Below are 144,179 nucleotides of genomic sequence, written 5' to 3'. Positions count from 1 at the left end.
GCCACCTTCGCCTCTTCAAGCTCTACCTTTGCCAGGTCATGATAAGCAACCAAGTCATCTTGCTCTTTCAAAGGCTATTAGGTCTAGGTATTCATCGCCCCACGGGTTCTAGTACCCTTTCGCCACAAAACGTAGCAAGCCATCAAAATTCTCTAGGTATTAGGCACCAACTGAGCCGGGGCAAGCCCTAGGACATCTAACACGTCGTGAACTGGTTGCACGAAGGGCAATCTAAGCCCCATGGTGAAGATAGCAAAATAAAGGGCAACAGAAATGGCCATACCTTTGGAGTACGGTTCTGGTTTGGAGTATGAGCTCTCATTTCGACAGAGTATGGAATGTTGAAGTTGTTTCGAGCATTCTCCAATTTGCAAGAAGTAATGGTTGAAGACCAGTGAGAACCTGCAAAAATGGACGCCGCAGAAGCAACGACAACTCGGGGAGAGGAGTCGCAGGGTGGTGAAGGGCCAAGAGCAGAAACTACACCCTTGCCTTTGGAAGAAGAATAAGCCATGGAGGAAGGAAAGAGAGCAATAACTCAGAAAGAGAGCAAGAACTTAGAAAAAGAGCAATAAATGCGAAAGAGACAGAAGCTCGAAAGGGGAGGGAAAACAAGTGCCCAAGGGGCATTAAATAGGATTGTACATGAGATGACGGTTGACATGCCTGAGGAATGGAGATGAAACGACGCCCTGACACGCCTCGAAAAATGTAATGACGCTTAGATTCAAGTCACACCACACCGTGTGTAATGAGACTTCACGGGGTAACTAGAGAGGGCATTCCGTCCGGTCAATACAGTATGGGCCTGGGCCTTCGCTTATTCTTGATTCTAGCTCCAGTACCGAAGAGGCCCATTAATACCAAGAGGGCCCAGCCCACTGTCGAGACCAACTGAGTAACCACCCAACAGCAATAAATGATAAGAACAGTTACAATGATGATCCATTAAAGTCTGAACCCTCATCTCCAAGTTTGAACTTGAATAATAGATATATCTATTATCATTTAAGAACTAGAATGATTCAAAAGCTCTATATAAGAGGAGAATCCAAGTACGTGAAATGGATCTAATTCTTTGAGGTTAAGGATTATTCTTGCAGTCACTGACTTAGGCATCGTAGGCTTCCCATCAAAGCCCGAAGCCATCTACTCTTTGGTTGCAGGTAATCATAAGGTGGTGGTGGTGAAACACGTCAATAACAAAAACAATGGTGAAATCTTTATAATTAAAATAAATAAATCGACCCTTCTTTTCAAATATCTTTTTTTCTTCCATAACAAAAAACAAAAAAAACAAAAAAAACAAAAAAATTAGTGAATCCTATCATCATAACTCCGTCAATTTTCACCAAAAATAAAATGTTTTCTTCTCCAAATGTATATAATTTCGTTCATATGTTCAACATGAAACATCTAGTGCAGTTTTATGAGCTAATGAATAATGCATGTGGTCTTGTTTATCTATATTAATGAAGCCCCTCATGTTAAATATCATCCTAGTACCATAATTTATAGTAATACCAAAATAATTTATCCAAGTTGCATTCTTTTTTTTTTATCTCACCTGATAAAAGCAACAATTTGAGTGTTGAAACAGAATCTCATAGAATAATGCTAAATACAATGCTAGGTTAGGGTGTGTCGTAGTCCATTTGAAAAAAAGTAGAGACTATTGTAAAAAAATGAGTTTAACATGTGGATCTCGTGTGTGAAGTTGTGCTCCATTTTTTTTTTTTCAAAAAGACTGCACAATCTAAAAATATACAAGTCATTTTCCAATCTTATGTGATATAGAATAATGAAAAATGAGATCTCAAACCATCTAAGACACAAAATTCTTATCCTTTCTAGTTATTCGAATCACTTTTTACTGAAAGAAAAAAAAATGGAATTGGAATTTTAATTAGGAATTTGTTATACATCAGTTACTATTCACCCCTACACCCTACGTCTGATAGATTTTTTTTTTCTTCATAAGATATGGGATGTAGAGATAGATAGTAACTGATAAAAAGAATTATTGTTTCAATTATCATGGTAGGGCTTTGAGTATGGATGGTAGCAAGTTGGGTAACCGACATCGCATCCTATATGTTCCTTGTTTTCTTGCTCCAAAATAATGCAAAGGCCTTGGGCCTAAAACATGGATCAAGAATTGCCTACGTTTGGCAATATATACAAAAATGAATAAGTAGAGAGGCCCATTACTTCTCGATCCATAAATTTGATTCAAAGTTAAGATAATTGAACATAGATAAGACCAATAGTGTTTATAAATCATATAATTATCATCCTTTCATATTTTTTAATGTAACATCTAATACTGATTAATAATTAAATAAATAAATAACAATTTCTTTGAGTCAAATCACTCCCTCAATTTGAAACTAACCATGATTTTATTTAAACCAAGGTTCATGACGTGGCATTTAAAAACATAAAAGTGTCGATTATTTTATTTTTAAGGCACGTTTGGGATTGCAGTGGGTAATCTATCTTTTAATTTAAGGCTTATAGTTGCATAGGTTAAGATCTCGTTTGATTATACAATTGAGATAAAAGTTGAATAAAATATTATTATTAAATATTATTTTTATTTTAATATTTAAAAAAATTAAATTATTTATTATATTTTGTATTAGAGTTTAGAAAAATTGTAATGATTAGATCAGATAATATGTTTTGTGAAAACAAACCAAGCCTAAGTAATAAGCACTACTATTAAAAAATTATTTACTGTTTAGGAATCATATGTCTAAATGACTTTCAAACATGTTAAATTTGTTTCGAAACAATTTTTTTAAAAAAAATTTGAGGTAAAAATGACATAAAAAATTATTTTAACTTTTTTTAAAGATCGAGATCATGTCCTTGATAGAAATTAAATTTAATAATAACAAAAATAATCTAATAGAGTTTTATTAAGTATAATGAAAAAAAAATCCCTTCAACGATGCATACGTGTAATTAGGGGTGCTACCCGCATGGTGCATGTGGAGAGCTTTCATACCCTGCCCCGCTACCAAGAGCAGGGTAGAAACTGCACCCCACCCCGCCCCCCGTTCAACTCATTGTCTAAAAATTTTTTTAGTCTAAAAATATTTTAAACTCAAATTACAATGTAATTTAAAGTATAAATTGAAATTTATACATTAAAAAAAATACAAACTTATTAGAGTTATATTTTGGATTGTCTTGACTTCCTAGGCGAACCATTATATAGAAGGTCAAGACAATCCATTAACTTGAAGTTGAATTCAAGTTTTTAACAAATTGTATATATTTATATAAATATTATAAATTATAAATTTTTACATTAAAAATGAGATGTGTGCGGAGAGAAGGCGAGAGCAGGGCCCCACTGGGGTCAATCCACTCCCATACCCCCTATTCCATGAGGGGCAAGGCGAACTGGGTGGGATAGCCCCCCCCCCCAAATGTGTAATAGCAATACAATTATGAATAAGATAAGGGCAAAGTTGTAATTAGGTCAAAATTATTTTGGTATTTTCGCCATTGACAATTGTTTTAAATGTGTAACTACCTTTCGCAATTTTCGGATGAATATTGGAGGAAAATCTGATGCTTTTCGTGGAAAAAGTAACTTTTTAGCATTTTTAATATTAAAAAATATTTTAATATGTGTCAATCAAACAACTTAATTTTAGTATTAAAGTATTTTTAAGACTATTTAAACACTTTTTTAAGCCTCAAACAAGGTGTTAGTGTTTTCTTTTTGAGTTGTGCTATAGTCACCGAAAAATTATTCCGAATGATGTATTTTTTTTTTCTTTTCATTTTTTTCATTTATTTTTTAATCATCATAAATATTTTTTAAAAAATAAAAAATTCACAATATTATTAAAAACACTTTATTAATTATTAAGTAAAAATAAATAAAATAATAAAATAAAGTTTCGGGAGAAATCTTCGGGATCCCAAGCATTTCTCTTTCTTTTTTCAGGGGTTACATTGGATTCTTTGAAATTTTGAGCATAACCTTTTTTTTCTTTGAGTAATGTTGTGTGTGCCACCGTCTATACATTGTCCACATAATATCACCATGTGATAGTCAATATTAACCATGAAAGATTTGAAATTCAAAAATCAAATTATAAGTGTATAAACTCTAATATATAGTCACATCAATGATGTTACGTGAATATTACACTGATTGTGCTACAAATACCATTACTCTTTTTTATTTTTTAATCATACATGTGAATGATATATCTTAACAAAATTTATCAAATGAACCTACCATTAGACATAATAATGCTCTAATTAATCCTAGATACCGATATAGTTGTAAAATAATTATAAATATATCGTGATCTTATTCATAGAATAAGATTTGGTTTGGATACAATAAGAGTTTCATTTCATCATTATAATTTTATCAAAATTTCATACAAAATATAATAAACAATTCAACTTTTTCAAATATCAAAATAATAATAATATTAAAAAATAATATTCTAACAATATTTTATTCAATTTTTAACTTCCATCTAAAATTATTTCATCTCATCTCATTATCCAAACTGCACCTAGCTGGTTTAGTTACACAAAACCAAACTATCTCATTTCATCTCATCTTATAAAATTATTACAACTTTCTCAAACTCTCACACAAAATATAATAAATAATTTAACTTTTTTAAATTTTAAAATAAAAATAATATTATAATAATATTTTATTTAACTTTCAACAAAACATCTCATCTCATCTGATCTCATCTGAACTGTATAACAAACGAGGCCTAAATTGATGAAAAATATAACTTAATAGATTACAAATTTAAGAGTAGCAATTTGGCAGGGTAAGAGATGTGATAATTTTAACTTGATAGTAAAATGAGATGAAATAGTTTTAGATAAAAGTTAAAAGTTGAATAAATTGATCAAAAATATAACTTAAAAGATTACAAATTTAAGAGTAACAATTTGGTAGGGTAAGAGATGTGATCATTTTAACCTGATGGTAAAATGAGATGAAATAATTTTAGATAAAAATTTAAAGTTGAATAAAATATTATTATAATATTATTTTTATTTTAATATTTAAAAAAATTAAATTATTTATTATATTTTATATAAAAATTTAAAAAAATTATAATAATTATATGATATGAGTTTATGAGATTTTAATATATAAAGCTGGATAAATGCAACCCAATGTTGGCAATAAATTATGACGTCAATGATTGGTGTATTACATTGGTGTACTGGGTCAACTTTCCTGCTGTTGTAGAATGAATAGTTTATTAATGTCTAAATTGTTTAAACTCTTGAGAAACTAACGTTTGCTATTAATATAGAAGGTTTTGTTTTGTTTTGTTTTTTGTTTTTAATATCTTTTTGGAGATAAGGTTGAAGATGTGCTTATTCACAAATAAATAAATAATTTAAACAAATCTATGTATGGATAAAAAAAAAAAAAAAATTATTTACAGTCTCTATTTAAGAATTGTATATGCAAATCCTTTATTAAATAGAAAAAAATATTATTTTGATAAGGATATTATTGTAATTTTAAAAAAATTTAAAAATAAAATTAACTAGACTTATAATGCAATGCCTATTTGGAGACTATACGTAGCGTTACTCATTTTGAGAAATTTTATGTACAAATCAGTGTAGATAACACTTAGCAAAATATTTATATAATATAATTAAATTTAAAAATAAAATTAAAATTATAAATTATAAATCAAATATTGCAAGGGGTTAAATCTTCTCTTTTATTCAATTGTTTGTATTATAAGTTTATAACTGTACTTAAAAAAAAGGGTAATGCTATTAAGACTAATGATCAACCGATAAAATTTGACCGATAAGTGTAAATGTATTTTTTTAATTTTTTTCCTTTTATTTCAATCATTTTTTTATATATCTTTAAACATTTTTAAAAAATAAAAAAAAATATTAATTCATTAATAGTCACTTTTTTACTCCTTAAGAAAAATAAATAAATAATTTAATCGATTACTTTTATTGATAACTTTTATCAGCTCAAATAATATTTAAAAAAAAAACAATAATTGTGGGTTTGTATTGTAATGATATTTAGGTTGCGTTTGGATGTTGAAGTGAGTTGAGTTGAGTTGAGTTGAGTTGAGTTGAGATAATAAAATATTGTTAGAATATTATTTATTATTATTATTATTATTTTGGGATTTGAAAAAGTTGAATTGTTTATTATATTTTGTATTGGGATTTGAAAAAGTTGTAATGATGAGTTGAGATGAGTTGAGATGATTTTTGGTTCCAAACGAAGCCTATTTTCTATCATTTTTTCAGTCATGTCAGATGTGAATCAATAATCTATATAAAAATGAATTTAATTTAGTGGTATTAATTATATACTAACCTCAATCAATCATGTTCATAAAGTATTCGTGCTCAGGATGATAACCATCTAATGCACCCAACATCTAAGTACGTAATTAGCACATGTCAATAAAAATTAATTCAAATGATGAATTTTATTTAACATTGCATATTTTCTTACTTAAAGGAACAATATTTATTTACTCGGTTGTTCTTTTAAAAATATTTTTCTAATTTTATTTGTCGCTATTCTTTAAAGAATATAATCGTGCTTGAGGCATTCAAGATTCTCTTCAATCATTAAAATCATACACCAAGAATACTAAATTCTTTAGGCTTACATGATGTGTGTCATTAAATTTAGAGGGTTTCGAATTCCAGACTTCTATTTTAAAGATTGATGATTATGCCAATCAGGTTACAAACCTTTGACAATAACGTGAGTTATTATGTTATCAAAATTGGTGTGTAGAACACATCATCTGCATATATAACTTATACGGTAATATTTAATTTGTAAAATTTAAAATTTAAAATTTATCTTTTAAATCGAATTATGCTATATAAACTGTACTTTACTATACATACTCTACACACTGATTTAAAAATGTAATTTTTCTGAAAACAGACTTTTAAAATGCCAAACAAATGCGATTAACGTCTTTAGATCTTTTAAAGATTTACTGTCTCAGCGTTTAGCCCGCACGCGCAGCTCGAAGTCTCGGCGTCGATCGGCGCGTGGCCTCCACGCACCACCTGGGAGCCCTCTGCCAAAACCACGTGCGGCGTTTCTGGAGTCTGTGAGTCCGGGATCTCCAAGGTCGACTGGCGGTTCCCTTCCCAGAGTGGCGCGTGTACTGCACGCGCCACAGCCACAGCAGCCCCTATGTTCCGTTTTTCTTTTGTTGCAGTGTTTTTTCTTTGTAGTTTTCTTTGTGTAATGTAGTTTCTAGGTTAATAAAAATCCAAAAAAATTAGTACCGTCGGACTTTGGTCTGAATGGAGTATTAGTCCCCCCTCCGCGTTGACGGGGTTGTTGGGGTTTGGTACACCCTATCCTGCTTAGTCGGGGTATGGGGTTTTGTAATCTCTGTCGTGGACAGAGGGGGTATTTTCTCTAAAGATTTAGGTCTTTAGAGATTTACCGTCTGGACTAGACCATGTCAGTTATGAAAGTGTACTGGGGAGTTATTAACGATTGTAATTGATTTTTTTTTCAAATCAACTTTGTAAGTCCTCTCTTAATGAAGGTTGACACCTATTTACTCAAAAAAAAAAAAATACTAATAATCTAATATTAATACTATTATATAGTCTAATAATTACTATAACTAAATCACTATAGTTTATAACTATGTATTAAATGGATTACAAATATATATAAATTTTCCCAAACCATCATAATTTTTTTTTTTAATGATCATTTAAAAAAAATAAAAAATGAACCAAACCATTACTAATACTGATAGAAAACAACGTCGTTTCCTTTCCAAGTCTCCAGTTTACACATAAGAACCAAACCCTCATGGACTTACGGCCTCACCTCACTCTCATCGTCGAACCTCCCCTCACGTCTCTCTGTCGTCGATTCCTTACGGTAATGTTTCTACCTTTTTTTTTTCATTTCACTTATTTAAGTTATTTGAAATTAATTTGAAACCTGATATGAATCATTAGGGTTTTGTAATTGTGTCTGTGTTATTAGGATTTTGTGATTGTGTTTGTGAAATTACTTTGAAATCTGGTAGATGATGTTTGTGATTATGTTTGAAACCTGATATGAATTATTAGGATTTTGTGATTATTTTTGTGATTGTGTTTGTGTTATTATGACTTTGTGATTGTGACTGTGAAATTATCCGAAAGTGCAATGTTAGATTGTTAGTGAAAGCATGTGGGGGACATGTACGTAAACTGATTAATGAATTATGGCATGTAAATCAGAGATGTGTTTGATTTGGGCCAACTTGACTAATGATCACTTAGATCAGAGGTGTGTTAGGTGGTATTTGTTTTATTATGATTTTTGTAATTGTGTTTGTGTAATTGTAATATGTAATTGTAGTGCAGTAAACATTATTTTTATTAATCATAGCATATTTTTTTAAGCAGTTTTTTTTTAACAAACAGATTTTTAATGACAAACTTACATTTTAAAAAGCCAAAAAAGGGGACTGGATCAGATTCAAAATCGAAGATATCGGTTTAGGAGGATAACCGGTGCGTAATCGGTTTTGAAAAATGTAAAATCGGTACATACCGGTTCGGTCCTAAATTTTGTCCAAAACTGAACCGGACCAGTTACACCCCTAACTATACCTAAGAAAATATTAAAAAAATGATTCTTTATTAATTGAATCTAATTTTTTACAAAAAATAAAAAAACCTTATATAAAACATGTATATTTGAAATTTGTGCGCATTGCTCATTTTAATAACATGGGTGATAATCATTTATCTAAAAAATTTAAATGGATAGAGAAATAAAATTTATTATTTATTATTTATATCTATATATTAATAAACAAGTATTTAATCAATTAATATTGTATTAGAGACTAAGAAGAAAGTGATAAATGGTAGATGCTATATATAGTTGTAGAGTGCACAAATATTGCACAATAGCTTTAAAAAAAATAGGGTCCACTATTAAAAAAATAATTATTTGTTTCATGTGGGTCTCATATTCATTCAGTTTTTTCAAAGAAATTGTACAGTACTTGCGCACTTCACAACTGCAAATTTCATTTCTCTTTATTAATTTTGCCACTGAAAAAAATTTACATGAAGACGATTTCGCACACAACTGCACACGAAAATGACATGGCATGGCTGGATTAATGAAATGGTTCGCATTGGCATGAGCGGGAGACAAATTGGGTTTTCTGTCCATTTGTTTTTCATCGTTTCCACCAAAGTCTTTGTATTTAGAGTTTCTGTCACCATGAAAACCATCCTTGTAACACTTCTCTGAGTTTTGACGATCTGATTTCATCATATCAAACTTTTCCAGCTTTTGAAGTTCTTCCAGAATATCACTATCTTCGCCATCAAAATCTTCTGGCTTATAACTGTTGGAGTATATGTGGAAACTGGTTTTAGAACTGAAAAATGTGTTTGTTGAAAGTTGGCTCGATAGTGTGTTAAGAGCGAAGTTGGCTCGACGTGCACTTGACAGTGGGCTCAAGTGAAGCTCAAGTCCGAGAGTTCGCTTGAGTCTCGTGCGACAGTGAGCTTGAGCGAGACACAAACCTTAGTGTTTTCTCGACCCTTGCTTGACACCTCGCTCGAGCTAATGTTGATTTGGCCGTTCGCTTGAGGTGCGCTCAACACGCCGATCGAGTGAAGTACGTAGATTTTGCCAGATTAGGGTTTCCAACGCCATTTGCTATAAATATATCATGTTAGACTTGTTTTGTACGAGCTTGAGCATATTTTGAGAGAGAATAATTGTCTAGTGAGTGCATATTATGTGAGAGAGCAAAAAGTTTTAGAGAGTGTGAGTTGAGATTGAGTGATTGAAATCTCATCTGCTTGATAAGATTTTTGCAGCTCTGTAGACGTAGACAATTTGCCAAACTACGTATATTGTGCGTCTTGTTCTTGATTGTGCTGATTTTATTTTATTTGCCATCATTGGTGTGTGTTTTGCACAATATTTTACAACAATAACCAATATCCAAGTTCTGTGAATCTCTGTCCTCCGACTCCAAGTCTTCCTCAATTAATTCGACATCCTCTCCTTCCTCAGTTCGTTCAGAATAAGGGGCATGGTATTTGAGCATGTGGTAAATGGAAGCTTGCAAGAAAAACTCTATGGCACAGAAAGGGAATGGCCTGTGCTTTCGTGTAGAAGACACATGAAAATAGCCTTCCAGCTTGCGCAAGCACTACAATATTTGCATGACCAATGTGCCCCCCAGATCGTACACGACGAAATCAAGGCTTTAAACATCATATTGGACGAGCACCTCAATTGCAAGCTGTGTAATTTTGGGTTTGCAAAGATGGGGTTTTCTTCGACCGTGCTACCAACTTCACTACCTGAAAACGAGAATAGCCTAAAAAAAGATGATGTTTACAGCTTCATGGTCATCCTCTGGAACCGGTCATGGGGATGGAGGCCTTCTGCTCGGAAAGGGGGCAACTCTTGACATCCAAGTCAAACCCTTACTAAAGGACATCCGCACGTTGGGAGCTTCGGAGCTAGCAGAAATGGTGGATCTACGTCTGGTCGAGGACTATAAATGGGAAGAATCCAAGACCATGCTTTCCATGTGATAGTTTGCTTTCCATCTCGGCTTTTTGCCTTGGTCAGTCGCCGGTACTTAGGCCTTCTACCACATTCATCTTAAAAAGTCTTCGAGAGAATATATCTTCTATCTGCGGCCTATTCTCATCAGAGAAGTTGGGTTCCCTAAAGACGCGTAGACTATAGTCTATGTAAGTAAGTCCTTAATCGTTGGGGATGATCGAACATATCGGGGATTGACTGTATATAGACAGTATATAGAAGAATTGCGTTTCTATATAATTTTAGGTGCTAATGCCACGTCACCTGGGGTGCACAAGTCGTGCACCAAATAGACTGTATATAGAAGAATTGCGTTTCAGGTGCAATTAGATTTTCTGCCATAAAATTCAGAAGGTTAGATATAATCTATTGTGCACAAAATTCATGTACTCTTTTTGAAAAAAATTAAGATTTATTATTAAAAAATTAATTTTTTTATATAATTTTTGTATTTACTCAATTTTTTTTAAATCTCAAAATACAAATAATATTAAAAAATAATATTATAATAATATTTTATTCAACTTTCATCTCATTTTATTTGTGTAATCAAACGATGATTTTTGTACTTACAATTTTTACTTATATAAAAATATGTGCTGATGTGTCAACTATTGATATATTGATGATTATGAAATCTAAAACTCAAAATTTGAACTTAAAACTGATAAAATAAGTTTTTTACGTAAAATTGTAAGTAAAATTATACATAATAAAACACTAATGAAAGAAATAAAATATACCAGGCCCATAGTGTTTTCTAGGCCCAACCCAAGGTGGGAGGACTCATTAGGAGGGAAGAATAAGAAGAGAGAGGGAATGGATAGAAGGCTGAGAAAAGTGTCAGGAGGAAAAGAGGAGAGTGAACATAAATGAAAAGTATGAAGATGGGGCAGAAGGGATAGGGGGGAGCTAGACGACTCCAAGGACTTTTGGCCAAGCTTCTGCAGGGGGACTTCGACTTCTATAAGGGCTTCTTCAACTTGGTGATAGGAGCTCTAACAATGATGTCTCCATCAGAAAACAGACATTCGATATCTATTGTATATTGAGGATGAGAGTTTATGAGAGACTGTAAAACAAACATATTATAGTGGACTCTTTCCCCTCCTTGAATCTCGTGGATGTAGTAGACCTAATATCGAACCATGTAAATTTGTGTGTTTTCCTTTATTTATTTTTTCTGTATTTATTTTCCTTTGACTGCTATGGATGTATGCACCTACACCATACAGCCGCAACCAGCACCAAACCACTGCAAGGGGCTCCATACCACACCGATCGAGACCCTGATCGCCATAGCAGGCTGGGAATGACTCGTTCTCCCATTTATGTCTGCGTTACTTTTTTAATGATAAAAATTTGTGGGATGGGTAGGTGTTAGGTGTATCAGAAAATAGGTTTGTTTTTGTAATTGAAAATATGAAGATAAGTATAGAAATATGAAAAATTCTACTTATTGTTTCTTACACAAAGTATCAACATGTGATTTGTTATTATTCGAAAAATTATACTTATCATCTTCAAACCACACACTACACATAAATTTTTATTTTTTTTTCTCTTACCAAATGTGTGATCTATGGATGAAGAGTAGAAAAATGAATAATACAACCAAAACAATTTAAAAAATAAAAAAAATAAAAACGTGTAGTGTGTGGATATGATGAGTAGCAAAATTTTTTTACCTTTTTTTCTAAGGGAAAGTTTCGTTATTCATTCATCAAATAAACTTACATCAATAACTGGATATATTATGAGATGTTCTCATATGAAAAATGACATCATAAACTAAAATAATTTATTTGAAACTCTAATAAATTTTGAAATATGTGACGACCTTGTGAAAATAATACACTTGTCTCTTTTTAACCATAAATGTCAATTCTGAAAAATCTGATAGTAATGAGTTAAGTGATCTAGTGCGTATATCGAGAATAGCTGCCGTAAAGAATTGTGAGTGAAGACTGCACGTAGATGTGAGTGGCTCGTGAGGATATTAAAAATAAAAAATCACATATTGAATAATGATACAGAGAATAATAAATAAGATTTCTCTAATACTGAATGGACAGAATACAAACGAATTAAAAATACTATATTTTTGAAAAAAATAGAGCTTAAAAGCGTGGTTTTGGTGCTTATCTACTCCAACCCGAGCCAATCGGGACCAAAAAGTCGGAAATGACCATCCGTTGCCCTCTGCAGATCTCCCCGCGCACGTTAGCCGCAACCGCAGCTATGCACAGAGGTTTATGGAGAGAGAAAGAGAGAAGCAATTTCTCCCTTTCTGGAAAGATCCGGTGGGCCCGCGCGCATCTTAGCATTTCCTTTTCTTATTGATATCACTCCCTTTTATTTTTCTTTTTTCCTTTGTAAATTGAGAGTTTTCGCTCCGTTAATGAATTCATATATATATTCAAATTCAAACATATTAACACATAAAGTCAAATTCAAACAGTAATTGCAGCACAGAGTGTGAGAGAGAGAGAGAGAGAGGGGGAGAGATTCAGAAACTTTAGAATTTCATTGAATCATTTCGGTATGTTTCCCTGTGTCTACTTTGTTTTTTGTTTGGTTGTTAAGAAAAATTTGCGAAACGAAAAGCTGGCTGTGAAATGTCTTTATCCCAGTCTTTCTGTTCGTACAAATTAGTTTTGCATTCTACAAGCCTGAGAATCTCAACTCGACGCTTTTAAGCCTTAACATTTTCCTTCCTTCCTTCCTTTCCATTCGATTCCGTTGTTTGGTTGCTGAGAAAACCGAGGGAAGGAAAGGATATTTTGGTTGAGTTTTGTAGGATGAGGAACTAAGGAACCAAGCTAGATAATTGCATTGCAGCGAGCGGAGGGTTATTATTTGTTTTGATTTTTTCGCTCTGAAGTTTTCCTCACGTTTTCTCAGGAACCAAACAGGCTAAAAAGCGTGTAAATTTGTATTGAAAAAGCTTGAGATAATTTTTCCTGAAATGCTCGATGAGCGCTTCGTAGTGGGATTGACCTTTATTCTCATTATTATCTGTTTTGTGCCACGTCTCTGCCATTTGCTAATGCATGTGCTTACTGTTTTAGTTTATTGTGGGCCGTGGATGATTGTGATGTTAAGTTTTTTTTATTAGTTTATTTAGTTTAAAGTTACGTTCATGTATTTTGGTCCAATTGTTGCTTTACTTTCTAGCCTGAATCGGAAGAGTATAGAATTGAGTTGGGAGAAATTAAATCCAGCACTAGCATTGCTCACCTGTCTAACGTATTTATATTAAAAAGGGCGGCTCAAACAAAAAAATCAGTAATTGAGAATTCAAATGCTCACATGCTAAGAATTAACCCCATCCACCAGGTTCTGGAGCTATCTGCATATAGATTTCTGTTTCACCTATTATAGATTCGAGTTTCTTCTGCCTTATTGTAAAAGCAACTTATCTTTCCCAATGGAACTTTCATTTTGTGTCTCATTGATAGTATTTGAGTTGTATTTCTTCCTAGGCTTTGAAGACCCGTTTTTAAGATTGGACTGGATTTGTTTACTTTCTTTAAATGATCTGGAGGACAGTTAGTTGTTGCATAACTTGTGTGCAGTTGGTGTACTGGATTTATGGCACCGAATTAATTTTATAATTGATATGGATATTTCAAGTTAATTTTTAATTCTGTTTGTAGGATCGTTACTGATTTTTCTGGCATGGGCTTGGTGGAAAGACCTACAGACCTACACAACAAAAAAGACAAAACTGACCAAACAGGGACTATAGTGGTTCATGCCTTTTCAGATCTAACCTACATTTCTCCGGTGGTATTCTTATACCTCCTGAAAGAATGTTACATTCATGGTATGGTGTATCTTCCAATCATCACTTGTTTCATTAGATAGCGTCTCACCTCAACAGCTCATTTGGGTGGGTGGGATAAAATAGAAAGGGAATGATGGGAGCGGAGCCTTTATCTTGTTTTGAGAGAGATCTTTTAAGAAAGGAATTTTTTTCCCTTCATCATTTTTACCGCTCTCTTGAAAAACACAAAAGAAAGAGGACCTGGTTGTGAAATCACAATTTTTTCCCTTTCTTTCCCTTCCTTTATAAAGTCCAAATTGACCAGGGGAACACCCCAGTCATTTCTATTCCATTCCAGTCCATTTTAACTCATTATTTCTTCTCCATTCATTCCTTTATAAATTCCCTAACACACCATGACTTTCGGTTCTCAAGCTAGTATATTGATTTACTACAATACGGTCAGTTACTTGTTGGATCACTGCCAATGTCATCCTGCTTGGATACTGGTTGTCATAAAGTTGGATCTAATGGAAAGGTTTTGAGTATTTTGTTATCCTACAATCTATAATTACAGCAGTGAGGTGTAGTCAGATCTTAGGTTTATTATTGGACATAATAATTCATCCAGCAATGCTACTCTTATTATAAATTTATCTTCCTTAGTCACACCCACTTATGTGACAGATATTAAGTAGTTTCCAATATCAAGCACTTAAATATAAGTTTCTGATAAAGATATAAAGAGTCACATCAACCGATGTAACTGAGGATGACAAAACGAAAAATAAAGAATAGCATTTCTATCTTTCACTAGATGTTTAAATTGGCCTCACTGGAGCTTGGAGGCTGGATGTTAACAAATTACTTTAGTATTGTCCAGATCTTACTGATTTTCCCATTATTTCTAGGATAAATAGCTGTACATTGTAAATTAATCACTCTGGGACATTATTTAGCTGGTCCTTTAGTGCATCTACTTTGACCACTTTTTGCGAACTTTGTTAGTATTTAATTTCATGCTTCCTTTCACATGTTTGCTTCTCACTGAACTCATTTCGTAGGCACATGTAAGGCAACTATGAAGTTCCGAGCTCTTCAACAACAAGTTTATCAAGTGCTTCATAACAATCCCCAACCTGGCCCAGCTACATTTGTCATTCAATGTCTATATATCTTGCCCATATTTGGATTATATTGTGAAGGCTTCAGTCATTTAATAGTATCTGCCCTACGGCGTTACCTAAAATTAGGACTTAACCCCACAGATGCCTTGGAAGCAAAAGACCTAGCTGCTCAGTTATTTCTTGATATTGTAGGGGGCTTTGTGAATCATGATGAGAGGATTGTTGTGAAGATAGTTGAAGTTTTTGATATCAAATTGGATAATGTTGAGAAAGCCATTTGCCAACTAAAGGAAAGGACTGATAGTAGCTGTGATGCAGCAAAAACATTCGTTGAGCATTACGTTTTTGAATTGATAGAATCCCAGTCATACATGACAGCTGTATCTCTATTAGAGCAATTTTCCATCCGCCAATCCGGAAAATCTTTTCTCTTTAGTATGATACAGAACAAAGAATTTAAAGCAGCTGACAAGTGGGCAATATTTATGGGTAAGCAAATGTTATGTGTACTTGTTCAGGAATACATTGACAGGAACTTGCTGAAGCACGCATATGATATTATAAAGAGAAACAATCTGCAGCAAGAGTTTCCAGATGTTTATCACAAGTGTAAAGAAAGGTATTTTGAATGATTTGCATTCCGGGGCCATGCCTAACTTTATTTATCATCAATAGAAATTCTTGTTTACTGATAAAAAAAAATGATTTGCATTCCTCATAATCCATATATTCCAACACTCTCCTCCCCAAGGATATGAACAATCTTATATATATGCACAATCTTATATACCACCAACATTACAGCTCACTAAAAAAGCTAGCAGAAAAAGGATGTTGGGATGTTGCAGAGGCAAAGACAAATGATGATAGACAACTTCTTGAATATTTGGTCAGTAGCTTTTGGCATGAGTAATTGTCGCAGTTACATGTATATCATTTACTTGCTTTTGGATGAGAACTGTGTCAAAACTTTACCTGGAAGAAAGTTGTGAGATGGATAATAATCCTACAATTATTGTTTGGAGCAATAGTTACATTTTCTTTGTTTTTTATCTAAAATACTTCTCTTCTTTTCTGAAGGGGCTAATTTCTTAGATTTTGCACACTAATTCTATTACGTTTTAAGGTTTATTTGGCTATGGAAGCTGGTTACTCTGAGAAGGTCGATGAGCTATGTGATCGATACTCCCTTAAAGGTTTTCTGGATGTCAAAGGTATCTCTGACAGTCAAGTTTATTAAATAGATTTTTCATCCTAGTACTCAACCTTTTGCTCTTTATAATATGGCTTACTTACATTTGCGTATTGATAGGACCATCCACTATTTCTTGAAGCTCAATCTCTCCCCCTAACTATAAATTTATATGTAGAAATGATAGGCATCCCATGAAGAAAAAATTCTGAGGCCATTTATATTGTGTAGAGAAGTTGTTATACTTGGCGTTCAGTTATCAATTCTAAATTATTACTTGTAAATTTGTTGTTGAATTTACACAAAAATATCCTTATATATCACTATTTGATGTTATATAGTGCCAGAGGCAAGTCATCTACACAGTCGCTATCTTCATCTTAATGAATTGGTTGTGGAAGATATCATTTGGGTTGATAATGTTGATGGTTTGCAAAATGCAACATGCCATATTGAGGGGTGTAAAGTCGTGGGTGTTGATTGTGAATGGAAGCCCAATTATGAAAAAGGCAGCAAACCAAACAAGGTAATCGGATTGATCTACCATTTTTCTTGATAGCTCTCTCTCTCTTGGTTTTTTTTCCTGGATAAGTATCTCTCTGGATTTCTGTACTGGATCCTTACTAGATAGATGCTCTCTTATTACTGGATCCTGAGTATATGCACTTCCTGGTTGGCATACTAAGGCTGCGTTTGGATGCTGAGATGATCTTAGATAGTTTATTAGTGAATATGTTGAGATATGTGTTTAAATGTATGAAGTAGGTTGAGATGAGTTTAACTTTTTATGGGAAGTTGAAAAAGTAGTGGGTCCTATCTATGATTGATTTGAGATTGGTTGAGATGAGTTTGTGTTCCAAATATAGCCTAAATATGGACCTTAAGGGCTTGTTTGGGAAGTGAGTTGATCTCATCTCAAAATTTCTCATAATTTCATTCCCAAATATAACTCAAATACAAACACTTTCCAATTTCAAATATTCAAAATTTTCCTCTAATCATTACCTAATCATTACAACTTTCCCAAACTTCCAAACAAAACACAAAAAACAATACTATTTTTTCAAGTTTCAAAACAAAAATAATGTTAAAAATTATATTCTAATGATATTTCAACTTTTTAATATTTTTATTCAACTTTTCTCTCTCCTTTCCCAAAACTCAATAAAACATCTTAATTCAAACCATTTCATTACTATTCACAGAATTCTCATCTCATCTCACTTCCCAAACGACTACAAGTGGTTCCTTTTTTTTTTCTTTGCTCAACTTGGATTAGAAAAATTCTCTTCTGGATCTTGGAATGTTTTGTGGGCTTTATCTATGGTTGGCTTATGGCAGAAGACTGCTTTTTCTTTTGTTATAGTCTAAATTTACATATTACTTCACCAAGTACTCTGCTATTAAGCAGAAACCCAGTTCAAATTTCAATAATATGATCTCCTCCATGTGCATATAATGCAACGGAAGGTAGAAACTCAAGGACAAGGTGTAGCTGGAAATTCTTGCTCCCATTAGACCATTTGAATCTATATGCCAATGGAGTTGGAAATATCTTCTTAATTCTTTGTGGAGCAATACTTTTTTATCACAAGAAAGACCTTGTGTGCTGGGATGTATATACTAGCATGGCACATCTATCAGTATCATCTGCAATCTGATGAATGATTATTATGTCTGTTGCTAGCAATATTTTGTTTCTTTGCCATTATGATATCTGGATAATGCCTTCTATTTTAGTTCTGTATTTTTCCCTTCTAACAGTAGCTTTGTTCCATGTCTCAGGTTTCTATCATGCAGATTGCATCTGAAAAGATGGTTTTTATCTTTGATCTGATAAAGTTATTCGAAGACGTGCCTGACATTTTAGACAACTGTCTGGCCTGCATTTTGCAGTCTCCTAGAATTCTAAAACTTGGTATGAGAAATCTAAATGCATAAGTTAGGGTTCAATGACTTGTGAAGCTTTATACAAATCTGTCTACAAAAGTTCTCTACCTGACTTCTGAAATCTTGTATAATATGTTAAAAAAGAATTCTCTATGTGGAGGGACAGAAGAACCCTTGCATTCCCTGTGATCTTTTGTATTTATTTCAATCGACCATGTAAACAGCTGCTAGGAAAGTTTCATCAAACTTTTTTTTTTTTTGATAAGTAGTTTCATCAAACTATTGAAGTGGAAATAATTAGGTGATAGTTTTTTCTTTCAGATGTGGATGTAGACCTCTTTATGTTTGTAATGCTGATGAGAGTGTTGGAAATTTCATTACTACAAAAATCTTGGGCTTATTTTGTAATGTTGATGGGGGTGTTGATAATGTTGTGTAGGATATAACTTTCAATGTGATATAAAGCAGCTGGCCCATTCATATGGAGATCTGGAGTGTTTCAAGCAATATGAAATGTTACTGGACGTCCAGAATGTGTTTAAGGAACCTCAAGGTGGTCTCTCTGGGCTTGCAAAGGTAAATTAAGGATAGATTTATTTGAGCTCCTACTGTTATCTCTTGTATATTATATTATATGTTATCTAAACTGCTGTTTACTTCTCTCTCTCTCTCTCTCTCTCTCTCTCTCTCTCTCTCTCTCTCTCTCGGTTTGCTGTTGCAATACATCCAAATAAGTACCTAATCATTTGACATAACTTCTTGGTGATTATTACTATACTAGAAAATATTGGGGGCTGGTTTGAACAAGACAAGACGGAATAGCAACTGGGAGCAACGACCTTTGACACAGAATCAGGTAAATTCATTTGTTCCTTTATCACAATGTAACTTCCTCAAACTGCATGAGGAAGAAGAATAAGAAAGATAATTACAGAAGCCTACTCCGATTAAGGGAAATGAAGAAGTTCTCCTTTCCCATCCAATTACCGTGGATTCATGTTTGCAGTCCAACATCTGATTATATCTGAGAAAGTATTAACTTACAAGTTATTTTGATGATAAATTATGAGCATCATTTAATTGCATTATTAAGAGCTCTTTTATATCTAGTATGGTGTGGATAGTAAACATAGATGACTGCTTGTCATTTGAGAACTTATTGAAGCCAACTTATATTTACACACTGGAATATTTCATAATAGTTGCGTACAAAAGATTTTTCACATATCCTTCTAATGTAAATCATTTGTTAGAATTATTTGAACCTAAGATTTTTGTTAGTTTCTGAGATTGGGAACATGGGAAACTGGGTTTCTGGTGTGCATTTGCTTTTTTTGTTAATCAAATACACATCACTCTAAATTACCAGGGGTTTTTACTTTACACCCCAAATTACTAAAACTGGCACTGCATTGAATCCTCCAACTACCAAGACTATCAAATAGCACTCTCCATCCAAATATGATAGTTAAGATGAAAAAAAAAAGCTGTGGCACTATTTTTCCATATAATTTTAACCAAATGTGTTATTTGCTAGTTCTTAGTAGTTGAAGGATTCAATGCAATGGGTCAGTTTAGTAGTTTTAGGTAAAAGTGTAATACCTATTAATTTAAGATTGAAAAGCGGCAAATAACAGCATTCATCTTCTAACTACCATAAATGGCAAATAGCACCCTCTGTTAAAATTTGACAGTCAACGGTCACATTTGGTGATTTTGAATGGAAGGTGCTATTTGCATGTATGTGTTGATTTTGGTAGTTTAGGATGCAGAGTAAAAAACATGTGATAGTTTAGGGGGAGCAAACCGTAGAGTTCTACTGCTTATAAACACCACTTGATGTAGGAACCCATTACAGTTATAAAAAATAGAAGACCAATACTTTGTTATCTTAGTTGATGTGTAAGGCTTTCACATCAGTAGAGTGTTGAGTGTGTCAATCAATTGGTTTGCAAATAGATTTTTTCCGAAATGTATTCAACCCCTTTTTAAGAGGAGAGGGACGTGGTGTGCTCTTAAATCTTATTGTGACATTGGCATGTGGTCTTCTGAACTTAAGAGATGATTTTTTGGTAGAGTTATGAATATGTTATCTCTTTGTTGATTTGATCATGATTGACATTTAAGATCTAAAATCATTTATACTTGGTCTTAAATTCATTGATTTATCTCATCAAAACTGAAACAATACCTTGGATGCAGCTAGAATACGCTGCTCTGGATGCTGCTGTACTTGTTCACATATTCCTCAATGTTCAAAGTCATTCTCAGCCTGCTACTGTCAGTGAGGGGCATGAGAAAATTGAGTGGAAATCCCACATTGTAAGTGGAAATCCCAAGTTGTGTTTGTCTGGATTATTTTTCTACAGGTCAGAACACGGGTAGCCAGTACAGTCATGCGAGTGTGAGGATACACACTGTAGCCGCCTTTAGTGCAGCGTAGAATAGTTGTATGCATGTATTAATTTTTCTGTCTAAACCTTTTTTCTTCGATGTGTTGGGACTAATGACAGGTTTCGCGTATGGATAATGTCAAGAAGTCCAAAAAAGGAGTTAGAAGTAAAAAGCAGTCTAGAGAATCTCAGACCGACCAGCATTGTCAATCAAGTTAGTGCCATGTTACAGACTTTCATGCTCACTGCTTTAGACCTTTGTCATCTGTAAGTATTTTGAAACTGCTAGTTTGAAACAGACAGAAACTGTTGCTGAATATATTCTGCATGTTTGTAAGGAGTAAAAATCTGTTGTTGAAAATGATGCGTCTAGTCCACAAACAAGTAAAATAGGTGCACAGAGCGGTGAGTGTCTGCTGCACAATAATAATTGAAGCAGCAGCACCAACAATTCCCGTCGAAGCTGGGGGGACTACTTTCCAGTTTCCATAGAAACAAACATAACCCAGAAAAAATTTATCTATGATTCTGTTTGACTATATTTGTTTTAGAGGATGCGGCGATATTCGCACTGCTTGACACTGTTTGAGTTTGATAGGTACGGAATGTGGAGTATGGATGATGAAGTACTCTCATATTGTCACGAGAAAATTATTTATATAAGCACTAATTATGAAATTCAGAAAGAAAACGGTAATTTATAATGAGAATGAGGGTATTAGGGGTACTTAAATGTCAGTCTCAAGGCAGTATCCCTTTACTTGTCCAAAGATTAGATCCTACTTTCAGGTTTTCTCTCTTTTAAAGTTAGCAGTGTACCCAAGAAAAGTAATAAACAAAGAGAATATAACCCAGCGAATTTAAGGCGATTCAGGAAGTTTATCTATATCACAGCACAGGGCAGCAAGGATAATACCTTTTTTAAACCCTCTAGACCTTAGAGTTTAGACTAGTATTAGCCTATTTGGAACATTAATATCATTATTTCAACATTTCTTTGATGCATTTTGGGAATAACATAAAGCCTTTTAACTCCTAATGGTTGACTCAAGTGATAAGAGTCTCGGTGATATGCTCTCTTTAGGTTTAAAATTCGAGTCTTTGGGTGCTAATAATTTCTAAAAGTCATAGGACCGAGGGAAATTTCTCCTTGAGTTACCTTATGTGCACTTATGAGAAATTCTTTATTGAGAGCTTGTGAACCTCTTAATTAGTCGGTACTCTGTTCTTTACAAATAATAACAATAAAAAAGAATCCAATGTAAAGCCTACTTGACAAATGCTTTATCTATAGTCAAGAAACATACCCTATTGAAACTTAATTTTTGTTTTTTACAATAAAAGGATAGGAGTAGGGGTGAGCTCCGACTCCTACTTCGATTCTAACTTGTGTAGGCTCCGATCCGACTCTGACACCGACTTGCAGAGTCAGATTTGGGCTTTTAGTTTTGGATTGTTTTTTAGCTTCATATTTAGCCAATTTTAAAAAAGAATTTTGTGGCCTTTCAAATTTTTTATTTTTCCAAAAAATTTAAAACTAAAACTAAAACTAAATCATTTACTGCTAATTTACTTCTATGCTAATATCTAACTTATTTTTATACTAGACTTATACTATAGTGTCTAATTACATGTTAATATACATTAGTATTACATGTTATTATACTAATGTTTAACTTATTTCTAACTTAATTATATACTAGACTTTTTAGTGTCTAATTACATGTTATTATACTTTAGTAAATTAGGATATGTGTTATTAATTTATTGTACTAGACTTATTTAAATACTACTGTTTAATTTATTTCTATACTTGATTATGCTTGGTAGTAATACTACAATATTTACATATACTAAACTATCATTAGTTTATTTATATTATAGTATAATTATGTTATTTTATAATAATTAGCTCATACTAGTATATTATTGAATTTAACTATATAAGTTCTAGTTATATAATTGTATAACTATACTAGTATATATGATAAATATATAGATAAATACATATTTTTATAACATATGTACAATATCAGAGTTGGATTTAGAGTTGGAGTCGGAGTTGGAGGGCAAAGTTGGAGTCGGATTGGAGTCCAAGTGTCCAGTGATACCTCCGACTCTGACTGAAAAATTAAAAAAAAAAATATTCGACTCCGACTGACAAAACAGAATAAGATTTTTGAATTTCTGCTCAACCCTGGATAGGAGACAACCGAAAGTTGGATTGTAACGTTACAATCTAATTCATAAAAGAAAAGATTTTTTTTTTTTTTTGGGGGGTGGAGTTATAGTTTGTACCATAATTTTTGTGACTGGTTTTATTATTTATGTTGATATTCATTTAAAATTGGACACATTGCTCGGACCGTTATATACCTGTGAAACTATTAGTAGACAGGTTATGCCACACCTCAAGCTAATTTATAATTTGAGTAATTTTTCAAAATATGATGAACACGTGGTATTTTGTGATAGGATAAAGAGTAAACGAATAATACATTTTTGGGCATAACCAAAAATATTGGAGAAAGAATACCGACCAATAAATTCCCCCAAAAATCTGGGACCCTGTCTCAAGTCCTTCCGCTCCATCCCCCAACAGAAAAACACCCTCCCTTCATAAAAAGGATGTGTGGTGTGTGGCAAAGGAAGAAACTTGCTTGGAGGAGATCGAAGGGATGGAGGGGCTGCGGTACAGCTCCTATGGAGTTGGCCTGAATGTAGGTCAGAACTCCGTGGGTCGGTCTCGCCGCCGCCCTTCGTTGGATCCTTCTTCATGTTCTCCGACAAAACACCGAGCTTTCAGGAGCACAAAGACCTCATCATCATCCAAGAAATGGTGGAATGATCCTGAGATGAAGAGAAGAAGGAGAGTTGCTAAATATAAGCTTTATAGCGCTGAAGGGAAGATCAAGATTTCTCTCAAGAAAGGCTTCCATTGGCTCAAGAAAAAGTGCATCGTCATGGTAAGTCGGTTATGATAAAAAAAAGACTGCAAAAATAAGAAAAAAATAGAAGAGCGAGAGAAAGAGAGAGAGAGAGAGAGTTTCTGTATTTAATTTCCCATGCAAGAATCTTTGTAATTCGTTACGTACATATATATATATATATATATATGAGAAGTTTTTTCTCTAGCTTACTGTGCTCTTCTTTTTTAACAGCCAGATCACCAATACCCATTGCATGTTATGCTCTCACTGCTTAATTTGCTTTGTTAACATTCATCCTTATAAATTTTTTTAACTAGATTTCTAATAATTTAATATTACGCATGAAAAGAATGATGAATAATATATAATTTTCTTTAATGTATTGATCTTTTGTTTCGATATCCAAAGATCATGGAAATACGTTCATAGTGGGATTCAAGAAAAAGGTTTAGGGTTATGTTTCGACCCGCTAATTTATCAACTTTTCATAAAAAGTTAAATTCATTTCAACCTATTTTATACATTTAAATATATATCTCAACTTATTTATATTCAAACATATCTCAATGAGATTCACGAAATATTATTATTCACAGATTAATTTAGATCATTTGAGGTCAACTCAATATCTAAATACAATCATGTTTAATGCATGAATGCTAGGAGTTTTCAAATCAGTGCTAGCTTCATTGGTTATAAAAAATGGTTGAATACTAACTGTGGCTACGCTTTCTTTATCATAAGAAAAATAAGTTATAAATAATCATTTTCATGCAGAAAGACAAATCATAACAAGATAGAATAATCATATTATAATTGACTGCAATAAGGAGCCATATGATCAAAGGTGTCTTAAAAAAAGGGGGTGTTCGTTAACATATTTTTTGTTTTTGTTTTAATAAATGTAGCCTTTTTGGTGCGAAGTTTGGAAGTTCTCCACTTGGTTACTACACCTGATCCAGTACTTTTCATATCTAACTTGCATAGAGATAAAGATCAACTATAATTCAGACAGATCCTCTATGATTTTTTAACCTACATATTTTCTACAATTCAAATATAGATAGAGGTATAATCGGTTCTTTTCGGTTTGGTTTTGAACATTTTTTAGAACCGAACAAGTATATATCGATTTTGAAAATTTAATAACTGATATCGGATCAATTCACCATAGAAACTGAAACTTTAGATTTTTTTGGTTTTACGAATTATTTATATTAGTAATAATATGATACATGTTTACATATACTAAACTATTAGTCTATTTATATTATAGTATAAGTACATTATTTTATAATAATTAACATATACTAGTACTATAGTATTATTGAATTTAACTATAGATTATATCAATTCTAGACCTTTTATATGGCCAAATGTGTAAAAATATATTTACAAAAAGAATATATATTATAATTTATTATGCCAAAAATGTATTTATTCTTGATATATGTCAAGAGTAAGTTTATATTAATAATTTAATATTAATGTTCATGTTTAAGATTAAAATTTCATGTCACATCAATTTTATGTTATAAGATTAATAGACATGAATAATAAGATTAAAATTTTATTTTATATTAATTAGCAATTTGACATATAATATATATAATATAATATACAAAACTTATATATAATATAAAAAATTATATAAAAAATATTTTATATATAATAAAAAATGTATAAATATAGAAACCCTTTCGGCTCGGTTCAAACCGATTTTTAAAATGTGAAAACCGATATCAGACCGATTTCAAATTAGTTTTTGTTTTTAGAAATCGGAACCAGACCAAACAGTTCAGCCAATCTAAATGGTTTTCCAATTTATTTTTACAGCCCTAAATACAGATAGAGTGTGCCTACCATTACGATTCACGTATTGTATCAATATCTCTCTAAAATTTGGAAAGTCTTTGAATGAGCACATTATAAAAAATTCCGATACACTCACAACACACAGTCTGAGTTGATGTTGTAAGATACTGCACTGGATCAGACCAGTAAGGTTATGGCCCCAGATCTCTTTGATCTGTTGGAGAAAGGGAAATGGATCAAAAAGAGATGGAAGAGTATTTCAAGCTTGGGCGGAGGGTTCTATTTGATTGTGTGAGTGAATATCTGGATTTGAAATTCTTGATGGAAGCTGCAAATCAGGGGCTAACTTGGTGACATAACCTGGTAGGATGGAAAAGCATGGAGATCTTGATGCTGGATGAGCTTGTGGACAAAGACATCATGAGCACTCTGCATGGGAGATGGAACGACTTTGACATAGAAGCATTCGAAGAAGGTGTGAAGATAGAGGAGCGAATATTAGATTCTTTGGTTAATGAATTGGTTTTTGGTATATTGCATTAGCATGCAATCCATATCTCGATAGGATTTAGAATAGCTCAACACGTATCACCTAATTGATGAGTCACAATGGAGTAAGATTAACTCTAAAGTGATTATATATCTAATCATAGCGAGACACAAAATCTCTAGATTTCTTAATGGTCAAAATTCTATAAATAGTATTGAGGGGTTAAAGGTTCTCACCTATAACAATAGAGTGTCTCTAACCATCGAAAAGACACGTAGGAAGTAAAGTTGTTAAGGCGATTATTCTCTCATAATCAAATTAATTCTTCATCAATAAGATATAAAAATGTAAGTCTTTAATTATTATTATGGTTTGGTCACAATCGTAAGAGTAGTGTTAATGATGTTGCAATATAGAAAGTGGGGAGATTATAGATATGGTGAGTTAAAGGTGGTTGGCCACAACCACTGCCGCTATAGCCATAAAGGTGCCGGCAGCTTTGAAAATTGGCTACTGGCACCAAGTTTCCACATTTGGCCTTCGCAGGTAAAAAATGGGATTCTTTTTACTTCCCAGTGTCCTAAAGCTATAGTGTCATCTATGGTGGTCAAGGGCTTCCCTTCTGGTAATGATACCTGTTCCTACAGTTTCCTGTCAGCCAGGCCCACATGGTCATCCGCAACAATGGCGGAACAAGAGCCGGGCTCATATCAGTGAAATGCTATAAAAATAATTCACTTGAACAGAACTTTTTTTTTTTTTTTTTATGCAAAGGTCGGTCAATGTACTTGTTATTTGTTAACAGCCACATGGCAAAGTTCATCCTCCTTTTTTTCCTTTTCGTTTTTGTCTTTTTCTTTTTTTCAATAAACGAGGCTAGTTTTAACATTCACTTTGCAGGCTTGCTGATGGGAAAGTAGTTGTGTTTGTTTGTTTATTTTCAATTGGAGTTGTAATGCTCAATGTCAACACCCCTCACATGGCGCCATGGTATGGGGCATAGGGAAAAAAAAAAAACATATCTAAGAACATATCACGTGTAATTTCCTCCACAGTTTCTCATTTTCTACCACCATGATATTTTTATATGAGTTATTTTCTCTGGTGATTCCATGAATTTCATCACCCTTTCTAGATTCTTGACTACTGAGGAGATCCAAAAAAGAAACCCAGAAAAGAAAACAGCAAGATATGAGATTATCTAATGCAGATTTTGCTGCAAGTGTGATTAGCACATCCGAACCAGTTCCAAGACATAGACAGTCCTAAGATTACCTGAGTTCTTGGGTAAGGATCTCAACCCAAATTCCTTCCCAAAAAAAGTGAACTTTCAACCCCTTTTTTTTTTGTAAATGATTGAGGTATGGAAGTGTTTTGTGAAGAATTTTATGAATCTAACTCATCTCATAAAATCAGTTCTATAATAGATGATTGCTCATTCATTATAAACATGTCCAAGACCTTATTCACATATAATATGAGATTATTCCTCAACACACTCCCTTACGTGTAGATTAGTATTTTTTTTTATTCTTGTCACAGGATAAGTAGTGTGGATCCTCATTCGTCTTGTGACAAGCTTTGATACTATGAAGAATTTCATAAACTTAACTCATCTCATAAAACTAATTATACAAGAGAGAATTGCTCATTTTTAGTCCAAGCACATATACATTGCTTCAAGTTAACTGATTTCTGGGTAAGAAATTAAGAATCTAAAACCAGAAGAGCCAGATGTCTGCTCTCAAATTCAATGCTTTTTTAATTCCAGTGATAGGGCTCGGACAAAATGCACATGATTTTTAATTGGCTGGTGCATTCTCTTTCCTACCTATGACAGTATGGCTAACACCAATATTCTTTCTTTCTTGGTTGCAGGGAAACTGAAAAGAGACCCTTGAATTCTTTATCATAGTCCGCAGATTAGTATGCTGTATATATATATTTGATGAATGAATAGTTTACCAAGCCGATTATTGTTATGATGATTGATTGTTAATTAGAGAAGAGGGTGTGTGGATGCAGACCCTCAGCCTCGTTGCTGCTGCCCTAAACTTAGGATCCTATGAAGAGAACTAAGACTCTGTGTTTCAAAGGTGTACCTTGGCCTTAGGTAAAAGTCAGGCAGAAATGGCTTTTCACCACTTTGTAAACCCTTCTGCAAAACTGGGTACTATGAATAAGAACCCCTTTCTCTTCTTTTCCTGAAATGGAATAAAAACAGTGACGAGTATTACTATAATTTTATAAATTGATATAATTTTATATAATAAAAATAACTTTACAATTTGACGAAATATCAAATCAGTTTGTAGAATTATTTTTATAAAATTTATTTATGATTCGAGTTTTTTTCTTGTAAAGGAGTGCAGCAAAAGAAAAACACTTATAGCAAATAGCTTTTAATGTTTTTTTTCCCCCAACACAACTTGTAAATGCCATTAAATGCTCTAAGAATTCAAAACTTCATCACAAGATTTTAATGGCTTTTCTCTATCTGGTTTTTTTGCACGATACACATCTTTTCAGTGCCATTATTGCAAAGAGATTCAAGCTTTGAAATTTGCATGACATTAAAGAAGCTGTACAACACTACAACTTCCGACTCAGATTTTTCTACCTTTGCTTGGGACAAAGGTGGAAGACACCGACGTCGGAATTGTAGTCAAGGCGGGTCCTACTGGAAAATGGTCGGTCTGCATTAGCCAGGGGAAGAATGGTGGGGTGGCATCAGAGAGGAACATGACCTACAAACTTGGGGGAAGGTGAACGTGCCGCCCCCTGCTGTTCTGCTATGAATTTTTTTTAAGGCTAAAATGGGACCCTTTTCCATTTCCCCACAAATACAATCAATCCCCGTTCACCTCTCTCAAGTCTCAATCTCACTACTCCTTTTCATTCTTTTTAGGTCACATTTTCCCTTATAATGGCTACGACTTGTAACAGTCTATTTCCCATATATGTCCTTCACCACCACTTATGTTCTGCTCTTTTTATTAGTTTTTATCTGTAGTAAATTGTTTTGATACTGGTATTCTCTTAATACTTTATAATTATTTTTTTACTTAACTTTTATTACTATTAAATATTATATCATTATTATTTTTTTTTTCTCATTATTGTTTATAAAATACTTGAGAATACGTCATTATCCAAACACAGTCTATCATTTTTGTGTATTTTGAAAAGTAGAGTTTTTCTTCAAATTTCGTATGATTCATCTCTAAAAATAGATAATTTTTTTGATGTCGGAAAACCTCTCCGAGACAGGGTCCTTCAAACCCACTCCAACAGAGTAAATTCCGTTCTCATACACCGCACCTTAAAAAGTTTTCACTTTTCACCAGGAAGTGTGACCCCTAGAGATTGTTTGTACCTAAGGAAATTTGAACCTTGGACCTGAGGGGAGCATACCCCCAAGCTCAAGGCCTTTACCACTTGAGCCAACCCCTAGGAATTATCTCTAAAAATAAATAATTATCTTCTGAAGATGTAATAAGCACATTTTTTTTTAACAGTCAAATTAAAAAGAAAACTTTCAAAAACTCCATCCCTTGATGAATTAAGCTGCAAGTAATTGAAAATTTAATAAAATATTATCAACATATTATTTTTTAATATTATTTTTATTTTAAAATTTAAAAAATTTATTTTATTTTATATAAAAATTTAAAAAAAATATAATAATTAGATTAACGTTTCTCTCGATCCAAGCAATCAGAAAGTGTCAAAATCAGACTTGTTTTCATTTACGAGGATAATCTAAAATTCGTTTACCTTCAAGTTATGTACGTAATCACCCGAGTTATTACTTTTTTTTCATTTGAATATTTAATCTTAAATTTTGTGGCATATAGTAAGGATATAAATATAAACTAATAGGTGTTATCTTAATTATATGCTTGGTGTTCTTAATATTACTTGAAAAGTTTATTTTTAATGGGCACTTGTAAACATTTTTTAAAGAGGAGATTATTATATGTTTCATCTTTTCAAAACTAAAATATCGTTGGAAATGAAATAAAATATCTAAAATATATTCACCTAGTATAAATATATATATATATATATACACTTTTTTTAACTAGATATTTTGTATATTCAAGATCTAACTAGAAGGTACACATTGCTAATTTTTTAAAAAAAGAAAACGCTACTAAAACATAACATAACTAATATAAGAAGATAGATAAGTGTTAGATCTGCAAAGAGATTTTATAAAAATAAATTTATAAATTAATATGACTTAATGTAAAATATTAAATATAAATTATTCATAAATTTATTTTTATATAATTTTTTTATAAATTAAGTATTTCTCATCAACACAAATGTGCAAGGAATACTTCTGTAATTCTAAATAAGATGTACTTACCATTAAAAAAAATATTATAAAAAAAAAATTCTATACATAACATTATCATTTTATTTTTATCTTATTATGTAAGATGTGATACATTTATTATTATTAGATCATTTTTTATTAGATAATTTTTTATCAATTAATAATGATAAATATGTCACATCTTATATAATAAAATAAAAATAAAATAAGAATATAAAATATAACATTACTTTTAAAAAATAATAATTGACATTTTTCAACGTGAAAAATCAATTATAATTTAAAAATCAGTTTTTATTATATCAAATCATATTAATCTTTCAAATAGTAAAAAATGAAACTTGGCATTGACGTAATAAAACCCAAAAATAAGGGCAATTACACTCACCCACTCCCACTCTGTGCATTTCATTTGCTTTGCCTCGCACAAATACAATTCACTCATTCGCAAACGCTGACAAACTAACGACGCAATGGACCTCGAAACTCCGAACCCCAACAACAACAATGGCGAATCCTCAAACCCAGAGCTTCCGAACCCCAGCAGCTATAACGCAGACGAAACCCAACCCTGTTTCGAAGACATTGATAGCTCTTGTTCTACTCCTTATGTCAGTGCTCCCTCTAGCCCTGGCCGTGGCGCCCCTGTCTCCGGCTTCTTCTACAGTGCCCCTGCGAGCCCAATGCACTTTGCACTCATGAGCTTGACTTTGACATCATCGAATACAACAAAGCCTCATTCTTCTTCAACAATGGACGACTTTGAGTTCTCTGCGAGGTTTGGTTCGGGAGGGTTGGGTAGCACAGGGCCGTTTATGAGCTCTGCGGACGAGCTTTTCTTGAACGGGAAGATCCGCCCCATGAAACTTTCCACCCACTTGGAGCAGCCTCAGGTCTTAGTTCCGTTACTGGATCTTGGAGCAGAAGTGGATGAGTATGACGCGGATCAGCGTGGCGTGAGGGGTAGAGATCTGAGACTACGCGATAAGTCTCTGCGCAGAAGAACCAGATCTATGTCTCCGGTGAGAAACACAGGACATGAGTGGACGGAGAACGAAGATATCGAGAAAAACACGAGCTTGGCAGAGAAGGATGTTTGTTTGGAAGTAGAAGAAAATGAGAGGGAAAAGATTGAAGAGTTGTGCTCAGAGACTACCACTCCTTCTGTTTCTGCTTCGTCTTCAAGATCTTCTTCGGCTGGGAGGAGCTCAAAGAGGTGGGTTTTCTTAAAAGACTTTCTCAGAAGCAAAAGCGAAGGGAGAAGCAACAACAAGTTCTGGTCTTCGATTTCGTTTTCTCCCATTAAAGAAAAAAAACCTGGAAACCAAACGCTTCCAAGCCTCGTTGCAAGAGATAAGGACAACAAGGTTACCAACTCGGTCACTGCGGTTTCAGAATCAGAGAAAAGTAAGGGAAATGGACGAGGTTCGGCCAAGAAACCGGCCGGAAAGCCCACCAATGGGGTCGGAAAGAGGCGCATGCCACCGTCGCCACATGAGTTGCACTACACAGCTAATAGAGCCCAAGCTGAGGAAATGAGGAGGAAGACTTTCTTGCCTTACAAGCAAGGGTTGCTTGGGTGCTTGGGGTTTAGTTCAAAGGGTTATGGAGCCATGAACGGACTCGCCAGAGCTTTAAACCCAGTTTCCTCCCGGTAAATATCTCTGCTGGGGGTTGAAGAAAAACTGTACAGATTTTTTGTTTCTTTCTATTTAGGTTTTTTATGATTATAATTATCTAAGTATTTATTGTTGGATATCTTCTCTGTCTGCTTAAAAGAGAAGCTGTCCCTCATTTTGATGGGGTTGATGAAGTAATGCTTTGTTTAGAGCTAAAGTATTGCAGCAGCTGTATCAGTTTGATATGTAATGGAACTTTCTCTAATGGGGTTTGTTTGTTTGTTTGTTGTAAGCAACCATGAGGAAGATAAACTGTGGATCTTGTTCCTTATGGTCACTCAAAAGTAATTATAGCTTGCTAAAATGTTAAAAATTCAAAGTCAATCTGGTTGTTGTACCAATGATCTGAGGCTTTTTCCAGTGTTGTAATGGTGAACCCAGATTGCATCATTAGGGATGTGCAGAGGCTTTATTTGGATTATTGTACCAATAATTTGAACTGCATGGGGTGTCTGTGTGTATGTGAGAAAACTGAAAAGAGCTAGAGGAAATGTACTTGTGTTTGGTTTTATTTTCCTGGCTCAAGCTCTATGATTCATATCGCCCATATTGAATTGATACAGTAGTCGGGATTCTTTGGAGTATAGATTTGACAATCCGAGATGATATCTACAATTCGGAGAGACACAACATGAGAGTTTGTTTCACTGTATTAAACTGTTCTTCGTGAGCAACATGGACCCCAACTTTAAATATAGTGGAGTCTACACGTTATATTTAATTCTTTCCGAATTGTAGAAAGTTTTCGTTAAAAATTTGAGAAAGTATAGATACTCTAGATCCCATTTAATTTTATTATAGTACATGTTTTGGAGTCAAGTTTTGGTAGGTACACATTGGACTAGGGCTGCAATCCGATGCCATCCAACCGGATCTAGACCCGGTCTGATCCATATTGTGCGGGTTGGGTTTTATTTATTTATTTATTTTAAGCTGAAAGTTCACGTAGATAGTATAATTCAAAAGAAATAATCTTGGGAGAAGTTACTGTTTGGAAGTAGTCATTTTGCACATCTACAATGGATGTTATATAGTACTGCTCTGAAGATCTTTTAAATATGGACTAAATGCAGGAAAAAGATCATTTAAAGATCTAACATTGTTTTCAACACAATAGTATTTTTCAAGATTAGCCTCCCGTCCAAAAATCATTTGCTCAGCAACATGTATCTGTCCTGCACAGCAAAAGAGTTTATATTCCGCAATAGATTTTTTTTTTACTCAACATCATAATTAGTTTCTTTCTTCATTTTCTCATGAGCCAAACAACTAAAATAACAATTGGAATCCATTTCATTTTCTTTACTCAACGTCAATATTCATTTTTTTCTTTGTTTCCTCACGAGCCAAACAACTAAAGTCACAATAAATTCTATTCAAATAGGAGAAAAAAACTCACAAAATTCAGAAACTTAAAGACTAATTGAACTAAAAATACCAATAGAACTTCAAATCTTTTGTTCTACTTGAGTGATTGAAAAAAGAAGAAGAGAGAATCGAAATAGAGATAGTCGAGAGATAACCTTGAAACGAGGCAGTGGAATGGAGGCTTGGAAGCTTGAAGTTGGAGAACGGTGATGGCAACGGCGACAACGACATAGAACGACGATGGTGACTAGGGTTTCTGCAGTGGAGAGAAGACTTCGCCTTTCGCCGTTTGCCTTTCGATGGGTTTCAGAAGAGATGACTGAGGACTTTTCGGTTTCGATATGTTTCAGAGAAGATTGAGGAGAAGGGAGAAGAGATGTTGATGAGTTTCAGAAGAGAAGACTGAGAAGAAGAGAGGACTTTTGATTTCGACGGATTGATAGTTTAAAACCTGTTATTAAACTTTGACCCGATGAACTCGTTTTTATTCGAATGGACTAAGTCGGTTTTGATGGACGGATCGAGCCCAATGCCTTTTATGCACAGCCCTACATTGGAGGAGAGTACTTTTTTTTTTTTTAAGTTTCTGTAGCGGATTTGGCTTTTATTTCAATAATGTCTTTATTATGTTAACAAATCAATAAACATCTACATTGAATTAGTCAAATAAAAGTCATCTAAGATATAAGCTATAATATATCTATTTTTGAAGTCATATATGAAGACTATTATAGCTAAGTCAAATGAATTTTTTATTATTTTCTCTTTCCAATTAATGACTTTTTTTTTTTTTTTGGGTGGATGAGATATTGTAAGTACATTGAAGTCAAAGAATTTATATTTTTTATTCATAGATTGTTATATTATATTAGATTGTGAAAATAAAAATGGATATGATTTTTGGAAGTTATTGGAGATTATGAAGAAAAAAATTAATTAAAGAAATATATAAAAAAAATAATATTTTATTATTATAGAAAGTGTGATACCTATGCAATGTAGACTTAAGTTTTGAGTGATTAGTTAAAAGTAAAAAATCTACATATTTATTAAGTTTTGAAGAATGAGATAGCCAATTCAATGTCAATGTTTAGGTGAATTCAGATGATCTATTAATAGTAGTGAATAAATAATGATAAAATATTAAATAGTAGTAAATAGTAAAAAGTAAGAAAATAATAATAATAAAATATTAAATAATAGTAAATAATAAAAAATAGATAAAAAATAATGATAAAATAGTGAATACTAGTAACTATCCAAACACAACCACACATATGTTTTTAGATATTTTCATATGAGCCATACTACACCCAATGAGGATGGCTAGCGACAAGTTAAAAAAAAAAAAAATTTATTTTCTTTTATTTTTTATTTATATTTATTTCTTATCCTTGAATATTTTTTTTTTAAAAAAATTCATAACATCATTTAAAAAATATTTTCTCAATTACTAAGTAAACAAAAAAAAATTTGCATCGAAACCCATCCTCGGGATGGATCCCGGTGAGTATAGATTTATTCTTTTCATATTACTTCACTATTATTCACAAACTATTTATTATTATTTACAAAATATTCATTAGTATTTCGCTACTATTCTCGATGAATAATGTTAGATACAAATGGTGCCTAATAATCTCTAAATTCAAATGGGTCACGCTGTCTCCTAATCAAAGACACAAAGGTTCATCTTATTAATGTGTTAGAGCTGGTGAGATGATAAGCAATAGAAAATAGAAGCAAACCCAAATCATATTGGTCCCCATACCCATTATTTTTCATTGGCTTTTATATCCAAATTTCCAAGGAATCAAACAGAAAGTTGGGGTTGTACTAGAAAAGATCCGAGTGAAAGTCCCACACCGTTGGATCAAAAGGTAAGCTGGACGTACGCGGAAACGTTGGTTACTTCTGGTCCCATGCATTCATCCCTAAATCTCCTGTCTAAAGTCGAAATCTATGACTTTTCTTCAATAAAACCCATCTTCTGAAAAGAAAATTGTCTTCTCTCTATCTAGTAATATTACATACAGTCGTAGAATGTATATATATCATATAGTCATCTATTCATAAAAAATTAAGTTCTTTTTATGTAAATTTCATATTTATTTATTTTTTTCAAAATAACTACACGACGCTTGCACACTCACGACTGCAAATATCATTTCTCTAAAAACAAATACTGTCAAATTTTACTTAACAAGATGGATCTGAGATAGGCATTTCTTCTGATACCAGGGAGCACTTCTAACTATTTCTAGTATTTTTCTTTTCATGGCTAAACAAAAATAAAAAATACCCAAAATAAGGATTTGCATTTGGGTTTTAATTCTTAAAACAAAAAAAAAAAAAATCAATTTTCTCGATTCCTTTTCTCTCAGATAAAGAAATTTTTTTTTCATCAGTAATTATTTACTACCTTATACTTAACATCTTATGAAAAACATTCCTATATTCTATAAAAAAAAATTATAAACGTAAAGTGTAAGGTTCGTTTGGTTACTAAACATCTCTCAACTCATTATTACAACTTTTTCAAATCTCAATATAAAATATAATAAACAATTCAACTTTTTTAAATTTTTAAATAATAATAATATTAAAAAATAATATTCTAACAATATTTTATCATCTCAATTCAATTCAACTCAATTCATTTTTACATCTAAACATAATTTAAAAATAAATAATAATTGATACATGATGTTACTATAGAATGACATTAAAATTGTAGAGATGGACATTAAAATGACTATAAAATGTGAATTATATATGAATTTGCATTTGCTTTCGTCAACCCACGATGAAATCAAAATAAGAATTTACTTTCCAAGAGGGTAGGTAGACAGACAGACAATTCTCAACTTAATCCGAGAAAGCAGGATTTGAAAAGATCTGAAAAGGCTTAAAAGAGGGAACTTTGCAGTGCGAGTTTACCAAGGTTTGGGTAAAAGCTTCCGTGTGTGCACAGCATTTTGCAGCATCAAAGACAATATGAAAGGTTCAGTTTTCTTCAATAATAAGAGAATCGAATCTAATACCAAGAAAGTAAAAATTCCCCAACCCCCAAGAAAAATCTCTTTGCAATCACATCGATCCTCCCTTCGCACGATGTACATGAAGCTCAGGGATGTGACGGTGCGAGGGCAATCCTTTTGTCTGTTCCTAATCTGAACAAAGAAGCTCACCCCACATCATGAATCACGAAACAGTCCACACTGCTGCTGCTGCTGCTGCTGCACCCTGTGGGACTAATGTTAAGCACCACTTTCTGATTGGATTGCCTTAGGTCGCGGTGCGTGATCCATGTGAAACTTTTCAGAGTCCCTCTGCAGGTACTGTAAGAGTTCATCTTCATTTTTCCTGGTCAAAGTTTCGTTTGGGACTTCAATCGCTCCCTTAATCAGCTGGGTTCGGCCGACTGGCTCTCCTGCATGACTGCAACCTCAATCCACACACATTCTGTAATTTTGGAGCTTAACGTGTGTTACTACTCTCACTTGGTTTTGCCCCCCCCATTGGCCTGCCCATGCACCAAAAAGCATGCAATCTTTACAACAATGGTGGCCAATGTAATGGCGTAATACACAAAACAATCTGTCAAAACTGAGCAACCCATATCTACTAGGACAGAGGCATTAGATACCTCTAGGGGAATTGTTACAAATCTAATTATCCCAATTTGCTGGCAAAATATGAGATCAGTTGCTTACCTTTAAAATCAAGGGGAGTGCAAGTTCTTTGACAGAAAAGTCTGGCACTCTACACAGTAGGGTTTGGCTGGAAACACCCAATAATGTGAAAAGAAATGATACTATTCTCATGATTTATACCATTTACTTTGTTCGTGGGGCCACAATATACTGCCACGTTATTTATTAAAAAAATAAAAAATACAAATATAAAAAAGTAAAAAAATAAATAGATATGATTTTAATCTTTCTTCTACGCCATGGAGGCTACCCTCTACTTCTCTTGTGTACTATTGTAGCTTGAAAAAGTGTACTTGAAAGAAAATAAGGGCGTTAAAGGCCCACTGAAACAATACACAATCCCCACGTTCAAAAAACTCCAGAATAGAAATCCGGGTCCTGGATTGCTGGTACCTTCAGGCTATATAGGATAGTCTCACTTGTGACTCTTGTGGATCACACAAAGGTAGAATCAAAGGGTAGATAGGATGAGCCCGGCCATATATCAGTCGCCACTCTACATATACCATGGTTGGTCTTTTGTTTTTAACTCAATACATTCTTGAGGATGTAACCGTAAACTGATGTAAATAATTTCTTAGATATGATAGTCTTTTTTTTTTTTAGAATAAGGATCATATTTCATTTATAATAGTGAACATATAAATATGATTTAAAAAGTCAATTTCAAACGTTAATAGCTCCCTAGCACACTTTCGTGACTGACATGATCTAATTCAGACAACAGATCTCTAAAGACCTAAGTCTAAGAGATCTGTCGTGTACATCTATATTCCCGACAGAGTAACAGTAACTAGGTGACAAAACTCATACCCTGACTACGCAGAGTAGGGTGCAACCAACCCCATATATCGCCTAAACGGAGAGGGGAGAATACACCGATCGGACCAAGGTCCGACGGGACAATTTTTTTTTTTTTAGATTTTTATTACAATAAAAGAAGAACAAGACACGAAATAAAATACAAAGAAAAACTGCTACAACCACGGACATAGAAACTACTCCCAGCGGCTGCGGTGGCGGGTGCAGAACACGCGCCATCCTGGGAGAAAAATGTCGGCCGATCTTGGAGGATCCAGGCTCACAGAACCCAGAGGCGCCGCGCGTGACAACGGCAGAGGGCCTCCGGGCGGCGTGAGAGAGCCACTCGCCAAACATCTCCGATATCTTCTGGCCGTGCGTGAGAGCAACTCGCCGCTCCGTTTGGTGCCGCCTTCGGTAGTCTTCAAGATTGGCGGCTGGGCAACGCCATGGAAAGGCACGTGCTGATCTATGTTTGCCGGAAGATCTAGATCCGCGTTTCTCCCTTATTTAACTTGCAAAATACAACAAAAAAAAACAAAATGGAGCACTAAACAGAGGGTCCGGAGGGTAGAGAGAAGGAGAAAGAGGGGGAGGAGCCGAATCTCCCACCCTCTCGAGTCAGATTTGGAAAAAGTGAGTTTTGGTAGAGAGGAAAAGTTTGACGAGAGAAAGTAGCCACAAGTGAGTTTTGGTAGATATGATAGTCTTCTTCAGAGTGAACTCATTTGCCTTCACTGGGCTACTGTAATCCACAGTATACAAAATATAGGAGTATGCCGAGTATAAATCTGGTTCATGGGAGTTGATGACAAAAGGATACAAGATAGATCTCGTTACTATTCAGCACCATAGGATTATTCTATTCTCAAGTCGATATTTAGAACACATTATCTACATCATTTAAATAAGGAAACTATTGGGGATAGAGACTAGTTCGTCAGTTCACACGCACCTCATTCCTGTCGAGTCTCTGATAGCTCAGACGATGTTGCCGACAACCCTTTACAATCGGATAACTCTCAATGTTTGGTTGTTGAGAAAATGTAAGGGAAAATTTTGTTTGATTGTTGAGAAAATAACAAGAAAATAAGATTTATTCTCTATTTAGTTGTTGAGAGGGAAAATCGCAACTTATTTTTGTTGAGTTGTTGAGAAAATGAATGGAAAATAATATTTGTTATGTGTTTGGTTGTTGAGAGGGAAAATCTTAATCTATTTGGTTGTTGAGAAAATTGCAAAGGAAAATAAAATGAATATAAGAGAAAGAGAGACCGAGAGAGAGAGAATAGTTTGTTGCTGGTGAGTGATGGGACTGGCAACAACGACGTCAACGTCGGTTGATTTTTGGGGCTGGCCCCGACAAACGCGCTAGCTCTTTGATGGGGACAACGGCGTGGGTTTGAGACGGGGAAGGGAGGGGGAGGGGATTGGGGATTGGGGCTGGGGAGGGAAAATAAGAAAGAAAAAAAAAAAAACTAACTGGACATGGTAGTGACACATCAGTTGGTGGGATCTTTATGTGTCTCTAACAGTCATTTTTAAATAATTATATTTAATTTGTAAGATTCTAATTTTAAAATTTATTTGTTAAATAAAATCATGTCATCAGAGTATTTTATTCATCGACTTGATAATAAATTTTTTTTTTCTTTTCTCATGTAATAGAATTCCTCTTACCCATTATACTATAATTGAACACCAGATTTTCGGGCCCAAATTTTCTAAAGTAATCGTAATATTTATAGGAATTTTTTTTATTCATCAGTAGTTAATTTAAAGCTTTTCTTGAGGTGTTGCATTGAGATTATTCTGTAACTTCCATGTCTCATGTGGAAGGTAGACAACAACAAACATTCCTAATGACTTTTTCATCCTATTCTTAAAAATATATCACTAAAATTAATTTTTTATATTTTATATACTGATTTTTACAATATATTATACATCAACTTATTTATATATTTTTTTATATAATTTAAATATTATATTTAAATATTTTTTAATTATTTCAAATATTTTCTCTAACTATCAATGATATCTTCATATCTTTTCATATTTACAATATATCTCTATATATAATGTCATATCTCCATATTTAAAAAAAAAAAAAAATTAGATAATGAAAATATTATCAAAATATATTATGAGAACAGGATGCTTTACCTGAGTAGGCCCAGCGAGAGACAAAAACGAAATAAAGTGGCTTTTGCCAGTGAAGAAAAAAGTAAAACGAAGAGAGAAAAATGGAATTAAAAATCAATACATTTGGGTACCATCATTTCTAATACCGACAGCTAGGTTTGGGCTGGTGTTTTGAACTTGGTAAGCTACATAAAATCAAAACCTATATACCACTTTTGCCCAAACCCAGAATGTAATGGACAAACGACTTGTCTCACTGATGAACCGTCCTCAAAGATTGCATTAATTTCTAGGGATGAAAGCCACAAAGGGGTCGGTCGATAAAAGGAGTCTTTGGTTGTTATCGGATTTTCGCTTGAAGTGGGATTTAGCAAAGGAATAATGATGCTATGCCCTGAGTTTGCCCATTTACCGTTTACATATTTTATTTTATTTTAGTTTTTAATATTTTTTTTACTTAATAATTAAAAAAATGATTATTATAATATGTATTTGTATTTTTAAAAATTTTTTAAAAATATTTACACATATTTAAAAAATGTTTGAAATAAAAAGCTAAAAAAGAAGAAAAGTCATCGCAGGAGTATTTCTATAATCAGATCTTAGGGTAGATTATTCCTCATCGAAATTAAAATACAATACAAAAAATACAAAAATTAAAAAAGATGTCCAAAAATATAAGAAGAGACTGGAGCCGGTTTGGATCGGGAGATTCTCACTACTATTCACAAACCATCTCAACTCATTTAATCTCATCTCTGAATCCAAACAAGACACAGTCCCCTCTACTCTTTTTAGGTTTGTGTTTCTAATTATTTAAGGTCACAGTAGAGTTTGGTTTGGCCAGGAACACATCGATAATGTAAAAAAGAAACATGTTGTACAGTCTTTCAATCAACGTCTAGTTATGCCATAAGGAGCATATGATAATTCTGATATCCAATGTCAAAACACTACATTACTGTCGATCGTGTACTGACTAGCCTTATCTTCTCTGCTACAATTATAACTTAAAAAGTTCAAAATGTGAAGAAAATCTTAAGCATTAAAGGTGTGCATAGAGAGAGTATATTTCCCGAGCTACAAAACCTCAAGAATAGAAACGCTTGTAACTGGGTTGCCCATACCTCCAAGCAAAATGGAAAGAGGTGGCTCCTCCTATGAATCCCACGGATCAAGCAAAGGTAGATAGTATATTCTTCTTGAGAGTGAACTCATCTGCCTTTGCTGGGCTTATAGACTGTTCCAACAACACAAAATGAAAGAGCCCATTGAGTTATATGCAGGTTTGTGTGGGTGCCAATGAAGGCATCCGGGATACTTCTCATTACAATTAAGAACAGCACCACAACATTTCACATTTGTTACCGTTCACGTATTAGTTATGGACTATTATAATTGATTTCCATATTATATTAAGAACAATTCATAGTGGGTATGACATGAAGCAATATATCTCATATTTTACACAATTTCAAACAGTGTCGAGTAATAGTCTATGTCGACTATCACCTGACACTGTTCATAGATACAAACGCTTTTATTCTTTGTGGAGAAGGATTTATGGGAAAGTGATGAGATATATTACCTTCTCAAGAATGCGCTCCAGTCGCTGAACTTCATTCTTGGCATAATCGGCACCTTTCTCCATACAGTTCTTCGCAGCTTTCAAGTAAATCTTGCCATATCTAAAAGGATGTAATTAAGTCAGAAATTTGGAAGAAGAAAACTTTAGTATTTTACACAAACAATTCCAGTGGTACCAGTAAAAAATTCATACATGGTGACAGCCACAAAACAATTACATTCTGACAGACAATTTGGGTATAAATAAAATCCAACAAAAGTATTGGACAGGAGTATGAAGTGATTGATATAACCTGGTGGTTGAACCTGTGAGCTTCTTGACTTCTTCTTCTATCTGGCCAAATACTGCCTTCTTCTCTTCACTTCCAGCACTCAATAACTCTTTCACCAGGTTGTCCAAACTTGCAACTAGACCAGCCTACATCAAGAAAGATAACATTGATCAAGAAAGTTAAAATATGTTACCCATGACCCATTTATGAGTATTCATCTCTCACTAACTTTGGATGTGAGTTGCCCTTTCCCATCACGACTAGTGCCACATTTCTCATTAATGAAATTTACAAAGTCATCTAAATCTCGGCCACCAGCAAAATCTTCACCAGCTTTGTTGCTCTTTGGGAAAAACTTTATCGTGGGAAATCCACTGACATCATACCTGCAAAAGCAGCATTTTTGCATTGCTCTTATTCAATCCTTTTACAAAAGTCCTATTTGGTTTGGTGGATTTTAACAGTCCCATTTAAGTCCATAATTATCAATCACAGAAATCTGAAACTTGATGGCAAACACCCTAGATATCTTTGTACGGTACTAAAGAACTCACTTTTCAGCCAAATCCTTGTATTTATCGGCATCAAGATTAGCAATTACCACGTCTTCCTCCAATTTAAATGCCGTAGCAACCTTTTCATAAATCTAGAGAACAGACAACAGACATAAGAATAACCATTTTTTAGACACATGATAACGATCTGCAACGATAATATTATCAAGAAGCGAACAATATACTGACCGGAGCAAGGGATTTGCAATGGCCACACCTGCCACACAAGCACGCACAAAAAAAGGGCAATTTAGAGATGTCAAATTTCAAGTAACCAGAACAGACCTTTTCTCCTTATCTGAACTGAAATAGCTTCACTGATTTGCAATGTTAAGATAGCAGAGAACACGAAAGGGTCTAAGGAAAAATCGAACGCCTAAACTTACCAGGGTGCATAGAACTCAACCAGAACATCTTTAGTTTCATCTAGGACAATCTCATTAAAACTCTCTGGTGTTAGCACCACTACGTTGGAAGGGACTGAGGCTATCTTCACATTGACCCCTGGAACAAAGCAACGCTTTGATATCAATATTTGTGTTGACAACTTTGAATGCAGCATGATATACCATGTAGAAGTACTAAGATGATAATAACTACAGAGACCCTTGAGATGGAGCCCCATGTAACAAAGTCGCAGCAACAAAACAAATAGGCACCAATCAATGGAGTAACTCAGTGCATAACATGGCAAAACTCAAGAAGAAATCCGCTGCAGGCATAAGGATCTTCAAACATACCTACACATATCTACTCAATGACTAAAGGAGCAACATTGGAAAAGAAATTCTCACCTTCAAGAAGTTGGCCAATGGTAAAGTTATTCCACCGCCAATATTATGGTAGGTCCACTCCAGCAAATTTTTTTGATAGGTAATAGTAAAATTTTATTAATAGAAACACAATCAAAGACAGAAGCCCAAGTAAACAAAGTGTTGGAAAAATAATCGCTTCAACTCGCCCAAAGTGCGCTCCCAATCTTCGAAGCACCTACCATTTCTCCCCATCCAAATGCACCACATGATACAAAGATGAATCATTTTCCAAACAACAACAATATGAGCATTACCCCCAAAGACCTTTCCAACACTGAAAAATATCCACAACCCTATTAGGCATCACCCAAGTTGCGCCAGTCCAGTTGAAGATATCATCCCACAAACACCTGGACATCTCGCAATGTAACAAGAGATGATCCATAGTTTTCCCATTTTTCTTACATAAGCAACACCAATCCATAATGATAAGACTGCATTTCCTCAAGTTGTCAATGGCAAGAATTTTCCCAAGGGATGCAGTCCAACCAAAGAAAGCAATCTTGGGGGAAACTTTACATCTCCAAATATTCCTCCAAGGAAAGTGGTTACTATGAGGACCTAAAAGAGACTCATAAAAAGATCTAACCGAAATTTTCCCCTCCCATTTGGAAACCAAATTATTCAATCCTCCACGGCATTACCTAAATTCAATGCATTAAACAAACTAAAAAAACCAGCTATACCATCAAATTCCCAATCTTGTGCCGATCTAATGAAACAAACATTCCACAAGACTGAGCTATTGGAACAATTCATCAAATCAGTCACTCAAGCAAAATTAAGGTAAGACATGCAAGTATTCCAATGAAATTTGAAAAAAAGATAACATATCTAGATAATACATAGGAAGTATTCAAACTCTCAAAAATACATATGCGACCAGAAGAAAAAAAGGATGGAGCAAACGAAAAAAAATCCCAAGCACAAGAAAGAAAGATGGAGCAGCTTATAGGGGGAAAACAGATGCAGCCAAATACACATAATGCAAGAAATATCAACAAACTTTTGGGGATTGCCATATTCAATTGCATTACAAGCATATTAGTACCTCCTTCCATGTTCACAAACTCAGCAAGGGCTTCTGCAGTACGAGCACCTTCATACCTAAAACATTTAGAATTTGATTAAAATCTTTAAGTAAAATTCTTCAAAGCCACAAGAGTAGTCGAAAAAATTGTTCAACGGAGGGCAGAACTTTGGGGTAATGGAGGGCACTCACTTCTTGGGTTCGAGGGACCCTTTAGGAAACCATTGAATCGTTGGGTATCCAGATACCCCATATTTAGAGCATACATCCTTGTGTGCATCACAGTCCACCTACATCAGAAACCGTCAGATGAAGCGAAATAATATGCCAATGAATTTCCATTGAGCGTGTAGCAACATAAGAGCAATAAGTCACGCTAATACAATTAAACTTACTTTTAATAGGCAACTGGAACAATTGATCGAAAATCTTACATCAAGAAATATAGCAACATTAGAAACAAATAAAAAAAATAGGATTCATGGAGCCGACCTTCCCAATAAGAACAGATTTTGCTTTCTTGAAACTTGTGCCAAGCTTCTCATACTCTGGGGCAAGCTTTTTACAGTGCCCACACCTGCCATGGGGCACAAAATAGTTAAGACTTTAAACTGACATCATAAAACAAGCTTTCTGTCAACCGTATTACAATGATAGAATTTAGTCGGGGGTTTCAAACAAAGCTGAGCCCAGAAAGTAATTCATCAAAAATAGAAAAAACAGAGATAGAGTCAGTTAAGCTTCTGATTGAATTAATGAACCCAATGCTTTCACAAAATGCAGCAAGGACACCAGAGTACCGCACTCCATTGTTCTGTTTAATACATGCAACACGGGATAGATCACAGATGCCTTGATCCAAGAAATTATGTACCTTCTTATTTCATAATTTTAAAAATACAAACAACTCCTTATTCTAACGAACGCTAAGAAATTATCAACAGGAACGGATTCATCCTCCATCGAACTAAGTCAATGAACTATTTGATCATTTACAAGTTAATAAAATGCAAGCAAGTAATAGGCTAGCATAAGTCCAAATTGAACCCACTAAATACACAGATCAAAGACCAAAGGAAAGTATGTTATTTCGGAAAAGCATTGTATTAATCGTTTGAAATTTACGCTTTATAGCATTGAGCAAAGTCAAAAGGACTTTCTCTACCCCCAAAAAGATAGTTTCTCAGATCTAAATTGAGTCAATCGGCCAATAAGGATTCGAACATGGCAACATCCAGCTCCAAATCACAGATCTCCAATCACACAGCTTCAATTATCATCATATTCCCAAAAAAAGAAAAAACTGTAACAAGGTACGAGGCTACGAGCCCATCGAACACTGATCTGATCCGTAACACGCCGATTGCTAAAACAACCCTAACTATAAAAGTATACGCTTACCCAATTATTTTTTGGTTACCGAGAAAACTAAAACGAAAAAAAAAAAAACAAAAGGAAACTATAACTCTTAATCTTAAAGTCTCTCAGTCCAGTGAAATTCATCTTAGACTTTATTTTCGTTTTGCAACGTTTTCTCAGAAATCAAACAAAGAATCGGGAAGGGAAAAGCAATGATCGATCGATTAGTTGTACCAGGGAGCATAGAACTCGACGAGGGCGCCTCGATCTTGACCGACCTCCTTGTCGAAGTTGTCGTCGGTGAGTACAACTACTTCTTCAGCGAGAGCCGATGAGGTAGCGAGTACCAAAGCCAGGACCACCAACGCGAATCGAGTACTTGAGCTCAACATTTTCGGTGATTTTTCTGTTTGATGCTTGCTTTCTTGTTTTGAAAATGGAGTGGTCACAGAGGTATGCGAAGATATATCTATATATAGCCTCGATTTCTATGTTCTTTCTCTCTTTTGATTTTTCAACTGCGCAATAATTAGATTGTGTTTGAATATTGAAGTGTGTTGAATTGAGATAATAAAATATTATTAAAATATTATTTTTTAATATTATTATTATTTTAAGATTTGAAAAAGTTAAAAATTGTTTATTATATTTTGTATTGAAATTTGAAAAAGTTATAATGATGAGTTGAACTCATCCTTAATTTATATAGAAATTTCAAACAAAAACTATTTATGTAGTAACGTAATTTAATTTATTAAATTGTAAAATGTAAAAGTTAAATCACGTTAAAGTATAAATTTGTTGATAAAAAATATGAAAAATTATGCTCATCATCCTCGCATCACACAATACATAATTTTTTTTTTATTTTTTTCTCTTATTAAATGTATGATGTATGGATGATGAATAAAAAAATTCAATTAATTTAAGAACAATAAAAAATTTTAAAAATAAAAAATAAATGTGATAGATGAAGATGATAAGTAGTAAAACTCAAAAAATATTAATGATAAATGTTATTGTCCAGATTTTAAGAATGTGAATGTAGAATTTTAAATTGAGAAGAACTTCATCTACAAAGAAATTATACTAAAATAAACTCATAAATTTAACGTAATTTTATGTGATTTGTTAGATTTATTTTACGATAAAAATTATTTATAATCATACCTATTACATAAAGGCATGCCATTTTATGAATATATTTTTATGTAATTTCTTTATAATTAAAGTGTTCCTCTTTTAACTATCTTTGCCTAATTGTAAGAATTAAGATTGTGTTTAGATGTTGAAGTGAGTTAAGTTGAGTTGAGTTGAGATGATAAAATATTGTTAGAATATTATTTTTAATATTATTATTATTTTGAGATTTGAAAAAGTTGAATTGTTTATTATATTTTATATTGAGATTTGAAAAAATTGTAATGATGAGTTGAGATGAGTTGAAATGAATTTGGGATCCAAACGAAGCCTAAGAATAATGGATTTAGAATTTTTTATTGGTTTTCTCCAAAATCTGATGAGGCCAATAATTTTCAATGTGAATATGTCAAGAAGAAGAATTTAGCAGTAGAAATTGAAGGTATATGAATGTACTTTTTTTCATGTGCTTGCTTTCTTTTATGATTTTTTTTTTCCATTGTTTCCAACAGTTGATTTATTATAAATTAAATTTTTAGAATAAATTTTTATAGTCTTTTTTATTATTTATACAGTGTTAAGATTTTATGATCTTTCAATCAACATATATATTTTGAATGGTTTTATATATTTAATATCAATCAGTAAGTGTATTTAGGATAATAAAAAATGGGTTGAAAAAAAGTTTTTCTCAAATTTATTTGTAAAATTATTTAATATAAATAAAAAATTAAAAAGTATTTAATATCAATTATAATTATTTAATATAAAAAATAAGTAAAAGAAAGGGAACATACGATAAAAATTTCCCGTTATTGTGTAGCTTTACCCGCCCCTTTCTGTCCTTCGTCGGTTCCTTGATCCTTGCCCACTTTTCTTCGACTTCAGTGACTCGGAATCCGAATTAGGGTTTAGCTCGAATTACTTGGAGACTGAAGAATTCAATTGCGGTGTTGGCTAATCTATAAATTACCTCAAGAATTTCGTTTTTATTTTAATCCATGGCACACACCAGCGACGATGTAAGTTCGAGTCCCTTACTATTACTTTCTGAAGCGTTAAAATTTTATCCCTTTTTTCTGTTTTGTTGCCGAGAAAATATTGGAAATAGGAAATTAAACTAGATAAGACTTTGAATCTTTTTTTTTTTTTTTTTTGTTTCCCAATTTGTATTGTTTTCTCCCTTTTTGGTTGGGGGAAGTGTTGACCTTAATGTGTTGTTTTTTGCCCGCAATTGTTTGTGCAGGTTGTAGGGGTTGATAACACTTTCAGAAGGAAGTTTGATCGGGAAGAGTATTTGGAACGAGCCAGGGAGCGTGAAAGACAGGTTTTTTAATCCACTTTTTCTTTTTCCTGGTTAAATGTTTTTCTTGTTTCCTGATTAATTATTGTTAGTTGACGCTTCTTAGTTATGTTGTTTATAGGAGGCGGACGCGCGGGTTAAATCAAAATGTGAGTCATATAATCCGACAATCTTATTCCTTTGATTGTTGCTGGTTGGTAGATTTTTATACGTATTTGTGTGTTTGTTAATTGGACCCTCTGAACTGTACAGTACTGCTTTTGTGGGCGTTATGCTCGTGTGAATTCTAGACTGATGGGTGAAGAATTATTGTTATTGGTTGCTTGTGTTGCAGCGAGAGGTCCTCCAGTGCAAAGGAAGCCCTTGAAACATAGGGATTTTGAAGTAGACCTTGAATCTCGCTTGGGAAAAACTCAGGTGTGTAGCTTTGTTTCTATATCTTTTCTAGAATTGTATATCTACCTAGATATGTGTCAGGTCATTTTTTTGTAAGTTGTCCTTTTTGGTAAGCTAGTCTTATATGAGCTACTCAATATTATGTTTATGACGTTGTTTGCACTTTTTTTTAGGAGTACAATCACTTTGCATAAGCAATGGTTAATGGGCGTTGTGCATTAGATTCCCTGGTTATTTATATTAAGGAATATATATTTTTTTTTTCGTGTCACCAGTTAATAGTATCATTTGTGTGCATTGCAAATGACATGGTTAATCTGTATAATGCTGGTAGATGTGCCACTTTTTCTATTTTTTTTTATAAAAGGACATATTTCATTCATAATGAAAAACCAAGTACAATCAAAGGTAATTACATAGCAGCATCAATCATAACTCTAGAATGGATAATATCTAGACATTGATACCACCACTGTACTTTGTCTTCCACTAGCCTAGCATGTCTGGCAAGCAAATGAGCTGCTTCGTTACCTTGTCTTCCAACATTGAGTACCTCAAAATCCCTAAATTGATTCAGTAGAACCTGAATTTCTGCAATCAAAGGTCCTTGTCTTGATAAAATTTTTTTTTTTTATAAGTAAGAAGTTATATTAATCCACGTAAAAAGGCAATGCCCAAGTACACAGGAAGTGTACAAGAAAAAACCTAATTACAAACTATGCGCTACAGAAAGTAGTGTAAAAGTCATTAAAATTCCTCCCATTCAATACAATAGAAGAAGCCTAAAGCAACAAAGTGTGATAGAAAAAGGCCCTAAAACTATCCAGAGAGCGTTCCCTATTTTCAAAACATCAACCAGTTCTTTCATTCCATGTGCACCACATTAAATAGAGGTACCATATTCCAAACAACTACAATGTGACAGTTGCCCCTAATCCCTCTCCAACATGACAATAAATCCAAGACCCTCCGGGCATCACCCATGCAATACCAAGCCTAGTGAAAATGTCATCCCATAAAGCCTTGACTACTTCGCAGTGAAGAAGTAGATGGTCTGCTGATTCGCTGTTGTGTTTGCACATAAAGCACCAATTGGTAAAGTAAAGGCCTCGCTTTTTCAGTTTATCTATAGTCAATATCTTCTCATGGGATGCCAACCAGCCAAAAAAGACAACTTTAAAGGGTGCATTGCTCCTCCAAATGCTCTTCCAAGGAAAGGCATTGGTGGGATGACCGTCAAAGACTTGTAATAAGAGCAGACTGAAAATTTCTTGTTCCTGGTGAGTGTCCATATTAGTCCGTCTTCTCTACCTGCTTGTACCTTCAACGCGTATAAAACATTGTAGAAATCAACAATATCGTTCACCTCCCAATCCTGTACAGCTCTAGAAAACCTCACTGACCAATGAATAAAATTTGCCGAGATGCTCATATTATCATCCACAGAAGCATCCTTGTCTGACGCAATCCTGTAAAGCGAGGGGAAAGCATTTTCCAAGGCCACATCGCCACACCAGATATCATGCCAAAATCTTATGCGCGTGCCCCTTCCCACCTCAAATCTGAAATTACCGAGTAGGTCTTCCCATCCTTTTCGAATGAATTTCCAAACACCCACCCCATAGGCCCCTCTTACTACATTAGAGCACCAATCTCCCCAAATACTCCCGTATTTAATGTCGATGATGCTTCTCCAAAGAGTGCCCCCTTCCTTATGATACCGCTATAGCCACTTTCCAAGTAGAGCCTTGTTGAAGATTCTCAATTTTCTAATCCCTGAACCATCGCAAGACAAAGAGGTGCAAACTTTATCCAATTTAATTAAATGGAATTTTTTCTCATCTTCTAGCCATCCCCACAAGAAATCACAAAAGATCTTTTCCAGTCTATTTGCCACCTCTGCAGGTAAAGGGAACAAAGATAAAAAGTATGTTGGAAGATTAGAAAGTGTGCTCTTAATAAGCGTGATTCAACCGCTTTTAGACAAGTAAATTATCTTCTAACCCGCCAGTTTGCATTCAGTTTTCTCAACAATCCCATCCCACATTGCCTTAGATTTGTGGGGGGACCAAAGGAAGTCCCAGATACTTCATAGGCAAGAGTGACACCTTGCAGCCCAAGATGGCAGTCATTTCACTTAGATTGTTAACCAAGCCAACTGGAACTAGCTCGGACTTTGATAAGTTCACTTTAAGACCTGAGATAGCTTCAAAACACAGCAGGAGGGCTCTCAAGGAGCGAATCTGATCGGGGTCTGAGTCTCATAGAATCAACGAATCATCGGCGAAAAGGAGATGTGCGACTGATAAGCTTTCATGCAAGGAACTACCCACCGAGAAGCCTGAGATGAAACCCCTACCCACCACCCCCGCCAACATTCTACTCAATACATCCATCACTATAATGAATAACAAAGGAGATAAAGGGTCCCCCTGTCGCAAACCCTTAGAGCTGCGAAAGAAACATTCGGGGGTACCATTGATCAAAGTGGAGAAACTAACGGTTGTGATGCAATGTTTTATCCACTGACACCATCTTTCCCCGAAAATGTGCCTGCCAAGAATGTATAACAAGAAATCCCAATTGACATGATCAAATGCTTTCTCCATATCCAATTTACACAAGAGACCTGGGGTGCCACTTCTAACTCTAGACTCCAAGCATTCATTAGCAATAATAACGGAGTATAAAATTTGTCTTCCTTTAACAAACGCACTTTGTGACTTCGAAATGATCTTCCCCATAACTTCACTTAGTCGCTTCACAAGGACTTTTGATATAATCTTATAAACCCCACTCACCAAACTTATGGGCCGGAAATCATGTGCCTCCACAGACCTTACCCTTTTCGGGACAAGGGCGATGAAAGTGGCGTTTAGGCTTCTCTCAAATTTCATGAAAGAGTGAGATTCGAGAAAAACTTTCATAAGATCCTCTTTAATAATGTTCCAACAAGTTTGGAAGAAAGCCATTGTAAAGCCATCGGGGCCCCACGCTCTATCTTTAGCCATCCCGTTAAGCACACTAAGTACCTCGTCCTCCTCAAAGGACCTCTCAAACCAAGCTGCACTTGCTTGATCCATTGAATCAAAATCTAGTCTGTTTACCTTGGGTCTCCATTGATATTGCTCCGTTAAAAGCTTGTCATAAAAATGCACAATGTGATTTTTTATCTCAACGCTGTCCGTCAAAATCCTGCCTTTCGAATGTAGGACCTCAATGACATTGTTTCTACGATGAGAATTAGCAACTCTATGGAAAAACTTTGTGCATCTGTCCCATTCCTTCAACCAAAGGGCTCGAGATTTTTGTCTCCAAGAGATCTCCTCCATAAGGGTGATTTTTTCCAGCTCATCTACTACTACCATTTTCCTTACTTTTTTATCCTCCGAAAGAGTCCCTCCTACTTCTTTCACATCAAAATGCTGCAGCTCTTGAGAGAGAGTGAATCGCTGGTCATTAATATTCCCAAAGACTTCCAGATTTCATTTCCTTAGATCATTTTTCAAAGCTTTTAGTTTCCCAGCCATTAATGAAGCTAGGGTGCCTATGAGTTGATAGGAGTTCCACTATGATCTAACTTTCTTCGAGAACCCATCAACCTTTAACCACATGTTCTCGAATTTAAAATATCTCCGTCCCCTGTGAAGACCCCCACAATCTAATAAGAGGGGGAAGTAATCGGAGCAAAGTCTGGAAAGCCTTTTTTGGCAAAGGTTGGGGAAGTGAACCTCCCAGGAGGAAGAGAAAATGAACCTGTCCAACCTAGACCAAGCCTTCCCGTTAGACCAAGTGAAATCTCCTCCCGCCAGAGGAAGATCAACCAGTTCCAACTCAAAAATAAGTGCTGAAAAATCAGCCATGGCTGAGCTGAGCCCATGTTGGAATCCCCTGATCTTTCACTCTGAAACCGAGTGACGTTGAAATCCGCCTCCAATACACCACGGGAAATCCCACCAACTACACAAACCAGCTATTTCGTCCCACATAAGTTGTCTTTTATTGTCAAATTTGGCCCGTAAACACCTAAGAACCCCCAAACGAAACCATCAACATTTGAGAAAGAGCAAGCTACCGAAAATGCACCAACGAAATCCTCAACCAAATTGACTACTCTTTTATCCCACATCACTAATATGCCCCCTGAAGCACCCTTAGAGACAAGGGTGGTCCATCCCACGTAAGGAAAATTCCATAGGCTTCTTATTAATTGCCTATCGATATACTTCAACTTAGTCTCTTGCAAACAGATCACATCTGGCTTCCATTCCCGTAATAAGTTATTTATTCTCAGGCGCTTGTTTTGATCATTCAAGCCCCGAACATTCCATGAGAGGATATTGGGCTTCATGGACTATCGAGGTTCACCCTATCATTGTGTCTTCCCCTGCTCGCACTTCCTTCTCTTACATCATAGTTAATGGAGCAAGCAAGCCTCTTGAGCTCTCTGTCTTTTTTAGCAGTGGATTTAGCAAGCTGTGGCTGTCCTGCTTCTATGGCAATGATGAGGGCTTTAAACTGTTCCTCATAACCTTCACATGAGATTCCAAGGCAGTGTCGAATAACATCAACCTTTTGTAATATCCAATCAGGTTGTAATCCCGCCCCTGAAGGCACTGGTGGTAGCGAGCATAAAGGACTAGGAACATCTCTAGGATCCCCCAGATCTGTGTCATCTCCATACTCCTTACAAACTAGTTGTAGATCAGACCCGTGTGAAGACTCATCATCTAAGAGAGCCCCTTCAATCGATGACTCATCATCCCCTTCTTCCACATTACACAAAACCATTGAAGGGGTCTCCAAAACATCGAAAGAAATAGGCAATCCTTGAGCCCTAATGAGAACATTTGAGAGTTGAGAAGGACCAGAAGTGTGCGAGGGGATGTCTGAACCCACTTCCCAAGGCAGCCCGGTGGAGGTCGAAGCCTCCATGTAAATTTTCCTCCCATCTGAGGTCGGGGGCGAGCCCAAAAAATTAGCCCGAGGCCTGGAAGAGGCCATCGGCCCTGTCTGTGACTTGGACGAGCACGATAGCTCTTTTTGAGTCGCCGAGGAGCTCAAAATGGTTCTCTTAGCTGTCGGCGGTGGGTCTATCCTGATAACCAGGGGGCTGGTTGAGGCCGTCAGTGATTTTTGGGCCACTTTTTCTTTTTGATAAAAGGACATATTTCATTCATAATGAAAAACCAAGTACAATGTCAAAGGTAATTACATAGCAGCATCAATCATAACTCTAGAATGGATAATATCTAGACATTGATACCACCACTGTACTATGTCTTCTACTAGCCTAGCATGTCTGGCAAGCAAATGAGCTGCTTCGTTACCTTGTCTTCCAACATTGAGTACCTCAAAATGCCTAAATTGATTCAATAGAACCTGAATTTCTGCAATCAAAGGTCCTTGTCTTGATAAATTATCTTCCCTTGATCTGATAGCTTCAATAACAACCAATGAATCCCCTTCTAAAACCAAACTTGAGATACCCAAGTTTAAAATCATTTGTAAACCCCTTAAGGCAGCCATAGTCTCAACATCTTCAGCCTCTAACACATGCACTTCCTACTCATAGCAAACAAAACTTCACCTCTATCATCACGTAAAATAGCTCCAATTCCTGGGGCATTAGAGGAACTGAACAAAGCACCATCAAAATTAAGTTTAACTTAACCTCGTGAAGGTGGTTTCCACTAGCAAACTCTCCTTCTTACAACAGGATGATGGTTCTTGATAGTATTATAACTTTCAACATATGCAAGACAGTTTTCATGACTTCCTTAAGAACAGTCCAAGTTCTGAAAGCATATGGTAGATGTGCCACTTTTGAGAGCACCAAATAATGTCTTTGCACAACTTGGTGCATTTTCACATGATAATTGTCTGTAGCTTGCTGGGATTCTGATTTTTTATTACTATTGACAGTGGCAGAACCAGCAAATTTTCTGAGGGGGGGCCAACTTTTCTACCGTGTGACACGTATATGTAAAATAAAAGAAGACAAATCTTAATCGTAATTGTTAGATCTTGATAATTTGCTACATATATGTAGAAGTAAACTTCTAAAAGCACAACTTAAAATATGTTTCAGATTTCTAACAACAATGTTTCATGGAATAATATTCATCTATTATTATTTTTGTAATGAAATATTTAGAATTTGTTTTCTTCATAGAAACTATCAAGTGATCTCTTAGAAGACCATGTTTCATTCTAGTATGTAAGTTAGTTTATCAAGTTTCATGTAAAATCTTGATATTTTCGTGTCACATTAAGCATATAATAAGTTTATAATTTATTATTTCTCCTAAACTTAGTTTTATTTTAATTTTGGTGGGGCACATCGTCAAAAATAGATAATATATAGAAATTATACAAAATTTTGGGGCTATAGGAAAAAAATTGGAGAGAGGCATTTCTATTTATATTGAAATGAAACTTTAGAGCGCATACCCGGGGATTATAAATTTTTTGGGGTTCCATTTTCTATATACACGGAGTTATGAAAATAAAATTTAGTGGATATTTTGAATTTCCCAAACCTTCGATTCCTCAAGAATCTAAGGTTTGGGATTGACACTGCTGGCGCTAGAGATTGGTACAACATTGTATAATATTTAGGTTTCTATATGTTTTTAAATGCTACTTTAGCGAAACTAATGATTTGAAAAGGAATTGGATGGGGTGACTACCGATATAGAGGCTATCACACCTTTGAAGCAAGCATGCTTCTAACAGTTGCCCATCTTAAAATCAGGCCTTCCAATTTTACTTTGGAAGTAGAAATACAGTGTGTCTCATATGGTAAAAGAAACAAATACTAACATCCTATAAGAGTATTGTTTTTCATACTTAAGCAAAACTTGTGGGCCTTAATCATATTGACGTGCAAAATATAATGGGCTGTGCTTGGTACAATTGTGGGGTGTGTTTTGGCTCGGGCTTTCATATGTTTTGATTTGCCTGCCTGATTAGTTTGTGGCACATATAGCATGAATTTTTATTTCCCTGTTAGTTTCAAAAGTTTGAAACATCTCTCAAAATTTACGTCGATATTTTGTGCACAACTTTTTGCTTGAATAATTTATGACTTTGTTGTGTTATTTTTATTTTTACAGGTTGTTACTCCAGTGGCACCTTTAAGTCAGCAGGTATTTGACCATGTTCTTGCATCTCCTTTATCATGATGTCATCATATAGTTACTGTTGATGTCTACATTCTCAATGTACTATTTTAATGTGAGTATGGCCACCTTTTTTCAAAGTTAAAGTAATAAAACATATGCACCAGCCAAAGAAACAAAACCTAAGCCACATTTATGATTTTTTGGGTGCTATTTTGATACTAGTTGAATGTGAACTAGTTCAATACTAGTTCATATTTACAGACTTATAAAAAAAAGACTGTTGTAAGAGGTTGGTTGTTATTTAAATTTCTATGAAGGTCTAGTTTAATATGTTTTTTAATGGGATTAAATTTTCAGATTTGATTATATCTGGTCTCTATATGAATATAGTGCTTGGTTAAACCTAGGATAAGATTAAAGAGTTTTAAGCTAACAAATTGACCACATCGCAGTCATATAGGATAATGTGATTGTGGTTGTGATCTTAGGCGTAGTATCCATGGACTTTATTTCAAGCACAACAATAAGTTCACTAAATTGGTTGTGTTGACTGTAGATGTCTGTTATCTATATCAATGCATCAAAGAAGAACATTCGTGACAAAAAGTATTTCCTTTGCTGAAGGAAATACTTAACTTGTGACTGTGTGCTTCTATATTTGCTTTACCCATTTTTCATCCAGGATTGCACTGTGGTACTTTCTGATAAGCGATTATTTGGTTTTATATTCATTGTCGTTAGTTGGGAATGCTGGAAATGTCTTAAACGTTGTGGATGATGTACATCTCTTATGACTGCATTTTAATTCATTACTAAGAATGGAACACTAACTATATTAGCCTCTTGAAGAAACTGGAATTTCAGGCATGAGGACTGTCTTTTTTTATTTACTGCTATATGAAGGTAGAACAATAGTGGTATTATCATTGAATGAGCTGAGTTGAGTTTTTAACTGAAACTCTTTTCATGTTTAAAATTTTTGTTTGCACGCATCAGTTTGTGAATAATTATGTTCTTTTGCAGGCTGGATACTACTGTTCCGTTTGTGAGTGTGTCGTGAAGGATTCTGCAAATTACTTGGATCATATCAATGGAAAGAAACGTATGTGGGTTATCTGTAGACAATGTTGTTTAATCAATTCTTTTAGAGACCTATATCTCTAAGTTCTTCCATTTTTCTAATGGTTCTATTGATTTGGTTTCAAAGATCAAAGAGCGCTGGGTATGTCTATGCGGGTAGAACGGGCATCTGTCGAACAGGTATGCTTCGGAAAGTACTTTGAAGCTTCATTAACGCAGCAATAATTAAATACGTGAGAAAGGATGCAACCTTTACTTATAAGTGAGACTTCTCTCAAGCATAGTTCATATGTAGGCGACAATGTTCACAAGTGAACCACATAATATATAGAATATAGAGGCTAAAATCCTACCTTCTGGAGATTTTGGAAGAGGAGTTTGCCACAATTCTTTTGAAGATAAATCAGTTCGTCTGGCCCAGACATTTCATTGATCGCAAGTTCATATTTATCTAGCAATGGTAAACGTTAGCTGCAAGTTTTATGGTCGCAGGTCAAGGAGAGATTTGAAGTTCTCAAGAAACGTAGAGTTCCTGGCAGCTTCACAGAGCAAGGTAAAGAATTTGAAGGTTTAGATGAATATGCATGTATTTTTTCTTTGGAGGTTTATCTGATAGGTGGTGGACAATTGATGTCTTCTCTTGCAGATCTTGATGAGCGGATCTTAAAGCAGCAGCAAGAAGAGGAGGAACGGAAGCGCCAACGTCGAGAAAAGAAAAAAGAGAAGAAGGTCAGCACTCGACCACCATGGTTTGCTTGTTATACCTGAGAGCCATAAGGTTGCAGGGGCAAAAAGCATATGATGTTTTTGCCTACGGCCAGATATTTATCTCACAGATCAGTTTTGTAATTCAAGATCGTATTTTCTTTTCAAGGTGTAAATATAGTATGTTTACCATTACGTTTCCTGATAATTTTTGGCTTGTTTTTTCTGAGTTCAGAAAGAGAAGGCAGCAGAGGAGGAAATTGAAGTGGATCCTGATGTTGCAGCTATGATGGGATTTGGAGGATTCAGTTCATCCAAGAAGTGATCATGTTTGATAGTTGTATCCTGTACTGGGAGTGAGCTTTATAGTGCTTTCTTGATGTTCTATATTTGTATCAAAAAGCAAAATTCACGGTATGACTAAACATTTATGACACATTTAACAAGTGATGTCATTCATGTTCATTTTTGTGCATTTCTCCTTGCAGGAGATACTGAAAGTAAGATTTAAGGCTACCTTGTACATATCTTCCGGCTCTTGTGAATTTGGAAAACGCAATTTTTGCTAATATGCAAACCTTGTCTGTTTGTGTAAAGTAATAGTGTAAATAAGAATCCCACAAAATCTCACCAGTATCCTCGGAAATTCAGAAGATGGCAAAAACGTAGTTGCAAACCTGAGAGAGAGAGAGAGAGAGAGAGAGAGAGAGAGAGTGGGGGGTGGGGGTGGGAAACTGTGAGGTTGTATTGCTTTGCAGAGATTTACTGGCAGATTGGAAATAGAAGCAGGCTGGGTCCCAGCCCATCATCACAGTGCCTCCTTCGTGAAAGCTTGGGTTGTCAGGCTTGCAAGACAGAAGACGGGGATGGTGTAAGCCACCATTGGCAGTTCCTGACTGAGGAAGACTTTGGTGCCAAAGTTTGTATGGAGGGGGGTTATTACCTGTTGCTGTTGTTCTTAAGAGAGTAGTTGAGAAGAAGGGCTTACCTTTCAAAGGAGCACAAGACCATTTTTACTATTGTGCCGCTTGTGAAAGGTTGAGGTATCATCGTGTTAGGTGTAGAGCTTATTCTGTGAGGTTGAATTGTTCTGTTGTAGGTCGAACTTAGGATGACTACAACTTTGAGGACCTTTGTTTCTTGGTGGATATGCAAGGTTCCTGAGGCCCTTGAGTGCTGTTTGAACTATTCATATTCCTTGAAAGGCTCTCCTGAGTAGGTAATCTTTTGGCTCTTAGGCTGGTTTGGAATCTTTAGATGAAAGATGAAAGTTGAAAAAAATATTGTTAGAATATTATTTTAGAATTTGAAAAAATTGAATTGAAATTTGAAAAAGTTGAAATTGTTTATTATATTTTGTGTGGAAATTTAGTAAAGTTGTAATGATGAGATAAGATAAAATGAAACACTTTCCGAATGTTCTTTGTAAAGATTTTTTTATCAACTTCATATATTTAGCTATTTGTGATGTTCTTCATACTTGAATGTTCGTTTCCTACAGTTGGGGAATATTTGCTGAAGCTTGGACCAGTACAATGAAGATGGTTCATGTGGCATACTGGCTGCTTTCACAAAAAATGCATGGTTTCAGGCAAAATGAAAACCCACGGTGGGATGATCAGTTCGTTTTCTATTAACTGAGCAAACATGGAGGCAATAAAGAGCTTGCAAGCCAACACGCGGAATGCAACGTTAGTCGTTTTACTTGCAATTCGAGCAAAAAGCAACCACAAACGACTCCTCGTTTAATATACCTCACTTCTTGCTACCCCACCAAACTCTTTCAAACTTCACATATTTTTGTGGAAAATTCTATACATAATACTACCATCTTACTATATAAAATATTGCATATTTATTACAATTAAATGATCATTTATTGAATAATTTTTTATCATTCAATGATGATAAATATGCCACATCTTATATAGTGGGATAAAAGTATGATGTGAATGTGGTGTATAGTAATACTCTATTTTTGTAAGAAAAATTTTATACATCATACTTTCATCCTACTTCTATTCCATTATGATGAAGTGGCATTGCCCATCAACCTTTTATATTTATTCTTTAAAAATAAAAAATAAAAGATAATCTAAGGGTGATAAATATGTCAAATTTTATATAATGAGATGAAAGTAGGGTGAAAATGTGGTATATAACATTATTCTTTTTGTACTCTTAATCTAGGACTGTCAATTTTGACATGATCCAAGTACTTGATATGAATCCAACACCTAATAATAGGATTAGCGTTAGACATAATTGAATTCAAGTCAATTTGGGTCGACTCGAATTTGACCCAATTAATAATCGGATCAATCTCAGGTTCAAGGGTTCACTCAAGTGGCTTGATTAGTTAAAAGAAAAAATATTATTTGGGTCAGTTTAGGTCACAAATTACTTGTCACTCGGGTCAACCCGTTAGCTACCACAAGCTTTAGCTAGAAACCAAACTTTAAGGCCTCATTTGAATGCACAACTTAGCTGAGTGTACTTTATTTTAAAACTGCTTTAAACATTCAAATGCATGTTTCATCCTCTTCTGAGTGCAGTTCAAATGTGAGATTATTGGTTGGGCCCCACGCCTGACAAAATTTAGATTTCAAATTATTGCTGGACCCCACCTGACAAACCCACATGAACCTACTTTGGCTGCAAGTGCAGCTCCCGTTATTTGCCTTTGATTTTTTTTCTTTTGCTTGCAAGTTTGGCGCCAGAAGTGGGACAAAGGTGTCATATGAACAATATTGTTTAATGATGGGAACCAATTATTTTATAATTTTCTATAAATATATATAAATTCATCTTAATATCTAAATACATTTTAAACTCATTTTAAGTGGGTCTTACAAAACTTACTCAACCATTACAACTCACTACTATTCATAAAGAACTTAGCTCAACTCAACATCTAAACGCAGGTTAAATCGAGAAATATACACTTTTTTTAAATGTTTTCTTAAAATTTTTTATATAGCCTTTGACTTATTATCCAATACTAAGAATAATCAAATATTTATGATTTTTTATTTTTTATTTTTAAATTTTAAAGCGGGTTAAACAGATCATGTTGAGTCAATTTGTAAAATAGGTGCATCGAGTTCAAATTGAGGTATTTGATACATTTAATTATTCGTGTTGGATTCAGGTTGACTAAAAAATGACCCAACACAATCTCAACAAGATTGATAGTCCCATGTAAAATGTATGTTTGAGATTGCGGTTGAAAATATAACTTATAGTTTTAGGATTTATAATTTATAATTTATAACTTAAGTAATAAGTTCTACAATTAAAAAATTATTTACTATTTAATAACCATATATTTAAAACGCTTGAAAAAAATGTTACATTTTTTTGGAAATTAATTTAAAAAGTGATTTTTAAGGTACAAATGATGATCATTTAGTTTTTTAAAGATCATTAAAAATTTGAAAGTTGTAATTATTTGAGTCGTAGGGGTAATTTTGCTCATTGACAGTCTTTTTAAAATTTGAACTATATTCTTGATTATTTGGAAAAACACGTTTGATTTTTAGCTTATTTGAGATTAAAAAGTATTTTAATATGTAAAATTCAAAAAAATTATTTTTTTCATTAAAAAACTTTTAAAACTATTTAAACACTTTTAAAACTCTTAACACAACCCTAAACAGGCCTAAGTGCAATCCGTTTGTCTCTCCCACCCACATTACCAAGATTGCATTGTCATGGCAAAAAATGATAAACATACGAAGCTAACCCGCTTAAGGGTTAAATATGCATGCGAACACGTAAATATACAAAGCTACAGTATCCATTTAAGAGTTAAATGTGAAACACTGTTGGTGAGTAACTCAGCTTTTATGTCAGGGAACTGCTATGGTCGAGAATTTGGAATTCAAAATATGTCCTGAATAGGCTATTTTTTCTTCTTTTTTTTATGTATTTTTTTAATCATCATAAAAAATTTTTAAAAAAATAAAAAAATTACAACATCATTAAAAAATATTTTTTTAATCATTTGGTTAAAAAAAAAAAAAATCCCATTCGGGACATTTTGGGTCCCAAATTCAGGACCCAAAGTATTTTCCTTTATGTTATTCTTTCGACTATCATCTTTTCATCATCTTTTGCTAAAAAATAAATAATTTTATAATTAATTGACACGTCAGATAAAAACGATGAAAGGACGATGTTTAACAGCTTTGATTTTCTTTGCTCATCATGAACTGCCAAGACTCCTCTCTCTCTCTCTCTCTCTCTCTCTCTCTCTCTCTCTCTCTCTCCTTGAACCACATAACAATGATGGTTTGTTCTGAATTTGATTATAGTTGCAGCAGTAACGATGCTTTGCTCGATCCGCATGACAAAACAAACCATCAAATACTATTAGCTGCATGCTATTTGTCGACGGGATGCTTGCTCGATCCACATAACAATGATGGTTTGTTCTGAATTCGATCGGGGTCGTGACTCGTGAGCAATCTGGAATCCACTCATTAGGAACAAAACAGAACACAAGTTACCACATTGAGTGGACTTGGCATTGTCATTGCAGCAGCTGACGAGTGAATATTGGCTCTTGAAAGAGCAGCAAAAATAGTGAACCTCATATAATAAAAAAGCCACAACCCATTAAAAGAATTTTGCAACTGCATACTCTTTATGATGGGTGACTTTAAAGCAAACAAATGAATTGATTGCGGTTCACACATAAACGAGGAGGTTGGGAAGAATCTTGAAGCCATCCTTCAATTACCAAAGCCAAAAAATGGGTTTTACTTGTCTTTAAAATGCCCCTCTCCCCCCTCTAGGAGAGCACAAATCATCAATTTCTTCTTGCCAAGGATTATAGCAAGGTGAGGTGAGTTATCTCTGTGGATTCACCATAAACAAGAAAAAAAATTCGGAACAAGTGAAATATCTCCAACAGTAACTTTCGAACTGACATATAGAAATAACATATAGAAATAAGATGGCTAATCCTCACTTCTAGGGCCTACTAGTTAATGTACTGAGAAATCCATTTGAAACCATCTCCATAACCCATTTTCCGGACAATACTACACATGAAAACCTCAAGGGGACGGACATTCGAGTCTGCCAGGTTCACCTTACCCTTGCCTGTGGTGAAGTTGGTTAGGCCAAGGTGAAAACGCAACTCATCCTCTGAGGCAGCGTATGGAATATCAATCTTATTGCCAAGAATAAGGAATGGAACATTTGCCAATGCCTCATCAGAGAGGAGAGCATCCAGCTCTTTCTTAGACTCGGCAAATCTTTCCTTGTCATAAGCATCCACCAAGTAGACAACTGCATCCACCTTCACAACAAAGATGAAATGTATTTAGCAAAAGAGCATTAAAAAATTAACAAGATAGACAGAATCCTGCGGCACGAAGGAGCAACATACAAGAAGCACATAACTGAAACATATTCATTATTCATATTCTCAACTATAACGACCCAAGGGAGGCCCAAACCACATCTAAACCCATACTCCAAAAGCACTAGTCAAGGTTACAATTAATGCCCCTTGGAATCATTATAAAGTTCTCCTCGCAAGCAATGTGAGATCTCATTCACCACCTTCCTATACACAATCACACATTCAAGATATTACACCCACCAAGAATCTAAAGAGATTTATTTATTTATATACTAAGTAATTTTTCATGGGCACCTGGCATTTCATACTCAGCACCTAAGATGTTCATGATTGACATGTGAGAAGACACTGAATACTTGTAATTATGAACTTTCTTATTCTGATGCAAGAGATCTGCATGTACTCTTTGACCTCGATAAATTTGGTAAAATGGCAATGAAAATGGATCATTTATGGTGAGATACTATTAGCACACATTTTAAAGACAAAAGGTGCTATCAGCGAACTCCCATAATCAATTTCTGCCTCCCATGAATCAGATAAAACATAAAAAGGTTTGTCTGGGATTATGAAGGCAGAAGTATCTTACGATTTAAGGTTTCTATAGGCAATAGCATAAGCCCAAAAACAATAGCAAAGGCTGCTGGTGTTCAATTGAGATATCAAAGCAGAAGGATATGGGCCAGATTTCAACAAGCTAGGGGAGAGAGAGAGAGAGAGAGAGAGAGGGAGAGAGAGAGAGATTTATGCATGTGGATACAAGCACCAAAATTCTCATTTGCCCATTATTTAATAAAATAGTTCAAACTACTACAAAAGGCGTAATTTTTCCATACTAAAAAAATTTATTCAAATTTCCAACTTTATGGGCTATAAAATCATAATCGTATCAACACTTCATATAATGCTCCCTAGTGTAAATGGTCAAGCACGATCACTATAAGATTACCTTGCATGTACTATCAACTATTATTATTTTTTATTTATTTATCAGTAAAACAGCTAATATTCTCATAAGAGATAATTGATAGACCGAGAAATCTACCTTAGCATAGTAATCTTTCCAAACTCTACGAGCTATCTGATGTCCTCCCAAATCAAAAGCCTTGAACTTGATTTTCCCAATACTCAACTCCTCTGATGTTGGGTACTGCGTTGGCTGGTGTTGAACTAATCTCTGCAATATCCCATTACCAAGAACCAGAAAAACGAATATCAAGTAAGTGGAAGTATTTTTCAATAAAACCCTGCCCAGCATTTGTTTGCCCAGAAACAATATGATTGCAAAACAGTTGCCCTCAGTCCCAGTTTCCTATTGATGCGACTTCCAAAATTTAAAATTTCGTGTAAACACCAACAAGTATAACTTTTTTGAGCGAGTAGGTTCGAAAATCTCTCTCTCTCTCTCTCACATCACTTTTCCCAATCTCCTGTCTATTCCATGCAGCCAAAGAGAACTTTCAATGAAAATGAAATAAAATAAAATTACAAACCAAAAAAAATTCAGGACTTAGCTCAAAATCAGCTTCCAGTCAAGTCGAACATGCTGCACTTATCATGTAGTTATGGTAATACCCGTTAACAATCTCATCCCAAGTCACTTTCTAAGTGTTAGACATTCTCTCATCAACAAAGTACACGATTTGATATCAAAATTAAGATTTTCAAAATAGAAATCCGATCCTTTTTCTTCTCTTTCATTCCATTATACCATAAATTCTTTTTTTATAAGAAGCCCAATTTTCAATCAACATACCCAAATTAATTTTTTGAAAAAGAATCATAATACCAACAGATGAAAATAAACAAAAAACAATTTCGAAACATCCTAAACTTCTCTCGGCAACCAAACAGAAGATTTTAAGACTACAAAAGATTCCAAAATAAGTACCTCATCTTTAAGCATATGAAGCAACGTCGTTTTGCCGGCATTATCGAGACCTAAGAACAAGATCTTGGCCTCCTTTTGCCACAACCCAAGCGACGCAAGAACGCCGTAGAACCAGTCGACCAAAAACATGGTTTTTACGAGAACGACTCTCCGAAACGCCCAGTATTTACCGCGACTGCCACCCAATCGACACCAAAACGGTCACACAGAGAGAGAGAGAGAGAGGGAGAGGGGTTGGCTCTGTGTGGAAAATGGAAATGAACGTGTTCGATGTCCAAAAGTTACGTGGGATTGATTGTTGGAGGTGTTCACCGGTGACAGGCTGGACCGGTTGGAGATTGGGGGTAGGTGGCAAGGTGCCCAGGATGTGAGGCGTGGGTGGACCGGTTTACCGGGTGAAGGTGCTGGGACCGACCTACGATTGTAGCTACTGTGATTCTGTTAGTATTATAACACTATGAGTCGGGCTACTCTGCCCGCTGCCCGCTTAAGTTGACGTTACCCTTTTTTTTCACATTTTTTAATATATTTAAATATTTAAAAAAATACTTTAATAGACTTAAAATCAATTCTTTAAATTAAATTAAATTAAATTTTATGTAATTTTTACAAAATAAAAATATTACATAATATTAAATTTATAAATTATGTCATTTTATAAGATTCTTTAATATATTATATAATAAAAATAATTTTATAATATAATATATCATATCAAATTATATCAGTTTATAGATATATTTTTATAAAATTTTACTTAATATTATACGACCACGTTGCTTTGGATTGAATAGAGTAAAAACCTCTATTGTATTCTTACTTTATAGTTTTAAATTCTACATGCTGTTAATGTTAATTAAGTAATTTACGTTTCATGTTTATTATCATTAAATTAAATGTATTAATTCTCTAATTTATGGCGCCTTACGGAAGTATAATTTCAAAACATTAAATTTGAATCATTAATTTCTGTGATATCAGAATGTGTAACCTAGAATTGGGTAGTTACGGTGTGTTGAATCTATGTATTTGGAGGTGTGTTAAATCTATGTATTTAAAGGTTTTTAGACCACATATAATCTATATAGTATAATTTAATTTGTAAAAATTATGTATTTAGAGTTGGATAGGTGGACTCAGAGGTCGGATTTGCCGATGAGTTTTTCTATGTATAAAGCAAGTTTGCGTACCAATCTACGTATTAATATTATTGTCTTCATATTCTAAATTTAAATTAGTATTGTTTTCAATAAAATTTACTTTCTGACCAATCATATTAAATGAGTGCGCAGTATGCAAAATTGCTTACAATTAGATTTTTCCTTTACCGATTTGGTATTTGACACGTGGATTTTGGGTTGGTTTGACCAATACCAGAAAATGAGCTTGAAAATATGCTTACCCGATCGGCGAGACAAGCAATCAGGGTGTTAGGGCAAGAGCTGCAGAGGGCGGCGCGTAGGTTAGATATTTGTTTTCGCAAATAAGATGAGATGAGTTAAGATTAAAATTAAAAATTAAATTAAATATTATTAAAAAATATTTTTTAAATATTATTTTTATTTTGAGATTTAAAAAAATTGAATTATTTATTTTATTTTGTATAGGAATTTAAAAAAATTATAATAATGAGATGAGATGAATTGAAAGAAATTATAAAAACAAACGATAAGATTTTGTATTTCTCAACTGATAACGTGACCAAAATGTTCACATTCTAATCCAAGAAAATTCTTAATAAGATTTTGTATGTTTTAAAACAGTAACAAGATATTTTTAAATTTGTAGGATAAAGACTATTTTTTAATCATTGCTTTGAAATTTCCAAAATAAGAACTTTGTTGCGTCACATGTTAATTGGTGTTTAGTATAAAAATCGGAGATAGTGAGCACCCACAATAATTGACGGACGCTTCTACGCCCACCGCTCCCGCTGGGATTGGAAGCCGCCGTTAGTTATTTTGGTGTATTTTTTTTTTTTTACATGTATTTTTTAATATTTATAAATATTTTTTAAATAAAATTCATTATATTATTAAAAAATATTTTTTAATCATGAAATAAAAAAAATGACAGGACTGTCCAATATATAAAATTTCCAAGCACAATCTTCCTCTTTAAATTTCCAATATTTTCATAAGGCTTGTCCAATATATAAAATGACAGGACTGAAATCTCACATTTTATGTTGAGATAAGACTAATACTATTTTTCTCAGCCCACAAAAACATTTTTAACCTAATTATCAACCAAAAAAAAAAAAATCACATCCCACCAAAACAAATATTTTAAGCCCGAGTCTATACAAGAAAAAGTACTCGGTAACTCAATTGAACTTTTAAATCCAAAAAATTTAATTTTAGAAAGACGCCTGACCCGAGTGTTACACCTACTGTATCTTAATTAGTTTGCCATATCACCCTAAAGCATAATAATAATAGCTCCGACACTTGCAGGCTGGTTGATTCATCTAAAGCAAAAAACAAACAAAAAAGTGAAAAATTAAAAATGCCATTCGACGAGAAGCCAAAATCCAAGCTACTTCAGAGAGTTTTGACTATATAAATCAGACAATATTCTCTTTGTTCGAAAATGGCTCAAATAGTTTTTGCACGAAGCCTACAACCGTTTCTGACAAAAACCCCCCTACAACACTAATAAAAGCTTTTCTTTAAAAATTTTGGACCATTTCATGCCCAAGGCTAATCTCCATAACTGCAAGTTCTCTTCCTCACAGTTCATCCTGCAAACATAAAGCACAAGAAAGAAAGATCAATTACAAGTTTACACACAAACATGATATTGTTCAATTAAACTGAAACGAAGACCTACATGTTTGTCCTCTTCCTTTGTTTCAGCACTGTCTGTGCTTTCTTCTAGTTTGGCGTCGGCATCGGAATCTTCTCCTGCATCATCATCAGCATCATCATCTCCATCCTCGGCCTGAAAAACAGGTTACCAATGTTAGGACCACAGCAAGTGATGCTAAGTCACAATCGCCAGAAATCAGCTTGTAGGCTTACATCAGAATCAATTGGGTCATCCTTTGCTTCCTGTAAATAATCAAATTCCGGAGTTAGGAACAAGCAACAAAATAATAATCATAAACTCTGAATAGAGCCAGCAAATACTTTCAGCATTCAGAAATCCCATATGTACATGCATTTTTGCTTTTAAAAGCTTTCTTATAGAAGAGAAACAGAATATGTGAGCAAATAGGAGTACCTCTTCTTCTCTCTTCTTTTCGGCCTCGTCAAATGCCTTCTTCTCAACCTGTAAAATCGTTTGATCAATCAGATCATATCTTCAACTAGTATGAACTGAGAGCTTTCTTATAAAACATGAACCTGAATAGATTAAAAAATAACACAATTGCCACTTACATCCTTGTGCTTGCCCCATGTTTCCTCTGCCAACTGCTTGGCATATTCCGGATCATCAGTGATCAAAACATTGTCAAACAAGGTACCGGATTTCACCTGGAAAATCACACGTCTTGCTTGTCAGAATTAAGCTGGCTGCATGGAAACATAATAGTACCAGAAAAGAACAAAGTTGAAGCATACAAACCTGCCACAGTTCAATGCCGACATATTTCAAATTGGGGTAGACATAGAGATTTGGGTCATCCTTGAACTCTGTTTAATATTGAAACCAAGGAGTGTTATTGAATAGTTAAACCAACCGTGATCAAGATTCTCGGTGTGTCGCAACACAAAGAATTGTTGATATTGTATCCTATGCTTATTATGTGATAGGCAACGAACCTGGGTTGTCAATCATTGGTGCCTTCCACTTCCCCTTGTAGTTGGGGTTCTTGATTTTCTGCATAGAGGTGAAGCAAAGTGTGAAAAAGGGGATTCTAAACCACACTACACACCATACCTTGTAGTGGTATTCTACAAACCTTTGGCTTCCATGGGCCCTTGTACTCAGGGTTTGCAATGGTTGGAGCAGTCCACTCACCATCCTCCTCATCATCCCAGTCCTCAGGCTGAAACAACAAACCATCTTGTCAGGAACTACATTATTTTTCCTTCACGAGGCAGCCATTAACTACATATACATCCCAGAGACGTAATATTTTCAAGAACAGGAAATTCAGTGGCTACCTTCTTGGCATCAGCATCAGGAATTTCCTTTGGGATGTCATCGTAGCCCTATACACATATTGAAAGTCATATTCCATGTACTTCAAAAATATATATGGAGAAGAAAAAGGTTTTATGAACAAGGGAAAAGTTCAAGGGATCCACTACCTCTGGCTTTTTGTCCTCAGGATCTGGAATGTACTCTTTGTCATCCCAATCTTCGGGCTGACAACATCAATAAAGTTGGGACAGCATCAATATCCAGAACCAGAAAAGAGAAGCTAAAATAAAACTAGTCAGACTGTGCATGGATAAGTATTTACTTTCTTAGCCTCAGGATCCTTGATTTTCTTTGGAGGAAGGAGACTCCAGTCGCTGTATACACTCCCAGATTGTTTCTCCACATTGTCAATTAGAATGCTGTAGCTTGCATCCGGCTTGAGGATAAAAGTATAAACATGACTGAGCTGGTCAGTCTCACACGGGACATCCTTCTTGATCAAGTGGTTCGTTTCATTGTAATGGAGAATAGCATGGACTTTCTTGGTGCTATAGCCACAGATATCTGGCCCAAACATGATACTGCAAAACAAACAATTTTTCAATACAAGATCAGAAACTTTCAACAAGAAATAAATGCACAGTGAAAGTTGAAATTTTCAAATCGTAAGAGAATAGGGTATTTGACCTGTAAGGGGTATCTCCACCAAATTTCTTCTGATCAATTCCTGCACTAAGCAATTTCATGTAGCCACCTCCACAGTCAAGCTTTTGTTCATGCTTGACAGAAAATTGGAAGACTAGAACCTTATCCTTGTTGCTGAATTCAGGGAACTCAGCTGAAATGGCATAAAATCGGTAGTCTTCGCTCGTCTGGATACCTGTTGAGAAATCATACACCAACGTCAAAACATTCAGCCTGAAGAAAGCAGCATTATATTGAAAATGCTAACATATTGTACCAGTACATATACACAAACATTATGCAGTTTAGAAGGGTACCTTTGTCATTAGGATCTCCATGCCATTTACCCGCAGTGTAGTTCCATTCCCCAGCCACATTTTCATCTTTCTTCCAATCAGATGTAACCCAGCGACTTTCCCATCCGTCTTTAGTATTCATCCAACAATACAGGCACAAAGAACCAAAGGAAATCAGTATCAGTGAACATACAGTGCTAAAGGAAAGCAAAAAATAACAAACGGTAAAGCAACATTCAGCAATGAACAATGCATAAGAATTCAGCTTATTTGCAACAAACGGGTACATATCCGTGCCCCTCATATAGAAGCAGTGGACAACCCATGGACCCCACATGTACATGAGTGAGCAGGATCTACACTCGCACACATGTACATTCCCCAGTTCAACAGGAGGCTTTGTTTTGTCATATGTCACGGATTGGAATATGTAAGATTCGACAGTTCTTATAAGTATTTTTCTTCGTTTATCTATCTTTGGGATTACTCGAAATGAAGTTAAATTATAAAGAAAGGTTATGGATTGATCCCCATAAAAACAGATGGACCTTGAGGAAATGCTACCAAAATATGATCACCTAAGCTTTCTTCTGACATGCCTTCCTTCATTCAAAGTGCACAAACCAACACATCATAAAAATACAGACTTCTTATTCCAATCATTTTTGTAGTTTTTCCATCTAATTCCAACGCCGAATACATTACTGCATACCCACACACAGCCAATAGACATCTGTTAAGTCCGTTATGTATGTATGTGTATATATATATATATATATATATATATATCACCAACACATATAAGAAGCAGCCCTTGTGTATCTTGGCTTCAGTCTTGACAACAAAAAGCAAGCTTAACCCTAACACATTTATAACCACATTTCATTTCATAATAACTAACCATTCTCATCAACGCTACGCCATCACACACGTTTTTTCACGATTTAGTACTCAAAATACAAAAGTAATAAATCAATTCAGCACACAACATGGAAAATTCTCAAACAAAATTAATCATATCCAATCCCAAATGTTTGACATTACCATCCCGATCGTGAGCAAAGCCACTATTTCACCATTTCGACAATGAAATAATCGAAATGTTAAGGTTCTCTCAGATCTAATTCAAAACATGGAAATTATGACATTCGTACAATTTCAAAATCCAAAACCATTAGATCGAACGCAAATACACACAAAAACCCGATCCTTCACGAATCAAACAGCCATTTATGTGAACAGACCCTCGAAGACTCTAATAAGCTAAAATGCGATCGAAAGAAAAAGAAAAACACGCGCGAACACAACATATATTTTATACATAGCGCGAAAGAGAGAGATACCGTCGAAGCGTTCTTCGAAGAAGACTTTGGCGGAGGTGATTGCGAGGAGAGAGAGAAGGAAAAGAGAGAAGAGGTTAGGGTCACGAGCCCCAAATGCCATGGCTGAGAGATAGATAGATAGAGAGAGTAGGAGCCTCAGAGAACAAGTGTGAACTCCGGGTGAACTATATAGGGCCCGTACTTGGGTTCGTTTAAGGGGGTAGGGGCTAGAGCCGGTAAGCTCAGAGTGGTTAAAAGCTTTTGACGTGTCAAGTAGTCGACTGCCAGGTAAGCTCAGAGTGTCACTCATTTGACGTGGCCCTTTTTGATTGGTCTCCGTTCCAGCTTGGGAGGTTCTAATTGGATGTGACACGGGTGATACGTTTCGATTTTCAAGTTTCCGGAACTACCCTCGAGTACAAGGGATGCCTTGAAAGATAACTGCCGTTTAAAATTTGATGTTCGACTTTATCGCTTTCTTTTTTTGAAACTTTATCGCTTTCAATTGCCTATCTACTTTTTATTTATTTTTTTAAGGAATGTTATAAACACAAAAAAAATTATATAAAAAAAATTTATAAATTAATATAAATTTATAGAATTTTTTAAATTTATTTTATAATAAAAATATATTTATAATATAACGTATCACATCAGATTATATTAATTTTTATATAATTATTTTATGGTTAAAATATTTTTATTTAATTTTCCATTTTTATGGGCAATATGAAGTTAATTAGAGATAATAACAATCAAGGGTTTGAATTTAATTTGATATTATATTAATTAATTGATTTAATTTTAATAATTATTAAATTAATATATTTGCTTTTATCTTATCTTCGTGTAATTTTTTATAAATTTAAATATCTATTTTGGATTAAATCGCAACTTAAAATAAGAAAGATGTACTTTTAAAATCTCTACCTCATCCTCCACTCTTATTCACCTTTCCATTTAAAATTCCGGTTATATTTTAAAATTTTGTTTTAATAAAAAAGGTGAAATAGAACTTAATGGTCCCGGTCCCTTATTTATCGATTTCAATTGAGAAAAAGACAACTTTAATAGGTTTTTTTTTTTTTTTTAAAGGAGGATTCTACAATAATAAAATGAGCACTAAAACAATTTGGTTTGAGGTGGTCGATTATGTACAGGTTATTTCTCTAAACTGATAAATTTGATTTTACTGATTTCAGTATGATTCGATCCGTTTTTCTGGTTTTAATAAAATGTAAATTTGTTAAAAACATCTATTTATAAAAAAATTGTTTTAAAAAAATATATTTTATACTTTTAGTCCAAAACCTGTTGTTATTACAAAAATCTGTTCTACTAAAAAAAATCTGATTTACTAAAATATGCTTTACAAAATCTGTTTTACTAAAAAAATCTGCATATATGGTGTGTAAATGATGAGAGAATATATGTGTGAGTGCATATATTAATTTAGTGAATACATGAGATTTGTGAGAGATGAAAGCATTAAAAGTAGCTAGCAATCTATAACTTGGAACAAATATATGTGTGAGAGAGAGACAAATAGCTGAAGACAAATGCATGGAATTGAAACTACAACAAAAGGATACCTAGCTAGAATGTTATTACAGATCAAATTCGTCACTATTTACATATGAAAGTGCTTTTGATCGATTAAATTTTTATGTTAAAGATTAAACTTTTATTTTATATATTATAATAACATTATTTTATATATAATTATAATTTATATTTTTATATATAATATTTAAAAAATAATTTAATGGAACTAGTTCAATTCGAGTCTAAAAAGTCTAGAATCAGAACTAGACCGGTTTTGGCTGGTTTTGCCATTACGAAAATCAGTTCTGGACCGAATCGGTCCAAAATCGGATTGGTTTAGGCTAGTTCGGACTGATTTTCCGATTTTTTTTTTTAACATTTATGATTCTCACACAAAAAACGATAGTGTGTAAAACATGAAGTTGTTCAAGTACATACAAGCCACTAGAAGCGGTGGCAAAAGGCGGTCGCAATGGAAGGAGGTGGTGGGTACGACTGTACGAGGACTGAAATATTGATGATGGCGTGCATGCTTGATGGTTGTTGACAAAGTACAATGAATTCTCCTATAACTTTGAAAAAAGATGAGAAAATATATACAAAAATATATAATAAATAAGTCATAAAAAAAAAAACAAATATTACCACAAATCTAATGCCCAAGTGAAGGCAGTGATGTTTGGAAGGGTAAGTGGTTGTAAATAGTGGTTATTTATTTAATCGAGAATAAAGAGTAATATTCGGTTCAGTAAATTTATGAGTTTTATTTATTTAAAAGTCGGTGAACAAAGCACGCCCTCCATTTTATTGATATGGTAAGATTTAATTTGTAAAAGATTTTAATTTTAAATTTTTCTAATAAATCAAATCTTATCATGTCAATTAAATTGAGGGTATATTTTGCATATTGACTTCCAAATAAAAGTTTTATAAATTTATGAGACATGCCTTGTCAAAAAAATAAAGAAGAATATTTATTTATATATTAACAATGATTAATGATTATTATTTTTTTAGTTGCAATTGTTATTCAAATTTAATTTGCAAGCGTCCATTATTATAAAGGCGATCTTTGACCAAATCATGATCTTAAAGTTTCAACTATTTGACATTATGCAATCTTGAGATGCTGCCACACATGGGATTTATTTGATAAATATTTGGACATTTTAAATGCTTGCTGGTTTGGTTTGACTTGGTTATGGTCGCAGTGTCATCTTGAAAATCTGGTCTTTATAATTGTGAATCTAATTATTAGACAAATCTTTTATTTCTCTAATATTTTCAATTTAATTGTGAGAATGAATTAAGCTTATAACATATGATATTGTTTTCTTTTTGACCCATAAATCAAAATAAATATAAATAATAAATTTATAACTGAAAATTTGGCTGCTATGAAGTTTAATGATGATATATAAGAAAATGTATTGGATGTCTTAATGGCTGTGCAGATGGAACCAAATGTTGGAGGTGCAGATGTTGTTGAAGAGCTAAAGTAGTGAATGTCATTTTCCTTTGTTGAGGAAGTAAGGATATACTATATGAGGTATGCCAAACAAGTTGGTTTTGGAGTGACAAAGCGAAGTTCCAAAGTTGGAGTTGATGAGAAAATAAGATATTTCACTCTTGCTTGTGTCCGGCAAGGCATGTTTGTAAGCTCATTGTTGAATATTTTTAAACCGAGACCGATGGAACACAATTGATGCAAGGAAAAGATCAATGTCATATTGGATTTTGAATGAGAGTTTTCTTGAACCATGTTATCCTTGAACATACTCATGCTCTCAGTTCTGAAAAGGCAAGATATATTAGATATCATAAGAGGTAAGATGAATCAATAAAGAGAAGATTAGAATACAATGATATAGATGACATTCAATTGAGCAAGAATAACAGTTCTTGCATTGCTGAGCCAGGAGGGTATGAGAATCTGACTTTTGGAAAAAGAGATGCATGTAATTACATATGTGAGGTTAGATTCATTCAGCTTGGGGTCGAAGGGGCTAAAGCACTACAAAACTACTTTACTTGTATGATGGTGCAAAATGATAGTTTCGATTATGTCATGGATCATGAAACTAGATTGCGAAAAGTGTTTTGGGCATATGCCCGAAGTAGAGTTGTGTACAAATTGTTCGGTGATGTTATAATTTTCGACATAACATACTTGATCAATGCATACATTTTGTGGGAGTTAATTATCATGATCAATCAATTATGTTTGGATGTGGCTTGTAGGGGTGGGCAACGAGGTCTCGCACCCCGCTGCACTGCCCTATTCGCCCCATCCCCACCCGTACCTCTGGAGGCCAGCAGAGGCAGGGGATGGACTGGGCTAAGCCCCGCTCCGTTTTTCCCCCGTCCCGCATAATTATATATATAATTAAAATTAAAATTATATATATATATATATATATATATATATATATATAAAGAGCTCATAAGTGAAACGGCACCGTTTTGTCATGAAAAAATGGAAAAAACGGTGCCTTTTCAACTTAAGTCCCCCCTCCCTCCCGCACGTCTTCTCAAACTCCTCTCTCTCTCTCTCTCTCTCTCTCTCTCTCTCTCGCACGACTGCACGACCACCACCGTCGTTTGAACTTTGCAATTTCACTGCGCCAAACTCCAAAGGTAAGACTCTCGAACCTAGATCTTTTTTTTTTTTTTTTGAGTTTTGGATTGGAGATTGGAGGAAGGATGGGTAAAATTGGGGGCGGGGGAGGGTACGGGGCCCCGTTGCCCACCCCTAATATATTGGACTGACTTTTAATCATCTTTTACACATTTGCACGATTTATTTTCCAAAATATTAATCATAATCAAACATTCATTTTCAACATTCATTTCCTTCTATCATTAACAATAATAGATATCCCTAAGCTTACCAAGTGATTTTTAATAAACCACAATAATATATAACAATATTAATCATCATCAAACATTCATTTCCTTTTATTATGAACAATAAGCCACAATAGTATACAACAATATTAATCATCAACGAACATTCCTTTCCAACATTCATTTCCTTCTATCATCAATTGATTTTTTCATAAACTTTAGAGTAAATCAGAGTAGTATACAACAATCCAACTAATCATCCAAGAAAATAAAATCGTAGAGAAAGGAAAATTGTGAGGGCTTACATGGCGGCTTAGGAGTGTGGACAGCTGTGTGGGGTGGCGGCGGCAGACCCTAGTGTGATTTCACCTAAATCTCACAAACTTGAGATAGAGAGAGAGTTTAGACAAAGAAATTTGGTGGCAGTTAGACAATACCCTCACCTTTGAAAGTGCCGTTGAATGGTGGCCACACCGCAAGAGGCGTAACTTCAAGGGGAAAGGAGGCTCGGCCTAGGAGTGACGCCAAGGCTTCTAAGAGAGAGAGAGAGAGAGATAGAGAGTTAGTGGGGGGAGATAAGTTCAGGAATGGGTGATTTTTCTTTTTAAATCCCAATTATGATTTCCAAAATTGATAGTATAGATTTATATTTATTCATGTAATATCCCAATTATAGTTTTATCTGATCGAGTATAATAAGGTAGTGAATGGAATCTTCATTGATTGGTTAAGATGATTCTTGCCCTTTATGAATAAATTCAAGAGGGTCTAATTGTAACTTTGACTAATCATTTTAAAGTATGGTTCAAAATATAAGTTACCCTTCATTGATTCGTCCAACCATGGTTGCCCTTGGTCGATGAAAGTGCATCGAGTATAATATGGACTCATTTGGCTCCTTGATTGCACTCAGCTTTACTAAATTCAGTTTAAATTTAGATCTCTTCTAATATCCAAACACCTAACTCTCAAATCACTATATTCATCCCAACTCAAAACTTCTTTACACATTAGACCTATAACTTTTTTTAACTTTCCATAAATATATTTAAACTCATCTTAACATCTAAACACATCTAAATTCATCTTAAGTAGACTCCACAAAATTCACTCAACTATCTAAACTCATCTTAGATGAATCCCACAGAACTCACTCTACCATCTAAACTAATTACTATTTATAGAGAACTCAACTCAACGAAGCCTAACTGTCGATGTATCAATGTGTAGAATCATCTGATTTTCAGAGTAAGCAAACGAAAATCAAGAATATTTCGATGTTGGAAAGATGAGAGTCTGAAGAGTGAAACTGAAGTTAATACAGAGGTACATGATATGATAACAGCCTAGAAAGTGAAACAAAAATCAGTACAAGATATACATGCAGAATACTTGTTTATAAAGTAAAGCCGCATTATTTTGTTCTTTACATCTTGGAGCTACTCATTACGATGAGAACTCCATCAAGTTTGCTGCTCGAGTCTCCACACCAGAGTTAGATGACCATATTACAGCTCCAAATTTTAAAGCCATTTGAAGATTATGCCACCATGAGTGGCAAAGAATGGAGCAAACACCAAGGATTCGACTGCCATGAGCTTGATCAGGATGTTGAGTGAAGGACCAGAGGTGTCCTTGAGAGGATCTCCAATCGTGTCGCCTATGACGGCTGCCTTGTGAGCGTCTGACCCCTTGGGACCAAGTGATTTAGCATGTTCACTAACACCGGCCTGTGAGAATTGCATTGAATTAGTGAATCAAAATCCGAAAATTTGGTGCCAAGAGATCTTATCTCCTTACAAAGATGATTGCAGAATGAAATCTGATGATGAAGTATTATAGACTAGAAAGAAATATCAAACAAAAATTGGAAGAGCAAACAACTTACCTCTATGTATTTCTTTGCATTATCCCATGCACCACCTGTGTTGGAAGCTGAGATGGCAACCTATGAAGAAAAATATAAAATAGAATACTCAGTTAAATACTGAGGATTCATTTGATGGTGATTGAAAATGACAACATATCCAATACATACTTGGGGATGGATTGACCATCATGACAAACTCAAATTTCAATTACCAGACAAAAACAAGAGTATGTGAAGTAAACAAATTCGAGAAATTGAAAAATATGAGCAATCAGAATAGAAACTGAGATATTTCTGTGGTAGCCAAAGTAAGAGCAGTTGCAAAACTATACCTAAAGACAAACATGTATTGGTCTACAAACAAATGCCACTCTTGTGAAGAACCAAAAAAAAAATGGTATACCTGCACACCAGAAACAAGAGAACCAGCAAGAACCCCAGCAAGAGTCTCCACTCCAAAGAAGGTGCCAGCAATTAGAGGCGTGAGCATCACCAAAGCGCCAGGTGGGATCATTTCCCTTAGTGAAGCATCAGTTGAGATCTTGACACAAGTTGCGTAGTCTGGTTTTGCTGTTCCTTCCATGAGGCCAGGAATAGTATTGAACTGCCGGCGGACCTCTTCAACCATTTTGAGAGCTGCACTTCCCACACTCTTCATTGTCATGGCTGAAAACCAGTATGGGAGCATGGCTCCCACAATCAACCCAATGAAGACTTTTGGAGTCAGCACATCCACGGTCTTAATGCCTGCCCTGCTCACGAAGGCACCAAACAAAGCTAGGGAAACAAGAGCAGCTGATCCAATTGCAAAACCCTGAAACATAAGGCATAACATGTCAATACATGTCAAAAATTTCAGAGGTTGACTTGCAATCTCAAAATGGAGTCAGGTCTTATGGAAACCTGGCATAGGGGCATATACCATGACGATTAACTTTATTAGTACTGGAAATACAATTTATTAGACGCTTTTCATCACCTTTTCTTAAAATAAAAAAGAAAATGATAAAAGATGAACAGAGTGTCAATGTAAACTCCTTTGCTCCATGGTTATGGGAAATATTTCCAAAGACCGATGGAAAGAAACAGTGTTATTTTATTCAACAACTTTTCCATTGCCGCTAAATCACTTTCCCCAGGATTAATTTTTGTGATATATCCTCTCCATTCTTTTAGTTATCTTTAATTGGTTTTCAAAGTTAACAGAAAGTTAACAGAAGTTTTTCAGTATAAGCTAGTTCTCGGGATAATGTGATTCAAGTTACTCTTCTTGGTTAGCAGCTAGTGCCAATATTCACCACTGTAGCAAGGTAACAAAAAACAATGATCTCATACAGAGTTCAGTAACTAATTATGTATGGCAGCATCTTTAAGATTGTGCTAAAGCATAGTCATGAAATGCTACTCTTAACTAAATCAGAAAGTATAAAACCGGAAAAAGGATAAAACACCTTGCCAATTGCAGCAGTAGTATTGCCAGCAGCATCTAAAGCATCTGTTCTTTCACGTATCTCATGGCTCATACCCGCCATTTCTGCAATTCCACCAGCATTGTCACTTATGGGGCCGTAAGCATCAATTGCTAGACCAGTGGCGATTGTGCTGAGCATTCCTAAAGCAGCCACAGAAACTCCATACATTGCAGCCAAGCTAAAGCTCACATAAATGGCAATGGCAATTGAGAAGATGGGAATGATGACAGATTTGTATCCAAGAGCCAAGCCAAAAATCACGTTTGTAGCAGCACCTGTCCTGCAAGAATCTGCCACATCGCGCACTGGACTGTTGAACATGGTAATAAACATCACATTCGTAAGTTGATGGATACAACACATTCAAATATAATCAAAATCATTTATTTTGGAGATGCTATAAAGTGAATAGTGTCAAATTCCTTAGATTGAAAGAGTTCATTTGAGCGCGTTAAATGCTGTATTTTGCAGAAGTAGGAATCAGAGTTATCAACATGATATAAAATTATTTTCTAATAAAAAGTTTTTCTACAAGTTTAACACTTTTGACATTTCATTTCAATTCTGAGCCTCTATTGGTTCACCTCTAACCATGTGGAAATTCTATGGACAGCAATGACATTTTAATTAGGTCTTAAGCATCAAAATGTGTGATATCATTTCTGGAACCAAAATTTGTAAGGTTCTGAAAATTTAAAAGTTTGAAGGGGGGGGCAAGTAGCAAATGCCATGCGTTTGCAGCAGAGGCAGGAAGACTTGATCCAATTATCACTATATGGCAATGGATTAATTTAAGATCATAACAAGCAATGCATAAGACCAGAAGAAACCAAGCACTAAATTATAATCTGAAGAAGATTATTCACCTGTAGGCATTGCTAGTATAATATTCTGTAGTGTACCCAATAGCAAGTCCAGCCCACAAGCCAATTGCAACACAGAAGAAAAGGTGCCTGAAGTCACATATAATTTAATAAATAAAAAAATCCTTTTGAGTTACAAACCAATCATGCCAAGTACAGAAGAAGGGGTGCAGCTGGGGGAGGCATACCAGTTCTTGACAACCTTGTCAGTCCCAAAATTAAACAGAGTAAATTCTGATGGCAAAGCAAAGAAGGTGACCGTGGCAATACCAGCGGTCATCAAGACAGTTGAGATAAGAAGTTGCCTCTTCAAGGATGGTTCAATATCACTCACATTCTTAACCTCAAATATATCAGTTGCAAAAAGTGTTGTTATTAAGCAAACCACAATCCCCATTGAGCTTATAATCAGAGGGTAAGACATGGCCGTGTAGTCATGGCTGACACCGAAAGATGATATTGAAGCAACAAAGAGTGCTGCACAAGATGATTCGGCATAAGATCCAAACAGGTCAGAACCCATTCCAGCAATGTCTCCTACATTGTCACCCACATTGTCCGCAATTACCTAAAAGAAGTAACATAACATTCATTCAAACTAACCAATATTGAGTTATTGACTGTACTGAGTAAGCCTGAATTTTGAAATTGGATGGCAAACAAAAACTATGCATTTACAAATCACATGATATGTGTTCAGAAATATACGAAGAAATTCACAGAGATTTAGAATCTGGTCAATTTCAGTCAAACTATAAGAGGAGAAAAAATAGAAAATTACAGCTGGGTTACGTGGATCATCTTCGGGGATATTCTTCTCAACTTTTCCAACAAGGTCAGCGCCAACATCAGCTGCTTTTGTATATATACCTCCACCAACTCTTCCAAAAAGTGCCATTGAAGAACCTCCAAGTCCATAACCAGTGATAGATTCATAAAGTCCCTCCCAGTCATCCCCATAATACAACTTGAATAGATTGATCGAGACCCACAGCACCAAAAGGCCATTGGCAGCAAGAAGGAAACCCATCACAGCACCAGATCGAAAAGCTGTAATGAATGCCTTACCAACACCATACCTTGCTTGTAGAGTGGTTCTAGCATTGGCATAGGTAGCAATCTTCATCCCAAGGAAACCAGAAAGAACGGAGGTAATAGCCCCAAGCAAGAATGCAATGGTGGTAAAGAGGGCATTAGCCAAAGCTGGTTTACAAATATTCCCTGTGTTGTAAGTGCAAGGCTCACTTTTGGCGCTGAAACCCTTAACTGAACCAAGGAAGAGGAAAATGATGACACTGAATACCCCCGTGAAGATACTAAGATATCTGTACTCTGTAAACAGAAATGAGGTCGCCCCTGGGAACATGAAATAGATCAAATTGAGGTCAGATAATATTCGGATATGGTGACATTATCCCTGTCCAACAAAATGCAGCCAAATTCCATTCTTTTACAACAAATTGAAAATTAAAGATTTGTATCACACTCTACATTTTTGATCGAGTAATGCTCAAGCCACAAAGAGATTATACAAAAGTAATTCTACAAACTGATATGACTTCATGTGATCTGTTAGATTTACTTTACAATAAAAGTAAATTTACAAATTGATGAACCATATCAAACCACATCAGTTTGTGGGATTACTTTTATGTAATCCCTTTGTTTGTGGCTAGAGTATTTTCCTTTTCGATTATACTGGCATGTTGTTCAAGTGGATTAACGTAAAAGGGGTCCAAACTCCAAATCACAGTATAATGTTAGGGAGAACATAAACAACATGTCTCATATCATAAAATTACAGAACTTCCATGCGTGCGTTTATCTTTTTAGGTTTACTCAAACATACAACTATTCAGTTTGCCCACAAAGCACCCACAGATAGAAGACCATATTAAGAAGGCCCATCTAGCAGCCCTGAATAAACGAGTAAAAATATCATAATATACAAGTTGAAAACACAGATCATGAGCACGCTAATGGTAGAATACTACGAAAAAAAAAACACTACGCTTGGAAGTTGTCTTCGAACTCTCTAGTTTCCAAATTTTCCTTTCTTTGATTCTTGTCGGCTGTAATGGTTGCATGTATTTGTTAGATGAATTCACTTCTCAAAGATAAGCCGACAAAAGTCCCAAATATATATGTGATGAAAGGGATAAAAATTAGTTACCTAGCTCTTGAAACTTGAATGAACAACTGAAAAATCCCAGAGGCAATAAGCTGGAAGAACACATTTTGTGCACAGACAAAAAAAAGGAAAATCTATTTATACAAAATTCAGACAGCTATCTGGAAAGGGTAAAGGAGAAGAAAAAGAAGAAGAAAAACAACAAGGGGCTATGAATGGAGAGTGAAAAGATAACATTACTCCGAGCGAGTTGACAAATAACAAATAGTGATAATTGCAATAACAACAAGAAGAAAAGTGTCTAAATATAAAATTAATATGTCAATCGCAAAGGGAAAGAATAAAAAAAGAAAAAAAAAAAGGCAAAAAACTATATCCCGAGAACAGCCAAAAATGAAAACAGAGATGACAAACAGGAAGAGAGAATAAAAAAATTAGGAGTTCACAGATTTAACAATCTATGAAATCTTTCTCCTATTTTGGTCTCGGCTGACATAATGAAACTCATCATCCCAATTTAAATAACAAAATGACACCAAAAAACAAATTACAACACGAGGATATCCTTGATCCATAGAATACAGCACAAAGGATAACAAACAATAAACAACCAGAGATCTCAATCATCAGGAGCTAAACCAAAATATGACGCAGATACACCCAGAAAAAGTAAATACATACTTTAGAGAGAGAGAGAGCTCACCAACAGATATGGCATGCTGAATCTCAGCACACTTGATGGAAACCTCAAGAGCGTCAACACCCTCCTCAAACTCTCCTTCAATCAGCCTGTCCTTATACTCATTATGACCACCAGAGTGGCCAGAAACCCTGACCTTTGAGACCAAGTACCACTGAAGCAAAGCAAACGCAAGCCCGATCAAGGCAGCCACAGGTATCAGAACCTGTGTAAGGCCCTCACTCAGCACACCCATGACCAAAAAATCAACTCTTTTTAGATGATTCCTGAGTTGCCTTAGCAAATAAAGCAAAAACCAGTCCTGGGTTCCGAAATACAGCCTCTAAAGCTCCAACCTACAAATCCAGCAAGTACATTATCCAAAAAATATCCGAGTGGCCTGCTTTTCTCTGAGCATATCCCGCTGTCCTTGCATGGCCTTCAGAATGTATGAACCATATGGCTTGGAATGGCTGTTGGGAATCAGGAAAGATTATTCCAAAGCTTGGATTTTGTAAACTGGTTGTTTTGATCAACCGGTATGGGTTCTGTCACTGCAATCTTTATCCGATGAGCATATTTATTTTGTCAAAGATGGATACAGTTGGATGGGTCAGCATCCGAGAGACGAGATAAGGACAACGCAAATAATTGCTTCCCGATTAAGGATGGGACACGTTATCAGGATTTGCAATAGTTCTTATTGCACTATAAATTTTCCGAACGAATAAGGTACCACTTCGTGTTATCAATTAGGGAGGGGGAGGTGCTGCTTTTGGGATTAGGTGTAGGGTGGTGCTACTCTTATCTATATTTTATACCTTTTAATCCTAACGCCCCCATTTTAATATTTTGATAATTATATCGAATAAATTTTTTTTTAAAACAATAATCTAAAACTTTAAAATATAATTTAGATCCTAACTCTTAAGACTCATTATTTTTGGAGAATTGTCGTACAATTATTTAAAAAATAAATAAATATAAGATCTATATAAAATAATAATAATTTTTTAATCATACACTTTATTTTTTGTTAAAATAACTATACGATCTTTATATACTTTACGACTACATATAATATTACTCTTATTTTTTAGACAATAGGAGACATTATTTCGGCCACCATCTTGAAAAACGGTCGGAATAATCATAAAAGAAATTGAGTAATGCTACATACAGTCGTGGAATGTACAAATACCGTGCAGTCGCTTTGAAAAAGAGTGGAGTCTACTATTAAAAAATTAATTTCTTTTTCATGTGAGTTTTATATTTATTTACTTTTTCAAAACAACTACACGGCACTTGCATCCTCACAATTGTAAATATCATTTCTTAAATAAATTAATCAAACTCAGCCATGATAGCTTAAGTTCGATTTTTCCTTAGATCAAACTGAGATTTAAGTGAGAGATCATAGCGGTGGATTACTATATTAATCTTCTCGAAGATTTAGATTCCATGGTTAAAAGCTCTGCCGTGGAGTGATTTCTCGTCATAAAAAAAAAAATAATAATCAAGCTGGTATTATGGGTGATAGTTACTAGTTAGAGCTCGTCGGAAAAACTCGTGCAACAGATTTAATGTTGGATTATCATATTCGATCGGATCTTACACTTGGACGAATTTAGCAATTTCAATCATTTCTAACGTGTAAGGTGTCGAATTGGTATGGTTTGCCACCACCTTAGACCCTGAGGTGGTGGCAATCCACTAGCCAGTTTTTATTTTATTTTAATTTAATTATTTGAAATTTAATAAGATTTTAATCTTATAGAAGTGAATCTATTTTAGAGCCGATTTGAATTGACTCAATCTTACTATTATTTATTATTATTTATAAATTTTAACTCATAAATCTTATTATTATTTATAAATCATCTCAATTTAACTCATTTTATCTCTTAATTTAAATAAAATCCTTTATATTTTCGATTAGCAAGTTTAACACACTAATTTAGATCAAATGTTAGCTGATCTAAAAAAAAACAACATTCTATTAGTGCCGTGACGAGCAATGAAAAAGAAGAAATTTTTGTTGAAATTATAGAAGAATTATCAGGTGATTCATCTGATAAAAAGAATATAGATTTACTTGAAAACAATTAGTGTGTTAAACTTACTAATAGAGAATATAAATAACTTCATTTAAACCAAATCCTTATTTTAGATTTTCTCATTTCATTATCCTCGAGTTCATGATTAATGGTTTCACAATTTGAAGATTACAAAGGAGGTCGATCTCTGACCAATTCTTGCGTGGCACGTGGAAATACGTCTTCATTGCACAAGAAATATCCTCCCTCGAGTTCCAAAAATCCAAACGGATAATAATTTATGAAAAAGTCTACACAATTTTTCTACTATTCACACAGCATCCAAATATCATATTTTTTTTAATTTTTTAATTTTATCAAATATTTAATATATAAATAATTAATAGAATAATTGAATTAGTTTAAAAAGAACAAATTCAAAATACAAAAAATATTAAAAATTTTAAAAATTTTAAAAAATATGGTATGTGGAAGTTGTGTAGCAAAACTCGGAACCATTGCTTCTCTATGGGAAATAAGTATTTTTTTTTATTTTATTAAAAAATATCGGCCTTCAAGTTTAATGTATATACAGTTCATACGGCATATAAAATTATAAATAATGTTAAATAAAGTCTTTAGATTGTGCAGTCTCACAAAAAAAAAAAGGATTTATTATTAAAAAAAAATATTTCTGATATGAATATTAAATTTATCTATTTTTTTAAAAATAAATGCGTGAGATTTACACATCCTAAAATTGTAAATATTATTTCTCTCAAATTATTTAAAATGAGACACATTAAATTGTGAGAGGAAATAGAAAATCTAAGATTTATTTATTTTCTTTAATAGTGTTATTTTTGAAAAGTCCTCAAATTTATAGTAAATTTATATCTTGTTCTTGAGGAAAAAAATCTAAGATCAAGACTTTAGAGAGAACGTTATAAATAAAATAAAATATATATGTGGATGGAGTCGGTCAATAGCACTACACACGTTTTCAAGGGATAATCCTATAAAAATGTAACTTGTTGAATTTATTTAAAAAATAATTCTATATACAATCATAAAGTATATAAATATCGCATAATTATTTTTTAAAAAAATAAGATTTATTATTAAAAAATTAATTTTTTTCATGTAGATCTCATATTTTATTCATTTTTTTAAAAATAATTACGTGACAGTTATACAATTCACAAATATAAATATCTTTTCTCTTATTTAAAAGGCAACCTGTTTACAAGGGCAATTGACTCTAAAACCACCACTATTCAAGGACGATTAAGAAGGAAAAGAAGACAACTTTTCTTTTACAAGTTATTAGGCTTGAGTGGTCCTTAGGCTTAGCTCACTTTACTTCGTCCCTTAAATTCTTAATTATATTATTCGGTTAATTAAATTCTGGCCAAGAACTCTTTTTATAATAATAAAAAAAATATTATGAGAGAATATTTTTATAAATTTACTTTTACGTAATCTTTTTATATTTATCATCTTCTTAATAAGTGTTATTTATTAATCTCGTTATCTCCTTAAAGGTGACATTAAAAGTAAATTGCACGATGAGAAAGCCTCTTTCCTTCTCTTCCAACCAAGAAAATAAACAAATTAGGTCAACCTGATTTTATTTTCTAATATATTTTTATTTTTCCATTCTATACCAATGAGGATTTTGATTAAAAAATAAACAAAATGATTAGCTTAATTAATTAAGAGTAATGCTATATATAGTCATAGAATGCGTAAATACTGTATAGTTGTTTTGAAAAAATATAGAATCTACGGTTAAAAAATTAATTAATTTATTTTTATGTAAATATTGTATTTATTTTTTTTAAAATAAATTATACAGTATTTATACACTCACGATTATAACTATTATTTCTGATTAATTAAAGGGCTTTCTTTTTTCCTTCAAAGCTTCCAAGATGGTCAAGGAAACGCAAATTGGGTAAGATTGAACGAATGCATGAAGTTCTCTGAATGATTCTTGTCCACTTTGAATATCTCAACTTGCAAGAAAAATAAAATAAAAGAACAAAATGTCTTCAATTGTGTATTAATTGACACGTAAAAAAATGTTCATTCAAATTCAATTTTCAAAACCATCACATTAATTTACTGCATTTTATTATTCTGGTATAAGCTCATGATCATGTCAAAGTCCTTGGTCTTTAATTTCAGTTATCTTTTTCTCCAACTCCAAGGCCAAGCATTATATAAATTGAGACAAAAAAATAAAAAAGGGATATTATAAAATATGTCACCAAGATGAGCTTGCCACGGTATTCTATCTTTTCCCACCTACGCGCCTACACTTTTTCCTGGAGTAGTTCAACAATCTGCGTATAATAAAAAAATACGTGATCTATTATTAAAAAATTAATTAATATTTTATATAAGTCTTATATATATTTATTTTTTTTAAAATAATTATATAATAATTATATATTATTATTTTTCTTAATTTATATATCTACATTTTTTAAATATAATGGAATGGAATTCGTCGCGAATCTATCTAGATGGATCGACTCATAATTAAGTCATCCCCACCCTCCAAAAAGCCTAATTAAGTGCTCTTAAAAATTGTAGCAAAGTCATGATCGGGGTTCAGTGTTTATTAAGCTAAACTCTCTTTGCTTGGTCGCCAATCAATTATGTTGCACAGCCCGCTGAAAAGGTTGACATTTTAAATTGAAAGTAAGCGCTCGAACCCAATCAAACACATGTTTTGACATGACATTTTGTGTCTTTTTAGTTCAAATCTTAGATTAATTTATAAGAATGTCAAATCATATTAACGAGTTATATTTGTATCGTGTCAAGATATATGTATTATAATATATATGTCAATTTGAATACGACTCGTTAAGCTTATTGTGTTAAAATTTCAGACCCTAATACGATCTATTAATATAATGAGTTGACACAACTCGATCCGTTTATGTAAATGGGTTAAACAGACAAGAAATTAACCCGTTTGACCTGATTAAGTTTAACATAATTTTATATAAATGTTAAAATCACAATATCTATAAAAAAATATATATATAAAACTAACAATAAGTCCAAAATTACAATCCCAATAATAAAAATATCGAAGTTAAAATCCTAAATTTTACTTTTAGGTATAGGAATATAATTGTAACTCTAACTTTCTTAATAGATCATAACGAGTAAAAACGGGTTGACCCTTTATCAACCCATTAAGCAATCGTATCTTAACAGATCAACCCGTTTTGACCCGAATATGTTAAGATTAAACTCAAATCCATTATTATCGTATCGTGTTCGTAAGAGTAATTATATACAGTTCTAGAATGTGTAAGTACCGCACACTTTCTTTAAAAAAAAGTTTGAGTCCACTATTAAAAAATAATTTTTTTCATGTGAATTTTAGATTTATCTATTTTTTAAAATGAGTGCGAGAGATTTGTACACTCTAGAACTGTAAATATTATTTCTCTTTGTGATATGAGTACCACAACAGGGATTGTTGTCAAACATTTACGGAAAAACGATCAAACCTCATAAAACACTACAGTAATTTTCCATCAAAATTGGTCCCCCATCTTCACTTTGTGCATGGAGCTGCCACAAGCAAGCTTCACCATTCAATACGCCAAAAACCCACAGTGCTAAAAGTTGTTTATAGATATCCTCAACGACGGATAAAAAAAATGGACCAGTCTCTTCCACTTTTTACACAGCAGAGAGAAAATCTTTGCTCATCTGAGAAGATGCAGCTTAAACAATTCAGCTCACCCATATCAGACTACTTCAAACAATTTTCAGTGACTTCACGACGTTGAGAATCTCATCATGAATGAAGTCCTAAAACATTAGTGACTCACAACCTCTTCCAAAGCCATTATTGGGAAACTGAAGATAAAAAATGAAGATGTTTTGCATGCTTTTCTGTGATGGCTGACATGGGGGTAGTGAGGATGAGGAATCAGGATAACTGCAATCGGCTTGACAACTAGCTTTTTGCAAGTAGCAGCAGACCTTTTACACCGAAAACAATCTGGCACTAACCCCATAAGTATGAATTGGACATCGATGCACAGAATTTTGGGTTTACACCTCAGAAAAGCAAAATGTCTAAAGATAGTATCATCTCACCATAATTTTGGGAGAATTTTGCTACGCAATAGGGTCATTTTGATAATCATTACTGCAATGCCTGGATGCATGTATTTTTAACGCGCTAAACTAATCATTGAAAATATAAGTAGAAATGATATCAATCCAAGATATGGAGTGAAACACCTATACTACATGATTGTTAAAAAGGAAAACATACGTACGGTAACAATTTGAACAAAGCAGCATACAGACAAGAGGGACAATGTCTATATATTGCTTCTATGGAATATGCAGAAGCATCCGAAATACTTTCAAAAATCAAGAAAAATGCATATGTAAGAATTATTTAGCATATGGTAATACAAGCTTAAATGAAACTGATAAAAGAGATTCAAAGGCCACGATACATCTTGAAATTTACGTGATACAAGTAAACAGTCAGGAGAATGAATACTGACTACTCAATTAAATCCCGAATACTGACTACTCAATAAAATCGCTTAAGCCAAGCCATACTCATCCCGGACAGCAACAAGAATGACTTCCACAAATCTGTGTTAGCTAACATGTCCTGATTCCTATAATTTGATACATGAATTTCAAATAAAGCTGAGAAACTCTTATCATTTTTGCCTTGTAATGCATCAGCTGAGGGTACAGTGTACATAAACTTACTGATTCAATAGCCTGCAGAGATTAAAGGGCTTCTCTATGTGGAGGAGCTAACAAGAGCTTTCGACCTGCACGTATAACTATTTGATTGCCTTGGTGACAAGTGGAAGCATTCCTTGAATACATCATTGTGGTGGAGCTCAAAATGTCATCTCCAAATCCGCATGCTTTGAAAAACAATCTAACAAAACATTTAGGGAGATCAACAAGACAGGAAATACAAACTCAAGCTTTTAGCTCATCTGTCACACTGGAAAAATATCTGGCCATGGTATACAGAATATGGACATGCATGATTATGCTGCTTGTTAACTTCAAGATGGCCAATCTCCAGTGGTAATACAGGAGCGACCTACAGCCCTGACAAGGGAACTTTCCAAGTTTGGCCTGGGATGACATTCTTACAATTTTTTATGTCAAGTTCAAGTTTTTCAATTTTCTAACAACTTATCTGTATGAATTGTGTCACGACCGATTTGTTCGCATAGATAACTCCATGGTTTCAATCAATGTCAAAATATATGGATTAAGGATGGTGACCAGGCTGCGTTTGGATGTTGAACTGAGTTGAGTTGAGTTGAGTTAAGATGATAAAATATTATTAGAATATTATTTTTTAATGTTATTATTATTTTAGAATTTGAAAAAGTTAAATTGTTTATTATATTTTGTGTTAGGATTTGAAAAATTTGTAATGATGAGTTGAGATGACTTTAGTTACCAAACAAAGCCCCAACTCAGGTCTGTTAGTTTTCCCTCCACCCTCGATGGATAGAGGGGGACAGAAGAGGGTGGAGACTAGACCCCACACAATTTTTTTTATTCAAAATTTAAGAAAGTATTGCTCAATAACGTGCTATGGTCAAGAAAATAAAATTTTGTAGTACTAAAAGAATGTTCATAAAAAAAATGCCACTCCATCTTTGGTGAGAATTATTGATATCTACCTCTTCCATTTATGTATGTGTGGATAGGCTGTAGTTTGTTATAGAGGTAAAGACTGGTCTGATTTAGTGAATGAAACCAGGATATTCAATCCTGGATAGTGGCAATTTTTATAAAAGAAAAGAAAGTTAGACCATAGAATTGATATTTTAAAGTTCAAGCAAATCAGTAAAAGTACCTCTCATTCTCTGAGCAAACTGCTGATATGTCATAAATGTCAATGCTTGCAAGCATTCTGAAGGAAGTCAAATGTTAGTGAGAGAGAGAGAGTGTGTGTGTATGAAAGGTACGGAATAATCATGTTTTAAAGATCATATGATTATATGAGTTGATTCCTCCTACAGTTGCCAGTATTCAGAGTAGCAGAAGTGGAAGAACAGTATCGATGTCCAAGAACAAGTTAGATGAACTGGATAAAAGTAACTTGAGCAGAATAAAAAAGTTTAAATTTACCAATACTATAGAAAAGGATAAGTACTCATGAGAGCTCAAATTACTTTTTTATAACAAAGTACCGACTTACCTTACAATTCTTTTAACAATAATCCTGCCGATTCCCATTCCCCGTAATGAAGGGATAACCTGGGAAGCCACTGAAGCATGATTATAAATATATGTAGATGTTAATATCTAGTTGGAAGTAAAAATGGATGGGCAAATTTTAATCTTGTAAACTTGTATAGAATCTGAAGTAGAAAGCAACCCTTTATTCACGTACACGATTGGTGCAAGTAAGAGTGGAATCCGACCATTTAATCATCATCATGAAAATAATAGTAGTCAGGGCATACCATGATATCATAAATGGAAGCAGTCAATCCAAAATCAGAAACAGCACGGCCAAAGCCCACCAGCTGACCATTGGATGGTGTTACCGGCAGCACTTTTTGGAACAAATCTCCCAAACCCAATGTCTTTCTTGGTTTTATCAAATCTTCTAGAGAAGAAGAAGAAGACGACGACGACGACGACGTTTCAGTAGCACATAAAACATCAGTTGGTTTGCAGAAGACAGAGACGACAACAGAGCTGTGGGAGAGAGCTACGCTGAGCTTGTGAATGTCCACCGGTTCAACTCTGACAGTGCCCTCAGAGTCCACATAGCTGGGGAATCGGTGGCAGGAGTGATTGGAGGCACTGTAGAGGTCTTTGAGCTCCTCAGGATTTATGTGCGATGGGGTTGTGGATATATATATTGGGACTAATGCCGGTGGTATAAATGGTTTCTTTGGCAGCAGTACTCTCTTTTCCTTGTCAATTATTCTTTTCCTTCTGCTGCTAACCCATCTTAGTTCCATGCACCTGGACGGATAAACTTTTTGTATTTGTTGCACGCAACCTCCAAAGATAAAATCCATCTCTCTCTCTCTCTCTAGAGAGTCAATTACAGACCATTTGTAACAATCCAAGGAAGGTCATCTACGTACATAACAATTCAAAAATTGTGGTACAGATGCTCTATTGACAAAAGCAAAATTATTGGGCATGGAAATTATTTGGCTGATATCCACATTCACCGACAAAGACCAACAATGAACCAAATTTAGCATATAATAACATGCATATAGATTAGAGAATCAAAATATAATTGGAAAGACAAAAATGCCAACCACATCCATGACCAAACTGGCTAAACGCATGCAACACATTCTCAAAAGATACATGCGTGACACGAAGATATAAAGCGAGTGACATACACTGGAAACGTTTGAACCCCGACAATGAGAGAGACGCAAATTCGCAAAACCCAGAAAGAGACTATTTTTCAGAATCGAAAAACCAATTCGAATTTAAAGAGGGAAAAAGGAAAAGAACTCACTTACGCCATTCCCAAGTAAAGTTCTTCTTTTTTTAGTTTTAAGTATTCCCAAGGAAAGTTTTCACATTTTAAACAGACACGAATTAATCTATGAAAAATAAACTCGAATATTGGTTTGTGGTTGATTCAGGTTCTTCAAACGGTTGGAAATTTTAGAAAAACGAAAAAATACAATAATCCAACACTAGCTTCTTGCGTTACAGTGAGAATTTCATCAAACATTTGGTGTGCTAGACTTCTCTTGAAATCCAAACAATTTTACCACACCTGTCGGCCAGATAACCACATGGACGTGTCACATGGCAGAGAGAAGCTAACCTGGACGAACGGCTGTGGAAAGGTGCTGTCAGTGTGATCCTCGATGATCCACTGCTTCTAAAATATCGAATGACGTTCAGGTCATAGTCCTGAATCCACCGGAGAGCTAAGGTTTTCAGGAAATCAGAGATAAACGTGTCTCTATGTCACAGTTTCGAAGTAGTTACTTCGGTGGAGGATATGATGGAGAGAGAGAGAGAGAAAGAGAGAGAGAAATAAGCAGGAGTTCAATGTTCCATAAGCAATGGAATTTTCGTATCCTTTCAATACTCATCACTCATGTACGAAGGCCTCTCGCACTTGTAAAGAAATCTCCGTCTCAGCTGTCTTTGGTCTCATCCGCTACTATTTAATATTATATTATTATTATTATTATTTATTTATATTTTATTATTATTTAATATTTTATCATTATTTTTTTATTACCATTCACAAATCTTCTAAAATTATCTCACTATTCAAACATAACTTAAAAGTCAGTTTAGATAGTAAAATGAAATAAAATAAATTAAGATAATTTGTGAATACTAATAATAATAAAATTATTAATTAAAATTAAATAAAATGATATAAAATTTCATCCCATCTCGATATCCAAATGGACCCAAAACACATGAAAAATTATTACTATACGAATGTATTGGTGTAATTGACGGGAAAGAAATGATAAAAGCTTGAAATACCGCAAAATAATGGATAAGCTTAAGTTTTATTTTTAAAACATTGTTTTTAGAGTTTTACTACGTACAAATAAGTTTGCGTAACAATCTACGTACTAATATTATTTTTTTTATATTCTAAATTTAAATTAACACTATTTTTAATAAAATTTACTTTTTGACCAATTATATTGAATGAATACACGTATTAGTGTGCAGAATCGCTTATAATTAGACTTACTCTTTCCTTGTTCTTATGTATGGGAGTCAATCTTTGTAGTGGACTAAAATGTCCATGATTTTCTCATTTTGATTGTGTACTCACGGTGTAGTTAGCTTTGCCCTACTATAAATAAAACTTATTTTATTACCTATATATATATATATATATATATATATATATACCATATATACCATAAATCCTATCCTACCTCCAACCCAACTGCCCAATTCAATTCCCACAAGATAGCCAACCTTCCCAAGTCATTGCTCTCCTAGGAAACCAGCAGCACATGTGCCAAACAATGTTCCGGTGCCTCTGAGGAATCCTTCTGTCTGTCATGGTACCACCATAGTATATTGCTTCAAAAAAGTCCCATCCAGAAGAGATAATGGGGCCTATTACGCGTTTGGCTTGCCGGGTCACCAACATTGCCGCCTTTGCAACTTCTTTCTGTGCTTGTTTGGCAGCATCTTTAGCAGACATTCTCTGTGACAATGCATCAACTAAAAGCAGCCTCAATTGCAGAATGCCTCGCCTTTTCAACATGAGCAGCTCTGATGTTGTAGAAGTACAACTTCACACTCTCCTTCACAGCACAAGCTACAGATTCAGAGCCCATGTCAAAACAGTTCAAGAATGTAAACTTTCCACTCTGAGATGACGCTTCTTCCCTAACCAGCTACCGACATTTGTCAGCTATAAAAAGTAAAAGCAAGGTAAACTTTCTATATCTCTATTGGAACAAGATGTATAGAACAGGACAACCAAGTGAAGATATGTAAACATACACAATTAAAAATCACAGAAGCAATTTAAAGATAAAATCAAACACCATTTCTATATTTCGGTATTCGTAAATATTGTTTAAACACCATTGGGTTGAAAGCTCAGATCTCTTTTCAAGAAAAAAAAAACAAATAGGGAGGCTCAAAAACATCAAATCTTTCTCAAAACGCCCCCCAAGGATTTTACCTTGACAAAAGTGTCACCAAAAACAAAATGTAAGAGCTTATTTTAAAATTTGATCTTACCAAAATCAGAAACTAAACATTATTATCACTAATTTTTACTAATGGGTTGACAGTATGTGAACAATAAAAAATAATAATTCAGAAACATATGCAAACCAAAACTAGTCAGACCCAAAAGTAGGTAAAATTGCAATAGCTAATCAAAATTCAAGTCCAGAAAAGTTATAGTAGGAAGGAAGATGAGAAGGCATGGAATAGAAGCAACTCTAAAGTAGATGATCAAGAACAATCAGTATAACCCACCCACCAGATTGTTCCACCAAATAAAGGATGAAAACATAAATTAGTTTAATGTATAGTGCCACAACATATCCATTTTACAGAAAAGTCAGAAAAGCACCAGAAGAGTGATGAAATGAGAAAATCAAGTGTGCAGTTATGAGGATGAATGATTAATACCATTCTGCAAAAGATAAGAGTTACAGGTAATGTTTAAGACCTTATGGGCAAATTGTAATTCCTATCTCAAAAACTTAGCACCCTACAACCGTTCCATATTCATGAACATAAAATCATTCCAAGCATACCGAGTCAATGCATGGCAATAGAATCCAGAACCAAACTAACATAAGAAATCAAGATTCAAACATTTTTAACTTCCTTTCACGTATCTTCATCGACCTATATGGCCGTATGTCACCTCTCCCATACTTACCAACAGAAAAAAAGTATTACTTTACAATATTGATTAGGTCATAATCATTGAGGAAAGCTTGAATTATTGGCATACTTTGTGACCCACCTTTGACCATTTCTTTCTGGTATTGTACATATATAAAACGGCCAACATTATTGAGCTCAACATCCTTCACTCATAACCAACCCTTTTACGTCATTTGCCACAACTTACGACTGATGAAGATAAAACCAACGATGGGTCATAAGCAGCATTAATAACTGAAGCGGGAAGAAAGCTTCAGGAAAAAAGTATGAACCAAAGCAACTTATAATTGTGAATCTTGGAAAAATTTTGGATTTATAATCCGGAATAGCTTATGATGTCAAATTTTACATATTATATTAATTAATAATTTTTTTGATAAGTATAATTAATAATACTACTGATCTCACAATTTTTGTAAAATATCCATGTAACACTAGATTCCAATTTCCTTGAAAATTCAATATGAAAATTATTTTCTTTCATTTCCTGCATTTTCGCAACAACCAAACAGTGCATAACCCGAGACTTCAATAAAACAAAGCAAACACCAAATGATCACACGACAGCCAGAACCCAATTCAAATTCCATCATATACAAGGGAAATATATATATATATATATATATTATTTGAGTACCTGGGATGCTGAGAGCGATGATACAGGTGATGAGGAGCAGAAGCTGACTCCGCTTCTTCTGAAAATCCATGCACTCCAAAGAAAACCCTAACACAAATTCAAAATATATTTTTCACTATACATACATGAATAGTACAGATAGACATATATAATATACACATATATATAATTGGGGACCCTTGACATGATCAAGATTTCTATACTGAATTTTACTTATCATCCACACTACACAGACATATCCACTAAGAATTTGAAAAAGACAATGCAAGTGAATTGGACAGGGATCACAAGCTCTGAATACTTTTAACAGTGAGGAAAGATATACCTTTTAAGGAACATGAAGGATGTGTGCTTGGTCTTGAACTGCAACAATCTAAACATGGCAGGTCTGGTTAGACTTGTGTAACTTGTGAAATGAGGACCCATTCTGCATTTTCTTTTTATCTACTTGCATCCCATGATACATCGGTGATGGTTATAATAGTTCAGTTCTCATTTCAATGGTCAAGAGCTGATAGAGACATTATACAGATGCCCTTCTATGTCAGGAATAAAACCTTTCTCCATCATTTCCTCTCTTACTATTTCATAAGTAGTCCGATTTGGGATCAAACCCCTTTCCAACATCTCATTAAGAAGTCCATTTGCATCTTTCAACTTGCCTTTTCTACAAAATCCTTTAATTAGTACATTGTAAGTAACAACATTTGCCCGCCTTCCTTTGTTCTCCATTTGCATCCTCACATTCAGGGCTGCCTTGAGGTTACCTTCCATACAAAAGCCATCCATCAAAGTATTGTATGTCACATGACTTGGGCTCAAACCCACCTTAAACATCACATTCAAGAGTTTTGCAGCCTTTCTTGACTCCCCTTCCTGGCATAATGCACCTATCAAAATATTATATGTTATATGATCAGCTCTCAGTCCCTTATCCTCCATTTCAAATATAAGCTTTCTGGCTGCTTTTATATCCCCATTTATACACAAACCTCCAATTAGGCAATTATAGGTTGAAGCGAGTGGGAAAACCCCCTTCTCTAACATGGAACTTTGCAGCACAAATGCTTCCTCCATCATCCCATTCTTGCAATAAGCATCAATCAATGTATTAAATGTTATAGCATTGGGAGCCAACCCATGTCCCCTCATATCATCAAACAAGTCTCTAGCTTCCTTTATCATCTTCTTCTGACAAAACCCATTCATAAGCACATTATAAGTAACAACATTTCGGTTCAAACCCAAGCCCAGCATTTCATCCCAGAACTCAATGGCCTCATCAAGCTTTCCAGCACAACACAGCCCGTTAATCAGCGAATTACATGTGACCACATTGGGTTTCAAGCCACGTCTTTGCAATTCTTCAAACAACTTTTTTGCAGCCGATACATTCTCATCTTTACAGAATCCATCAATCAAAATATTATAGGTAACCTCGTTTGGGAAAACTTTATTTGCCACCATCTCCTTCAGAATGGCATCAGCCTTATACATTTTTCCCACCCTACCCATCTTGCAATATCCATCAATAAGAGTATTATATGTAACCACATTTGTCGGAATGCCCCATGCCTTCATGTCCTCAATCACATCCCTGGCCTTGTTCAACTTCCCAACCTTACACAATCCATTAATGACAACATTAAATGTAATCACATTAGGTTCAATCCTCCTTCTCATCATCTCCTTATACACATATTCCACATCCCCAATTGCATTATCCTTGACCAAAGCACTCAATAGCGGGTTACATGAAAACATAGATAACCTAAACCCATAATCCCCAGCTCGCTTAAACGCCTCAAAACCCAAACGGGTCCTCAAATTTCTCACATAGGCTAACACTAACATATCGGCTATTATTGAATTAGCACATAATTTGTTGCTGCAAATTGAAAGTGCATGAAAAATTGAAGAATTTGAGTGCAAGTTCTCATCTTGGACAAATTTGTGTAAGAAAGCCCTGATTTTTGAGTAACTTTTGGTAGTAGCTAACGAGTGCAAGAGCCCAAAAGAGAGTTGGAGAGGGTGTGAGATTTTGAGCTCTTTCTGGGACCAGTTGTAGTACCTAAGAATGATCTCTGGATCGGCCTTTGAGCTAAGCAAATGGCAGAGAAGCGCGGTGGGATCTGTTTCTTTGAGATGGGCCTTGACTTCTGACCAGTGTTGCTTTGATATGAGGTCTTTGAGAATTGGGATGGTGAGGGAGTGTGAGGTTAGGGTTGATGCGGTGGAGTCTGAAGAACAGAAAGGTCTCAGGAAAATAATAAGTCTTCCATCGAAAATTTTTCCCCCAAATACCTTGGAGCTCCGATGGATAAAGATATCCATAAAGATATCCAGAAGCTGTCACAGAGAGAGAGAGAGAGAGAGAGAGTGAGGTAACCAGAAAACGAAAGCAAGGTTTGAAGATGTGTTTATCCGATATATAATTGGAAAGACACAAATGACAACCACATCCGTATAGATTGTATAACAACATGCATGTAGATTAGCGAATCAAAATATAATTGGAAAGACACAAATGCCAACCACATCCGTGACCAAACTAACTAAACACATGCAACTCATCCACAAAAGATACATGCATGAAACGAAGATAGGCAGCAAGTGACCTAAACTGGAAACGTTTGAACCCCAATAATGACAGAGCCGCAAATTCGCAAAACCCAGAAAGAGACTATTTTTCAGAATCGAAAAACCAAATCGAATTTAAAGAGGAAAAAAAGCAAAAGAACAAAAACCGATTCAAATTTAAAGAGGAAAAAAGCAAAAGAACCCATACATGTACTTCAAATTGCATCTGGTTGCATATGTTTTTCAACAAGTAATTCAGAATCAAGGATTTTTTATTATCTCCCTATTCACATGCGGTGAATGATACAAAATATGTTAAGTTTTACATAACCATGCAGTTTTGATATTTTTCTTATATAGATATAGATAAACATTGACTAGATCATGTTCTTCTCATATTTGAAAAACTGATTAAAAATATAAAGTAATTATATATATTTTTGTCAGCTTATGATGCTTAGGTTTCTGTTCATGACAACCCATCTCGGATTTGGACGTTTGGGGGTGGGGGGAGAAAACAGGATTGAGATGAGTTTCAAGAGGACAGTATATGCTACCTAATCTGCAAGGAATTTGGGGTACAAATTTAGTAAGAAGGACATAAAAACAATCTTAAAATATTTGGTGACTAATAATGTCAAGTAAGGTCTGATTGGTACCAACTTTGGTGTTTCTAGTTTGCTTTTATATACTCCTCGACCCTCGTAACGATAGACATAGAGAAGAACAGTTTGATATATGATCCGACCGCCCAAAAAGGCATAAGATTTTGATAATTTATAAGTTGCAACCACTTTTGTTACTCACCACTCAGAGGAACCATTCCTCCTCTCTTGTACATATCACTGATCTGTAATAAAGCATAAAAAGCTGATGATAAAGTGATTGAGTTCTGTGGTGTAAATTATAATGTGGGTTTGAGAGTCTGAGTCAGAGTGTTTGGAGAGAGAGAGTGAGAAAGAGGGGGAGATTCAGTCACCATTTAATTGTCGGGGGAGGCATCCTAAAAATGACAACTGAGAAAGCAAAAATGTAAGAACTTTTTTGTCTCCAATCCTACAAAATTAGCATGGCTTCACTTATTAATAGATCTTTTAATTTTTAGATGGCTACCGATGGGGCAAATATGGACAGAAGCCAGTGCCATAATCTTCTATGTATGACCGTGCGAAACGAGAATCATGGGTGAGAGCATGTTAGGAACCTGATGCAGCACACCGTTTTGGAGAAATGAGATTACACAGCTTCAATAATCAGTGACATACTCACCGTTTTGCATCCTCGAGAATTTCAGCATATTATTGTATTTTGTCTCTTTGTAATAGTTAGTTGCTAGATGTTTACGTGTCAGTCTTTTATTGGTATGGTTTGTTATTCTGCATGAGCATAAGGGAAGGGACTGAGGGGAGGGAGATTATTCTAGAACCTTGTGAAGAACTGATCTGTGTATGGAGGTTGGAAATCCTCGAAGTTTCCCTTATCAAAGCATATGAGTCTATGAGACTCTTTATCAAACACTTTCCCTGCGTCTATTATTTCTTCCGCAAATCACTCTATTTCATTTTACAACAATCCTTATTACATTGCAGCAATTCCCAATTCTCTTTACATTACAACAGATTCCGCAAGTTACACTGATTTACAAGAAGAACCATTACAGAGCAGAGCAACGGTTCCTTACCTGGTTGGTGGTGGCGTCGTGATGGGTGGTGCGGAAGCAAAGCTTTGCTCTGGGGCGGATACAGATCTGTTTTGAGAGCACTCAAATGCAGTCTGCTCCGAATGAGAGCTTACTGGCAGACGGTGGTGGAGGAGATTAGTAACTTGGTGCCGGTGGACGGAGCTGCAAGGGGAACTCGACTGGCAGAGGGAAATTTGGGTGGTGCGGGCTGGGCGGAACTCGAATGCCAGAGCTTTGCTTTGGGTCGACGACTCTTACTGGCCGACGGTGGTGGAGGAGCTGAGCAGGTCGACGCTGGTGGACTGGGCTGTAGAGAGAACTCGAATGGCAGAGAGAAATCTGGGTGGCGCGGGCTGGGCCGAAATCGAAATCGAAATTTGGGTGGCAGCAGCAAAAGGGATCGAAATTGAATCTTGAATGTCCGAAATCTTGAGCAGAGGGTTTTTGGTCACGAGGAAAACTAGGGATCAGCCACTCTAGAAGTACACACAAGACACCTAACGTGGCTTTTTTTCAACAAAACGTACGTTTTGATATAAGAGAAATGAAAAATATCAGCTTAAATCTTCACCGCACCGTATTGAGTTGAAAAAAAAAAAAAAAATCTTAAGAGTGTGTTGTGGCTTCCGGCTGATGCCTAGCATTTCTCGCAACCCGCATCGCATCACCATCCTCTGTCCAGCCCCACCCAGCGATGCCGTCTCTCCGTTCAGCGTCACCTAGAGACGCTCCTTCGTATGCCCAGCGCCGCCACTCCCCACGAGCTCATTGAACGGAGCAAACTAAATTTGAATCCTGCGAAGACCCCCCCTCCTCCCTCGCCAAGCAACCCGCGTCGCCCTCCTTCCTCTCCCATTCAAAATCTGCAGTTCCCTGGGTTTCATCTCCCCATTCGAAATGTGCCATACAACCTCCTCACCAACCTCTTCCGTACGGCTTCATTGCACAACCTGTGGTGTTGCTTCTCACCTCTCAACTCCCAAACGGCCGGTATCAATTTGGTTAAAGTTCTGTACTTTTTAGAGACAAAATATAAATGTAAGCCTACTGTTTATGAAAGTCGGCGCACACCTAGTGCATTGAGTGGAAAAAAAAAAAAAAAAAATTGGGCGGTGTGCTGCGGCTTCCGGCTGCTCCCAAGCATTCCTCCTTTTTAGATTGCATCGGTTCACTATTTTATATATTTTATATTAATTTTTATAAAATATTATATAATATTTTTTATATTATATATAACATAAAATTTTAATCTTAAACATAAAAATTTATTTAGTCATATATTTTAAACAGAAAATATATATTAATAATATTTTATGGCCTAATAAATTCTTAACATATTTTTTTTAATAAATACATAATACATTAGCAATACTAATATATATTAGTATACTAATTACATCTCACTTTAATTAATTAGTATACATTAGTATATTAATATATATTAATTACATTTTATGCCCTAATACTAATACTATTATATAGTTATACTAATTCAAATTACTATAATAAATACTAATATATAGTTATACTAATCATTGATTCACTATAACTAAGGAGATGTTTGGATTCGAAGATGATTTGAGATGATTTGAGATGAACTGAAATGAGTTGTGAATAGTAGTGAGATTTGTGAGTTAAAGTTGTTGAATAGTAATGAATAATAGTGAGACGAGTTGAGATGAGCTGAAATGACTTGCGAATCCAAACGTCTCCTAAGTCACTATAATTATATATAGTATTAATATCACTATTAGTATAGTATATAGTATTAGTAATAATTTAATATCAATTTATTATTATATAATATATAATATATATTCAATAATGTATAACATATGGTATTAGTACTACTATATCACTATAATTTATATATACACACACACACACTATATGTAGTAGTAACACTATAATAGTATAATATATAGTATTAGTATATATTAATATATTATAAGAGTTATAACATAATATATGTATAATAGTATAGTTAACTTAATATGTTAGTATTAATATCACTATTAGTATAGTATATAGTATTAGTATTTTAATATTACTATTAGTATTGGTATGGTCCATAGTTATTTAGTATTATAATATTATTAATTTTGATAAATACATTTCTATTAGATAATTTTTTGTAAAATACCTAATACAATTATTTATTAATCATATACAAATGTAAAAACGAAAAAGTTTAATATATTGACAATTATCATAATACATTGACATACTTTAAGTTAGTAACAAATTAGCAATTAACATTATAAAAATAATTTTAATTAATTATTTTTTAATGAGTTAATTAAATAATTCACATTAAATAGTTTACTTAATTTTAATTTTATTAATCTAAATAATTGTTTTTTATTAATTTATGTGCTAAAAAGATAAATTGAAACTAAGTTAAAAAAAACCTCATTTAAGAATTAAGAAACGTCGCCATTTAGTATAAAATTGAACTTAAACAGTGTCATTTAAGTCCACTGAGGGAGCAAAATTGAAATTGAATTGCGTAAAACGGTGTCGTTTCACGCAATTCAATTTTTTATTTTTATTTTTAAATAAACCGTCTGTTGAAACGGCGTCGTTTGGGTCCAATTTCAATCCAAACGACGCCGTTTCAACATTACTTTTCATTCTCCTCCCTCCCCTGAATCTTCGATCTCCAATTTCATTCCCGCTCCTTTGAATCTCTAGAAACCCTAGTGGCTAGCCCTCCGTCGCATCCCTCCCTTTCCAACCCCTCCGTGACTCCTTCGTAACCCCTTCCCTCTATACTCCATTCGTCGCACATTATCTCTCTATTTCTCTCTCACTCTTGCATTGATTGGTAAGCTATTTGTACACACTCTCTCTCTATCTCTCTCTTTGGAATTGCGTGTGATCATGGTTTATAGCAAGAAGTGTTCGTCTTTTGCTTTGTTTTTTTCTCGATTTTATTAGATCTGTAATCAATGTGAAGAATTTTGATGTTTGTGTCATTGTGAATCACTGAATATATACGACCATATGTTTGTCTTTTTTCCCGGCCGTAACTCAGCTATCAAAACACCTTCATAAAATAACAACCCAATGCACCATTTGAATGACGGATGGTTATATCTAGCTAGAACGATTTCCATTTCATGACCTCGAACCTCATTAAGGCAGGATCTTCAGATCCACTCTCAAAGATTAAATCTTGAATACATAACCTGCCTGTTAGCTAGAATCGTATATTAAATGCTGCACATAGACAACATTAAATAACATATTGTGTGTAGTGTCTACCAGTCTTCAAATTATAAAATGTGTTAAAGAGCTGAAAATTGTAAGAAATCTCAATACATCCACATATTGTACCAAGTTGTTTGAGTTAACATCTCATCCCAAGAATAATTTATATTTTTTAAATGCAGAGATATTTCTAGAATTGTTACAGATGAGTAGTTTTGTTCATTTCCTGTTTATTATAATACAAGAATTTTTTCATTTCCCAAGAATTTAGAATCTTGTCATTGGAAAAAAAACTAGTGTTATTCGAGGGTTTTGCAATTAGGTTCTCAAGAATTCCACTAACAAAGTTATAAAACAAAGTATGGATGCTCTACACATACTAGATTAGATGAATTTCCTTTTTATTGTAGATTTTTTGTTTTCCATTATTGTAGCAGTTATATTATAGGCTTATAGCAAATTTCCGCTTTCAGCTTTTTTTGTTTTTTTATAGTAGATTTTTTTATAAAGCAGATTTTTGTAAATAGTAATAGATTTTTAATAAAACATATTTTTTTGAAGCATTTTTTTTATAAACAGATTTGTTTATGAAAATTTTGCATTTTATTAAAACTGAAAAACTGGACCAAACTGGTGCATAATCAGTTTTCGAAATTGTAAAATCAATGCATACTGGTTCGGTCCTAAATTTTATTCAAAACCAGACCAGACCAGTTACATTCCTAATTACATAGCAAAGAAAAGCTAATCTGGACGAACGACTTTGTTAAGGTGTTCTCAGTGTGATCCTAGATGACCTGCTGCCTCTAAAATATCGAATGACGTTCAAGTGATCATAGTACTCCTAAATCCACTAGAGAGCTTAGTGATTTTCAGGAAGAGAGATTAATGTGTCTCTCTCTCACAGTTTCAAAGTACGCTACTTTGGTGGGGAGAGAGAGAGAGAGAGAATAGTAAATTACATCTCTTTGTTTTTTTATTATTCAATTATGGGTGTAACTGGTCTGGTTCGATCTGATTTAAAACATTTTATAGAACCAAACTGGTATATACCGATTTTAAAAATTTAAAAATTGATACCGAATCGATTAACCACCAAAATCGAAACTTCTAATTTTTTCAGTTTCGGTCTAGTCCAATCTAATTTTTCCAGCTTTACGGATAAATAAAATTATACTCTAACAAAACTTTAACAAATGATTGACCCATTTCACTCATTTTATAATTTTTGACTAAAAAGTTCTAAAATTAAAATTTATATATTAATATCAAAATATATTAAAAATATAAGATTAATTTATGTTATATCATAAATCAAATGTTATATTAAAACTTTTAATGTTAATTTTATATTATAACAAATATTATATTAATTTTATGTTATAAGATTAATAGACATGAATAATAAGATTAATACTTTATGTTATATTAATTAGTAATTTAGTAATTACATCCAAAAATTCAGAGAGCATAAAATACATCAAATTAAATAAAATCAGCATCCTCGAATTGCATCAAACACTGCATAAAAATATATCAAATTACATAAAATGCAAAGTGGTAAAACACTATTTTCCTCCTTCTGCAGCTTGTAGTGAGACTTTGGAGGCAGCTTGAATGCATGCGGCCTTGTTGGGGGTTAATGTTGCTGACGCATCAATCTCTCTTATTATTCTTTATTAATTATGATGAAATCTGCAAAATCATCGTCAGTTTCATGCATCCTTTTTCCAGAAAAAGGACTTCTCGACTATGTACCCGTTCTGATCATGATCATCATTGCATTGAAGAAGTTCGACGTCACTCGGATTCAGTTGGTTTAAAACTCCATTCAGATCGTATATTTGAGATTCTGAACTAAACGTCCCCACTTGCTCAGCATAATTAGGAGCCCATCCACTGTAGTTTTGATTATAGTTTTGAAAAGGTACGGTTGGATTCATTTGGATTTCCAAAGGAATATTTCTGTACGGATCTTGAATGATCTGATCACTCAAATGATCATCTGATGATGTAGCTAATATTGAAAATGGTTCTTGAATCTGATCTCTTCCCAGGATATTTGCAGAATGGATCATTCCTTGACCCCAGATCATTCCCATCATTGGATTTTCTGCTCCTTGGTTTCTAATATTCTCAACAAAATGCAGAGGGAAATTCATAACCATCCCTTCACAAAACATTTGTAAAAGAAAGTTAAAAGAGCAGTACTATTTTTGGGTGTCAAAACCTTGACATGCATAGTTCTGAAAAGGAAGAAAATTACTGCAATTCAATACCTGTTGGATCATTGATACTAAAGCATGGTTGGTAATTGGTTTGTTGATAAGCTTGAACTTGTTGCATGTCAACCAGAAAAGGAGTAGGGACAATATTCGAGAAAGGCGACTGCAAATTACTGGAGCTGCTGATGTTTGGCCTATCTCTATTGTAATCCAAAGAAAGTTCTCTTGTCGCATTGTAGAAATGATCTTGATCTGAGTGGAAGAAAGGAGAACTCAAACTTGGGAATGGTCTCATGCTCAAAATTAACATCCGGCTGTCGCATTGAAGGAGCTTCTCAAAGTGTTTGTCAAGTGCACCTGGAGGAAGTTCAAGATAGTGCCTCCTATATATATATATAGATAGCGTGTCAGTGAGAAATTAACATTCAATATAAGAGCTTATGTGATATATATAAGCATATTGTTTATTAAAAAAACAAATAAACCTGTGAATTAGAGCTTGACCATCAGTGAAATCTGAACTATTTTTCCAAAGAGTATGTTTCCTCGGCCTTGGTTTGGCTTCTATATAGAATGCAGGTGGACTACTGAGCTGAAAAAAGTAACAACACTATGATGAATTGAGACTTGAACAAGGAAGAAAAAAGACTATATCAATTTAAGGATATATATAAAGAGAATGACCTCAATTTCCAGAATTCCAGGCTGACCTTCCACCATTGAAGCTCTAATTGCTAGAACTTGAGACCACTGTATTTCAATCTTGCTCTTCAAACTATCCTTCAAAATTTCCCACACCATCTTTTTCTTTGCATAGTAACACTTTGCCACCAAAGCACCTTCACGTTTAGCAACAACCTGCTCATTTTTCAGTCAGATATTCTTATTGTTTATTTTATTTTATTGTGTCTTTAAGTCTTTGATTATTTATTAATTTCAGATTTCAAGTTCCGGGTATCACCTTCCACGAGCCGATTCTAATAAATGATGCGAGGAAGTTTGAAGCCTTCAACTTGATCTTATTATCAGTACGGGCCTTTTCTTGAACCCCAGAATGACCTGAGCTGTGACTACTACTCCCAGCAACAGCATCAGTACATTTAGTAGTGTTTTCTGCATGGGAAACGCCCAGTTCATCCAAGCCCAAGAAAGGGGCCATGTTCGAGAGTGTCAAACCAATAGGACGCAAGCACAGAAGAGCTTCAATCAACTTAGCCTACAAATTATGTTTAAAGTGGCAAAAAAAAAAACGAGAGAGAGAGAGAGAGAGAGAAGAAGTTTAGAACTTAAGCGTGTAATTCATGAATGATATCAGAACAACAGAAACCAACCTTATTAATTTATATCAATGCATGCGCAAAGAACAGAAATCTACATTGTTCACTTCCAAAAATGGCGAAAAGAATAAAAAGATCAATCTTTTGAACAGAAACCAAACTTGAGGGATAGAGTTTAATATAAATATTAAATATATATATATATATACATATATCCATATATACATACACTATATATAAGCCCCAGCAATGAGTAGTACAGATGCTGCATGCAGATACCAAAACCCCCCATGCAGATACACAAAACCTTTCCAAAACCTCAAACCAGAAACAACACCCCTGAGGCAACCACAGATATGACGTACTGTTTGAACCCCATGCATAAACCCGCGGATAAGCAGCCATAAACTCATCAAGAAAAAGATCAAGAAAACCAGACGTTAGTTAAGAAACAATTAATCTTGGTCGACATACAATGGGAGAATGAAAGGGAGAAAGAAAAGAGTGCTTCAAGACACCTTTTCCTCAGTGTCTGCTGGTGTTTGCATCAGCCTCGGATTTGCTGCCTCTTGGATCTGAAGCGCACAAGCAGAGCTTCTATTGTTATTGCTAGACTCAAACGGCAGGTTATTTGACTGTTCATGAGACTCAAATAACTCACAATGCTTCTGATTCAACGAGAGAAACTTCCCACCACGAACCATATCTTCGCTTTTACTATCTTCTTTTAGGCAAACTATTTGAGATCAGAATAACCCACACACACTTTCAAATGAATCCGGAAATCCTTCAGTTGGACGATATATAATATATATATACATCTATATATGTAGAGAGAGAGAGAGAGAGAGAGAGAGAGGAATCGTAGAGAGAGGGGAAAGCAGTGTATGGGAAATAAGTCTTTGTGATATTTGAAAATAAAACGGATTTTTAAGTTTTGAACAGAGACTCCGGTCATCAAAATTTAAAATATAAAAAAATTGGCTCCAAAAATATTTCCTGCAATTTTTGCCATTTGGATTCGTTATGTGTATATATATGTATTTAAAAATTATAAAACGAAAATCAAGAAATTAATATGACTTAATATGATGATTTTTATTATTAATAATGTAACGCTCTATTCCCGAAAGTCCGGAGAGTTAACTCTTAATATCTCAAATCAACTTAAATAGTACAACTATAAAATCCGAAAAATCTAATAAAATATTAATCAATTAAATCAATCCAAATATCTAAGTTCCTCAATAGGGACAATAAAGAAAATCTTAATAACATAAATTAAAAACTCTCTAAAACTCAAAATTATCTTTAACTCATCAAATAAAAATATCCGAAACATAAATTCAGTTTACTAACTACGACTCTCAATTAAGCACTTATACCCTCGGACACTTATTCCACTCTGATCATCACATCTGCTAAAACTTTCTTCTCTTGTTCTTCAGCTGAACCATCAAAATTATCTGAAAAATATATGGAGATAAGGGGTGAGTTATCAACAACTCAGTAAGCAGAAGACATATACTAGTATGTAAACATGAGTATTTACAGAGTTCAGAATGCAGAACAAAAATATTTTCTTTTAGAATGCAGAATCAGAATAATGTTTTCAAAATGCAGCGTCAGAACATATTATCAAAAATATCAAAGCGAAAATTCAAAAATATTCATAATCAAAATCCCTTTGGCATAGCATAAACTGAAATATCACATCTTATCTTATCATATCAGAACAAATACAATGTTTAACTCCCGTGGTAGGGTTGTGCAAACCCCGGTAGCTAACCGAGCAGGAACAGAATGTGAATCTTCCCCTTATTCATTCTCAGAGCCTCGAGTGTGCACATAGGAAAGATCATGCAGAAAACCACTTTGTTTCTAAAGTGGGTGCACCAGAAACAGAAAAGTTAGTACCAACCCGAACAGAGGCCACAGTTTTACACCCGTAGTGAGGTCAAAGCAGAACAGAGACAGAAACAGAATGTTATGCCAGAGGTTTTCAGAAATCACATCAGATCATATCAGAGTACAGAAAATCTTCAGAACAGAACAAAATCATTACACAACATAATTTATGCACAAAATTTCATATTCACTCTCTTTTTCAAAGTTCAGAAACAGAATGTCAAAAATAAGCTCATGTCTACACCAGTCATGACAGAAAATAATTTCTTCTTAAACAGAATCTCATGAATAGTGCAAAACAAATAACCGAGATAGTTCAAATTTTTTTTCAAAATCAAATATGTATATTTTCTAAAAAATAACCTCAGCACATTTTATTTTAATGCAAAGTCTAGTATAGAAACCCCGCTTACCTGAACTTCTTAGTTTTTTCGAAATTCCTCAAAAACGTTGGACAATAATTAATCGTCACCTATAAAATAATCACGTAATTCTCATAAATTTTCAATTAATCACGTATTTCGATATTTAATTCTAAACTTATAAAATAACCTATTTAATTCCTCAAAACCTAAAATTACCAATCATCACTTTCTAAAATCGTCAATGCTAATTTAATACTATGACTAAAACATTTAAAAGTCAGCCCTATTTATTAATGAAAACAACTTATGAAGTTTAATACTAAGTAATATAATTATCCCAAAATATTTTAAAATAAACCATAACTATTAATAAATAGACTAAAATATATCTAAAATATAGAAATAACATTACACCAATATTGTTTACTCTTAAAATAAACATTTACTTAATAACATGATAAAATACTTAAGATGTCTATGTAAACATAAATAAAATGAGTCTACTAGTATAAAAAATAAAAGTTTAAAACATACTAACACAATTTACTCGAAGGGTAATAATGTATTTAAAACACGTTGTTTTTATTTTAACTTAAAGACTTGCATCACAACTAAACTATCCTATTAACACTGTGAAATAAAAAAAAAAAAAAATACAGAGACTAATAAACGCACGGAGGCTCACCGAGAGTGAAGTGAAACGTGTGGCGGGGCAAAAGGGCTGGGCGGTGGATGACAGTGGTCACGACGGCAGGGCACTGAGATAGAGAGACCAACTAATGAGAGAGCGAGGGTGAAACGCGAGAGAGCACGGAGAGTGAGAGGGAGAGATGAGAGGAGTTTACGTATCATGCGGCGTGCATGGGGGCTTCGGGTAGTGGCGTTGGACACCTCTAGTGGGTGGATGCTTGCTTTTCGGTGTGGTCTGATGCTACTGGCGGTGGCGGCATTGCGCAACTGGGGCAAGGCATGGTTATCACTTTGAGCGACAATACTCTGTTTCCATGGTTCCAAAACAAAGCAGCTCCGGTTCTTTTCCTTTCAGCGGACGATGGTGATGGTGGCGTTTATATGTTGAACGGCTGAGGAGTATGGGTCAATGGGTGGGTCTGGTGGCTTGTGGTGTCGTTGCCGTGTGAGTGGAGCTGGTTCCTGTTTGATGACACAGAAAGACTAGGCGGTGGGGGCAGTCCCACGATGCTGCAACAAGGCGCAGCTGGTTGCTTCCGTCGTGCGGGATGTGGTTCGAGTGTTTCGTGCTTGGCTCGTTTGTAGCAGTGGTTCAGGTGCTGCATGGCTGCGCTATGGGAAGGACTCATGGTGTGGAGGAGGAAGAGCCTTGGGGAAGATGAATGCAACGGCAAGAGGGGTTGGGCTGTGCAGTGTGCGTGAAAAGTGTAACGTAAATAAATATAGCAAAACCAAAGAAAAACCCTAGGGATAAAAGAGACGTGTGTGCGGATGAAAGGGTAAGCCGTGTGTGTGCATGCATGCTGTGGGCGACGGAAATAAGCCATGTGAAAAAAATATAGACGGAAAGAGAAGAAAAACAAAAAAATAAAAATAAAACATGCGGGGAAAAAAATAAAAATAAACGGCCAAGATCTCTAAATAAATAAAATAAAATAAAATAAATCACTACTTAAGTCTGTAATATAAAAACTTAAAATATCAAGCTCAAATAAATAAATAAATAAAATCCATAGTCCAACTATACCAATTTGGGGTCCGGGTGTTACAAATAAAGGTTGTACAACATTGGCTGAATGTGATAGTTATTTTACGGTAATTTTATTTGTGATATTTTCTTATAAAAATATTTTCTAATTTATTTTTATGTCCTTTGGAAAGTCATAGAAAATCTGTTTCCAAAGCTCACAATGTAAGACCTAGTGATGTGAGGCCCGATCCCGAGATCAAGGCCCAGCCTTTTCAGGGAGAGCTTGATACGGCGTTGTTTTGGGTGAGTTTTTCTTTTGCATCAGTCTCTTCCCTGATAGTTTCTCCCCCTCTTTCTCTTTTCGGTTTTTCTTTTGTTTTTCTTCCAGTTGATTTTCACTCACCCAGTACCTATCCTCCCCCGATTCTTTTCTTTCTCTCCTTTTGGTTTCTATTTTTATGAGTCCTGGTTTCATGCCCGACGGTTTCCCCATTTTCTTTTCCTCTCCTCTGTTTTTATCAAAAATTGCTCTACTCCCATTCTCTGTTCTCGGTAGTTCCATTTTACCCTTGTGGTTGGTTTTTCTCCTCAAAGCTTTAGCTCTCTCAATAGACCCATCTCCTCTTCCTCTCCCATTTTGCCAACACGTATCTCTCTCCCTCTCTCTCTCTCTCATTTTACACTTTGATTCCGAAACTCAGGGCCCTCATTGTCGGCACTCTCTCTTCCTCTCCAATGCAGATTTCTCTTTCTTTTATTGTGTGATTTTGTGCTGCTTTGTCGTTAATCTCTGAAGCCTTGTAACCATCGAAGCCACATCCGGTGACACTATCTTGCACTGGTAACCCATTCTCTTTCTCTGTTTTTCTCATCGCACACGCACTTTCACTTTAATTTTTTTATCTGACTCCAATGAAATTTCTGGGTCATGTTCTTCATATAGTGTAGTTCGTGTGTTTTCTTTGGGATTTTGTTTGTGTAAGCGGAAGACCATTTGTTGGAATGGTTTCTGAGGATGGATTATTTCATGAGTGGGTGTTTAGGCCAATGTTGAAATTGGTATATGGTATTTTGGGTTGAAGTGTAGGCTGTCCAAGTGATTATATGGCTGTTTGAGTTGAGTTTTATTTGCTGAAATATGGTTTAGAAATTGGGTCTTAAATTTTTAGATCAAAATTGTGTTGGTTTTTAATACTTAGTTCATATGTCTTTATACATAGGTGACGAGACTGATAAAGATTGTATTCAAGGCATAGATAATACGCTGCAGGAGTCAGGTAAGCGGGGTTTCTGTGCTAGGTTTTACAAGTTAATAAGACTGATGTTGACTTTATGAAAACTTGCATATTTTGTGATATAATGGGAGCTTGGGAAAACAAAGATCAACCTCGGTCGCTTATTTGCATTATTCATGAAATCTGTGTGAAAAATAAAAAATATGTTCTGACATGCATTGTGTAGACATGAGTTAAATTTTGTCATGTTGTCTCTGAAATCAGAAAAAGAACGATATTGAGAATCTGAAAAATTGTGCATTTATTTAGAAATATGCTCCGACTTTTATTTTCAGTATGTGAGAATGATCTGGTTATGTTTTGGTACTCTGTTTTATTTTGATATGGCATCTGAAAACTTTTGGCATGGTGTACTGATTTTGTATCTGACTTTGTCTCTGCTCTGCTCTGTTATGCTCTGCTCTGTTTGGGTTGGTACCAACTTCTCTGTCTTTGAGTGTACTCACTTTGGAAACAAAGTGATTTTATTGTGGTCTTTCCTGTGTGCACACTCGGGACTCCGAGAAGAAGAAGGGAAAGATTTCACCTCTATCTCTGCCCGGTTTGGCCACTGGGGATAGCACAACCCTACCACGGGGGTGAAACATGGTCTATGCTATGTAAGATGCTCTGTTTTAATTTGATGATGATGCTCAGTTTAAGTTATGCCAAAGTACTATGGGTTTTTACTTGTCTTAAAATCATCGCTCTGTTACTTTTGAAAATATGTTCTGTTCTGCATGATAACTCTGGAAAATATTTTGTACTGCATGCTATACTTTGTAAATGCTCATGTTTGCACGCTAGCATATGTCCTTTGCTTACTGAGTTGTTGATAACTCACCCTCCTATCTTCATAATATTTTTCAGATGATGTGGAGAGTCCAACTAAGGACCTGGATTAGATTGGTGAGCATGATTAAGCTGAGGAGATGATGTTAGAAGAAGGAATTCTGATGTCCCTTAGTTTTAATGTCTTTTAGATTTAATTATATATTGGGTTTAGGGTTTAGTAAGAGTTATGAAATTAATAGTTTGGTTTGTTATGACTACTGGGAGATTGTGGACTCCTTAGTTTATTTTGCTGCGGTAATGACTTTGTTGAGTTTTTAATGTGGTTATTTTGAATACATGAAATTGAGTTTTGCTAATCAAGTTCTAGGAGTTTTATTTTAGTTGTGTTGGGAAACATATTCTTAAGTGACAGGTAGTAATTCTTCAGGCCACCTGGGTTTGGAGTATTACACACAATCTACGTGTCTCTCTCCAATTGGAAGCGAACTTCTAACAACTAAAGTGTCCTAAGGCGCCACCAAAGTGTCATGCACGCTTATGGGTCCGTTATAACCTCTCACTTCAGTTCTGATATGGATTCTACTTATCAAATTCATCACAAATTCTCTTTAAAATGAGGGAGGGAGAGGGAGAGGGAGAGGGAGAGGGAGAGGGAGAGGGAGAGGGAGAGAGAGAGAGAGAGAGAGAGAGAGAGAGAGAGAGAGAGAGAGAGAGAGAGAGAGAGAGAGAGAGGCGAATACATCTTATAACTTTAACTATTAATTAAGATTTCTATATTTTTATTTTTAGTTTATAAATATTAATATACCTAATTATACTTCAATTATAAAAAAATATTTCGCACTCTTCGTTAAGATATGTTTGTCAAAATTATTTATTGTTTTATTTATCTGTCTTAATAATTGAAATTAAAAGTATAAAATTATGATGGTATAAAAAGTGCAAAGTATAATTTTTTTTAACAAATCTTTCACATTCGAGATTTCTTTTTTATACATATAATACTTTTTTAGTCCAACGGTTTGATCTAAGAGAAATGATATTTACAGTTCTAGGGCATGTAAGTTCCATACACTCATTTTAAAAAAATGATTAAATATGGGGCCTACATGACAAAATTCCTTTTTTTCCTTTTTGATAAGAAGAAACATAATATTAATGATAAACAACACAAAAAACTATCAAGCCAAATTGCTGGAGAGATGAAGCTTGGAAAACCATCACACCACATCTCAATAGACTCAATAGACCAAGCATGTCGAGCTAGACCAAAAGCAGCCTCATTTCCCAACCTACTCACATGTTGAATCTGATATTTCTAAAAAATAGCCAATCACTTCTTTGTTTCTTGCAATAAAATCCCCAATATTGGAGAAGACTATGTTGTATCTTTTTTTTAGACTATGTTGTATCTTGAATCTCTCTTACTATCAATAGATAATCACTCTCTATGACCTACTTTTGAATACCCATAGGAGCACATAACTGCAAGCCTCGAAACACAGCAAGCAACTCTATATCCTCAGGAGCAGCAACCTCAACTTCAGCTTTGCTAGTAGCCATAACAGTTTTACCATTAGCATCTCTGATTATAGCTCCAATCCCAGCTTTGTGTTGATCTCTAAACATAGCCCCATCCACATTTAACTTCAGAAAACCAACAGGAGGTGGTTTCCACCCACATAACTTCTTAATCTCTGTATTAGACTTCTGTCCTGCATCTGTGTAGATCCTGTGAAGAGAAAGAGCATGCTCCACAACCTGCCTTAGCTCAAGTGTCACTTGTTCATGCATCTTTTTGTTCCTCCTATACCATAGCCCCCAAGCTATTAAGAAAAAACTAGTCAAAACCTCTATTTTACCAAGGGCTTTCACTTGCATAGCAATCTCCAAAAATGAGTTAATTTTTTTTCACATTTTGTAGAAAAATACCCAACTGATCTTTAAGTTGATATGGTTTCATATGATACGTTATATCTAATTTATAATAAAAATAACTTTATAGTCTAACGTATTACATCAAGTCACGTCAGTTCGTGGATTTCTCTTTGTAACTAAAACATTTTTCTTTATTTTTTCATTAATACTAAAGTTGAATGAGAGTGCTATATGCTACTTTTCTTCATAAGCATGACAAACTATAAAATTGATGGTTTCAAAATGTTAGGACCATGTAATCAATTAATTAATGAGATTTGTAGTTTTTTTTTTTTCTTTCTCTTTGTGCTTAATTGATGTATTGAGAAGGGACAAATATTAAAGATGATGTTGGATGCGGTCGGGGTGAAGGCCTCAAGTATCTCCAAGAATCTGATTTTGGATATTTGAAAACAACGTATCTTCAAAGGCTGGCCGCCACAGGTCATCCATCTGGCCATCATAATATACTCTTATAGAACAAATTAAAGGGAGTGATTGTTGATTGGTACACTGTCTTACGCCTAATTGGCATATAATAATTTCACCATTAATTTCTACTTTTGGATACGATCGATAAATGTTTTAGTCATAAAAACCACATTAGAGGTGGATTTCAACTTGTGAAAATATACGGTTAATGACTAAAATGATAAGAGTTATTCCATTCTCAAGTCTGGCCTCCCAGCCCCAGATCTCTCTCTCTCTCTCTCTCTCTGAGTGTGTATGCACAGATTTTGGATTTTTGTTGTTTTTACCCCTGGGGGTTGAGGTGGACAGACCTAGCCCCCAACTCCCTATCCCGGCCCTAGCGTAGGGCAGGGGCGGGACTAAGGTGGCCCATCATCCTGCATCCATACCCTACACAACAGTTTGATAATAGAATTTTTTAAATTTTAATCAATGTTTTCATTTTTAAAAGATGATGGACCAAAATTTCATGTCCATCATTTTTGCCGGACCGGTAGCTATTTGTCCGTTCGGTCCAGCCCAATTATTATTATTTTTTTGTTATTTTGTTTTCAAATAAATTAATAAAAAGATTTATTTAAGTTGCTAAATTAAAATTAAGTAAATTATTAATGTTGATTTTGAAACAAAGTTACTAAGAAAATATTTAATTATAATTATATTGATGATGTTAGTTGCTAATTTATTACTAACTTAGAGTATATCGATGTATTATTATAGTTAATGCATAACGAGCTATATTAAACTTTTTACATTTTGTATATAAATCATAAATAATATAATTATGCATAGGTTCCGTCCATACATGCTTTTATTTACTTGCAACTTATATATTTTACAAAAAGTTTATCTAATAACTTTAATTAGATTGTAGATGTTAGTAATTAGTTAATAATTAATTGGTGATGTGTTAGTTATTGATACCATACATTAGTTAATTAATAGAATATTAATTTATAATTACATATTTAAAATTTTATATTGTTAATGGTAATAGGTTAGATGAGAATTATATAATTAATTATACAATTATCATATAAAATAATATATATAATATATTTAAAAATAAAAAATATATATTTTCCTATTCGGTTGGTTCGGTTTGGGAAAACTCCACCCCGAGACCAGACCGAAAATCGAAAAAATGTAGTTTCTTAAACCGAGACCGATCGGTCCCAACTTGGGGCCGGTCCAAATTGATAGGCTTACAACCTTGTGTATGACTTGGCATTAATTTATCACAAGTTAGATTTTGATTGGTGTAATTGTAAAAATTTTAAAACTTGAAGAGTTAATTACTAAGATTAAAAAATTCAAATAGCATTTTACAATCGCATGCCAACGGGTTAAGAGTAACATTTGCTCTTCAAAAAAAAAAAAATCAGATTTTGTAAAATAGATGTGCTATGTTAAATTGTAACTTATAAAACTATACTTACAAATTAATGTGACTTGATGTGCTATGTCAAATTGTAAATCTCCTATTATTGTAAAATAGATTTGAAATTTCATATCAAATCAGATCAATTGGCATGATCATTTTGTATTTGCAATACTTTTCATGGATCAATGAGTTAATCATAAAAGGAGTTGTGCCAATTCTTGTAACTACAGAGTTCTTATATAGATGCATGCATGGATCATGTATAATACATGTACAATGAGTTAATCAGAATTGGATTACGTTCAAGTTACATATGGTACACCTTTTTTTTTTTCGTTTCTTTCCTCCAAATTAATTTCTTAATTTCTATATAAAATGATATATTTGTCGAACCCACAGTTAGATTGAGTATTAATGAATCCTCTTTAAGCTAATCAACTAATCAAGTACGCCAAATTTCAGAAAGATTTCGTTTACAATCATCCATTAATTAATTGACTAATTTGTTCCGTATATTTCAAGAGTTTATTTAAAAAAAATAATAATTTTGATTTTTAAAATATAGTTTGAATTCAAAGTTTTGAATTTCATATTGTACCGGTCGGTAGGGCAGAAATATTTCGTTTCTGTGGCATAACCAGTACAAAGAAGGGTATAATTTTGTACCGATCAGAATTTCGGCCGTTTTGGCCTGTACTGACCAATATTTTCAACCCGAACTGGCCGATATATTGGCCTTTACATTTTTCTACTTTTTTTTTTCATTTTTCAAACTACAAGATCATTTTTTGATCCCCCAATTTAGACTAGACTATTTATAATATATATATAACTTATTTATATATAGACTATTCTGAAATGGTACCGATACCGAAATATCTCGTTTTAATGCCTTGATCGAAACGGTCACTGGTGCGATATTCAAAACATTGGACTTTGAATACTTTATAAATAATATAATTTGATGAAAAGATGCACACGCGAAAGAGACACAGATCGATGGCCAAAGTATAATTGGAGGAATTATTGTGGTAGTAGCTCAGTTGGTACGAGCTGGTATCTCATGGTTTCAATGTCAGGAGTTCGAGTCAAGACATAAGTTGAAGCCTGATCTTTGGGACATGGGATGAGTTTTTGACTAGCTGAATATTTTGGGAGTGTTGTGGTGACGGGCACATCCTTGGAGCAATATCTATGGTTCAAATCGGACATCTCGCAATGGAAAATGGCTCATATAGTCACATTTAGAGAGGATTGCTACACTAGCCGTCCTGGCTCCCATTTTATTAAAAAAAAAAATTGAAAAATTGTAGGAATAGGATCATCACATTTCTAACAAAGCGACATACGCAATTTTAAAAAGATAATTTTAGTACTTAAATAAAAAAATATCAGAAAAATAAATGAATTCTATAATTTTTTTATTACCATTTTTTCAGCAAGACGGTGGAATGACCTTGAACCGGCACGATGACAGACAGTCAGAGCAGATCTATTCTGTGCATTTGTAGAACTCAAGTGCTACAAAATATATTAAGAATGTTGATTGTAATATATATATACATATAATATATAGAACGAATATGAATGTAAATAATTAAAAGATATAAATGTAAAATACCTAATAATCTGGAGATGCAAAAAGATCACAACACTTTCTCTAATCATCTAACTTCATCTGCTAGAAAGGAGACTGTGCAGCCTCTTCCAACGTCTCAAACTTCTTGAAGTGGTGATGACATCATCTGTTGTGATATCGGAATAGTGTAACCATCAACTCATTCACGGTTCTCAAATCCATGCTACGGCCAAAGTCGAGGTCGAATTCGAATCAGGTCAAAAATATGATGTATTAATCTAGGTGAAAAAAATGTACTCTCAAAGTAAACTTACCAGTACACGACTCAAATGTGCTCCTTAATCTCATTCGGAATATCTTGTCATGAGCGCACATAAAATGGAGCATAAGCTCGAACTGCTGTGCCAATATAGGAGGAAAGCGCTGCTGCACTATCATCCACTCTTCCAGTAAAATTATCAAGAATGGTGATCTTGAGTTTTCTGTAACTAAGAAACCATTTGGTTATTAAGAATATTTGTAAATAGTACTAGTGAAGCAGTACTCTGAGAATATATGAAACTAATTGTGTTTCCAAACATAGTCAAAGTCACAATTTGATAAAGGCCTCAAAACAACAATTAGTGGGTTGTCTTATATTGTTGTGATCAGCCTTATATAGTCACATTTAGAGAGGATTGTTACACTAGCAGCCCTGCCTCCCATTTTATTAAAAAAAAAAAAATTGGAGTTATAGGATCATGAGAGGTACGGTACACCGTACAAGCTAGCTAGCTATCACGAGTTCCATTAAATCCCCAGCAGCAGTCATCAGCAACTCATGAAAAATTGATATTTCAAAATAAATTGCAACTCAATCTAAAATACAAAATGCGTCCCTAGCAATCCATGCAAAGCATGCAATCCGATCGAAGCTATACATACTTAAGTTGAAGATGTAAAACCTGATCGATCATGCCAACACGACAGCCAAACCAAGATTGCTGGAAGACAATGTTGGGGATTAATGTCCTTCTGCAGCTTGTAGTGAGACTTTGGAGGCAGCTTGCATGCATGCGGCCTTGTTGGGGATTAATGTTGTTGACGTATCAATCTCTCATATTATTCTTTATTAATTATGATGAAATCTGCGAAATCATCGTCAGTTTCATGCATCTTTTTTCCAGAAAAAAGGACTTCTCTACTATGTACCTGTTCTGATCATGATCATCATTGCATTGAAGAAGTTCGACGTCACTCGGATTCAGTTGGTTTAAAACTCCATTCAGATCGTATCTTTGAGATTCTGAACTAAACCTCCCCACTTGCTCAGCATAATTAGGAGCCCATCCACTGTAGTTTTGATTATAGTTTTGAAAAGGTATGGTTGGATTCATTTGGATTTCCAAAGGAATATTTCTGTACGGATCTTGAATGATCTGATCTCTCAAATCACAAAACATTTGTAAAAGAAAGTTAAAAGAGCAGTACTATTTTTGGGTGTCAAAACCTTGACATGCATAGATCTGAAAAGGAAGAAAATTACTGCAATTCAATACCTGTTGGATCATTGATACTAAAGCATGGCTGGTAATTGGTTTGTTGATAAGCTTGAACTTGTTGCATGTCAACCATTAATGGAGTAGGGACAATATTCGAGAAAGGCGACTGCAAATTACTGGAGCTGATCATGTTTGGCCTACTCTATTGAAATCCAAAGAAAATTCTCTTGTCGCATTGTAGAAATGATCTTGATCTGAGTGGAAGAAAGGAGAACTCAGACTTGGGAATGTTCTGATGCCCAACATTAACATCCAGCTGTCGCATTGAAGGAGCTTCTCATAGTGTTTGTCAAGGGCACCTGGTGGAAATTCAAGATAGTGAGTCCTATATATAGATAGCGTGTCGGTGAGAAATTGAAATAACAAAGAGAACTGTTATAGATATAAAAAGATTATACAAAAGTAAACCCACGAACTGACGTGGGTTACGTGATCCATTAAAGTATTTCTCAATAACAAATGAATCAAGGAAATTATCTTAATATATAAATAAGCATATTGTTTATTGAAAACGAATAAACCTGTGAATTAGAGCTTCACCATCAGTGAAATCTGAACTATTTTTCCAAAGAGTATGTTTCCTCGGCCTCGGATTAGCTTCTATATAGAATGCAGGTGGACTACTGAGCTGAAAAAAGTTACAACACTATGATGAATTGAGACTTGAACAAGGAAGAAAAAAAACTATATCAATTTAAGGATCTTTAATAAAGAGAATGCATGACCTCAATTTCCAGAATTCCAGGCTGACCTTCCAAGCTCTAATTGCTAGAACTTGAGACCACTGTATTTCAATCTTGCTCTTCAAACTATCCTTCAAAATTTCCCACATCATCTTTTTCTTTGCATAGTAACACTTTGCCACCATAGTATATTCACGTTTAGCAACAACCTGCTCATTTTTCAACCAGATAATCTTATTTTATTTTATTTTATTAATTACAGATTTAAAACTTGAGAATCCACGAGCCGATTCTAATAAATGATGCGCAGAAGTTGTTAAGAACCTGCTTGTGGTATGCTGTTGTAATAGAGAAGGATGAAGAAAACGTAGGAGATGGTTGCTGCAAGAAGAAGAACAGAGTGCACGGAAGATGTTTGATAAAAAGACTAGCAGAAATTGTATTGTCACGGGAGTGCTTCGAGGGCTCTCAAACCTCCTTACAGGAATTCTCTTACAATAATATTCTCAATGATATTTTTCCTTTCCTCTGACTTCCCCTCTTATTCTTACATTTCTCTCACCTGTAACTAACTCTTACAATTGATAAACTGACCATGACTGACTCTCAATTAAAACGACAGACTCAATACTTGAAGTAACAAACAGTGTGTTGCCAACAGGTCTCAGCCCCTCTTATTCTTTATTCTCTTCGTTTCTCTGCTCTAGGGTTCATGCCCTTGTCCGAATGCCAGCTCCTGGGTCCCTGACAGAAGTTTGAAGCTTTCATCTTCTTATTATCAGTACAGGCCTTTTCTTGAACCTCAGAATGGCCTGCGCTATGACTATTAGTCCCAGCAACAGCATCAGTACATTTAGTAGTGTTTTCTGCATGGGAAACGCCCAGTTCATCCAAGCCCAAGAAAGGGGCCATGTTCGAGAGTGTCAAACCAATAGGAGGCAAGCGCAGAAGAGCTTCAATCAACTTAGCCTACAAATTATGTTTAAAGTGGCCAAAAAAAATAAAAAAAGAAGAAAGAGAAGAAGTTTAGAACTTAAGCGTGTAATTCATGAATGATATCAGAACAACAGAAACCAACCTTATTAATTTATATCAATGCATGCGCAAAGAACAGAAATCTACATTGTTCACTTCCAAAAATGGCGAAAAGAATAAAAAGATCAATCTTTTGAACAGAAACCAAACTTGAGAGGGATAGAGTTTAATATAAATATTAAAAAAAAAATATATATATATATATCCATATATACATACACTATATATAAGCCCCAGCAATGAGTAGTATAGATGCTGCATGCAGATACCAAAACTCTCTATGCAGATACACAAAACCTTTCCAAAACCTCAAACCAGAATCAACACCCTGAGGCAACCACAGATTTGACTGTTTGAACCCCATGCATAAACCCGCGGATAAACAGCCATAAACTCATCAAGAAAAAGATCAAGAAAACCAGACGTTATTTAAAAAAAAAAAAATGAATCTTGGTCGACATAAAATGGGAGAAAGAAAAGAGTGCTTCAAGACACCTTTTCCTCAGTGTCTGCTGGTGTTTGCATCAGCCTCTGATTTGCTGCTTCATGGATCTGAAGCGCAAGAGCAGAGCTTCTATTGTTATTGCCAGACTCAAACGGCGGGTTCTTTAACTGTTCATGAGACTCAAATAACTCACAATGCTTCTGATTCAACGAGAGAAGCTTCCCACCAGGAACCATGTCTTCGCTTTTCCTCTTCGGGGGGGTGGAGTCGCCAATAAGAACAGATGGCGCGCGTTGTTTGGTAGGAATCGTTGAAATAGGGGAAAGCAGAGTATGGGAAAGAAGTCTTTGTGATATTTGAAAATAAAACGGATTTTTTAGTTTAGAATAGACAATAAGACTCTGGTCATCAAAATTTAAAATATAAAAAAATTGGCTCCAAAAATATTTTTTAGAATTTTTGCCATTTGGATTCGTTATGTGTGTATATATATATATATTTAAAAATTATAAAACGAAAATCAAGAAATTAATATGACTTAATATGATGATTTTTATTATTAATAAAAGTTATTAAATAGTACACCATTGGCTTAATGTGATAATTATTTTACGGTAATTTTATTTGTGATATTTCTAGTAAAAAACTTTTCTAATTTATTTTTATGTCCTTTGCATAGTCATAGAAAGTCTATTTCCAAAGCTCACAATCTACGCGTCTCTCTCCAATTAGAAGCAGACTTCTAACAACTAAAGTATCCTAAGACGCCACCACAGCGTCATGCACGCTTTTGGGTCCGGTATAACCTCTCACTTCAATTGTAATATGGATTCGACTTATTAAATTCATCCCAAATTCTCTTTAAAAGGGAGAGAATACATCTTATAACTTTAACTATTAATTAAGAATTCTATATTTTTATTTTTAGTTTATAAATATTAATATACCTAATTATACTTAAATTATCAAAAAAATATTTCGCACTCTTCGTTAAGATATGATTGTCAAAATTATTTATTATTTTATTTATCTGTCTTAATAGTTAAAATTAAAAGAATAAAATTATGGCGATATAAAAAGTTCAAAGTATAATTTTTTTTAATCAATCTTTCACATTCGAGACTTCTTTTTTATACATATAATACTCTTATAGTCTAACGATGAAATGATATTTACAGTTTTAGAGCGTATAAGTTCCGTACACTCACTTTGGAAAAAATGGTTAAAATGGGACTCACATGATAAAATTACTTTTTTTCTTTTTTGATAAGAAGAAATATAATATTAATAATAAACATTACAGATAACTATCAAACCAAATTGCTTGAGAGATGAAGTCTGAAAAAGAAGCAAGGCGTGGTTTCTCACTCTAGTACAGAAGCCGAATGCCGAGCTTTGGCAATGGTTGTTGATGAATTATATTGGCTACGGATGCTCCTTAAGGATCTTACTCATAAAAACCACACTAGATGTGGATTTCAACTTGTGAAAATACACAGTTAATGACTAAAATTTTAAGAGTTATTCCAATCTCAAGTCTGGCCTCCCAGCCCCAGATCTCTCTCTCTCTCTCTCTCTCTCTCTCTCTCTCTCTCTCTCTCTCTCTCTCTCTCTCTCTCTCGCGTGCGCGCGCATGTGTATGTGCGGATTTTGAATATTTTTTGTTTTCACCCCCAGGAGGTGGGGTAGACAGACCTAGCCCCCAACTCCCTATCCCTGCCCCCGCGTGGGGCAGGGGGCGTGACCAAGGTGGCCCTTCGTCCTGCATCCCTACTCTACACAGCAGCTTGATAATAGAATTTTTCAAACTTTAAACAATATTTTCATTTTTAAAAGGTGATCTACCTAAATTTTCGATCCAACATTTTCCCCAGACTGGTAGCTGTCTGTCTGTTCAGTCTGGCCCAATTATTTTTTATTTTTTTTGTTCTTCGCTTTTTTTCAGATAAATTAATAAAAAAAAATTATTTAAGTTGCTAAATTAAAATTAAGTAAATTATTAATGTTGATTTTGTAACTAACTTATTAAAAAAATAACTAATTATAATTATATTGATGATGTTAATTGATAATTTATTACTAACTTAGAGTATGTCAATATATTATGATAGTTAATGCATAATGAGCTTAAACTTTTTACATTTTGTATATGAATCATAAATAATTGAATTATGCATAGGTCCGTCCATACATGCTTTTATATTTACTTGCAACTTAAGTATTTTACAAAACATTTATCTAATAACTTTAATTTGATTATAGATGTAGATGTTAGTAATTAGTTAATGGTGAATTGATGATATGTTAGTTAATTGATATCATACATTAGTTAATTATAATTTAAAATAATATTTGTAATTACTTTATGTTTACTTACAACTTAGGTATTTTACAAAAATATTGTCTAATAACTTTAATTAGATCATAGATGTAGATGTTAGTAATTAGTTAATTGTGAATTGGTGATAGGTTAATTGATAATGTACATTAGTTAATTAATAGAATATTACTTTGTAATTACATATTTAAAATTTTATATTGTTAGCGGTGATAGGTTAGATGAAAATTATATAATTAATTATACAATTATCATATAAAATAATATATTTAAAAATAAAATATATATTTTCCTATTTGGTCAGTCCGGTTCGGGAAAAATCCATTCCGAGACCGGACCGAAAATAAAAAAAAAAATGAAATTTCTTGAACTGAGACTGACAAGTCCCAACTTCAGGCCGATCAGGACCTACCGGCTTTTAGCCCTATGTATGACATGGCGTTAATTTATCAGGAGTTAGATTTTGATTGGTGTTATTGTAAAAATTTTAAAACTTGAAGAGTAAATTATTAAGATTAAAAAATTCAGAGAGCATTTTACAATCGCATGCCAACGGGTTAAGAGAAGCATTTTCTCTAGAAAAAAAAAATCTTATAAAAATATACTTATAAATTAATATGACTAGATGTGCTATGTTAAATTGTAAATCTCCTATTATTGTAAAATAGATTTGAAATTTCATATCAAATCAGATCAATTGGCATGATCATTTTGTATTTGCAATACTTTTCATGGATCAATGAGTTAATCATAAAAGGAGTTGTGCCAATTCTTGTAACTACAGAGTTCTTATATAGATAGATGCATGCATGCATCATGTATAATACATGTACAATGAGTTAATCCGAATGGGATTATGTTCAAGTTACATATGGTATAACTTTTTTTTTTCGTTTCTTTCCTCCAAATTAATTTCTTAATTTCTATATAAAATGATAAATTTGTCGAACCCACCGTTAGATTGAGTATTAATTAATCCTATTTAAGCTAATCGAGCACGTCAAATTTCATAAAGATTTCATACGTTTACAATCATCCATTAATTAATTGACTAATTTGTTCCGTATATTGCAAGAATATGTTTTTAAAAAAAATTTCGAAATATTTTGTTTCTATGGCGTAGCTGGTACATAGAACATTATAGTTTTGTACCGGTCAGAATTTCGGTTGTTTCGGCCCGACCCGGCCAATATTCCGGCCTTTACTTTTTTTTTTTTTTTTTTTTTTTTCATTTTTTCAAACTACAAGCTCATTTTTTTATTCCTTAATTCAAACTAAAATATTTTTAATTTATATATAATTTATTCGTATATAAACTATTATTTTGAAATATAATTTTTATATATTTATATATATAATCTATTCATATATAGACTATTTTGAAACGGTATCCGAAACGATACTGATATCGAAATATCTCATTTCATTACCTCGATCGAAACGGTCATCGTTACGGTATACAAAACATTGGACTTTGAATACTTTATAAATAATATAATTTGATGAAAAGATGCATATGCAAAAGAGACAGAAATCGATGGCCAAAGTTTAATTGGAGGAATAGACTATCAAGGTGGTACTCTAGTTGGTATGAGTTGGTATTTCATGACTTCGAAGTCAGGAGTTCGAGTTAAGATATAAGTTGAAATCACTTGTGATGGTAAAACCTAACATTTATGCCATGCGATGAGCTTTAAACTAGTTGGATATTTTGAGAGTGTTGTAATGACGGACTTGCCCTTGAAACATAACTATTGAATATTTTGAGAGTGTTGTAATGACGGACTTGCCCTTGAAGCAATAACTATGATCCATACTGAACATTTCGCAACGGAGAATGGCTCATAGCCTCATACGGTCACGTCTAGGGAAGGGAAGATTGCTACCTAGCCGTCCCCCCTCCCCTTTTACTAAAATAAAATAAAAATGGTGGAATAGGATCAGGTACGGAACACCGTACAAGCTAGCTAGCTATCACGGGTTCCATTAGAATCCCCAGCAGTCATCAGCAACTCATAAAAAATTGATATTTCTGAATAAATTGCAACTCAATCTAAAATACAAAATGCGTCCCCAATAATCCATGCAAAGCATGCAATCCGATCGAGGCAATACATAATTAAGTTGAAGATGTAAAACCTGATCGATCATGCCAACACGGCAGCCAAACCAAGATTGCTGGAAGACAATGTTGGGGATTAATGTCCTTCTGCAGCTTGAAGTGAGACTTTGGAGGCAGCTTGCATGCATGCGGCCTTGTTGGGGATTAATGTTGTTGACGTATCAATCTCTCATATTCTTTATTAATTATGATGAAATCTGCACAATCATCGTCAGTTCCATGCTTCATTTTTCCAGAAAAAGAACTTGTCTTCTATGTACCTGTTCTGATCATGATCATCATTGCATTGAAGAAGTTCGCCGTCACTCGGATTCAGTTGGTTTAAAACTCCATTCAGATCGTATCTTTGAGATTCTGAACTAAACCTCTGCACTTGCTCAGCATAATTAGGAGCCGATCCACTGTAGTTTTGATTATAGTTTTGAAAAGGTATGGTTGGATTCATTTGGATTTCTAAAGGAATATTTCTGTACGGATCTTGAATGATCTGATCTCTCAAATGATCATCTGATGATGTAGCTAATATTGAAAATGGTTCTTGAATCTGATCTCTTCCCAGGATATTTGCAGAATGGATCATTCCTTGACCCCAGATCATTCCCATCATTGGATTTTCTGCTCCTTGGTTTCTAATATTCTCAACAAAATGCAGAGGGAAATTCATAACCATCCCTTCACAAAACATTTGTAAAAGAAAGTTAAAAGAGCAGTACTATTTTTGGGTGTCAAAACCTTGACATGCATAGTTCTGAAAAGGAAGAAAATTACTGCAATTCAATACCTGTTGGATCATTGATACTAAAGCATGGTTGGTAATTGGTTTGTTGATAAGCTTGAACTTGTTGCATGTCAACCAGAAAAGGAGTAGGGACAATATTCGAGAAAGGCGACTGCAAATTACTGGAGCTGCTGATGTTTGGCCTATCTCTATTGTAATCCAAAGAAAGTTCTCTTGTCGCATTGTAGAAATGATCTTGATCTGAGTGGAAGAAAGGAGAACTCAAACTTGGGAATGGTCTCATGCTCAAAATTAACATCCGGCTGTCGCATTGAAGGAGCTTCTCAAAGTGTTTGTCAAGTGCACCTGGAGGAAGTTCAAGATAGTGCCTCCTATATATATATATAGATAGCGTGTCAGTGAGAAATTAACATTCAATATAAGAGCTTATGTGTATATATAAGCATATTGTTTATTAAAAAAACAAATAAACCTGTGAATTAGAGCTTGACCATCAGTGAAATCTGAACTATTTTTCCAAAGAGTATGTTTCCTCGGCCTTGGTTTGGCTTCTATATAGAATGCAGGTGGACTACTGAGCTGAAAAAAGTAACAACACTATGATGAATTGAGACTTGAACAAGGAAGAAAAAAGACTATATCAATTTAAGGATATATATAAAGAGAATGACCTCAATTTCCAGAATTCCAGGCTGACCTTCCACCATTGAAGCTCTAATTGCTAGAACTTGAGACCACTGTATTTCAATCTTGCTCTTCAAACTATCCTTCAAAATTTCCCACACCATCTTTTTCTTTGCATAGTAACACTTTGCCACCAAAGCACCTTCACGTTTAGCAACAACCTGCTCATTTTTCAGTCAGATATTCTTATTGTTTATTTTATTTTATTGTGTCTTTAAGTCTTTGATTATTTATTAATTTCAGATTTCAAGTTCCGGGTATCACCTTCCACGAGCCGATTCTAATAAATGATGCGAGGAAGTTTGAAGCCTTCAACTTGATCTTATTATCAGTACGGGCCTTTTCTTGAACCCCAGAATGACCTGAGCTGTGACTACTACTCCCAGCAACAGCATCAGTACATTTAGTAGTGTTTTCTGCATGGGAAACGCCCAGTTCATCCAAGCCCAAGAAAGGGGCCATGTTCGAGAGTGTCAAACCAATAGGACGCAAGCACAGAAGAGCTTCAATCAACTTAGCCTACAAATTATGTTTAAAGTGGCAAAAAAAAAAACGAGAGAGAGAGAGAGAGAGAGAAGAAGTTTAGAACTTAAGCGTGTAATTCATGAATGATATCAGAACAACAGAAACCAACCTTATTAATTTATATCAATGCATGCGCAAAGAACAGAAATCTACATTGTTCACTTCCAAAAATGGCGAAAAGAATAAAAAGATCAGATCTTTTGAACAGAAACCAAACTTGAGAGGGATAGAGTTTAATATAATACATATATAAATATCCATAAATACATACGCTATATATAAGCCCCAGCAATGAGTAGTACAGATGCTGCATGCAGACACCAAAACTCTCCATGCAGATACACAAAACCTTTCCAAAACCTCAAACCAGAAACAACCACAGATTTGACTATTTGAACCCCATGCATAAACCCGCGGATAAACAGCCATAAACTCATCAAGAAAAAGATCAAGAAAACCAGACGTTTATTAAAAGAAAAAATGAATCTTGATCGACATACAATGGGAGAAACAAAGGGAGAAAGAAAAGAGTGCTTCAAGACACCTTTTCCTCAGTGTCTGCTGGTGTTTGCATCAGCCTCTGATTTGCTGCTTCTTGGATCTGAAGCGCACAAGCAGAGCTTCTATTGTTATTGCTAGACTCAAACGGCGGGTTCTTTAACTGTTCATGAGACTCAAATAACTCACAATGCTTCTGATTCAACGAGAGAAACTTCCCACCATGAACCATGTCTTCGCTTTTACTCTTCTTTTAAGCAAACTATTTGAGATCAGAATAACCCACACACACTTTCAAATGAATCCGGAAATCCTTCAGTTGGACGATATGATATATATCTATATATGTAGAGAGAGAGAGAGAGAGAGAGAGAGGGAGGGCGCCAATAAGAACAGATGGCGCACGTAGTTTGGTTGGAATCGTTGAAACAGGGGAAAGCAGAGTATGGGAAAGAAGTCTATGTGATATTTGAAAATAAAACGGATTTTTTAGTTTAGAACAGACAATTAGCTACGTTTGGATTGTGAGAATATCTAAGAAGTGTTAAGAATATTTATGAATAGTTATGAGTAGAGACTGGAGTGAATTTATAGATCTCATTGGAAATATTTTTAGTTATTTAAATGTGTGAAGTATGTTGAGTTGTTGATTTTTAGATAGATGGTTGAAAAAGGTGTAGGTCTCATAAATATTATAGTGATTTTATTTTTAGTAATAAATATTATAGTAATTTTATTATAGTGATTTTTTAATATTAATAAATATTGTAGTGATTTTATTTTTATATATAATAATGATAAATATTATAATGATTTTATTTTTAATTTATATATAATAGTGATAAATATTATAATGATTTTATTTTTATATATATAATAGTGATAAATATTATAGTAATGTTATTTTTTATTTATATATTATAATGATAAATATTAGAGTGATTTTATTTTTTATTTATATTTAATAGCGATAAATATTATAGTGATTTTATTTTTTATTTATATTTAGTAGCGATAAATATTATTGTGATTTTATTTTTTATTTATATATAATAGTGATAAATATTATTGTGATTTTATTTTTTATTTATATTTAATAGCGATAAATATTATTGTGATTTTATTTTTTATTTATATATAATAGTGATAAATATTATAGTGATTTTTAGAAAAACTTTGATACGAAGATGGTTCATTGCTTTTGGTATGTGGAGTATTTCCAACAGTACGAAAATATTTGAAAAGTGTTGAGGTATGTTGGCTATCTAAACTTAGACTCTGGTCATCAAAATTTAAAATATAAAAAAATTGGCTCCAAAAATATTTCTTGAAATTTTTGCCATTTGGATTCGTTATATGTATATATATATATATACATATATATTTAAAAATTATAAAACGAAAATCAAGAAATTAATATGACTTAATATGATGACTTTTATTATTAATAAACGTTATTAAATAGGACACCATTGGCTGAATGTGATAGTTATTTTACGGTAATTTTATTTGTAATATTTTCTTATAAAAATATTTTCTAATTTATTTTTATATCCTTTGGATAGTCATAGAATGTCTATTTCCAAAGCTAACAATGTACAAGTCTCTCTGCAATTGGAAGCAGAGCTCTACTGTGTATTATATAACAAATAAAAGGTTTCCACTTATCAAATTCATCCCAAATTCTCTTTAAAAGAGGGAGATAGAGAGAGAGGAAGAATACATCTTATAACTTTAACTATTAATTAAGAATTCTATATTTTATTTTTAGTCTATAAATATTAATCTACTTTTTTTTTTTTTTTTTACCAAAAGGAGGGTAGCATCTTCGGCATTTTATTAAAGAAAACTCACTTGTGACAGAGGTAAACTATGGTTACAATAACAACTAACTTATGAAAAATTATAATACAATAAAACAATCACAAACTCAAAACAACGCCTAGACATAAACAAAACCATATTTATCAAAAATATTAATATGCCTAATTATATTTAAATTATCAAAAAAATATTTCACACTCTTCGTTAAAATATGATTGTCAAAATTATTTTTTATTATTTTTTATCTGTCTTAATAGTTGAAATTAAAAGTATAAAATTATGATGGTATAAAGAGTGCAAAGTATAATTTTTTTAACCAATCTTTCACATTCGAGACTTCTTTTTTATACGTATAATACTCTTTTAGTCAAACTGTTAGAACTAAGAGAAATGATATTTACAGTTTTAAAGTATGTAAGTTCCGTACACTCACTTTAAAAAAAGTGGTTAAATATGGGGCTCACATAACAAAATTACTTTTTTTTGTTTTTTGATAAGAAGAAACATAATATTAATGATAAACATTACAAATTACTATCAAGTCAAATTGCTTGAGAGATGAAGTCTGGAAAACCATCATACCACATCTCAATAGACTCAACAGACCAAGCATGTCGGGCTAGACCAGAAGCAGCCTCATTTCCCAACCTACTCACATGTTGAATCTGATATTCCTAAAAAATAGCCAATCACTTCTTTGTTTCTTGCAATAAAATCCCCAGTATTGAAAAAGACTATGTTGTAGCTTGAATCTCTCTTACCATCAATAGACACTCACTCTCTATGATCCGCTTTTTAATACCCATAAGAGCACATAACTGCAAGCCTCGAAACACAGCAAGCAACTCTATATCCTCGGGAGCAACAACCTCAACTTCATCTTTGCTAGCAGCCATAACAGTTTTACTATTAGCATCTCTGAGTATAGCACCAATCCCAGCTTTGTGTTAATCTCTAAATATAGCCCCATCCACATTTAACTTCAGAAAACCAGCAGGAGGTGGTTTTCACCCACATAACTTCTTAATCTCTGCATTAGACTTCTGTCTTACATCTGTGTACATCCTGTGAAGAGAGAGAGCATGCTCCACAACCTGACTCGATTCAAGTGTCACTTGTTCGTGCATCTTCTTGTTCCTCCTATACTAAAGCCCCAAGCTATTGAGAAAAAACTAGTCAAAGTCTCTGTTTTATCGAGAGCTTTCACTTGCATAGCAATATTAAAAAATGAGTTATTTTTTTTTCACATTTTGTAGAAAAATACCCAACTGATCTTTAAACTGATATGGTTTCATATGATACATTATATCTACTTTATAATAAAAATAACTTTACAATCTAATGTATCACATCAAGTCATGTTAATTCGTGGATTTCTCTTTGTAGCTAAAACATTTCTCTTTATTTTTTCTTGAATACTAAAATTGAATGAGAGTGCTATATGCTACTTTTCTTCATAAGACATGACAAACTATAAAATTGATGATTTCAAAATTATGTCATGACCATGTAATCAATTAATTAATGAGATTTGCAAGTTTTTTGTTTTTTTTTTTCCGTTCACCTTGTGCTTAATTGATGTACTGAGAAGGGACAAATATTGAAGATGATGTTGGATGCAGCCGGGGTCAAGGCCTCAAGTATCTTCAAGAATCTAATTTTGTATATTTTGAAAACAATGTATCTTCAAAGGTTGGCCGCTACTAGTCATCCATCCATCATAATATATTATTATAGAACAAATTAAAGGGAGTGATTGTTGATTGGTACTATGTCTTACACCTAATTTGCATCTAATAATTTCACCATTAATTTCTACTTTTGGATACCATAAATGTTTTAGTCATAAAAAAAAAATCATAAAAATAAATTGATAAACTGATGTGAGTTGATATAATATATCAAGTTGTAAAGTTACTTTTATTATAAACTAAATCTAACATATCACATGAATCTATGTCAATTTGTAAATTTACTTTTGTAAAATCTCTTTATTATAGCACTTGTGTTTGGATATATATAGCAGTTTATCTATTTGCCCATGATCTAATGATCCAAATTATCAGCATAATGCAATAATATCCTAATAATACATAGGAAATGGTGAATTTGTGTATGGGTATTTTTTCATTTAATGGTACTAAAATGTTTGTGATTATATTAATTGTTAGAAATGCCCACTTGGTCCATTTAAAAATAAAAAAATCATGATAAGATTGGCTTAATTCTCCAATACACTTAATTAGCACTAATTAATATTAGACTATTAATTAGTTGGTGATAAGCATGGAGTTGGGACTGTTATAAGCTAGGGAAGTCCATGGGATCCTTTTAATTCATGTCTGTGTGCTTCTTATATTATGTTAGTGTTGTTTGATAAAAATATATAGCAGTTTTGTTTAATAAAGTTGTGAATTAAAGAGAAATGGTTGAGAAATTTGTGAGCTCTAACTCCCCTCATATATATATATATATATATATATATATATATATATATATTTTGGGGGCCAGGGTGAAGATTGGGAAATTTAGATATCATTATTATAAGTACTTATTTTATGATATCATGACACTGAACGATCAACTTGAGTGATCTTTTAGGTCATAATCAAAGTTTTTTCCTAATTTTTTAATGCTTTTAAGACATGAGAATAAAATGAGAACAATTGGAGGCTGCTAGCTAGCTAGCTTTTAACTCTTGCCTTTACATGATGGCAACATAAATAATTAAGAAATGACTATTATACTATAATTATTTTATAATCTATTTTGCTTCCACGAATGCGATATCAATTCATTAAAAATATGATTTTTTTTTAAGTTTTTATTTTGAATCTCTTATCTCTAGTACTGTTCCTCCTGGTCCCGGCCCGAAAACTCAGGTATTCCTAGATCGGAATCCGAATTTTAAAACTGAGCCTACAGCCGGACCGGGTTACCCTCGGTCAGGTTGTCTCATTTCAATTTTAATTTTTTTTATATATTTTTACTCCTATAAATTAAAGAAATATATAAGTGACAGTGGATAAGTAATGTTTGTAACGTGGGAGCTGTGAAAAGTGAGGGTATGTTGTGTATTATAATCGGAAGTAATAATTAATTATTTTTAAGAGCTAGAGGATGGTGATGATCATATATATTAGGGGAGCTTGCATGCAGCTGCTTCATGTTCATGACTTAGACTGTGGATAAGAATGAGATGTCAGACTGAGTTGGAAACAATCATGTGCTCATGGTTGAGGGTCTTTAAGAATAACATATTTTTTTAGGGTAACGACAATTAGCAATCCTCCGTGTATTTATTTTGTAATCACGGTTTTTTTTGTCATTAGTGAGGATTTTTAATAAAATTGGAGTACCGTCATCTTTTTTTTTTTTTTTAAAACATATAGTCTAAGTCGCAATTTGATAAAAGCCTCAAAACTTTGAAAATATCCAATTGGGATTTATTGAATTCTTTAGAAAGCTTTCAAGATCAAGATATAGGGTTCAAGTTATATATATTGAGAATTTTTTTTTTATTAAGAAGTTTATTATAAATTATCTTTGGATGTTAAAAAACTACTATATATCATGAATGCCTCAAAAAGCTTCCAATTATAAGAAGCCCCTTTGATAGTTTGCTCTAATAGAAATCGAAGTCATGTATGTACGTACACAATGCAAATTTAAGTCGCAATTGACTTGTTACTTAACAAGTAACTTACCAGTTTACCATTAGTACATACGTATACATATATATATATATATATATATATATATATATATAATCTACTCTACTCTGAAATGAATTTTATAAAAAAATATAAAAAACGTTTTACAATAATTAGTGGGTTGTCTTATATTGTTGTGATCAGCCTTATTTATAGATATATTTGCTTAAAAGAACCCAAAACAAAATTAACAAGAAAATCTTATTCACAAGTGATAAGCTCATGCTTTACACACATTCGATATTCCTGATATGACATGATTTGATTTATATGAAAAATTCACAAATTTAATTTGCAAATCAATTTGTGACACATCTATAATGTATTCTCATACCAGCTTATGAATAGAATGACTAAAAAATTATATAGTATTGTTTTTTTCCCTAGTTTGTGGTAAGCATAATTAATTTAGAGTTAATGCTTATCTAGTTAGAAAGTCATGATGGATGTATCTTATGAAGGAAGCATCCATTTTTACTTTTTTTTTTAAGTTCATTTAATTTTGTTTCCATTGGTTGTGGAAGATGTATGTGGTATTTTTTTTAAACAAAGTTCTAATTCTAGAGTTATTGATCAAATTTTAGTACCTAAACTAAAAGAGATGTCGATAAATATATCAAATAGACTATAATATTTGTTGACCATTTAATATTGCTTGAGAAATTTATTCAAATAATTCAGGCCTTGTTTGGATACAGAAATGGTTTCATCTCATAATTACAATTTTTTCAAATTTTCACATAAAATATAATAAACAATTCAATTTTTTTAAATCTTAAAACAATAATAATATTAAAAAATTATATTCTAACAATATTGAAAAATTGTCAGAAATAATCAATTGCAGCGATTTTAGGGAGTTTTTGCAACTATTTTGAGCGCTGAAAAGACCTTATTGCTTGTCATGTCATCTAAAACCATCTCATCTTATCTCACTATCCAAACGAACCCTCTTGCGTCCATATCTTTCCATTTCTAAGGCATAAAGTTCAAACTCTAGGCCATCAAAACCTCATTCTTTTATCACAATCATGGATTTTGCACACTAGTTGTAGCTCTAAGAAAATAATGGCATCTTCACCTAATCTTCAATCCCTACAAGTGTGTGTAGTCAAATTTTCTATCCTTCAAGGATCTATATATAAAGATTAATTAGAACTATATATAAAAGAATGAGATTGAAGAGAAGGAAGACATGATCATTTAGTTGTATATAATATATAGACTCAATAAGGGATTGAAATTAGTACAAAAAGATTCTAACTTTTTTTAAAAAATATTTATTGTGATTTGGAGATAAATCCGCCAAATGTCCCACGTGAGATTTGAGAATGCATGGGTTGGCTGCAAAAAGCTGTTGAAGTGGATAATGGACGTAGTTAGGCGCCTACTATTTCAGAAAGCTATGCATATTGCTATTCTAAATTCAACCACACTTTCCATTCATCTAATAGGAGGGAAAATAAATTTAAAAAATAAAATAAAATAAAATTATCCAACTTTTGATTATTAATTTTCACGTCACAGAAGATGATCATCCTCCTTTTAGAGGAGCAATCACTAGCTTTGATAGTGATGGTTTCAACTATGTAAAATGGCCTCAGAATCCTTGGCCTGCAAGAACAAACAGTCTCTCTCAATTTCTTGGTGGAATTATGACCCAGCATCATTACCTCCAATCTCTCTCTCTCTCTCTCAATCTTGAAGGTTCATGCATGAGATCTTTGAGGGTCCATTATAATTGGTTCTTTCTAATACACTATAAAGTCTTTGAAGATCTTATTAATTACTACCAAGGCTTTCCTTTCCTGACCATCTGTTTAAGAGTTGCTTGGATAGTGAGATAAGATGAAATAGTTTTAGATGAAAGTTGAAAGTTAAATAAAATATTGTTAAAATATTATTTTTTAATATTATTATTGTTTTGAAATTTGAAAAAATTGAATTATTTATTATATTTTGTGTAAAAATTTAAAAAAATTGTAATGATAAGATCATGAAATGAGATGGGATGAGATGGGATGGGTTGAGAGTGTTTCTCAATCCAAACGATTCATTCATGGTAGGGGTCTACAAAAAGACACTCCAAAGATATTACTTCATATATATATACTTGCCATAGTCTTGACTAATTAGTGACAATGCATGATTCCATAATAATGAGTCTTATCTATTAATCATGCTTCTTTCCGTCTAATCGATATCGACGCGTGACACAAAAACATGTAAATAATCTCATAATTAGAAGGTAAAAATTCTTACTAATTGTTGCAAGATCTTATAGAGGTGCCATTAAATTGCAAGCACAAAGAAAGATATCAAAGAGAAACATGATTCTAGTGAATATCATTTCAGATACAAACAAATATTTGTGAGACCAATTTTCTTACTTTCCCACCCTAAAACTCCAATCAATTTTGAAAAAGTGAAAAGAGTGACTATAATCATAAGGGAAGTGCATGCTTTGAAGTGAGATTTGAGGGCGTTTGTGTGGGTCCTGATCCTCTTAGGTCTAGTCTCAATCAGTGGGACACACATGATGATCCAACCGCCCACAAAGATTTTCTTTCCAAAAGAGTCAAACACTCTGAAAAAGAAAACAAAGTGACCAACCCACTCTCATGTGAAGCACCCAGCCATGAATAGAATGATCAGTGACATTAAGATCAGCAAGTGGCAGCGTGGGTTCAATGCTGAGTAAGCAACTTTCTTCTACTGACTAGTACCATATTTCTAGAGCAAATATACTTCTGACCTTTAAATCGATTTGTCTTGTTGTATTAGGCTGTTGGAATTAAGATACTGCACTCCATCTATCACTCTTCTTCAATAGCACTACTCTTTGTCCAATTTTAATGATCAAGACATATGACATAGTTTTAAATGCTAGCTATTATCATCTAGGTCTTTTCTGTCCGATATTTAGAGGATATAGTGTTACTACGGCCATATTCAAGTAGAAAAATCACCTCTAGGCCTGGTTTGGACAAAGAGTTTTTTTTTTTTTTTATATAAATGTGGGTGTTTGGGTCAGTTTGCACGCACTTCGACTAATCTTATGGGGCCCTGAAGTTAACAACCAGGTAAATCTCCAATGGCCGGAACTCTAACTGGTGACCATTGGAAAGCAAACCCAAGGCCAGACCAGCTGAGCTACCCCTCAGGATTTTGGACAGAGATGCTTTTATCTTATTTCATCTCATCTCAATATCCAAATATAACATAACTCATTTATTTTGTTTTTCCAAAAAAAAGGGTCACATCAACCCAATGAGAAAAAAGCTAGAATAAAAATATAGTACATAGCATAACTCCAACCAAAGTCATCACATTCCTCACCTCAAACAATAACACCTTCATCGCATTTGCCACATTATTTAATTATAAAAATATATAACAGATCATGTCAGACTGCATAATTGCATAATTCAAGAGGAAATTACAGGGAATATGATGGTCTTGACTTTGCTCCTCCTTGCTGCTATAGTTTTTTCCTTAACCTGAGTTTGACCACGAGAATGAAAGTTCTGTGACCTCAGATGAACCAAGATCTTTGCAAACAGGAAAATGATTTATGCAAGTCTAGGATGTACAAGCTCCGTGCAGGCCCTTTAAAAAAAAATCGTACACATATGAAAATAAAGAATTATATTCTATTGTTGATCCGCAGAAATAGTAAATTCTAAATAAATTACCTTCTAACTAGCCAAAGGAGAGATTTATATGGGAGATAAGATCATGTCATCATGCCACTATTGTTTTGTATTAATTTTTAACATTAAAATTACATGATGAGAATCATCAGCTCATGAAAATATGATGTGGTACTATAAATGGGCCATTTGCCTATGTTTATACATTGGGTGTATCCAAGTCCTAAGTGCTTTATGGCTTTGATAGTCGAGTAAGCAATTTGTTGCTCCAAAATCTTTGGGAAGGGGGGCCCTTGCCCCCACTCCCAATTTTCTTCACGAGCAATGGCCCCTGCTCTTCAAAGATTTTGGAGCAATGAATTGGTTACTAACTTATCCAAAAAAGAAAATGAGACAACAATAGTTGATGCTCGGGAAATATGTAAAAGATAGACACATAGGGAACTTAAATTTATCACACAATCATAAATGAGAACTGTGCGAACCTTGTGAGGTCCCTCTTAGTTTTCCAATATCCTTTCCTTTACATCGGCTAATTCATAATGATGATCTTCATCAAGAATTTTATTGTGAAATCACCACTTATTCTCATCACGTGTGGATCAGACTCTCCTTCAATAAGTGAACCCAATACATAGAATATTTAATCAAATGTGATAGAGTGTAGAATCAGGTTTCAAAATCCGGACCTCTAATTTGATACTATGTGAAATCACCACTTGTCTCAAAATTTTAAACTGATGGAAAGATGTAGATTTTATTGTTTATTTTCTATCTTAACAATGTACCCAAAAAACATCAAAGTTCTCATCACTGCATTTGGCAATGGCAATATAAAATGCTTATTTCAATAATCTGCATAATTCAAAAATTCAGGATAAAAAACAATACTTCAATGTGGTAAGCATGGAGTTTGTACACGGTTATCCATTCCATAACACAATTGAAATTAAATCAAAGCAAGCTATTGAATTTTTCACATGATCAGCATTGGCAGATATAGGAGCATGAAAACTTTGGCATCTCAAAAACATTTTATTCACTTAAAGTTAATTATGACTTTTGTTGCAGGAGTAAACAAACCTATAATTTCCCCAAGGAAGAGCAGTCAACCATTCTAGATAGTTCACTTGAACTGGCTTCTAAGAGCTGCAGTTTTGTAAGCTTTTCTTCTATGACTTGCAAAACATGAGGTGGGCATTTCTTCTATGAGCTTTCATCATGAACTTAGTGAAAGTAGGGATGAGCTACATCTTGCTGTAGATGCCATTGATCCATATTATTACATTATACCACCACAATTCATTCATTGGTCATTACATTTTTTTTTTATACATTTGGAGAGGGGGTGTTTCAAACCCAAGACCTCAATTTCGAAGGCTGAGGGTTTATGTCAATCAGGCCACAAGCCTTTGGTTATTGGTCATTATAGTTAGAATCATCCAATTAGGTCAAAAAGTATATATGTATGCCTTCAATTCTCTACAAGTTTTTGCTTGGAAACCAGCCATGCTAAACCTTGATAATACAGATTTCAGCTACAAATGGACCTTCTGCCCATATTATTAAGTGTTCCTTTTCGACGGGGAAGCAACTTAATAATACTTAAGAGAAAAGATAAGAAAAGAACTAACCAGAAAGTGTGGTTTTGTCCTTTGTCTCCAATGCCAATTCCTGTATCAAAACAATTACAAGATCATGGATCAAGGTTTAAAAAAATAACACTCTATAAAGATGGTGGAATGACAGGATAACACGAATAACAAATCAGATTCATACATATGTGCTTGTGTGTGTCACGTGTGTACATAAATGGCAATCGAGCTAAATACCTTCTTTATGGCCTTAAGCTATTCATTCAACAAGCTAGTAACGTCGCTGCTCACCGCTTATCTTTTCTTCAATGGCTTTGGCAATTGATTCAAAAGCAGCTTGGATGTATCAATCTGAAGTATAGATGCGCAATAGCAGAATATTTTGAAGGTTCACATCTCTTGCAATATAAAAATGCTTTTGCATGTGAGCATTTCTAAATATATTCCACATAAAGACCAAGCTCTTGAAGAACAACCATGAAACTAAAACATGTCAATTGTTACATACATGATCTAACTCTTCAAGCGCGCACTTGCTAGCACTGCAATTTGTTTGCACCAGATATTGCAGCTCCAAAATCTGCTAGCCTCAAAAAACTGAAATTAATCACCTATGTGCTAAACATTTCAAGAGAAAAAGGGAAGAGTTAAAACAAAGAAATTCCAAAGTGTAGATTTAAAAGTTTGGCTAGGATTAGGTGAATAAGTCGATAAGTTTGAATAGGATTAGATGACTAAAATAATAGATTTTATCCTATCATTAAGTTGGTAATCTTGGATGAAGGTAAATTATTTATTGACTTTATTTATAACAATATTCATGTAAATGTAAAACTAGTTGGCTAAGATTAGATGACTAAGACAATAGAGATTTATTTAAGTTGGGAGATTGTTGAGATTAGATTAATGGAAATATTTTATCTTTATCTAAGAACATTTAATTTGAATTAAACGGTTATTAGATAATATCTTAGATAAGCCATGAGAGTGTATATCCGAAGTTCAAGGAGTCTGAAATTATCCGGTTGAATGAAATCTATATCTGATAAGAAGACTCAGCGCCAGGTGTCAGCAGAATCGTTTCCCAACAGAGTTCTCCTATTAATAGATTTCTACTACACCTGAAAGTCCAAACAGACTGAGCCTGTCAGCAGAATCCTACTACAGATCAAACTCCTATCAGATTTGTTCCATCAGCAGAATCCTACTGCAGTTGGAATTGATTTTCAAATTGTTTATTTAATGGATCCTATTGGTTAGGATCAATAGAGATTTTAATCTGCATATTTTCTAGAGCACTTTCCAGTACATATTTTGCTGAGAAAATTCCTTAAAGAATTTTCATTATATTTCTCTTAGAGAGTGGTGAGTGTGTGCATACTTCGTGTCAAAGTTGAGGTGATCGAGTTTAGCCATTAGAGTTCCAGGAGGGAAGTCAATAGTTTGAAGATTGCTAGAGGTTCTGGTTGCTACTGCGGTAGAAGAAAAACAATTTGATTTTATGTATTTGATTGTTTATCAAATTAATTGCATGCTTGATGACTAATCAATTTTTTGAGTGAATTGGTAGATATTTTCGCTACGTTATAGGGGTACTTGGGTAACTTTAATTGGCATCAGAGAGTGGTTCACTCATTTGAGTGTGATCCGTTCCCCTATTGACCATGTCGCTATATGTATCGCCACACTTTGATGGGAAAAACTATGCATGTTGAAAAGTTCATATGAGGGCTTTCCTCAAGTCTTTGGATGAATGAGTATGGTGTACAGTTGAGCGAGGGTGGACTAAACCCGAGACAACAATTGTTGCTTGGACGAGAGATGAGATCACCAACTCTAATTGGAATAGCAAATGACTTGATATTATTTTCATGGTTGTATCTCCCGATGAATTTAAGGATTCGTTTGGATTCGTAAGTGATCTCAGCTCATCTCAGCTCATCTCAACTCATCTCACTACTATTCAGCAACTTTAACTCATAAATCTCATTACTATTCACAACTCATCTCATTACTATTCACAATTCATCTCAGCTCATCTCAAATCATCTTCGAATCCAAACGTCTCCTAAAAGAATCTCAATGTGTGAGATTGCTAAAAAAATATAAGATATTTTGGAGGTTACACTTGAAGGCACAAGAATTGTAAAAAATTTAAAATTACAGTTACTAACCTCTAAATTTGAAGAGATTAAAATGTTAGAAGATGAGAGCTTTAATGATTTTCATGCTAGACTTAATGATATTGTTAATTTCAGGTTTAATCTTGGCAAGAAAATGGAGGATTCAAGGGTCGTGAGAAAGATTTTAACATCCTTGCCTAAAAGATTTCGCCCAAAGGTTACAGCCAAAAAAAAAAAAAAAAAAAAGCGAGGATTTGGATACAATCAAGGTTGAAGAACTAGTAGATTCTCTACAAACCTATAAATCTTATCTTCCACAAACAAGAAAATGTAAGTCCATTGCTTTAAAAACTGTCGACGAAGATCGAGATGATTTTTCTGATAAAGAAAATCTGAACGATGAGGATATAGATCTCATTGCAAGAAGATTCTGGTTTAACAAGAGAACAAATGGAAAGAAAAAAAGATGTAAGGAATTTCTTGCTAAAAAGAGTGATTCTGAAAAATGGAACAAAGATAAATCTGAGCAAAAAGATAAAGTTAAGTGCTATAAATGCTCATGTTATGGGCACATAAGAATAGAGTGTCCAAACCTTAAAAGAAACAAAAGAAATGCTCTAATTGTCACACTTAGTGACTGTTCTGATTCTGAAAATTTCAGTTCATCATGTGAGGATGAAACTTCATTTATAGCTTTTTCTGTTGTTGTTAATGAATTTTCTGATGTTAATCTAATCGAGTATGAAAGTGACAGTGATGATAATGATTCAAAGGTTCATTTAGTTGTGGTTGATCATGAGTTAAGTTTACAAGAAGCTTACATTGATCTACGTGAAGTGGTGGTGAATTTGAAAAAATAAAACAAGAAGTTGTATAACAAGCTCACAGTCGTGGCGAATGAAAAAAATAATATGTTCGAGGCATTAAAAATTTCTGAAGTTGAAAGATCAAGATTGAACACTAAAAAATGAGTACTTGAGAAGGAATTAGAAAAATTTCAAGAATACAAGAAAAAAACTGCAACTCATAAATTAGATGAGATGTTTAGCTCTCAAAAATTCAGTTGTAATCACACGGGTTTGGGGTACATGACTTTCCAAAGCAAAGAACTCCAAGCCTCATCATCCACTGCCACTTCATCAAAATGTATTATCTTTGTTCAAGGAAGTCAAGATGAAGAAGCTCCAAAGCAGGTCGTGACTAAAACTCATATTCCAAGAGCCTCACACGATAGATCAATGACAAAGAAGCCCAACCAAGGTAAGTCCAAAGATAAGTTTACTCCTACTTGCCATTTTTGTGGTATGCTTGGTCATATAAGACCACACTATTTTAATTTAAGAAAAGTTCAAGAAAAAGAAAGAAAAAGAAAAATTACAAGGAAGGAAAAGAATTTAGAAAATAAGGTTGAAGAGTTAAGTAGTCAAATAACCTCTATAAGCCTTAAGCTTGGTGAACTAGCAGAATTTTATCTTCTCAACAAAGGAAAAAATGTGCAAAGTGATATGGATAAGTCAAAAATTAAAACAAAATGGGTAGTCAAAGAAGATAGTGAGTAGACCATGCCAAGAAAGAAAGTCATAGGTGTGTGTGATATCAAGTGAGAGGCACTTTATATTATTGCATTAGTCTAAGACATGTATTTTTGTTTTATTTTGTTTTATGTTTCTGTTTCTCAGTTTAAAATACATTATTTTTTTCTGGTTTGTTTTTTATAGTCTATTTTTTGAAAGAAAGTACATACTTAGTATGTCAACGTTTGAGCATTTGAGCTCTCACATAGTAAAATCTTGAACTTATGCATCTCTCTATTTTGTTTAGTCAACTTTAAGCTTACTAACCCAATGGGTCATCTTGATAAAGTTCATTTTCAAGCATTGTGAGGAACTTATAATTATGCTTATTATAATCATGTTCCCTTTTTATTATTGAGATACTCATCATAGAATGAGTCAATGCCTTAAATTGACTAATACTAGTTGAACCTAGTACTAAAAGCAATAGATCTCCCCTTACCAAACATAAGTGGGTAATCCATATAGAAAAAGTCGGTGTTTAATCATTATGAAAAAAGATAAACACCCTACACATATCTATCCCTTAAGTTCTTATAAAAGAAATCATTGCTCTAATCATTGTGGAAAATGATGAGTAATAAAAATGAACATATCAAGGGTTGTGCAAATTTGTTTTTAGAGGAGATACTCTTTCAAGTATCTAGGCACTAGCATAAAATTTAACTTTTAAGGTGAGAGACAATCTCTTGGGAATATCTATGGAAATAAAGAAAAAAAAAAAGAGATGGAAAAAATATATATATATATATATAGATGATTCATTAAAATAAGTATTCTCACTCACACTCGCATGAACTTTGATATTGATGATCTTATGAGGTGTGAACAACCATTGTGATTGTTACAAATATGAGGGTATATTTTATTTTTCTGTGTGAATGGCACTATGCTTGAACTGATATGCATTTATGTATGTTCATTGCCTATTTA

General features: G+C 34.0%; 10 protein-coding genes, 1 non-coding gene and 1 pseudogene across 25 annotated transcripts; 3 read left to right on the top strand and 9 right to left on the bottom strand.

Moving 5' to 3' along the window:
• Positions 1-12,795: 12,795 nt before the first annotated feature.
• LOC108987763 (exonuclease mut-7 homolog) lies at positions 12,796-21,524 on the top strand. Of its 2 annotated transcripts, none has more exons than XM_018960767.2 (11): positions 12,796-12,933; positions 14,290-14,459; positions 15,464-16,145; positions 16,331-16,415; positions 16,653-16,740; positions 17,060-17,244; positions 18,504-18,636; positions 19,048-19,184; positions 19,390-19,464; positions 20,811-20,930; positions 21,122-21,524. In XM_018960767.2, exons 1-11 carry the CDS (start codon positions 12,815-12,817, stop codon positions 21,218-21,220), a joined length of 1,893 nt encoding a protein of 630 aa, XP_018816312.1. In that variant the 5' UTR covers positions 12,796-12,814; the 3' UTR covers positions 21,221-21,524. The 2 variants fall into 2 exon arrangements, with proteins under 2 accessions (XP_018816312.1, XP_018816313.1); XM_018960768.2 differs by lacking the exon at positions 12,796-12,933 and adding an exon at positions 13,010-13,172.
• A 9,501-nt stretch (positions 21,525-31,025) lies between these two features.
• Positions 31,026-32,601, top strand: LOC108987711. The gene has a single exon (XM_018960687.2). It carries the CDS (start codon positions 31,055-31,057, stop codon positions 32,237-32,239), a length of 1,185 nt encoding a protein of 394 aa, XP_018816232.1. The 5' UTR covers positions 31,026-31,054; the 3' UTR covers positions 32,240-32,601.
• An 8,550-nt stretch (positions 32,602-41,151) lies between these two features.
• LOC108987759 (probable protein disulfide-isomerase A6) lies at positions 41,152-46,456 on the bottom strand. Its single transcript, XM_018960759.2, has 11 exons — positions 46,142-46,456; positions 45,041-45,125; positions 44,741-44,838; positions 44,570-44,625; positions 43,090-43,207; positions 42,893-42,920; positions 42,704-42,795; positions 42,379-42,535; positions 42,171-42,295; positions 41,879-41,978; positions 41,152-41,530 (listed from the first exon to the last, which is right to left on the bottom strand). The coding sequence occupies exons 1-11, from the start codon at positions 46,297-46,299 to the stop codon at positions 41,465-41,467; spliced, it is 1,083 nt and encodes a 360-aa protein (XP_018816304.1). The 5' UTR covers positions 46,300-46,456; the 3' UTR covers positions 41,152-41,464.
• A 1,391-nt stretch (positions 46,457-47,847) lies between these two features.
• On the top strand, positions 47,848-58,185 carry LOC108987768 (zinc finger matrin-type protein 2-like). Its single transcript, XM_018960778.2, has 10 exons — positions 47,848-48,069; positions 48,294-48,374; positions 48,472-48,499; positions 48,685-48,767; positions 55,865-55,897; positions 56,897-56,975; positions 57,081-57,133; positions 57,446-57,506; positions 57,600-57,682; positions 57,894-58,185. The coding sequence occupies exons 1-10, from the start codon at positions 48,049-48,051 to the stop codon at positions 57,981-57,983; spliced, it is 612 nt and encodes a 203-aa protein (XP_018816323.1). The 5' UTR covers positions 47,848-48,048; the 3' UTR covers positions 57,984-58,185.
• Positions 58,186-62,492: 4,307 nt separating this feature from the next.
• LOC108987729 (GTP-binding protein SAR1A-like) lies at positions 62,493-65,205 on the bottom strand. Its single transcript, XM_018960713.2, has 3 exons — positions 64,924-65,205; positions 64,078-64,209; positions 62,493-62,966 (listed from the first exon to the last, which is right to left on the bottom strand). The coding sequence occupies exons 1-3, from the start codon at positions 65,050-65,052 to the stop codon at positions 62,646-62,648; spliced, it is 582 nt and encodes a 193-aa protein (XP_018816258.1). The 5' UTR covers positions 65,053-65,205; the 3' UTR covers positions 62,493-62,645.
• Positions 63,479-63,599, bottom strand: LOC118349328. The gene has a single exon (XR_004802301.1). It is a non-coding gene; the product is annotated as a small nucleolar RNA snoR83 (small nucleolar RNA).
• A 2,213-nt stretch (positions 65,206-67,418) lies between the features above and the next one.
• LOC108987726 (calreticulin) lies at positions 67,419-71,540 on the bottom strand. The gene is made up of 14 exons (XM_018960706.2): positions 71,339-71,540; positions 70,017-70,124; positions 69,703-69,895; positions 69,338-69,596; positions 69,183-69,239; positions 69,036-69,083; positions 68,831-68,917; positions 68,691-68,748; positions 68,494-68,561; positions 68,307-68,402; positions 68,149-68,196; positions 67,947-67,976; positions 67,756-67,866; positions 67,419-67,666 (listed from the first exon to the last, which is right to left on the bottom strand). The coding sequence occupies exons 1-14, from the start codon at positions 71,436-71,438 to the stop codon at positions 67,655-67,657; spliced, it is 1,275 nt and encodes a 424-aa protein (XP_018816251.1). The 5' UTR covers positions 71,439-71,540; the 3' UTR covers positions 67,419-67,654.
• Positions 71,541-76,958: 5,418 nt separating this feature from the next.
• On the bottom strand, positions 76,959-83,275 carry LOC108987724 (pyrophosphate-energized vacuolar membrane proton pump 1-like). The gene is made up of 8 exons (XM_018960703.2): positions 82,749-83,275; positions 80,696-81,270; positions 80,103-80,482; positions 79,918-80,004; positions 79,031-79,361; positions 77,983-78,393; positions 77,598-77,657; positions 76,959-77,439 (listed from the first exon to the last, which is right to left on the bottom strand). Exons 1-8 carry the CDS (start codon positions 82,978-82,980, stop codon positions 77,233-77,235), a joined length of 2,283 nt encoding a protein of 760 aa, XP_018816248.1. The 5' UTR covers positions 82,981-83,275; the 3' UTR covers positions 76,959-77,232.
• Positions 83,276-89,225: 5,950 nt separating this feature from the next.
• On the bottom strand, positions 89,226-92,943 carry LOC108987727. 11 transcript variants are annotated; one of them, XM_035693623.1, is made up of 6 exons: positions 92,613-92,943; positions 91,267-91,777; positions 90,999-91,057; positions 90,654-90,710; positions 89,534-89,711; positions 89,226-89,436 (listed from the first exon to the last, which is right to left on the bottom strand). In XM_035693623.1, the coding sequence occupies exons 2-5, from the start codon at positions 91,771-91,773 to the stop codon at positions 89,555-89,557; spliced, it is 780 nt and encodes a 259-aa protein (XP_035549516.1). In that variant the 5' UTR covers positions 91,774-91,777; positions 92,613-92,943; the 3' UTR covers positions 89,226-89,436; positions 89,534-89,554. The 11 variants fall into 11 exon arrangements, 9 of the variants coding, with proteins under 9 accessions (XP_035549516.1, XP_035549514.1, XP_018816256.1 ...); XR_004802287.1 differs by lacking the exon at positions 90,654-90,710 and having other exon boundaries at positions 90,999-91,068; positions 91,267-91,894; XM_035693621.1 differs by having other exon boundaries at positions 89,226-89,711; positions 91,267-91,847.
• A 541-nt stretch (positions 92,944-93,484) lies between these two features.
• LOC108987728 lies at positions 93,485-100,163 on the bottom strand (annotated as a pseudogene).
• LOC108987725 (pentatricopeptide repeat-containing protein At1g09820) lies at positions 93,485-100,167 on the bottom strand. 4 transcript variants are annotated; one of them, XM_018960704.2, is made up of 4 exons: positions 100,087-100,167; positions 96,151-98,174; positions 95,826-95,912; positions 93,485-94,190 (listed from the first exon to the last, which is right to left on the bottom strand). In XM_018960704.2, exon 2 carries the CDS (start codon positions 98,157-98,159, stop codon positions 96,330-96,332), a length of 1,830 nt encoding a protein of 609 aa, XP_018816249.1. In that variant the 5' UTR covers positions 98,160-98,174; positions 100,087-100,167; the 3' UTR covers positions 93,485-94,190; positions 95,826-95,912; positions 96,151-96,329. The 4 variants fall into 4 exon arrangements, with proteins under 4 accessions (XP_018816249.1, XP_035549506.1, XP_035549507.1 ...); XM_035693613.1 differs by having other exon boundaries at positions 93,485-94,165; XM_035693614.1 differs by having other exon boundaries at positions 93,485-94,094.
• Positions 100,168-120,792: 20,625 nt separating this feature from the next.
• On the bottom strand, positions 120,793-122,244 carry LOC108987732. The gene is made up of 2 exons (XM_018960715.2): positions 121,909-122,244; positions 120,793-121,347 (listed from the first exon to the last, which is right to left on the bottom strand). Exons 1-2 carry the CDS (start codon positions 122,092-122,094, stop codon positions 121,060-121,062), a joined length of 474 nt encoding a protein of 157 aa, XP_018816260.1. The 5' UTR covers positions 122,095-122,244; the 3' UTR covers positions 120,793-121,059.
• Between the last annotated feature and the right edge of the window lie 21,935 nt (positions 122,245-144,179).

The sequence above is a fragment of the Juglans regia genome, chromosome 8 (genome assembly GCF_001411555.2).
Source record: "Juglans regia cultivar Chandler chromosome 8, Walnut 2.0, whole genome shotgun sequence".
Classification (NCBI taxonomy): domain Eukaryota; kingdom Viridiplantae; phylum Streptophyta; class Magnoliopsida; order Fagales; family Juglandaceae; genus Juglans; species Juglans regia.
Note: the sequence above shows the minus strand (reverse complement) of the source record. Positions and strands in the feature narration are given on the sequence as shown.

What these genes read in the sequence shown, in the direction of transcription:
- LOC108987763 (XM_018960767.2), top strand. Translation starts at nt 12,815, where the DNA reads ATGACCATCCGTTGCCCTCTGCAGATCTCCCCGCGCACGTTAGCCGCA. An exon ending in TATCACAAGTGTAAAGAAAG is followed by an intron (nt 16,146 to 16,330) that starts GTATTTTGAATG and finishes CCAACATTACAG; the next exon opens with CTCACTAAAAAAGCTAGCAG. An exon ending in GACCTTTGACACAGAATCAG is followed by an intron (nt 19,465 to 20,810) that starts GTAAATTCATTT and finishes CCTTGGATGCAG; the next exon opens with CTAGAATACGCTGCTCTGGA.
- LOC108987711 (XM_018960687.2), top strand. Translation starts at nt 31,055, where the DNA reads ATGGACCTCGAAACTCCGAACCCCAACAACAACAATGGCGAATCCTCA.
- LOC108987759 (XM_018960759.2), bottom strand. Translation starts at nt 46,299, where the DNA reads ATGTTGAGCTCAAGTACTCGATTCGCGTTGGTGGTCCTGGCTTTGGTA. An exon ending in GTTTGTGAACATGGAAGGAG is followed by an intron (nt 43,208 to 44,569) that starts GTACTAATATGC and finishes GCTTTGTTCCAG; the next exon opens with GGGTCAATGTGAAGATAGCC. An exon ending in ATTGCAAATCCCTTGCTCCG is followed by an intron (nt 42,796 to 42,892) that starts GTCAGTATATTG and finishes TCTGTTCTCTAG; the next exon opens with ATTTATGAAAAGGTTGCTAC.
- LOC108987768 (XM_018960778.2), top strand. Translation starts at nt 48,049, where the DNA reads ATGGCACACACCAGCGACGAT. An exon ending in TGGCACACACCAGCGACGAT is followed by an intron (nt 48,070 to 48,293) that starts GTAAGTTCGAGT and finishes TTGTTTGTGCAG; the next exon opens with GTTGTAGGGGTTGATAACAC. An exon ending in TGGCAGCTTCACAGAGCAAG is followed by an intron (nt 57,507 to 57,599) that starts GTAAAGAATTTG and finishes CTTCTCTTGCAG; the next exon opens with ATCTTGATGAGCGGATCTTA.
- LOC108987729 (XM_018960713.2), bottom strand. Translation starts at nt 65,052, where the DNA reads ATGTTTTTGGTCGACTGGTTCTACGGCGTTCTTGCGTCGCTTGGGTTG. An exon ending in TTCATATGCTTAAAGATGAG is followed by an intron (nt 64,210 to 64,923) that starts GTACTTATTTTG and finishes GGGATATTGCAG; the next exon opens with AGATTAGTTCAACACCAGCC. An exon ending in GGAAAGATTACTATGCTAAG is followed by an intron (nt 62,967 to 64,077) that starts GTAGATTTCTCG and finishes TTTGTTGTGAAG; the next exon opens with GTGGATGCAGTTGTCTACTT.
- LOC108987726 (XM_018960706.2), bottom strand. Translation starts at nt 71,438, where the DNA reads ATGGCATTTGGGGCTCGTGACCCTAACCTCTTCTCTCTTTTCCTTCTC. An exon ending in CATGGGGCAAGCACAAGGAT is followed by an intron (nt 68,197 to 68,306) that starts GTAAGTGGCAAT and finishes ACGATTTTACAG; the next exon opens with GTTGAGAAGAAGGCATTTGA. An exon ending in ATGACCCAATTGATTCTGAT is followed by an intron (nt 67,867 to 67,946) that starts GTAAGCCTACAA and finishes CCTGTTTTTCAG; the next exon opens with GCCGAGGATGGAGATGATGA.
- LOC108987724 (XM_018960703.2), bottom strand. Translation starts at nt 82,980, where the DNA reads ATGGGTGTGCTGAGTGAGGGCCTTACACAGGTTCTGATACCTGTGGCT. An exon ending in CTACTGCTGCAATTGGCAAG is followed by an intron (nt 78,394 to 79,030) that starts GTGTTTTATCCT and finishes CTTATGTTTCAG; the next exon opens with GGTTTTGCAATTGGATCAGC. An exon ending in ATGCAAAGAAATACATAGAG is followed by an intron (nt 77,440 to 77,597) that starts GTAAGTTGTTTG and finishes CAATTCTCACAG; the next exon opens with GCCGGTGTTAGTGAACATGC.
- LOC108987727 (XM_035693621.1), bottom strand. Translation starts at nt 91,833, where the DNA reads ATGGATTTTATCTTTGGAGGTTGCGTGCAACAAATACAAAAAGTTTAT. An exon ending in CTTCCATTTATGATATCATG is followed by an intron (nt 91,058 to 91,266) that starts GTATGCCCTGAC and finishes GTGGCTTCCCAG; the next exon opens with GTTATCCCTTCATTACGGGG. An exon ending in ATTGTTAAAAGAATTGTAAG is followed by an intron (nt 90,711 to 90,998) that starts GTAAGTCGGTAC and finishes GACTTCCTTCAG; the next exon opens with AATGCTTGCAAGCATTGACA.
- LOC108987725 (XM_018960704.2), bottom strand. Translation starts at nt 98,159, where the DNA reads ATGGATATCTTTATCCATCGGAGCTCCAAGGTATTTGGGGGAAAAATT.
- LOC108987732 (XM_018960715.2), bottom strand. Translation starts at nt 122,094, where the DNA reads ATGGTTCCTGGTGGGAAGCTTCTCTCGTTGAATCAGAAGCATTGTGAG. An exon ending in CAGCAGACACTGAGGAAAAG is followed by an intron (nt 121,348 to 121,908) that starts GTGTCTTGAAGC and finishes CATAATTTGTAG; the next exon opens with GCTAAGTTGATTGAAGCTCT.